The 144,179-nt window shown below is 35.8% G+C and overlaps 1 protein-coding gene across 1 annotated transcript; it reads right to left on the bottom strand.

Moving 5' to 3' along the window:
* Nucleotides 1-78,625: 78,625 nt before the first annotated feature.
* On the bottom strand, nucleotides 78,626-139,964 carry LOC149565641 (squalene monooxygenase SE1-like). Its single transcript, XM_089819153.1, has 8 exons — nucleotides 139,501-139,964; nucleotides 98,619-98,730; nucleotides 97,866-98,040; nucleotides 95,648-95,816; nucleotides 82,615-82,833; nucleotides 82,156-82,431; nucleotides 81,608-81,886; nucleotides 78,626-79,158 (listed from the first exon to the last, which is right to left on the bottom strand). The coding sequence occupies exons 1-8, from the start codon at nucleotides 139,723-139,725 to the stop codon at nucleotides 79,027-79,029; spliced, it is 1,587 nt and encodes a 528-aa protein (XP_089675279.1). The 5' UTR covers nucleotides 139,726-139,964; the 3' UTR covers nucleotides 78,626-79,026.
* Nucleotides 139,965-144,179: the final 4,215 nt, after the last annotated feature.

Raw genomic sequence — 144,179 nt, 5'->3', positions numbered from 1 at the left:
ATAAATCTAGATAGAACAAGTTACCTCTTATTTAATCACCACTTCCAATCAACTTACCATTAGCAGCGTATATCTTGGCCTTTCTATGATAGAATTTAACTCTATATCCTTGTTTGTTTAACTATGAAACACTCAACTGATTATAGTTAAGTCCTTCCTCACACTAAATATTGTCATAGTTGATTTTTTCAGTTAATGGAATAGTTAATTTACCTTTCACAATACATGGACTATCATTACCAAATTTAACACATCCACCTTTGTATGGTTCAATATCCTCAAATTTGTTTGTATCACCAATCATATGATTAAATAAAGTACTATCAGTTATCCATCTATCACTTTTGTTCATGTATGAAATTAAAGAAGTTTTCTCATCTTCATCAGAATCTTCAATCATAGAAACATAGACAACTTCATCATCATTACTTTCAAGTTTAGCGTCAATTTCTTCTTCATCAATATAACAAGATTTCTTACACTTTTCATCCCTGTTCTTCTTGTAGTCTCAGTCATCTCTTCTTTCTTTGTACTTACTTTCCTTTGTCTCATCCTTGTCTTCTCTATCAGGACATCTTGCAACTATATGACCAACTTTTTTGTTAGAATTCTTTTAGAATAACTGAGGGGGGGGTGAATCAATTATTGAAGGTCCAGGTGTACAAAATAAAACTTTCTTCTTTTCAATAAACCCTTAAAACTTTCTCAACCATGCATGAATTCATTTTGTGTTAACCTAAACTAATATGTTATTGTAACATTAACATGCAGAAGTATAAAATATAAACCACAACATATACATCAGTATACTTGACACAATGATTTAACGTGGAAACCCAATTTGGGAAAAACCACCAGTAGCATGCTACTCCTTTTTCACTCTTCTGAAGTGATTGCCTATTAAAGGCCAACCCTGTTAAAGGTTACAACAGACATTATTAAATTTGACTCAATTAAGAGATTCCAATCACCCTATTAAAAGTGAGACTTGTTAGAAGACTTTAGACCATTCACTTAGAATGCCAACCTATTAAAAAATTTTCCAATGACTATTAAGTCAATCTTTCTCCAGAGGATTTACCTTAATCTAATACAATTGTTAGAAAGTAATAGTAGAGATTTGATCTGACACAACTTACAACCTTTCTTGAAAATTACATATCACTATTCAATCCTCAACATTTCTTGGCTTCCAATCTTTGTAGCTCTGATAGCTTGTTCACCCTTCAAGCATTCATTCTCTTTAAGCCTTCTTGCTTAGTTCACCATTGCATACTTCTTCTCTTGGGTCAATTGATGAAGCAAACCCTCTTCCTTCTCCTTGTCATATTTTTGCTTCCAGAACTCTCTAACCTTAATCCAACTTTTCTTCATGACCAAACATCCCTACATATAGGAAATTAGAACTCTTTTCCCACTCATTATCCATCTCAGAAATTAGGGTTTTTGACAATGTATCTACCCCATATCTTGTCTTCTCTAGAAACTTCTCCTAGATTCCACTTGAATTCACCTTCAAAATGGTTTACATAAGATTATGTGTCTCCAGCTCATCAAGCTTATCTTTCTCCTAATTCACAAGTTCCAAGAAAACAAACTTGTTGGATTTTATTTGGCAAATCTTTAATCTTTCTAATAATGCAACAGCTTGACATTATCAATTTACTGATGCTCGACACATACTGTGTTACTCAGCATCTATTGTAAAATCACTCAACATCAACTGGATTTTACTAGTGCTCGGCATCAACTGGAAATCACTCAGCACCTACTAATTTGCTTGGAAAATATTAGTTTTCTCAGCATCCACTAGAAATTGCTTTCACTCGGCTCCAACTAAATTTTTGCTTGGCTTGTACTATCTTTTCTCAGCACCTTCTATCAACTTGGTCAAGCTTAGCAAATGAACTTTGTCCAACCTTTTTCTTTTAAACTTTCTTAGTGTAGCCAATCATTTTGCAACCTCAAAGTAGATCATCAATAAATTATGTTATCAATGTCTTAACTAATTCTTTCACTTCAATACATAATCATAACTCAACCTTTCTCTAGGTACTTTTGTTACATCTTCTTGATCAAATCCTCCTCATTAATCAACTAAGTGATAGTGCTTGAAACATATTAAAAATTATTTTACCAACATGTAGCAGGTTTGACATCAATGACAAAATGATGATTGAAAATGCTTCTTCAACATTTCTCTTACTTAAATGATCCTTTCAATCATATATCAACAATCTCCCTCTTTGGCTTTGATGGCAAACCAAACTGAACAACCAATCAAAAAAATCATGAACATCTTCTTCTATCAAACTCACTGGGTTAAAACAGTAAGGCAATACCAAAAATAAAATCTTGTGAATAACACTTCTCCCTCTATCAACAACTCCTTCTTAGGTTACAAGATATAACTCAAGACTTCTCCCTCTAAGTTTCTTCTTATCTGACTCTCTTCTATCATGGATCAATAGAATATCTAAATATCTCTCTTTGTCTTTCTACTTTCTCTCTCTTTATTGCTTTCAATCTTTTGATCTTCTAATGATGTACTAAGATGTACTCTTCTTTCATTTCTCCTCTTAGGAATTGCACTTTATCTTTTTCTTTCTCCCTTGATTTTCTACTTTAATCATTTGATCATCTCCCACTTGATCAATATGCACTTGACCAATTTACTATACATTCTCCCTCTTTGACAACAATTCCAAAATCATATACTCAACACTTGACATCTTGATATATGCAGATATAAGCTTTTGTAGGCTCTTCAATTTTCTCCCTCTGTCACCTTGCTTGTGACTGATTTGAGAGTCCAACTCTTGTGATTACTTTAGGCAATTTCTTAAATTAAGATCCATTGCATCAATTTGTATGAAATGAATATCACCTTGTTTGATGCAGAATACTTCCTCTATCTTTTACATAGCCTTTGATAAGGGTATCACCCCTAATTTACCTCTCAAATACTCATAAGCATCCTTACTTAATACTTTGGTGAAGATGTCAGCAATTTTCTCCTTTGTGTTAATATATTCCATCTTCACCTCTTTGTCTTGAACCAACTCCTTTACATAATGATACTTTATTGCAATGTGCTTTATCTTTGTTTGCATTACAAAATTTTTTGATATATTTATAGCATTTGTATTATCACGATAAAGTTCCACTGGCTTAGTGATTTCTTCCTTCATTCCCTTAAGTAGTTTTTTAATCCATACAAAGTTTGTGCAATTGATAGCAGTAGCAAAATACTCTGCTTTAGTAGTAGATTGAGAAGTACAACTCTGCTTCCTGCTTGTCATGTAAGAAGTCTTCCGCCTAAGAAAATGCTCCTCCACTGGTGTTCTTCCTATCATCAATATTTCTAGCCCAATTAGAATCAATTTAGGCTTTTAGTTCAAATTTTTCATTCTTCTTATAGTATAAACCATACTTTTCTTTTCCTTTCAAGTATCTCATTATTCTTTTCACTACCATCAAGTGATTCTCTCCAGGATTAGTAGAGAATCTAGGAACTATCCCCATAGCTAATGCAATATTAGGTCTGTTATGTACTACATATTGCAATTTTCCAATCATAGATCTATATAATGTTTGACTGACCTCAGTTCAATCATCATTCTTTGATAGCTTGAGTGTTGTTACCATAGGTGTACTTACTGGTTTTGAATCCTCAAGTCCAAATGTCTTCAATATCTCCTTGACATATTTTTACTGAGTGATATATAGACTTGTAATCTCACAAAGAATTTGACCTCACCAAACATTGACATTTCAAACTCTCACTTCATATGATTTGCAAAATCTTTATACAGAGCATCTTGTCCTCCAAATATGATGTCATCAACAAATATTTTAGATAATAGTATACCTTTTTCTTTATTTGTCTTCATGTGCAAATTGGTGTTATCATCTATCCTTTCAAATCCAATCTTAACAAGATAAGTATGAAGTCTCTCAGTACTTGTTTCAATCCATATAGGGCTTTGTGTAGTTTACATACCATGTTCTTATTGTTTTTATCCACAAACCCTTATGGTTGTTCTATGTATACCTCTTCTTCTAATATGCCATTCAAAAATGCAGGTAGAATTTTTACTCCTTCCATTCTTGCAACAGAGGCAAATATTTCACCATAGTCAAGTCCTTCTCTGTGTGCATACCCTTTGCAGACTAGTCTTGCTTTATTTCTTGTCACTTCACCATTCTCATCTAGCTTTTTCCTAAATACCCATTTTGTGCTAATCACATTCGTGTCTTCTAGTCTAGGAACTAAGCACCAAGTCTTGTTCTTATCTATTTGTTGAATTTCATCTTCCATAGCCTTGTACCAATCATCTTTTTCCAATGCATCTCTCATTGTCTTAGGTTCCTTCATGCTTAACTAACATGCTTCACCTCTGAACCTATTTCTTATCATTGGCCTTACATCTTTGTCTCCAATGATTTGATCTACACGATCGTGTATTTTGACATATTTGGATAATCTTAGCTCAGTTCTTGTGGTTGCACTCTATCTCTTAGCTTCAATATCACTATGTGCATCTCTATCAGGTGTTTTAGTATCTCTTTCTTGTATGTTAATCTTAGAGTCAAATCGTGCATTCTCCTCATTTTGCAACATGGCATTTATATGATGTGACTCAACAGTTGTTAAAACTTGCTATTGGTTTGTTGTATGATTTGCAGCATCTTCTTTAATAGGCATTCCTTCATAATATTATACAAATGTCTTGTAATCTTTTGATTCTCTTGTAGGTTTAGCCTCATGTGCTTCTGTAAACTCATCAAAATTCACATTTGCACTTTCCACAATTTTGTTAGTGTTAGTAATTAAACACTTATAAGCTTTACTTATTGTGGGGTAATCAAGGGATATACCTTCTTCACTCTTTGCATCAAACTTTCCACTCCTAACATCTTTAAGAGTATAGCATTTGCCTCCAAATACCTTAAAATATTTTGCATTAGTTGGATGACCATACCATAGTTCAAAAGGTGTTGAGTGAGTACCTTTCTTTACTTGCACATGGTTCAAGGTGTATACTATAGTACTTACGGCTTCTCTTTAGTATTCTAGAGTAGCATTTTTCTCCATCATGAGTGTTCTGGCACAATCCATTATTGACCTATTTCTTCTTTCAACAATTCCATTTTGTGGAGGGGTCCTAGGTGTTGATGTCTGTCTCTTGATTCCTCTATCATTGCAGAATATCTCAAACTCATGTGAAGTGAATTCACCTCCTCTATCTGATCTCAAGCATTTCAAGCTCTTACCTATTTCTTTCTCAACTCTTGCCAAGTACCACTTAAACATTTGAAAGGCATCTAATTTTTGTTTTAGAAATATGACTGTCATCATTCTAGAGTAACCATCAACAAGTAGCATTATATACCTATCTCATTTGTAGCTTTGCACTTCAATAGGTCCACACAAATCAGTATGAACAATTTCAAGTATTTCATTAGAGGTATAAGCTTTACTTTTAAAGCTTGACTTTGTCATCTTGCGTAGCTAACATTGTTTGCACATTATATTTTCTGGTTTCTTCAATTTAGGCAAACCTCTAACTCTTTTCATGTTGTTGATACTAATCAAATTATCAAAGTTAACATGACATAATCTCTTGTGCCAAAGCCATACATCATCAAATTTTGCAATCAGTTAAATAGCATCTTCTATATCCAAATAGAATAGATTACTCCTAGTTTGAGCACCTTTTCCAATCAAGTATCCATTTGTATCATATATATTGGCTGATTTGTTTTCAAACTCAACTTTACATCCCAAATTATTCAATTGTGACACACTTAATAGGTTATAATTCAATCCTTCAACATAATAAGCATTATCACATGAAATCTTGTCTATGAGTTTGATGAACCCTTTTCCTTTTTCTAAACATGGTGCATCATTACCAAATTTTACACTATTTCCATCATAACAAGTTAAGGTAATGAACTTACTTTTGTCTCCAGTCATGTGATGTGAGCATCCACTATCAATGATCCATTTTCCAATTCTTGTTCACACAAGTCATAAGTGCAATAGCTTCATCCTCATCTAATTCATCCTTCATTGCAATATATACCACTTCATTATCATTTTCATTAGAGTTTTGTTCATCAGCAATGTAGCATGACTTCTTGCCTTTTTCTCTATAGTCTCTTCCATTATCTTCTCTTCTATTTTTTTAATTTTTCCCTTCTCTGAAGTTCTTCTTCTATGTACATCTTGCTGCAATATGGCCAACTTCATTGCAACTAAAACAAATGATAGGAAGCTTGCCTTTGAATTTACCTTTTCCTCTGTGAAATCTTCTAACCAATAATGCTTCCAACTGTTCAATATCTTCCTCATCTGTACTGTTGTCACTGGATGCATACTTTATCTTTCTTTTCTTCTTCTTTGGCTTCACTTCCTCATAATCATTTAATAGTAATTTTTCTTTAAAATCTAATTCAATATTATTTGGCCTGTAGTTGTCAAAATTAAATAACTCAAAAGTAGTGAGTATCCCTACCAAACCTTCAAGGGTTAGATCATTTTCTTGTATACATCTTAACTCTTGGATTGTAGACACTCTAATGGCATACATAGGCAACAATGTTCTCAAGACTTTACTTAGCACAGTATCATCATTTATTTTACTAATAGCATCTTTTATTGCACTAACAACTTCTTTTATTCTAGAAACATATTGAGCAATGTTTTCACTTTCTTCCATTCTCATGTCATCAAACTTACCTCTTAGGCTCTTTGACTTAGCTCTTTGAACATTTTTGTCTCCTCCATAGATGGTGTCTAGGGCATCCCACATCTTCTTTACACTCTTGAGGTCTTTGATATCATCAAACTCAATATAGCTTAGGGAAAAGGCAATCCCCAACATTGGTTGATTGTGGTCTTTCTTTTTCTTCAAATCTTCAGCAGTTAGGGCTCTTGATGGATCAACATGTTCTATTGAAATGCCAGATTGTGCATAATCTCCAAGTCCTCTAAGCTGTAGCTTTATCAAACTTTTCCATGCAGAAAAGTTAGCTATGTTCAGCTTGGGTACCTCTCTTTTTGACATCTTGATCTTTATGCTTTTAGTACCTTAAAACTAATCCTCTTAAGCAATTGTGCTCTAATACCAATTGTTGAATTCTTTTGGAATAACTGAGAGGGGCATGAATTAGTTATCCAAGGCCAAGATGTACAAAATAAGACTTTCCTCTTTTCAATGAACACTTGTACTCTTATAAAAAAAGAATATAACTTCTTCACTCTTTGCATCAAACTTTCCACTCCTAACATCTTTAAGAATATAGCATTTGCTTCCAAATACCTTAAAATATTTTACATTACGTGGATGACCATACCATAGTTCAAAAGGTGTTGAATGAGTACCTTTCTTTATTTGTACATGGTTCAAGGTGTATACTGCAATACTTACATCTTCTCTCTAGTATTTTAGAGCAACATTTTTCTCCATCATGAGCATTCTGGCACAATCCATTATTGACCTATTTCTTCTTTCAACAATTCTATTTTGTGAAGGGATCCTAGGTGTTGATGTCTATCTCTTGATTCCTCTATCATTGCAAAATATCTCAAACTCATGTGAAGTGAATTCACCTCCTCTGTTTGATCTCAAGCATTTCAATCTCTTACCTATTTCTTTCTCAACTCTTGCCAAGTACTACTTAAATATTTGAAAAGCGTCTAATTTTTTGTTTTAGAAACATGACTATCATCATTCTAGAGTAATCACCAACAAGTAGCATCATATACCTATCTCTTTTGTAGCTTTGCACTTCAATGGGTCCACACAAGTCAGTATGAACAATTTCAAGTATTTCCTTAGAGGTATAAGCTTTACTTTTAAAGCTTGACTTTGGCATCTTGCCTCACTAACATTGTTTGCACATTATATTTTCTAGTTTCTTCAATTTAGGAAAACCTCTAACTCTTTTCATGTTGCTAATACTAATTAGATTATCAAAGTTAACATGACATAATCTCTTGTGTCAAATCCATACATCATCAAATTTTGCAATAAGACAACTAGCATCTTCTATATCCAAATAAAATAGATTACTCCTAGTTTGATCACCTTTTCCAATCAAGTTTTCATTTGTATCATATATCTTAGTTGATTTATTTTCAATCTCAACTTTACATCCCAAATTATTCAATTGTGACACACTTAACAGGTTCTAATTCAGTCCTTCAACATAATAAGCATTATCACATGAAATCTTATCTATGAGTTCGATGGACTCTTATCCTTTTATTGAACATGGTGCATCATTACCAAATTTTACACTATTTCCATCATAATAGGTTAAGGTAATGAACTTACTTTTGTCTCCAGTCATGTGATGTGACCATCCACTATCAATGATCCATTTGTCATTCTTGTTCACACAAGTCATTAGTAGCTTCATCCTCATATGATTCATCCTTCATTGCGACATATACCCCTTCATTATCATTTTCATCAAAGTTCTGTTCATCAGCAATGTAGCATGACTTCTTGCCTTTTTCTCTGTAGTCTCTTCCATCATCTTCTCTTCTATTTTTGTGTGTGTTCCCTTCTCTAAAGTTCTTCTTCTATGTACATATTGCTACAGTATGGTCAACTTCATTGCAATTAAAACAAATGATAGGTAGCTTACCTTTGAATTTACCTTTTCCTCTATGAAATTTTTTGGCCAATAATGCTTCCAACTATTCAATGTCTTCCTCATTTGTACTACTATCATTGGCTGCATACTTTATCTTTCTTTTCTTCTTCTTTAGCTTCACTTTCTCAAAATTCTTTAATAGAAATTTTTCTTTAAAATTTGATTCAAGAATCTCTGGTTTGTAGTTGTCAAAATTAGATAACTCAAAAGCAGTGAGTCTCCCTACCAAACCTTCAAGGGTTAGATCATTTCCTTGCATACATCTTAACTTTTGGATTGCAAACATTGTAATGGCATACATAGGCAACAATGTTCTCAAGACTTTACTTAGCATAGTATCATCATCTATTTTACTAGTAGCACCTTTTATTGCACTAACAACTTCTTTTATTCTAGCAACATATTAAGCAATGTCTTCACCTTCTTCCATTCTCATATCATCAAACTTACCTCTTAGGCTCTCTAACTTGGCTCTTTGAACATTTTTGTCTCATCCATAGATGGTGTCTAGGGCATCCCACATTATCTTTGCACTCTTAAGGTCTTTGATATCATCAAACGTAGCATAGCTTAGGGCAAACGCAATCTCCAACATTGCCTGATTGTGTTCTTTCATTTTCTTCAAATCTTCAGCAATTGGGGCCCCTAATGGATCAACATGTTCTACAAAAATGCAAGATTTTGCATAATCTCCAAGTCCTCCAAGGTGTAGCTTCATCAAACTTTTCCATGCAAAAAAGTTATCTCTATTCAAATTGGGTACCTCTCTTTCTGACATCTTGATCTTTATGTTTTTAGTACCTTCAAACTAATCCTCTTAAGGAACTGCACTTTGATACCAATTGTTGGAATTCTTTTAGAATAACTGGAGGGGTGGGGGTGTGTGAATTAGTTATTCAAGGTCCAGATGTACAAAATAAAACTTTCCTCTTTTTAGTGAACCCTTAAAAATTTCTCAACCATGTGTGCATTCATTATGTGTTAACCTAAATTGATATCTTACTATAACATTAACATGTAGAAGTATAAAACATAAACCACAACATATACATCAGTATACTTGATACAATGATTTAACGTGGAAACCCAATTTGGGAAAAACCACAAGTAACATGCTACTCCTTGTTCATTCTTCTGAAGTGATGCCTTGTCAAAGGCCAACCCTACTAAAGGTTACAACACACACTATTAAATGTGACCCAGTTAAGGGATTTCAATCACCCTATTAAAAGTGAGCCTTGTTAGAGGACTTTAGGACATTCACTTGGAATGCCACCCTATTAAAGGATTTTCCAATGACAGTTAAGTCAACCTTTCTCCAAAGGATTTACCATAATCTGATACAATTATTGAAAAGTAACAGTAGAGCTTTGATCTGATACAACTTACAACCTTTCTTGTAGATTATAGATCATTATTCATTCCTCAACTCTACTTGGGTTCCAATCTTTGTAGCTTTGATAGCTTGTTCACCCTTCAAGTATTCATCCTCTTTAATCCTTCTTGCTTAGCTCACCATTGCAGACTTCTTCTCTTGGGTCACTTGATGAAGCAAACCCTCTTCCTTCTCCTTGTCATATTTTCACTTCCAAAACTCTATAATCTCAATCAAACTTTTCTTCATGACTAGACATCCCTACATATAGGAAATTAGAACTCTTTTCCTGCTCATTATCCATCTCAAAAATTAGGGTTTTCGATGGATTAGGTAAGATACAATGTATCTACCCCATATCTTATCTTCTCTAGAAACTTCTCCTAGAATCCACTTAAATTCACCTTTAAAATAGTTTACATAAGATCCATGCCTCTAGATCATCAATCTTATCTTCCTCCTGATTCAAAAGTTCCAAGAAAACAAACTTATCAGTTTTTATTTGGCGAATCTTCGTTCTTTTTCATAATACAGCATCTCGACATTATCAATTTATTGATGCTCAGCACATATTGTGTTACTCAACATTTATTATAAAATCACTTAGCATCAACTGGATTGTACTAGTGCTCGGCATCAACTAAAAATACTCGACATCTACTAATTTTCTTGACACCTATTAATTTTCTCAGCATCCACTAGAAATTGCTTTCACTGGGCTCCAACTAACTTTTTGCTCGGCTTGCACTATCTTTGCTCGGTACCTTCTATCAACTTGGTTAAGCTTAGCAAATGAACTTTGTCCAACCTTTTTCTTCTAAACTTTCTTAGTGTAGCCAATCATTTTGCAACCTCAAAGTAGATCATCAATACATTATGTTATCATTGTCTTAACTGATTCTTACACTTTAATACATAATCATAACTCAAACTTTCTCTAGGTACTTTTTTTACATCTTGTTGATCAAATCCTCATCATTAATCAACTAAGTGATAGTGCTTGAAACATATAAGCAATTATCTTACCAACATGTAGTAGGTTTGACATCAGTGACAAAACAATGATTGAAAACACTTCTTCAATAGTTCTCTTACTCAAAAGATCCTTTCAATCATATACCAACATCTTTTTGCATGAGAAACAAATAATGTGTAATTTACCTTTGTATTTACCTCTACCTCTTCTAAATATTTTTGCAATAAGTGCTTCAAGTTCATCAAGTTCATCATTAGAAGTGTCATTGACACTCTTCACATGTTTTCCTTTTCTTTTGCTAAGAACCAATTGTGACTTAAATTTAGATTCAATAGTAGCAGATGTGTAGTTATCAAAATTAGACATCTCAAAAGAAATAAGTCTACCAATTACACCTTCCAAAGTCAAAGTGTTACCTGGAGTGCATCTCAACTCTTGTATTGCAAAAACCCTAATGGCATATATATGATGTAGAGTTCTCAAAACCTTTTTATCTTTGTTTAATCTTTGATTTCTTCATTTTCACTTCAAATAGCATTGACAACTTTCTTGACTCTTTTACAATATTGTATTATGTTATCACCTTCCATCATTCTCATTTCATCAAATTTTTCATGTAGACTCTCTAATTTGGCTCTTAGGACATTGTCATATCCTCCATATATGGTCTCTAGTTTGTCCACATCTACCTTGCACTCTCACATTCTTTAATATCATCAAACTCAACATAGCTTAGGGCTAAGGTGATCTCCAACATTGCTTGATTGTCTTCTTTCTTTTCTTTCAGTTGTTGGGCAGTCAAAGGAACAATAGTTATCTTCACATATTCATTTTCCACAAATTTTATAAAAGCATCATTCATACTAGATATATGCAGCCTCATCAATGGTTGTTGTGTAGGAAAGTTCTCCTTATTCAGCTTTGGTACCTCTCTTTTGTGAGTCATGATCTTTAGCTTTAAGTGCATTCAAACTTTTCTTATAAGCATTGGTGCTCTGATACCAATTGTTAGAATTTTTAGAATAATTAAGAGGGGGGTGAATCAATTACTCGAGGTCCATAAGTACCATTTGAACAATCAAATATTAAAAAATAATTATTGTTCTTATCTTATTGTAGCTCAGTTTCTAATGAATAGTGATAAACAAAATTAACTAGTAGTCCACTTTCCTAATATAATTGGTTTGTTGAATGTAAACTCATAAATTTAAAACACCATAAAATGTTTAACACAAGTTTGACACTAGGATTTAATGGAAATCCAATTTATGAAAAATTACTAGAAACATGTCACCACTTTTTAAATCTTTTGAAGTGAGCCTTATTAGGAGCCAACCCTATTAAAGGTGTTAGAGTGAGGTTGTCATTGCACCAAAAGATTGATCTATCAATGCCTGACACAACCACTCAAATCATAGTACACAGGAGGTTGTTAAGCCCTTGCCACAAATCTTGAGGGGAGAGCTAGAAAAATTTCCAACAATCTATGAGTTTGATCATTCCATTAGAATGTCACCTTGCTAAAGGACTTGCATAGACTGTCAAGTCCTTCAATGACTGTTAGGTCAACCTTTGATTAAAAGGATTTCAATAAAAATTGTTTACAACTATTAGAAAGAAAGCATTACGGTTTGATCTGTATGATTAAAGCTCACTTTTGCAACTTCATATATATATTCAATACATGTGTTGATTCTCTAATAAGCCTTCCTTGTCATCTTTATCTCTTTTTTTCTTAGAAGCCCTTCAAGAAATCATCCTTCTCTTCACATCAAACTTAATCCTTCTACTTAGATTTTCTTATCAACCTCAGTAGCTTTTGTTTCCTCTTACTGAAAACACAAACAAACTCTCTATTTTGTGTCTATGTGTCTTCCACTTTATGCATATATCACCTTCTTCATGTGCTCTACCACCCTCTTCTCTCCTCTCTTTAAAGTTCATCTCTACACCTTAAATAGATAATTTTTGTGTTTTTCCATTTTCCATTTTCATGATCACCATTCATCTTTCTTATTTTCTAGAAACTTGTTATCAAATTCAGTCATTAGATATGATACCTAATATTCTCCTTGAATTTAACTATCCAACTCATCAATCTTATCTTCAACATATTTTCCATATCCCAAGAAATCAACTGAGTCAACTGGAAATCATGATTTCTCATACATATTCAAAAATTATTTCATTTAGCCATCACTAAGTTCTTATACTTGGTCATCACTAAATTGCTTGGTCATTGTAGAGCTCAACATCAACTATCACTTAGTTGATACTTATGCTTGGTCAACAATAAAATTACGTGTCTTATATTGGAGCTTGATCGATAATAATGCTCAGTCAACACTAAAATTAATCAACTTCTACTAAAGCTTAGTTGACACTAGCATCAATTGGCATATACTTCAAGATTCCTTGATCTTTAACTCCATTGCTCAGTCAAGTTTTACATAAGTGATAATCTTGACTTGTATTGTAAATTCTTGAACATCAACATGATTTAAACAATCACTTTATCTTATCAAAGTCTAACTAATCAAATCTTCAGTGTAACTTACTTTTTACAACTCAACCTTTCCTCTAGGTTCTTTTTTCATGAGAAATCTCTCAAATCCTCTTCATCATTCAAATAGATATGACATTTAGATCAAATAGAAACATGCCTCATCAATAGATTTTACATCAATGACAATACAACAATTGTTCCAATTATAGCTCCAACATGATCAATTGATGCTTGTGAAGGAAGACCCATGATTCTATATGATTTCTTACACATTGTCTACCTACTAGCTACTAGAGCCAACTATTAAGATCTCTCTAGGAGATTATTTCAAGATGGAATAGCAATGTGATCACACATGATGTATCCTTATCTAGTGAAGAAGAAGCTTTTAGATCAGAGCCTTGAGTTTAGGATTGTCAATGATGCTTTTGTCTTTGCAGTTTATCAAATTCATTAAGGGTAATTTTTTTAAATGATTATCAGTAGAGGTAGTAGCACAAGCAAGTTAGATGGGTACCTATTTTATTCAATACAAAATATTCACATATGTTAGGATGTCTAGAACTATTGAAAACCCAAAGAAATTGTCAAGGTACTCATTAGATTGACTAAGATTGTTAGAGATATGGAGGCAACTAGATATTTCTTATGAATAGGTAAAGATGAAGAAGAAACATTGTTGGGACTTTCCCATTACTATTGGTGCCTACTATATTATAGGAATTAAGGATCTACATATTTTTCATGATGAATGAGAGTAGTACCCATTAGAGAACTAACTCGCCATTTGACTGGTGTTTTATCACATGGGCCACTTTAGGAAGGTAAAAGGAAATAATATGTGCATGATCTGTAGTTGGAAGATCATTTGGATGAATTTATTTGAATATCAAAATACTAGTCAAGGCATGGCAACATGATTCTCAAGACGTAATGGACTCAATTTACAATGAGGATAATATCTTTGAGTATCTAATTGTCAATGTTGAGGTTGACAAGCTAGAGGGAGATGATATTGAATACATGGCTAGACATGTAGTAGACTCAAAATACAGGTGGATCTCTAAGCCCTTCAAGATGGATCCTTTATTGATTAATCTCTAGTTATCTTCCCCACAAAAACTAGATAAAGTTAGAGGGAAAAAGGTGCTCATTTGTACATGAGAACTTGTTGCTCCACATAACCTTGCTACCATGTTCTTTCATAAGCACAAATTCTCTTATGAGGTGATACACAAGAAAGAAAAGGAAAGAATTGAAAGGTACCAGAGCAACAAGATCATGAGAAAGAGACTCAATATGATACACCTACCCAAACACCAAAGAAGAGGAGGACTTTGCAAGTTGTAGTTACTCTTGCATCTCAACTCTCTAGAGCCCAAACTTATACAAGGAAGAAGAAAGGTGCTACACCCTCTCCTACCATAAGAATGATGAAAGAAGGGGAAAATGATCCAAAATATAGTATCCCTCTCATCCAAAGAGTAAGTAAAACTACAACATCCAAAAGAAGAAGAATTTGGACCAAGACTCCTCCTCCTCCACAAATGGAAGAGTCAACAAACCTTTAAGAAGAGGCGATTGAAGAGAAGAATCTAGGATCAAATGTTTTTCATTTAGATGACTTCAATTTATTTTTTGTAACTAGAGTGGGGTTGCATATAGTGTAAATTCTAGTTAAGGCCAAATAATTAGCACAAGAGGTGCAAATATTTATGATTATTCTACCAAATATTATGGATGAAATATACATATAGGATCATTGAGGTAGAGACAAAAATGGTGGTTGAAGAAGGAGAGATTCATCAAGGTGTGCAACCCACACAAGAGGAGCCACAAGGCAACGACTCCTAAGTGAAACCTACAATACAGTTGACATAGGACAATGTCATGTTACAAGTTTTGTTGCCTCCACCATCTCCATAAAAGGAACCAATGCTCACTTTTCCTTCTCCACCTAAAGAAGATACAGCTAAATGAGAGGTACATATAATGAAAAAGGTGCATATGAGATTCATACCTAAAGTCAATTTGAGTACACCAAAAATGCCCTATATCCCTAAGATTATAGAACAATAAGAAAAAGAATCTCATTATGCAAGGGAAGAGGAGAGTAATGTAGAAGAGATTAGGAGAGTGGAAACATCATTGCCTACAACTTCTAATATTATATAGGTGTTTTTTTCCTAAGACTCTGATGCAAATTAGTATGCCCACATGGCTAAAGAGAGATATGGAGACAAGAAAGAGGACTGACATCACAGATGAGGATGTAGATGTGTCATCTTTGGGACAATATTTCATACCAATTATTATGTAAGAGCCACAAAGGATGTCCTAATTAACATTAGATCAAAATGTCCACTAGAGGGAAGTCATTCCTCCTCCATAGGGTACAGGAGTCCCAGTTGTAGTTGTATATTACACAATTGAAGAGGTCAACTTGGGCCTACCAACTAGAGATGGAGAAAAGGAATTAGCATCCATGAGCTTGAAGAGGGTATTTGAATGTATAGACATTGATGAGGTAAAGAATCATGCATTTAGGGAACAATAAAAAGTTTTGAAAGATTTTTTGAATAAGATTGTACTTTCCCTTAACCTTATAAATTCATTAGCTTCCTTGAAATCTACTTTTAAGATGCACACTAATACCACCAAGGTGGTGTACACTACTACATTGATTATTATATATGGGCATGTGTCCAATGGAGAGATAAATTCTTTGAGTTTGACAAGATGTACATGCAATCTTGAGGTCATGGATTTATTGCATTTAATCTTTAATAATGTGGATAGCTTAGAATTCATGATGGATATAAAGGACAATATAGTCAACTAGACACAAGTTTGGGATTAGATGAATTAGTGCATTAAGATTGTAAAGAAATAGAGATTCAAGATGCTATTAGAGTTGTACATTGTGGATGATCTAGACAAATTTGATGGATGGATAGAGTCCATTGGGGCTAGAGAAAAGGATCTCATGGAAATGTTCACATAAATATAGAATATAAGAGGAGTGATTGGGGTTCAAGTTGTAGAAGTGGGAAAGATCTTCAACGCTCTAAGTTTAGAAAATTTTGATTCCCAATGAAATAGTGATACAATAGTTTGAGGCATCATTAAAGTTCATCTCTCAAGATGGAGATCTCTGTCCATTGTTTCATAGTGAAGCTAAGTTCAGAGAGGCTACAAAAGGGATTGATGCACTTAGGGTAGTAGAGAAGAAAGTGAGGGATTTTTGATAGAGACTATCTAATATGCTCAAGGTAAAAGAATTACCAAACCCTAATGAAGTGTGGTAGATTATAGAAATTTTTAGAAATTAACACATAGGGATGCTTCTAGACCCTGTTAGAACAAAGCACGAAAGGGGTTTTATTTTGAAGACTTTGAATTTTGGCTCATTTTGGCATTTTGGTGTCCAACTCCAAAAAAATTGGTGTCTAACAATTCCAAAAAATAAAACAGCTTTAAACTTTGAACATGGTACTAGCCTTCAACTATCTCAAACAATAATGCATTTTTTGCAGTTTCTACTATCATAGTTTAATTTAGAAGGATTTACAAGTAAATTTTGGCTCTTAGATGGAGTCTCTAGTAGTTAACTAAGTGAAGAATATGGAGAGAGAACTAATTATATTCTTAGAAGCCATGTTTTGGGGATGAACAACAATTTTGAAGTCTATATCAGCTATATTTTGAAGCTCTCTTCTTCATCTTTTTTGTAGATGTCATGTCATGTAAAGGTCCATGCAATAAAAATAATGAAAAAAAAGTGTGTAGACCTACTTAACTTCATATTGGGACTTAGTTTTTCATATTTAATTAGATAGAAATCCATAGTTTTACACAATTTTTGCATGGGAAAAACCTACTTCCAAAAATTTTATCCTTGAGGAGGGTTGCCTATATAAACATTGTAACATTATTTTAGGTCATTATTTATGTAATAAAGTGTATCCAATTTAGCACTTTTATTCTCTATGTGATTAAGCATGCTTTAATATGAATTTATTTTGTGAATGATGATAGAGATATTTTTTTACTGTGTGAATGCGTGTGCAATCATTAGAATTATTGGAGTTTTTCATGAAGAGCCACATAATACCTCTGTTGGGACGAAGCAAAGAGGGGAATTTTAACAACACATTTAGGGATATTTTTCTCATGTGCGTGCATGTCAATAGTGGCTGCATGATTTTATGACTTGTGGAAAATCCTACAATCTTACAAAGCCCCATTGACTATTGTATTCTTGAAGTTACAATTGTGCTTCTTTTGATCTCGTCAGTTTTCCTCCATTTTTCCTTGAAGGTTAATTCACAAACATGTTGTTAATGTGGCTTATGTCCATTTAGGATTTATTTTTATGCAATTCTTTTATAATTCTTGTTACCTTACACTCTTTTTTGATTTATTTGACAAATTTGGTTAAGTTAGGAATTCATAATAGTTGCATCTTAAAATCTGCATTCATCAAAAAAATACAAAAATATAATAATATTATTTTTCCACAATAATTTTTCAATTTTTTATAGGATTGAAGATTTTATTTATAATAACCAACAAAGGCCTCCTTATGACCAAAATACTAGTCTTCAACTGAGTTATATAGGCAGCTGAAAAGAAACGTCCTAGAACCTTAGAGTTAGTATTTTATTAGCTTTTCAAGAGAGAGATTCACAAGAATTTATGTCATTGTCACCATGTAACAATGATGCTCAACATATGTGGTGCTAGAAGGAAGGTCATTAAAGAGAATCTGAAATTTTGAGAAAGTTGGAAAATTCTAAGTATTCCTCCTCCCTACACAAATTTAAACGAGCACTGAGGTCATCACCAAACAAGGAGAGTTTCTAGAGCTTCATTACTTCCCCAAATCTCATGGTGAAAAAAGGAGTTCCAAGTTCATTCCACTCTCATTTCCTCCACCTCCATTTCATCATTCACACAGTGCATGTGTGCAAATGTCTTTTTCTCCCATAATTTCATTGACTACTCAAAATTAGTCACCTCCACCCCCACTACACACAATGGCCTTCTTTGAAAACACCCAAAGTTTGTCATTGAACCTAGCTAGTTAACTACATGACCTACTAATGAATCCAAAAAAATATTCCCACACTTTATCTATGGAGAGTCATGAATAGTGCAAGAACACATAAAGGCCTTCGAGAAGGTTTTAATCATGGACAGATTTAGTATATGGATGTGGTGTACCATTTTTTCCCTTACACATTAGGTGAAATTGTGTTTAACTAGTCCCTCAATCTATCAGCTAGATCAATTCAAGATTGGAACACATTTGAATCCACCCATTCTTTTAGCATGCTTTCAAGAGGAGTTCTACCCATAAAATAAACTATCAAGGTGTTGTGTTCAAGCCAATCATAGGTGTTATCAAAATCCTTTGAATTAAGAACAACATCAAGGGAGGGAATACCTCATGAAATAATTTTAGCATAAAATTATGAGAGTGATTGTTTAGGGGAGGCACCATGAGCATTTGTCACAGCAACAACTATTGTACCAAAGTTGGTTAGAGCCATAATAAAAATCCCTATGAATCTTGCAATGACACACAAATACATAAAGATTACTTTAGAAAAGTATCACAAAACCTAGAACCCTAGTAGAGCATGTCTCAAAATTTCATCCAATGAACTCCCAATATGATTTTTTTCCAATTCCATCTTCACATTATTTAATTAGAAAAATAAAAAAGAATGTGAATTTGAAACACATCCTCCTCATAATCATTTCTTAAGATTGAGCAAAATAATGGAAATAATTAATTCTCCTACTCTATGAGAAAAAAAACTTATACATGAAAGTTAAAACTTAAATGCAAATGGCTTGCTAAAAATTTGGAATTTAATTTGTCTTCAAAACATCATTAACTTTTGGGTAAACTAGATTTCATGAAAACTAAAGACTCGCATAGGTAGAGGTTAGATGAAAAATAGATCCAAAGGGAAGGAGTGAAATTATAAACATAAAGAAAGAAAAATTTAGATGTATTGTAATTGTAATTATCAAAACATGTGTGAAGATCCATAGTAATTTATCACTAATATATAATACATGTTACATTGTCCAATCATCTTCCAATAGTAATTATCAAAATGCCACATGTTAGAGACCAACATAGCCTAAAGAAAAATAGAACCAAAAATCCCAAAGCACTCTTTAAACAAAGTTTTCTACCATGCCTTATGCTTATATACAATAATTCCTTCATGCTAATAACTTATACTCAAAATATAGTAACCACCTCTAGTATGATTCCTTATCATTGGTTTGCAAGCAATATTTACCAAAACTTTTGTAACTTGCACAAATCAACATAAAGCTCTTTAAGCATAGATACCATGACTACACTCATTTTGAAACATAAATATAATATGAAATACTTAGGGATGTTGTACACTATTTGTACTATGCTAATCAACAACATGTAACATGTAGAATCATAGTTTATCTATCACATTATTGAAACATATGAATATATCTTGACATCAATTAAAAAACTTTTTTCAACAGCCATCTACCAAAAATTTCAACTGAATAATACCCTCATCACCAGTAATTATTTCATAGAATATTATAGGGTTTAATGTTAGGAATAAGGTGTCTCAACCTTGGATGATTCCTCTTCTTATTATTTGTTTTGTAAATGTATTTTTTGCAAATAATGTAATTAAGTGTGAGTGTACATGTCTAGTTGGCATGTTGATGTGTCACTCCACTCGCATGTGTTGGCATCTTGAATTGTATGTAAGGAGATCATGACTAAATAGTTATGATAGATTCCCATGATGTGTAGGAGCTATTTGGAAGATTTGATGATGGGTGAAGACATGAAGACATGTGGTAATTGATCATTGAGTATTGTACACTTGAGTCTCCATCTAGGTGTGTGAGGTTCAGGGCATCGGCCTAAAAAAAATTGGGTTTCTACTTTTCTAGAGAATGGTAAAACCCTAATACAGTTATTCTTTGGAAGTTTCCCTAAAATGGAAAGTCCATGATATAAGCATTTTTAAAGTTGCAAATAGGAGAGATTGAAAAGTGTTTTCTTGGTTACTACTGGATTAGTCTTCTATGTCCTGAAAGAACTTGCATTGCAAGTGTGTTGTAACCTTTGTGTTGAAGATAATACATTGTGTAGGTTTTGGAGGGGTGGGGTTGTTTTACCGAAAGGTTTTTCCCCACCGGCATATCTTTGTGTTTATGAATTTTCTTTCTCTATCTATTTTCTATAGTCATGGTTGACTACAATATTATTGTTTACATAATATCAAATCTAAAATTGTAAGGATTTAATAGGAATTTTCACAATACTTTCCTTAAGGGATTAGTGTAGGAAGCTATTTTCGCACCTGAGTTTCCTCACATTTAACAACCTCACAAGTATGATCTTCTAGCTAGTACTGCTAGGGACTATAAACTTGGTATTTTATTACTTCAAGAGACTAAAATACAATAAGATAGCTTGATGAAAATCAATTATTTTAATAACAAACCTATCCATTGTAATAATATTGATGGGGCATCACGAGTGATTTTTACTATTTGGAATAAAAAGACTATTTATGATTTTTCTCAATGAGAGGATCTTGATCATATTGCTATTAGAATCTTAGAAAACACATTACAACAAGAATCAAACTGAAAGAGTTAGATCAAAGAATTGGAAATAAAATGAAAAGAATACAATTACATAGAGAATGCATTCAAAACACACTAGAGATATTATTTTCTAGGAATTCCCTCCTCTTGGGTAGTAGGGTAAGGTAAATATTGATGCGGTAGCTAAAGGGAATCCTAGACTAAATGGTTTTGGTGTAGTGTTCAAAAATGAGAATGTTGAGTTTACGCCAGTGATGGAACTCCCTTTGGGAGGTAAATTAACCACCTTGTTCAAGTTGTGTATGTCTATCATACTCTATGTCTGGCTAAAAAATTAAACTAGAGTCATTACTAGATTAAGATGTACTCAAAAAATATAATATAATGCATTAAGGTATCTAAAGATCCCTCATGGGTTATAGAAATATGGATCAATGATTTAAAGAAGTTATTGAATCCCTTTAAGAATTTGAAATATCTTATGTGTACTATGAAGGAAACTATATAGTGGATTAATATTTTAACATTATGGTAAGGAATGATGAATTGATTAGGTGAAAAATAAGGATCATCTCATGGAAGTTATCTTGGAAATTATGGTCAATAAAAGGCTATATGCATGGAGTCAAAATTGGTAGCTTCTATAATTTTCTACAATAAGTACAAGATGATAAAGATGATTGAATTGTAAAATTGTGAAATGTATGCCTCATTTTCCTATCGCATTCCATTGGAGTCTAAAGATAGTGAAAGAAAATAATTTTCTCTTTAATCTAGAATAGATGGGATGTAAAAGGATTCAACTTGAATCCATAAATTATGACATTGAAAGGAAGAAAATGAAAATTTGGAACACCCTTAAGAAAGATGGAGTTACTACTTACCTAAAGAGGCTTCATGGATTTGACCCCAAATTTACCAATATTGTTTGCAAAGAATTGGAAGAATAAAACTATTATATTATTCTATTGGAAACATGAATTCAAAGATGAAGGTTTCTAGTCTCCTTATGGAGGTGAATAAGTACTTCATATTTTGAAAGGATATGTATGTAGCTATGGATAACTTTGTGAAGAAAAATGGAGGGAGACTAATTAAGAAATAAAAGAGTGGGTATGCCATGAACTCCATCAAGAATATTTGGGTTGTACAGTTTTAACAATTTTTTTTCCACTTTTGTATGGTTAATTTTTCAAAATATTAGAATATTGATGTGAAGTCGGAGTGTTATCCCTAGAAAGGGAAGGGGGGGTTCCTAATTTTGACAAGAAGAAAAGTCTAAAAATCCCTAAATAAAGAAGATCCTCCCCTCCTCTAAGTCCTTTTATGGACCCCTTGGAAGTTTTTTCTTCACATGTGAAATTGGTGGACATGGTGGTGTAATTTGAGGAGATGATACCAAATTTAGAGATGAAGTGAAGACCCCCTTTTCCTCATGAGTTACCTACAAAATAATTCCTTATAATTTATAATTAGGTCATCCATCTAGATCTCTTGACTATTTCTTGAAATATAATAGTGGATTCCTTTAGTATGAACAAATGGATCTTCCACGAATTGAATTAATTAACATTAAATTAAGGGTCATTAAATATTTCAAAATTGGACATGAAACAACGTATGAAGGTCCCTTAGGATAATAATGAAGAAAGGAATCTAGTTAAATCTCTCTAGAAAGGTTCTCAAAGATGTGGAAACCATGAGAGCAACCTATGAGGGTTGAATTGTGGATCGTAAAACCAAATTATAAAATGTCAAAGAAAACATTTTCACACTAATCTCATTTAGTCATAAGGTAATCAAGGATATGGAAATGATAATGTGATAAAATGCACCAATATTAGACCCAAATAGTTGATGTAGATACATTAAAAAATGGATTCATGGGTCTCTTGATTAAAGTAAGGGGTCATGTACAAGACTATGTGCAAACTAAGTGAAGAGAAACTTAGTGCATCATTCCTAAAAATTTTGGATCTAAAGAAGATAACATTTGATATGGAATGATAATGTGAGAAAATCCATTAAAATTATACCCAAATAGTTGATTTGGATTCATGTACAAGAATGTGTCAGAACTAAGTGAAGAGGACCTTAGTGCACTGTTCCTAAGTCATTTCATATCTAAAGAAGATGGCACTAGATATGGAAATGATAATGTGAGAAAATTCATCAGAGTTAGACCCAAATAGTTGATGTAGATCCATTAGAAAATGGACCCATGGGTCTCTTGATTACAATAAGGGGTCATGTACAAGAATGTGTCAAAAGTAAGTAAAGAGGACCTTAGTGCATTGTTCCTAAACTGTTTCTGATCTAAAGAATATGGCACTGGATATGGAAATGATAATGTGAGAAAATTCATCAAAATTAGACCCAAATAGTTGATGTGGAAGCATTATTAAATGGATTCATGGGTCTCTTGATGACAATAAGGGGTCATGTACAATAATGTGTCAGAACTAAGTGAAGAGGACCTTAGTGCAATGTTCCTAAACTGGTTTGGATCCAAAGAAGATGGCACTAGATATGGAAATGATAATGTGAGAAAATGTATCAACATTAGACCCAAATAGTTGATGTGGATGCATTAGAAAATGGATTCATAGGTCTCTTGATGACAATAAGGGGTCATGTACAAGAATGTGTAGGAACTAAGTGAAGAGGACCTTAGCGCAGTTTTCCTATAACTTTTTGGATCTAAAAATGGCATTGGATAATTCCCAATTAGAGGCCAAATAAATGACATCTTTTCCATATTCAATTTTTTTTGCATATCTTGCAACCAACTCCTACAAGATCACATTTATTTTGTTGAAGAGTTTACGATCCCTATTTATGCTTCCATATTTTCCATTATGCTTTGATGGATGTCTATACTATGTTGCAATACCCCATTTTGACACAGGTAGGGAGAATGTTGACTTTACAACTATCAAAATCATTTTCTTTAGGAATTTAAATTTTTTTGCCAGCATATCCATTTTGTTGACAGTTTGCTATCATATTCATTTAATGAGACTGAATTTCTACATAGGGCATTTTTCAATTATATCTCTTTAGTTCCCCTGTAATATTAAAAAAATTATAAACTCATAGCCCTGTTCATTTTGGAAAACTAAAGAATTGAGGATTTGAAGAAGAAAACACTGCAATGGCTTAGGCTTATGGGGGATACAAACTTACTTATGCCTGATATGGATCTGACACTTTTGTGTATCTTTTATTTTGCTAGGTATACATTACATACTAATGAAAAAAATTAAGCTTTGGAAAAATAGGTCAACTTTAACTTTTTTACACTTTTAGTCTAGGAGTTAGACTTTAATGTTAATGTTTAAGCTATTATGTATAAATGTGACTTCGCTATTTGTGATGATGCCCTAAAATAATTTTCATCTCTAATCTAAGCTTCCATGTGTTGCATACATGTCTATTGAAGTACATCCAAAAAATAAGTCAATATTCTTTTTGTGCGTAGTAATTTCAACTCATTCACTAGCCAATTCATCGTGTCTATCCCAATCAGCATTGAGAAGAAATATGTGTTTGGGTGGTCAAACATAAAATGCAATGGAATTAAAATATTGATCATTACGAAACAAAAATGTTAGCTTAAATATACTAGCAGTTGCATGCTTTTGTGCTTGCAACCATAAGCTGATATGTGCTCAATAATAAAATTATCTTTTAAAATATAATCTTATGTGAACAAATTAGATTATTAATTTTGATTTAAATAACATAATATTTACTAAAATCTTTTAAATAGATTAATAAATCTTATTTATTTAAATTCAATTTATCCAATTAAAAAATAAAATCATTAAAAAACCCCATCAAAAAATCTAAATTATGAAAAATTAATAAGAGAAATACAAAAAAAAAAAAAAAAAAAAAAATAGCATCTCTAACAAATATTCTATTGACTAAATAAATTATAGAAACTAAAACACAACATTGAAAGAAAAACTAAACTAATATAAAAAAAAAAATTAAAATAATTTAAAAACTAAAACCTAAATCAATTTTTAAAATCAAAAATTAAATAAATAAAGATCCCAACATGAGCTAATGTGGAGATCACAAGTAATTATTTTTCAAATAAATAAGAAACAAAAAACAATAGTTAAAAGTAGAGATTTAGAATATAATCTTATGTGAACAAATTAGATTATTAATAATTTTCAATTTAAATAACATAACATTTACTAAAATATTTTAAATAGATTAATAAATATAATTTATTTAAATTCAATTTATCAAATATGAAAAAAATTATTTAAAAAAATCCCATCAAAAATCTATTATGAAAAATTAAGAGAAATGCAAAAGGATAATATGAAAAAAGAACATTGTCTCTAACGAATATTCTATTGACTAAATAAATTGTAGAAATTAAAAAATAATACTTAAAGAAAAACTAAAGTAATATAAAAAACAATTTAAAAACTAAAATCTAAATCAATTTTAAAAATCAAAAGTTAAATAAATAGAGATCACAACATGAGCTAATGTGGAGATCACGAGTAATTTTTTTTAAAATAAATAGAAAAAGAAAAATAATAGTTAAGAGTGGAGATAACAACTAATAAATATCAAAACAAGAGTTAAAAGTGAAGAGAGATAAACATTGGCCGGTAAATAATTAATGGGAATGATTTACAATTTTCTAGCCAAACAGACAACTTTTCCAGCTATCTGACAACTTTTCTGTCAAAAATTCAATTTTTGGGAGCAAAGCTCCCATAAATAGTCTATCGACTAAATAAATGGCATAAGCCTCATTGGACTTTAACAAAGCAAAAACAATGTTTTTAAGAAAAGTGCATTTCATGTTTGAGTCATGGTTATAATAAAGAAGTGTGATTAATAAAAGTTAAGAAATTTGGTAGTATGGATGACATCAACATTAGTCTAAAAAGACATGTCTCTCTACAAACATATAAACTAAGAAGTAAGTGGTGAAGTATAATATGAGAATAGTGTATGCGAGAGGTAAGGAGGATTCATCACTTGAAGTAAAAACAGTATACTAAGAAGAATATGTAAGATAGAAGAATAAAGTAATGAATAAGTCAGATATAAGTAAAGTATAAAAATAGAAAGAAACTATATATAATTAGATTGAAAATCTAAATTATATTAATAAATGAGTATGTGTGTAAATAAGAAAATTTTATATATTTGATTCAAAGGTTGACTTTGAGGAAGAAAGAGAAGTATATATATTTATTTAGATGAGAAGAGAAAAGAATGTAATGGAAGTGTCCATCATTAGTTGAGTATCCAACATTGACAAGGTGGAAGAATAGTTTGTGTATAATGGGTTGGTGCTCATGAAGACAATAGAGGGAATTGGTGATTTCGGTGCCTACAAAGTGTGGGAGTTGGATCTTATAGTGAGTCAATGCTCATAGACATAGGGGTTGGAGCTTTTAGTAGGTTGGAGCCTACAAAATATTCTAAAAGAAAGATTTTATATAAAAAGAAATTATTTATTCATGGTTTTCTTCTATATTAGGTTTTCAGTTAAACACTATTTTATTGTGTTCATGTATAATTGAGTATTTCAGTTATTAATTCTATTGTGTGGATAAAACTTTTAATTTGGAAAAGATAATATTATATTGATTCACCCCCTCCCCACAATATAATTGTGTGATCTTCAAAGCCCACTAGATTAATGCCCCATTTTCAAAACCTTTAGCAAGTGTTATGCATTATGAATCATTTCATATAGAGCCTATTTAACTTACCAATTAATTAAAGAGATATTTTTCTATAGAAAGTCAAATTGTGATATTGCTATCAAATTCAACTATGTGGCCTTCAAGTCAAACTCATTAGCTAATGTTCATGAGTAGTGGTTCACAAAAACCCATCTCTCATGAAAATGAATGAGAGACTTAGCACTCATTGCATCTAGGGGTGAAGCATTGAGCACTCATTAGTAGTGGCTCACAATAACCCATCTCTCATGAAAATAAATGGACCATTTAGCACTCATTTTCTATCATTGAAGCATCAAACCTTCTCAAGAGGTCACCCATCTCAATATTGTTCGAACTCACGTGTGCTTAACCATGGAGTATCCTCCAAAGTTAAGCCCACTTATCTTGTTACATCCTTTGCAAAACTTCAATAAGTTTTGTACCTTGTGTACTACTTATTGTTAGATTGTGGTGACTGATTAGGAAAGTATTGTACATACTTCATAATTAGTGGGGTTTGGGGCATCGCCTCGAAAAAAAAATTTGGGCCCTATTTTATTAAGATTCATAGATTCGCCATTCGTAGATTCAGGCCGACGTGTTATAACCCTAAAGTGGTTTAATATTTTTATAAAAGGACTTAGGGTTAGGGATTGTAATATAGTGTGATGCAAAATTGGTTCTCACGGCGGTATTGAGCTGCAAGGGATTACGGATTATAATCAAGTTGTAATCACTGGATTGTAATAAGATCAAACTTGCTATTTGGTGGACGTAGCCCAAGGATTGGGTGAACCATGTTAAATCTTAGTTCCTTGTGTTCATTTTTGTGTGATCTATTATTTTATGTTATTGGTTGTATTTGCATGTAGTTTTTATTTTTGTCCGTGGTTTTATCCTAACAAGTGGTATCAAAGCCAAGTTGTCTTTCAATTATCCTTTGCAGGAAAGTCTCACGGTTAAGTGGGAGTCTTACAGTTGAGTGGGAGCAATGGTAGATGAGGGTAAGCTAAGGGTTGATAGGTTTAATGGGCAGAACTTCCAGTTATGGAAGATGCAAATGGAAGACTATCTTTATCAGAAGGATTTATGGAAGTCATTGGAAGGCAAAGCCAAGAATCAAAGATCTATGTCAGATGTTGAATGGGATCTTTTGGACAAAAAGGCACACGAAAGCATTTGATTATGCTTGGCACCATCAGTGGCATTTAATATTACAAAAGCGAAGATGACAGAAGAGTTGATGAAAACCCTAGCGACATTGTATGAAAAACCCTCCGCTTCAAACAAGGTATTTCTCATGAAGCATTTATTTAATATGAAAATGGCAGAAGGTGGATCTATTGCAGATCATTTAAATGAGTTTAATACTATTACTATTCAATTATCTTATGTGGGTATCAATTTTGATGAATAAATTAGGGCTCTCTTGATTTTGTGTTCTTTGCCTGAAAGCTGAAATGGCTTGGTAATGGCGGTGAGTAATTATGTTCCTAGATCTAGTACCCTAAAATATGATGATGTGATCGGTGTTTCTTTGAGTGAGGAAACTCGTAGGAAATCCTCAGATGGATCTACATCAGGAAGTGCTTTGAATGCACAAAGCAGGGGTAGAAAAACTGAGAGAGGAAATAACTCTGGAAATCGTGGAAAATCAAGAGGAAAGTCAAAGGGGAAGAGTTCTCAATCAAGAGGACCAAATGACTATTGGTACTATGGAAAACCAGCTCATAAAAAGAAAAATTGTTGGAATCGAAAGAAAAATGAAGGAAATAAATCAGATGGAGATAAGGAGGAAAATGTGGTAAGTAACAAATCCGAAGAGGATGCTTTGCTTCTATCTTTAGAAAGTGTTGATGATTCATGGGTTTTAGATTCTAGTGCTTCATTTCATGCTACACCTCATAGAGGTTATTTCATTGATTATGTCCAAGGGGATTTTGGGCTTGTTTATTTGGGGGATAATGAACCCTGTCAAATTGTTGGAAAGGGAAAAATTAAGATTAAGTTGCAGAATGAGAATCATTGGCTACTACATGAGGTAAAACATGTTCCAAGGCTAAGTAAGAATTTAATTTCAGTAGGGCAACTTAGTGATGAGGGTTGTGTAGTTACTTTTAATGATAAAAATTGGAAGGTTTCAAAAGGTTCCCTTGTAGTAGCAAAAGGTGTGAAAGTAGGCACCTTATATCTTTGTACAGGTCATATTGTTCCTTCTACTTTGATTATTTTAGAGAAAAATGAATGTTCAGAAACAATTGTTGCAGCTGAGCAAGGAGAACAAATAGCTACCATAGATTCTGATACAATGTTGTGGCACAATAGACTTGGGCACATGAGTGAGAAAGGTAAGAAATTACTTCATTCAAAGAAATTTTTACCAAGTTTGAAATGTGTGAATATGGATTTTTGTGAAAGTTGTGTGTATGGAAAACAAAATAGAGTGAGTTTTGTAAAGACTGGGAAGGAAAACAAAAAGGAGAAATTAGAGCTTGTGCATACAGATGTATGGGGACTAGCTCAGTTATCTTCCCTTGGTGGATCTTATTATTATGTTACATTTATTGATGATGCAACTAAAAAAGTATGGGTTTATTTCCTTAGACAGAAATCTGATATATTTCAAACTTTTAAGAAATGGAAATGCTTGGTTGAAAATGAGACTGGTAAGAAATTAAAATGTCTCAAATCTGATAATGGTGGTGAGTATTGCAGTCATGAATTTGAAGATTATTCCTCCACTAATGGTATTTGTAGACAGAAAACTATTCCAAGGCCTCCATAGGAAAATGGAGTGGCTAAATGCATAAACAGGATTATAATGGAGTGTGCAAGGAGCATGAGATTGCATGATGGGTTCCCCTTACACTTGTGGGAGGAGGCTATCAATACTACAGTATATTTGATTAATAGAGGTCCCTCTACTTCTTTGGGTTGTGGTATTCCAGAGGAAGCATGGACTGGTAAGAAGGTGACTTATTCTTTTCTCAAGACATTTGATTGTGAAGCTTTTTCTCATATAGACTCTGAAAATAGAACCAAGCTAGGAGCTAAATCAAAAAAATGTGTCTTTTTTGGATGTGTCATTAATGAATTTGGTTATAGGCTTCGGAATTTTGAAAATCATAAAATTGTTAGAAGTCGGGATGTCATATTCAATGAGAAAGTGTTGTACAAAGATCTGTTGCAGCAACATGAGAAGAAAGAAGATGATTATGTAGTGTTGGATGATACACCAAAAACTAATGTTCCAGCCATTCCTCATGATGTGCAACAACTGCAACAACAAATACCACACACACCAGTGAATGTTAGATGGTCAACGAGGCAAATTAGACCTCCACAAATATTTTCTCCCTCTTTGTATTATATTTTACTTACTGATGTTGGTGAACCTGAAAGTTATGATGAAGTTGTGTAGGTGGATACTAAGATTCAATGGGAGTCTGCAATGAAAGATGAAATGGACTCTTTGCTAAAGAATAAGACATGGGATTTGTGCAAGTTGCCTACAGGTAAAAAGGTTTTACAGAATAAGTGGGTTTATAGGTTGAAAGAAGATGAAGGAGGTAAAAAAATATTTAAGGCCAGGTTAGTTGTAAAAGGATTTGCACAGAAAAAGGGAATTTATTTTGATGAGATATTTTCTCCTGTTGTTGAAATGACTTCTATCCGTACTGTTTTAAACGTTGTGGCTACTAAAGATTTGCATTTAGAGCAGCTTGATGTCAAAATAGCCTTTCTTCATGGTGATTTGGATGAAGAAATATATATGGCTCAACCACAGGGATTTGAGGTCAAAGGTAAGGAGAACTTAGTGTGCAAATTGAAGAAAATTTTATATGGCTTGAAGCAAGCACCTTGGCAATGGTATCTAAAATTTGACAGGTCTATGCATGAGCATGGCTATAATAGGTGTCATTCAGATTATTGTGTTTATTTTAAGAGGTTGGATGATGATAGCTACATTATTTTATGTTTATATGTTGATGATATGCTTGTAGCTAGGTCTAACATGGATCATATTAAGGGGTTGAAATGCCAGTTAGCACATGCATTTGCTATGAAGGATTTGGGGGCAGCAAAACAAATCCTTGGTATGAAGATTTGCAGAGATAGGAAGAACAAAACAATTGCGGTACCATTTCATTCGGTTAGTTTTGGAGGATGGACAGTTAAAGCTAGAGAAGGTCCATACAAATGAAAATCAAGCAAATATGTTGACAAAGGTTGTAACAAGGGAGAAGTTGAACTCCTCTTCAGCTTCAGTTGGTCTTTTAGACTGAACATAAATAAAAGAACAGCAGAGTCCAGGGTGGTTTGATCCAGTGGGAGCCCCATGTGGTAGTAGTATTGCTACAGGATCAATCTCCAATTGGGAGATTATTGTTTACTATGGAGCCTGATCAGTCCCCAAGTGGGAGATTGTTAGATTGTGGTGATTGATCAAGAAAGTACTATACATACTTCATAATTAGTGGGCTTCGGGGCATCGCCTCAAAAAAAAAAAATTTGGGCCCAATTTTATCGAGATTCATAGATTCACCATTCGTAGATTTCGGCTGACATGTTATAACCCTAAAGTGGTTTAATATTTGTATAAAAGGGCTTAGAATTAGGGATTGTAATATAGTGTGATGTGAAATTGGTTCTTGCGGCAGTATTGAGCTACAAGGGATTATGGATTGTAATCAGGTTGTAATCACTGAATTGTAATAAGATCGAACTTTCTATTTGGTGGACATAGCCCAGGGATTAGGTGAACCATGTTAAATCTTAGTGTCTTGTGTTCATTTCTATGTGATCTATTATTTTCTGTTATTGGTTATATTTTCATGTAATTTTTATTTATGTCTGTGGTTTTATCATAACACTTATTATAGGGCCCCTATAGCTCATCAATTGATAAGTAGGATATATGTGTCCACAACAAGTCAAATTGTGATATTGCTATCAAGACTCAACTATGTGGTTTTTGAGTCAAATTCAAATTGAATCATATTTTATTAGTAGTATTTCATAAGAACTCATCTCTTAGAAGAGTGAATGAAACACTTGGCATTCATTGCATCTAAAGAATGCTCATAGAATTGAAGCATTGAGCCTTCCCAAATGGTCAAAAATCCCAATATAACTCCAACTCAAGCACACTCAACCAAATGGTTTCCTCCAAGGTTAAGTCCTCTTAGATTGTTTCCCTAGTCACAAAACCTTCAACTTATATCCAACTTACTTATTTCAAATTTATTAAATCCAACTTCAATAACCAAAACAATAAAGCATACTAAGAGATAAACCATACTTAGTGACATAATGATTTGTTGACTAAGGAAAAACTTGATCAAAGGTAAAACCCTCTAGTGGGGATGGTACTCATAAGATGGTGTACTAATATAAATATTTCTTGTGAAAGAATGTGACTTTGTTAGGAGCCAAATATAATGTAATCAATACAATAGACTTGGTTAAAGGAAAAATCCCTATTAGGAGACCTTGAACCTTTGTTAGAAGGTTCAAACCCTATTATAGGCTTGTAGGAACACAACTAAATCCATTATTCAAATTGGTTTAGTCAAAAATGAAGAGTAGATCTTCAAGATAACAAATCCAATAGTTGAACTGACCAATACTATAACTTAATTTTCAATACAATTCCTTTGAAATCCAACATCCAACATCCAAATCTATTTCTTCTTTGCTCTAATCAAAATTTCATTCTCTAATCACATTCATGTTGAAACAACACAATGTGATGAATAGATCTAAGGAAAACATTTTTCCTTTCTACCCTATCAAAATAACTAATTAGGTTGGCATATTCAAGATTTCCCAATATACAATGATTACATAGACCTCATTAAGGCATATGTCACCTTCTCAAGAATCATTAAAAATGTTACAATAGTGTTCCCATATATTTGAATACAATTAACACTTTATCCAATAAAGGTCAACATGTTTCACTAGTACAATTAGCTACTAGTAAAACATGTCGCATGTTTTACTTTCGCAACCTCTCTAGAATAACCTCCAAGATATGCTATCCCAAATATAGCATCATGAACATGTTTTCAACCATGATTCAAGCTAACTACCTTAATTTAACTTTGCAATTAAGATATAGTCAAGCTTTCGGTAACTATCTCTAACAAAATTTCATGCATATCGGTATGCTACCAGTCTTCACCAAATGAATTGTAACTCATCCAATACTGAATATAAACATACATTAACATAGATGTAGTAGATACACTCATTTTTTATCATAATCCTAAGCTCACATACCTTAACATATTTTGTGCCAACTTTGGTGACTCAATGAACCTCTGTGATGTATAGAATTGTTATTTGCAAGAACTCAAACATATGTACTGTCATTAATGATGAACATATCATTAATACAACACATCATCAACATAACCAAGTGCCAACTAGACTTTCAATCCTAAAAAGTAATTAACCTATCTTTCATGTGTGGTGTTTCATAAGAAACCATCTCTCAAAAGAATGAATAGAAAACCTATCTAGGTGATACTCATAGGGGTGAAGCATCTAGCATTCTTGAGAGTTTTCCCATCTCAGTATTGCTCCAAATCAAGTGCACTTAACCGTGAATTTTCCTCCAACATTAAGCCCACATAGTTTTTCATCTTACTTGCAAGACCTTCAACAAGTTTTGCATTATGAACTATTCATTATTGAGCCCCCTTAAGTTAATCAATAAATAAGTAGGAGATATTCTCTATAAGTTGACTTGTGATATTACTATCAAGATTCAACTATGTAATTTTTTAATCAAACTAATTGACACATATTTCATGAATAGTGGTTCACAAGGACCCATCTCTCATAATAGTGAATTGGACACTTAGTACTCACTACATCAAGGTGATTCACATAGGGATGAATCATTGAGAAATCTTGAGAGATTACCTATCTCAACTATGCTTAAACATTGAAAATTATAGGTTAAATTAAAAATTATTATGAATATTATTAACAAACATGAGGATTGGCATACATAGTTAACCTATTGCATCATCTCAAGTGTGCTTAACTATGAGTTTCCTCCAATGTTATGCCACTTACCTTACTCTACATTCATGAAACCTTCAACAAGTGTTATACCTTATGAGCCATTCATTATGGAGCTCCTTTACCTCACCAATTCATAAGTAGAAGAAATTTTTCCATAGAAAGTCAAATTGTGATAATGCCATCATGATTTAACAATGTACCTTTATAGTCAAACTTGTTAATCCATCTTTTGTAAAAAGTGGTTCACTAGAAACCATCTCTCGTGAGAATGAATGCAATAATTGTCTAGATAATGCACAACTCAATTTGTAGATCTCAGATCACTTCTCAACTCATAACCTTTTCCCTAGCTTTCAGTCTCTGCAACTTTGACAGCTTGCCCTCCTTTCAAGCTTAGTCTCCTTGAGTCTCCATGCTTAATGTATGAGTGCAATCATCCCTTTTTGACCACTTGTTGAAGCAAAGCCTCTATGCTCTATTCTTCCTTCTCCTAGATGTCTTCTCCTTGACACCCTTCTAACCACTTCACAATTTGGCACACTAGCAACTCTTGCTTCTTGGTCTGTGACTCCTTAAATAGGAACTGGAACTCCTTTTCCTACTTGATTCTTCCCTCTTTTAATTTCAATTCATATGGATTAGGTAGGATTCATTGAATCTAACCCATATTTTGTTTCTTCTAGAAACATCATGAAGAATCCTCTTGAATTTGCTCAAAAATAGTTTACATAAAATAATGTGCCACCAGCTCATCATCCTTATGATCTTACTAGTTTACAAAATTCAAGGTAACAACTTTGTTGGCTCAAATTTGGTGAATTTTAATTATTTTCAATAATACAGTAGCATGACACTATTGAAATTCTAATGCTTGGCACATACTGTGTTAGTCGGCACCAACTACGTTTTACTGATGCTCGGCACCTGAAGTTTACTCAACATCTACTAAGATTTTTTGATGCTTGGCACTTGTTACTTTTCTTGGCACCTAAACTTCACTTGGCACTTGAAGTTCACTCAGCACACACTAGATTTTTCATTTTCTCGACTCTAACTAAAAATTTACTCGGCTTCAACTAGCTTGCTCGGCACCCATTGATGAACTTAGTTTAAGCTTTGTAGTTAACCTTGTTACAACTTATACTTCTAATGTTTCTTAGTGTGGCCAATCTCTGTATCTTTAAGTATGTTATGAATACATCATTTAACCATTGTCTTAGTTGATCCTTGCACATCATTACAAAACCATAACTCAACCTTTCCCTTAGGTGCTCTTGTTACATCTTGTTGATCAAATCCTCTTCATCAATCAACTAAGTGATAGTACTTGGATCTTATAAGAAATTTTCATTGCTACAAATAGCAAGTTTGACATCAATGACAAAACAATGATTGAAAACATTCTTTTAACAACAAACTTCCTTCTTTGCAACAATCTCCCTCTTTGATCTTCAAACTTCTTCATCAATGATCTTTTCAATCAGATTTCCAACACTAATTTCAAAACAGTGAATTCTACTTTCTTTTGGTTCTAGCTTCACCTTTTTGTCTCTGACTTGTATAGTGGCACTAGACCAATCTAATTTTATTTCTCCCCACATATCTTTGCAAAAAAAATTACTTAAGAGAATTCCATAGCTTGTAGGGATACTACTAGAATGGTAAGTTTCAATCTCTTAGAGAGGTAAGCAGCAAGGGAAACTTGAGCATCTTTAATCTATCCTAGCAATGGAACTTTTTAAGCATCCATTGAGTAGCATCTACCAAAAGTTTTAGTTAATGGAAGATCTAAAGATTTGGCTATAGAGGTAGGCATTACATTGTGAAAGGCTCCTAAATCTATGATGCAATTACTCAATCTATTTCCATTAATGAACAAAGAAATATAAAATGGATTTGGTTTTTTCTTTGGGCAGGTAGCTAAAATAGTAGATTCTTCTTCCTGAAATAATCTAGGAATTGAAAAATCTGTTGGGTGATGCGATGCGCTCCCTTGCCCACAAGTCATTAATTATGTGGTGTTCCATGTTCACTAACAGTCATGGCTTTTGGCGCAATGGTAAATGGGCCCTACAATTGGTATCAGAGCCTGGTTTTGGCTTGGTCATGGGTTCAAATCTCCCTGGTGCCTTCCCGACCTGCATAAGCACCTGGTATGTGCGTCGAGGGGGAGATTGTTGGGTGGGCGACGCGCTCCCCTACCCACAGGTGGTTAATTATGTGGTGTTCCATGTTCACTAACAGTCATGGCTTTTGGCGCAATGGCAAATGGGCCCTAAAAAATCTTCATTATCAAAAGAAGCTCCTCTAATGCTAGCCTTATTATGATGTTCAACATTGGCATTAATATTAGCATGATCTATCTCTTTACTATTGCAATGCTCAACTAATCTTTTCAATTGATCAGGATTAGATTTCAAATAATCCAATGGAGATATCTAAATTCTTGTTTCTTCACAATATTTTACTATGACAAAGGAATGAGAAAACTTACCTTTATACTCCTTTTGTGAAGATGAAGTTACTACGCCACTTTTTTTATCAACTTTATTTGATGATGTATTGTTCTTGACAGGGGTTGAATTGTTGTTCAGATTTCTATTCTTCTGACTCTTGGTCATTACTATTAACTGAGGTCCTTCTAGAGTAGCAAAATAATCTCCTCCTACTTTTGAATCTAACTCATACTCCAAGAAATAATTTTCAGATTCACCACAAGGAGCATGATCATCCTCACTTTAAAGATATTTAGTTGTTTATTCTTTGTTATCCACCATCTGTCTATATCTGATCATATCAACACATATATCTCCATCATGATCTTCTCTTACATGAAAAGAACATATATTTTGTCTTTTTGGAGTAGGTTCAATTGCTAGTCTCTATTGAATAGGTGGTATTTGCAATTCTTTACCTCCATTTGTATTTATATAACCTTCTTGATGAGTTTGATAAGCAAGTCTATTGATTTGATTCTTCAATGAGATGATCTCATTAGATGACTTTTCAAGCATGGCTTCTTGAGTATTAGAAATACTAGTTGTATTGCTCATAGTTCCAAATTGAAACTATCTTTTCCACTTACTAGAGGCTATCATGTCATCATCCATCTCCATAGCAAGTGTTTGAGTAGCTTGCAAGTTGGCTATATTTTTTCTTCTAATCTGGTATCCTAGATTAGGTGGCATGGAGCTAATATAGAAAGTTTTCTTATTATCATCAGTAGGTTCACTTGCAGCAAGAATTCTTTTGAGAAGTTTATTGAATTTTGCATTGAAATCTCTCATATAACCTAAGGTTTCTTTCTTTATTTGTGCCAATTGTAATAACAAGATTTGTGCATCTTCCATGCTTTTGTATCTTTCCTCAAACCTTTGTTTCATGGTGTTCCAATTTGTGATGCATCTTGTAGGTAGGTCTTGAAACCAATCAGTAGCATTGTCCACCAATGTGTCAACAAACATTCTAACTCATACATCCTCCTGTTGAGGATTTACTACACCACAAGCTTTATGGAAAGCACTCAAGTATTGTTCTGCAGAAGTAGAGTTGTCTCCAATAAATCTTGGAAAGTTTTTTCTTGATGCTTTTGGTAGATTATTATTATCCCCAAGGGCAAGAGGGCCAATAGCATTTCCCCATGGTTGTGCCATAGTTTTTGGTACAATATTTTGATTTGCCTAAAAAGTAAGAAAAAGTGGAAGTGTTGCACCAATCAAAAACAAAGCATCAAAAGTAGGATGAATGGAATTTCTGACAACCAGAGGAATAGAAGATTGACTTCTTTGTGTTCTATTAGGAGGGATAATTGCAAATAAGAGAGTATCTTGGAGTTGTTTGGTTATAGATTCCCTTACACGTGTCCTTCCTCTTCTACAAAGGTCTTCTAAGATAGGAAAGTTAGCCTTTTTGAGTTCTTCATATATTGGGTCAATCTTTCCTTTCTCCTTGGCACTCTTGGTATATTTAGAATCCAGAGTGTATCAAATAGTGTTTTTCAAATTTATCTTACTAGTCTTCAACTTTAAAATTGCTACACTTCTTCAATAGGTTGAGGTTGTAAACCGGTATCAAGTTCTTATGTCAAACACTTGAATACCACAAGTCCATTTTTTGCAGCTCAAATATATATTTAGAGTATAACTAGTTATGAAGGGAAATTCTTCAAAACATTCATCTAAATCCCAAATAGAGTCACCAAAAATTGCTGGTTAATAGTTTTTCCTCCTATTAGATTTGATAATCTTAACTTTTTGATATCCAATGTTTGGAGAAATGAAAGGATGTTTACCAACAACTAGGTCAGTGTATATACTTTATCTTTGCCCTCTGAATCTATTACATAATATGATTCTTTTAATAATATGCAATGAATATGTCTTTATGTGATCAAAAACTATTCATATTATAAGCTCTTAACCTAAGAGAAGTAAAGGATAACCAAGTTATTTGTAGGCACAAACAGCTTAGGCAGATGTATATGAATAACATATCATACTCAATAGAAAGATTGCAGTAGATTATCTTAATATTTTTTGACTCCTAATTATTTTCATAAATGCAAATTACTCATCTAAATGTAGAAGTGGGAAAGAAAATATTATACATATGAGAGCAAGTGGAATTTCTTTGGCTATTAGCCTTGACTGAAATGGAATTCAACAAGTATCCAATAGATTCACATACATTATTCTTTAATTCCCAATGAAGTGCATAACATGTATGAAACTATCAAGAGAAGAAATAGAATTGTATATGAAGTAGGAAATGGAATTACTATACTACAGATATCAAATCGAAGTGGAATCCATCTGATTATTTACAAGATCATACACAATTATCTTTCAACTCTAAGTGCAAAACTATCTAATGCATGGACTACAAAACATGAAAAGAAAATATTTTAAATGGAATTACAGAACCATTCCCTCTCCAATTTTCCAACCTTTGTTATGTTAAATGAAGTTACATTTATAGTTCTCTATCATTTCTTAATTCTGGTAGACCAACTATCACAGAATAAAAAGAAAATCAAATGTGAAATTATCCAATCATATGAACATGTGACATTTTCTCCACTATTGATTCTAAATCCATTATGTTTCTAAAACACATGATGACCATTTGGCTTCCTGCATCTTCAAAAAATCCTATGAAAAATCATTATTTCTTTTATTTTATGTTGTTTCATGCCAAATCCATATATTTTATATTCTAACAGTCACTACATTTTTGAATTCCCACCGTTGATCTTAAATCAATGGTTGAGATTAAAATGTTATGACTTCCTTTATAACTTCATCCATGGGACCCTCTTGTTGCTATGTCACATAGAATAATGATCGAGCAACTTCCCATAGCAAGATAGTGACATTTGTGGATCTCTTTCTGATCTAACAGTGATAACAAAATGATGTTAGGTATTTTTACTTTGTGGTGCGGGTTCCTTTTTCCAACTAAGCACACCATGGCAAACAATTGGCACCATTCCATTGCTTGGAGAAGCTGACTTTGACTTTCTTTCCTTCGTGGCACTTAGTGACTAGATTTTGACTGCACTTCATAAAATGTGATGGCCCACTGGACACATGCCTTCATGTCACTATATCACATAGAATAACAATCAAGCATCTTTATATAGTGACATAACAACCTTCGTAGATCTTCTTTGATCTGACAGTCAATGAGACACTTTATTAGATAATCCATAATTCCATCTTAAAATATTATCCATCAATTTTGTCTTCATCTAATGGTCATGACTTATTTCCAAGGTGACTTGACTATTCAACTTGATGATGTGGATGATTAGACATATTTTGATTTGTCAATTTGATTTCAAATTTGGTCTTTGCCACCTTTGACCTGGTTCTTTCACCATTTCTGATGATTTATTGCCTTCTCTTGCATTTGAATTCAACTAATTCTCTTTGTTACCCATTCTCATGATCTTCATTTTGTCTTTAAGCCTCAGTATTTGATGTTTCTTTATTATATTCGCTCTATATATTTCTATGAAAATGTATCCTTCTCCAAATATAGATCTTTGGCCATGGAGTTAGAAACTTTCAAAGATGAAGAAATGCTTTCATAAAGAACTACTTCTCAACATGAATCTTGTATCCAAAATGATTAGGAACAAAAAATATGAATCATTAAAAACATTCAAATTTTTCTTCTCATCAAAAAAATGCATAACAAACCCTTCCAAAACTTAATCACGTAGCCAAGAAATAATGTATTGCTCATATAATCTCCTGCATTAAGTTAACTCAAAGGGAGATGAGAAGAAAAACCATTCTAAGGGAAAACTAGACTCAGACTCAAAACTTTAACTTTTGACTTGACTCAAAAACCCTATAGCAAAGATATAGATTGAAACTTGGGCAACATAGAGTTCAATAATTGGCAAGAGAACAATTTAAACATGAAGATGCCATAGAGGATCATTGGATGAATGTAGTAGATGACTATGACATCTGAATAAGGGATTATTATAGGATGACTCTTTATTTGGTAGATAGTGCCTTGAAAATAAAGGTCCCATTGAAGGTTGTTCAACAAGACACTATAGAGATCCTAGATCCCCTATATAATCAAGATAAGATATATGATTGGTTAGTCATGAAAGAAAAAATTGATAGAGAAAAAAAAGTGGATATCAATCATAGGGCGAGACATATCAATTAGATGATGAAGTAATGAATTAAGAAGCCATTCTAGTTGGATCGGGTTCCTACAATACTAGTCTTACAAGCCATAACTCATCTATTAAAGGGAAGAGGGGAAAAAGTTACAATAGCAACATTCATAGCCCAATCTCCAATTAGGCCAAAAATGGTGTATTAACATGATAGGGAAATTGGATACTTCAAAGAATAGAAAGGTATGAATAAAAGGAAAAGAGTTTCTCCTCAGCGAGCTATGCCTGAAGTTGAAGGGACTTGAGCCCAAGAGGCAACTCAAGCCCTAGAAGCCACTCCAACTCAAGATCATCCACAAGTGCCACCATCAAAACTAGAATAGGGACCTAAAGAGGAAGCACAAGAGGTGTTCCTACATGTTCAAGAAGAAGAAGCCTCTCCAGTAGCTCCTAAGAGAAAAATGGCTAAAACTCCAATCAAGAGGACTAAAAGACATAAAGTGCAAAGAAAGGTTATTCCTATTCCTTGAGTCAAAGGACTCATCTGGCTAGGGCTACTAAGGCAGAATGAAGGAGTTCCATCATAACACCATCATCTATTCCTACACAACCTATTTAGGTTACAATCTTGGAGGATGAGCTACAATAGTGGGTTGGTGAACAAAAGGACTAGGGGACTGATGTCTTTAAAATGTTATATTTTAACTTCATGCCTATAGGTATTGAACTCGTAGACAACAAGATAAGGGATACACCAATGAATCAACCTTTTGGAGAAGATTGGATTCAATTGCCACCTTTTCCACAAGGACCTCTAGGTGCCCCACCATTATGAAGTCAAGATTTATCTTTCTTGGATAAAGGTTCAGCCACTCCTCTCCCTCCTAGTAATGAAGAGAAAGTACAAGCTATGCAGGAAGAAGAGAAACTAAAAAGACTCATTGATGAAGTATAAGAAGAGGGGTAAATATATGAAGAACCTCAAAAAATTTCTTGAGATACAGAGGTGAGGAATGTGGACTCAATAGACATGAGGATTCCTAATGTTGATCTCTCACAGAAAGAGAAGACTCTAGAGAGGAGCGATAAGGGAAAGGATCTAGTAGTACAAACCATATCTTCATCTAAGTATATGTCTCCAATGGAAACCACTCCAAGCTAGTTAAAGAAAGAGGTTATGGTTAGGCATAAAAGGAAATTGAATTGTAGTGTGGATGAGGGAAAGAAAGAATTAGTTGAAGCCCTCAAGATACCTGAGATACCTATGGGTGATGCGCGAACATTGGCTTTTATTAAGATGAACCAAAATCAAAACTTGTTCACTCATATTTACATCCCTTCTCTACATGAAAATATTGAAGATTTGACTCCAAAAGATTATCAAATTAAAGAGGTCTTACTAAAAGGTCCTACTATGGACACTGCTAAATTGATGGTTACTACAAGAATTAAAGAAGTATTTAACCACCTAGAAAAAGATGAGTTTGAATTGTTGAGGTTCTAAAAATATAATGAGCTTCTAAGAGGCTATTTACATGAATTCGTTGGTCCTTTGGACCCTAATAATCCTGAGGTGACTCTAGGTGCCACACTTGACAAGAAGGAGAAGACAATTGTACAATTGGATCCATTTTTGAAGGCATGTCAGCTATGGAAGGAAAGTTTTGAGGAGAAAGGTATGCAGATAGTATAGGAAAACCTTAAACTATTGCACCATATGCAAAATAATGTAGACAAGATGGTTGCTATACTGAACCTGGATTTTGGATTGATGGACAAAGTACATACCTGGGGTAAGGACCTTCAAGCATTATAGTCAATAAAGGGCCAAAGGTATCGTATGCTCATGGATGTATATATGGGGGATGAATTGGATAAGATAAATGATTGGATTAAGAAGATTATTACTAGTAATAAAGTAATGGAGATATTATATGTGGGTATTGATAAGCCCAAGGATCAAACCCAAGAGCATATTTTGGAATCTGAGAAGTATTACAGCGATACTTGCTTTGATATTTTTGAAGATGAGTCAAGGGATATAAACTCATATCTATGTAAATAGTTTTTGAATAGTTTTGGAAGACCTTTAAAGAATCTTTGACTAATGAAAATACTAGACAAGCAATCAAGACAAAGAAGACATTGCTAGAAATGGATGTAAAACTAGAAGACTTTGTTGAGACTCGCATAGAAATAGGAAACTATTGGAAAATAGTAAAGGATAAGTATGATGCTTTGGATTTTCTAGATGAAATCCAAGTGATGGAGATCATAGAGAAATTCAAAAGTAAACATCCAGACATAGCTCTGGTATAAAGGGCAAGAAAACCCAAAAGCTAGAATTTCAATTTGACACTTGGAAATTTTGGATTTTTTGGACCTATCACTAAGTTGGGCTTCTACAAAGGTATGCAAGGTATGCAGGGTGTACTTATCCAAAGGTGCACCAAAATTTTTGGAAGAAGTCAAAGGTGTGTCAATAGTTAACAGCCAGTTCCAAATTTAGAGCTTTCCATGCACCGAAAATGCATTATGACTAAACTTTAACTCCTACAAACATCCAGAGAAAGTTGAGCTTCTATTATTGGCATCTCTAGAGACTCCTACATCATCTGATAGCTTCCTTATTCTTATCTACTTCTTCTTTCATTTTTTTTAAGTCATTTAAAGCCTCATGCACCCATTAATTAATATTAACAAGGGTGGAGTCCTACTTAGCACCTCCTAGAGAGTCGGTTTGTATATATTTAGATTTGTTTTATTAGTTTTAAGCATATATTTGCATGAAGGAATCTCTACTCTCAACAGAAATTGAGGAGACAATTTCCTATAAATTAAGGAATTAAATATGTATTCTAGGTCATTATTTTGATGTAATAATATATGCTATTGGTGCTCTCATTCTCAGTGTACTGATTCTTATTAGAGTGTGTTATATTTTGTGGGTGTATGTTCATGGAGTGTAATGGAGCCAATGGTTTTGTTGTGTTATTTTGATTGAGCGATCTTTTAATTCTGGTGGTTATCATGTGTTTACAAATTTTGCTAATGTACTTAGTTGGAGAAGAGATCACATACTATTCATACATAACTTTTTGTCTTGCATGATTGTACTTTTTGTGGCCTTGTGATCTTGATGAAAAGTGAAACATCTTATGGTTACTAAATTCCCATCGACAATTGCATCAATAGAATTAACAAAGCATTGCTCGTATTTTCATTAATAACCTATTGATCTTTTCAAAGGCTTAACTCATAGACATGTTGTTTCCATGGCTTATGTCCCTTAGAGATTTACTTTTTGATTCATTTTCTTAAACTTCTTGCTAACCTTTCTTCATTATTTTCTTTTACAAACACTTGGTTAATTTAGGGATTCATATAGTTGCATAGTTAAGACTCGATTCATTATAAATAGAAAAATACAAAAATATTTTTTTTTTTTTGTGGTTAATTTTTTTTGAGATAGCAAGCAGATTCAACATCTTATCAAAAATTGGTTGAACCAAAAAATGTCTCCTTGTGAAAAATCGTATTTATCTTCTACTGAGTAGATTCTAGTAGGTTGCAAGATTGCCTGGAACCTTAGATTCGATCCTAGGTCATCTTTTCAAGAGAGGGGTTTGAAAGGATTCCTATAATTAAGCATCGTGCAAAATGCAACTCAATATCTAAGTGGTGCCAGGAGGGTCCTAACCATTCGAAATAGAAAAAAACAACTTGTAATTTAAAAATATTGCATTTTTTACAAGTTTAAAAAAATTTCTAAACTTTCACTATTCCAAGATGTGCAAGGAGTGCAAGGTTCCAAGATGTGCTTTTTGGAGAGGTGCTCTTTTGCAAAGGTGCACTTTTTCAAAATTTGACACAAACTGGAGGATCTTGATCCATCATCTTCATTTCAACAAGCTTTAAGATCTTCACCTAGTACACATGAGTTCCTCAAACTTAGTCATTTTTGCAAGCCTTGCAGTGACAAAGGATTATCGAGAATTCTACCACTTCCATTTAGCATTTCATCATCTTCTTCAGCTCTGCCTCCACATTAACCACCCTTTTTTCCACCAAATCTTCCACCAATGGCCTTTTCACAAGCACTATAGACTCACCAATAAACTTAATAGGTGTACTCAATAACCTTCCTAAGAATCTTGAGAATTTTTTTCCAAAGGTTCATCTATGGAGAGACAAGAATAGCTGAAGATCATGTCAAGGTATTCAAGAAAATTTGCAACCAAAACTAGATTGCTAATGAGAATGTGGTTCTTCACTTATTCCCATTCTCATTGGGGGAAGTTACCTTTAATTGGCATGTTAATTTATTGCTTGGATGCATTGGAGGCTGGGACACTTTCAAAAAAATGTTCTTAGAACAATTCAAAACTTTCATCAACCCAACTATGATACATCATCAATTCATATCAATGAAAAGGAACCCATCTGAGATGGTCTCACGCTTCAACCATCACTTTCATATGGCATACCACAAGTTGGAAATGCCATACACTATATCAATTGAAGCTACAATTTAGATTTACCTAAATTCTATGGACCATCTTACTGCTATTTTTCTAAAAAGACTTCTTGCGATAGATATTGACCCATTGAACAAAGTCTTCTAAGAAGAAATTACCTTTATAGAGAAGGCCAATCCTAATGGAGAAGGATTGATGCCTCTAGCTCAAGCTATTACAAAAATGCCAACATATCCTGTTGGAGCACCTATGATGCCCAGCCAATTCATACCAATGAATCTAGTTCTATTATAGTAAGCACCCACTCCGCAAACTCCAACTACAACATATCCAAGATATGAACCTCCAAAAGCTGCTTTCTTTGGGAAAAAGGTAGCAACTTCCGCTGAAGTAGACAATAGTTTTGTCTCTGATTTTGATCAAATGAAGAGGACCATGTCTCAAATGAATAATGAACTGACCTACTTGAGATTGTCGCAAGGACAGAATAACAACTTTTAGGAAAATAATTCTAGTCCGTACAACAACAACAATTACGGTCAGAACTACAATAGGAATTTTAGAAAAAACAACAATGCAAGAAACAACAATATAGCAAACAATAATGGAGGAAACAATTTCAATCCTCCCAATTGCAACAATAGTTTCCAAAGATAGAATCGAAAATGGAACACTTGTCAAAATAATGTGAGCATTCCTATAGATAATAATAACAATAATGCCCAGTATGTGGACATCAATCAGTATGAAAATAATCAAAATGCAACTAACAATGATGGCTCATATTACAATGGAAATCAAGAAGTGAATCAGAATTCACAAGGAAATGATAATGCACCTCCCATGCAATTTAATGTTATGCTACTAGAATTCTACTATAATGCATAGAACACAAAAGTGGGACCACAAATTAGGGAAGAATTTTCTTTCCCATTCAGTCAAAAAATAGATACGCAACTAGAAGAGATGTTTTCTTTTCAAAATAACAATCAAAATACTTACAATCTGCAAAGTTGGAAAGAACCTATGACAGATGGGATTCCTCTAGCATTACAACCAACTCCTCAAGATCCAAGAGAAAATAACAATCTAATACCAATCAGACCCCCATATGAAGGACAAAAAAATTAGAATCAAGCAAATGTACCTAAAATCTTGAAGGACCCTACATGGTCAACCAAAAAGTATAGTGCACTGGAAGATTTGAATCGAATGAAGGCTAACATGTCCATGTTTGACATGCTACAAAAATGTCCTAATCAGTCAAAAGTGCTGATGAAAACCCTGGATCATACAAAGACAACCCCTAATGTGAATATCGTTCCTCAGAAAATAGTCTTGCAATAGATTAATGCTTCTGAGGTCATGCCGACCATGTTTAAAGACAAGGTTGAGGTGCCTCCTTTTTTTCTTAGTATCAGGATCTATGGGAAGAATCTTCACAATTGCCTAATTGATTCAAGAGCTTCTTGTAATGTTATGCCACTTTTGATAGCACAAAGTTTGAGTCACTCCTCAATCCTCTAATTGAATAGTGATACAATTGGACAAAACTAAAGTAAAGGTTATTGGTGTACTAAAACATGTTTGGATATAACTAACCATTGATCCCAAAATTCAAGACATCATTGACATACATGTGGTAGGAATTCCTGAGACATATAGATTGTTGCTAAGTAGAGAATGGACAAAATGCCTAAAAGGATGGTTTTCTACTAATTTCACTCAATTGTGGTTACCATGGAAAGGTTTGAATAATCAAATCAAGGTAGATGCCAAGCCAAAGTTAAAAATAATGATTACACAATATAATGCACCAAACAAGGTGACATTCTTACAATCATATTTGGGTTCTTATAAAGTAATGGCTTTTGATACAACTTCAACTAAAACATTGGCTGATCAAAATGGAAGATCCAAGATACCCACCACAAAAGAAGAAACCATGATGCAATTCATAGATAACATGGTGGAAAACTTACAATTCCTAGGTGAAGAAGCAGATCCAAATGTTTTTTTTCTTCTAGGATTTTGCAAATTGCATAAAGTTAGTCATTCAGAGTTTGAATGTTCACATTTCCAGGAAGCGGTCAATAAGGTATTAACACAGATAATGGAAATAAAGAACAACCAAATCCCAAAAGAAGTATCCACACAAAATCAAAATTCTACAAACATATCTAAATCTGTGGAAAAAGTTGAAGAAGAAATTAAAGATCTAAATGCATCATACAATGATACCTCTTCAGATGGTGGAGGTTTGTCTTCTCCTCCACCAAGAATGATCAAGGTCCAAAGAAGGAGAAATTATGTAAAAGGTCAAGGTTGGACTTTAGTAGTCATTCATCCCAAGCCCAAAATGGACAAAATTATAGAATTGATTGGGGAAATTCAGGACAAACAAGACAAACATGTGCTCCTTGTATCAAGCAGTAATAATGGAAAATAATCAAGTCCACCCTACAAGAGATTAAATGGGTTCCAAAGAAACAATCTTTTAAAATCCAAGTAAAAGAAAAGCTATGGACAAATAAGCATAAGTCTAGGAAGCCCAAAGAAGAACCCATCTGGACACTCAAGTTCGATGGCTCCAAGTGCAAATTAGGAGCCAATGTAGGTATTGAGTTAATCAACCCAAAAGTTAGGTCTTTCTATGCATCATATTAATCACAGTTTAGATGTACGAATAATGTTACAAAGTAAAAAGCATTGATCTGAGGACTTCTCTTCACACTAGAGAAAGGAATCACAACTCTCATAATTGAAGGAGACTCGTAGTTGGTGATAAGACAAGTGAAATCAATATACTCTTACGATGATAGGATGTTGCTCACCTACCAAAAAAGAATATGGGATCTAATGGATGACTTCAAAGCTTTGAACATGTCAAGTCCATTCCAAGGAGGAGAAACATGGTACCAGATGCCCTCACAATTTCAGCTAGTGCATTACAACTCGTTGAGAGAACAAAATTGAAAAGATTTTCAATAGAACTAGTTGTTGCCCCATCTATCCCAGACAATATAACCAACTTCCAAGTCTTTCAAGATGATCAACATATTCTCAAATTTATCATGTGCAATGACCACTTTAAAGGAAAAGAGATTGATGACACTCCAGATAAAAAACCTATGGATGATGAATTTGAAGATGAAGATGGGATCCTAAATTTGAAAACCAACACTATCCCTAAGGGGATGGTGGAGTCAGATCACATCTTTGATCACAATGAATTAGAAATTAACAAAAGAATGATCAAAGAAATGGGGATCGAACAATGTGACTCATATAATTTGGGTACTAATGAAGATCCTAAAATGGTAAGGATTGGAAAGATGTGTAACACCTAAGAAAGGGAAGATATGCTCAAGTTTCTTACTGAATACAAGGATGTCATCACTTGGAGTTATGAAGAGCTCAAAATGTATGATCTTGAAATCATCACACATGACATTCCGTTGAAACCAAATGCCAAACCTTTTCATCAAAGGAAAAGACCTGTTAATCCCATTATTAAACCCTTGATAATGAAGGAAGATAAGAAATTACTTGATGCTAAGATTGTCTTCCCTATTCACCATTCTACGTGGGTGGCTAACTTGGTTTCTATGAAGAAAAAGACTAGAGAGATTTGTCTTTATGTGGATTTTTATAATTTGAACCTAGCATCTCAAAAGGATAACTACCCTTTCCCTCACTGGATGAAGTACTACAAATTGTCAATGGTTCCAAGATGATGTCTTTCTTGGATGGATATTCATGATATAACCAGATAATGGTTGATGAAGAAGATAGGCTAAAGATTGTTTTCACAACTAAATGGAGGACTTTTTCTTACAGAAGAATTCATTTTGGGCTGATTAATGTGGGGGCTACATTTCAACAAGCCATGGATGTAGCTTTTAAGGGATTAATAAAAAAGTGTATAGTCATCTACGTGGATGACTTAACTATCTTTTCAAATGATCGAAGCACTCACATTGCTGATTTAAGACAGGTATTCAACAGAAATCATAAGTATGCCATATCACTTAATCCCAAGAAGTGTTCATTTGGGGTTAATAACGGAAAGCTCCTAGGTCACATCATCTCTGAAGTAGGAATCTCCATTGATCCTAAAAGAATCAAAGTCATTCTAAATTTGTCACCTCCACATAGTTGTAAAGAACTCAACTCTTTCTTCGGGAAGATAAATTTTTTGTGAAAGTTTAGAAGTGGATTTTTAGAGATAGTTTTCCCCCCTAATTACTTACTCAAAAATGGAGAAAAAACAAAGTGGATTCCAAAAATTAAGAAATCATTTGAGGATATCAAAGTGGCTATTTCCATGGCCCCAATGCTTGTGACTCCAGATTATGGACTGCCTTTCAAAATATACTCTTTTGCTTCAGAACATTCATGTGTTGGGATTCTTACACAGAAGAAGGATAAACAAGATGAAAAGCCCATTGCCTTTATGAGTTTCCCTTCAAAAAATGCTAAGTTAAATTATTCTAATTTCAATAAATAGTTTTTTGCTTTGATTAAAGTGGTAAATAAATTCTGCCATTATATACTCAAGAACAAGGTATATGCAATTGTGTCTGACCCTATAGTTAAGTCATTGTTGATGCAAAATGAATTGGGTGAAAGGAAAGGAAATTGGATGGAAATCCTACAAGAGCTTGATTTAGAGATTCAACCCATGAAGTTGGTAAGAGGGCAAGGATTATCAAAAAAGATAGTTGATAACTAGATCAAGAATGAGAAAAAATTATCATTTGATGATGAAACTAATGCAGAAGATTGTAGTATCTCAAGCTGATATTGATCAAGGTATAATAATGGATTTCTAGTACCAAGATATTGTCTACTACCTTTTACAAAATTAGTACCCCAATTGGATGAATAGTTCATAGCATAGGGGACTCAAAATGAAGTGTGAATCCTACATGTTGCACAATCAAAAATTGTACAAAAGGAACTATGAAGGAATTTATCTAAAGTGTTTGGGAAGAGAAGAAGTAAAAGAATTTTTGGAAAAATTTCACAATAGGTATGGTATAGAGCATGGTTCAACAGAGGCTATGACCCATATGATTTTAAGATCAGGTTATTTTTGGCCTATGATCTTCAAGGATACTTTTGAACATGTGCATACTTGCCACATTTGTCAAACTAGTGCTAATAGAGAAAGGCATCCTACAATGTCATTACAACTAGTGTTTGAGGTATGCCCCTTTGCAAAGTGGAGACTAGACTTTATTGGTCACTAATTTCTTGGAAGAACATATTGTTACTAGATTTGGGATGTCATTCTTCCTTGTTTGTAATAACAAATCAGCCTAATCAATATTCCTTACTTAGTGGGCATTTGAAAATCAAGTTATAATTAAGTTCTCTTTGAATTACTATCCCCAAAGGAATGGTGTAGCAAAGTCCTCCACAAACAAAAACTTGATCACATTAGTAAGGCATTTACTCAAGGAAAATCCTAAAGATTGGCATACTTAGCTCAAATATGCCTTGTGGACAAACTGAATTAGGGTCAAAAATGCTTTGGGGATATCCTCATATCTACTCATCTATAGATAGGAGCTAGTATTTCCACTTAACCTCAAGATTTCAATTTTTAAATTTATGAGTGGGTACATCAAAGATGTTAATAGGGTTCAAATCAGACTAATGAATCTCTTAGAAATGGATGAAAATCAAACAATTGATTTAGAACATATGATGAAACATCAAGTTGTCATTAATAGGTGGTTCAACAAGAGGGCCACAATTAAATCTTTCAAAATATTTGGTCTTGTTCTTTTATGGTACAAAGCAAAAGAAAAGTCAAGCAACCATACCAAATTTCGATGCTTATGGATTGGCCCATATCAGATTGCAAAAATTCTGGGAGAAAATACTTTTAGGCTAAGTTCCTTACAAGGAGAATTGGCTCCATTTCCTAAATTTTTTATTTATTTATTTTGAAATTCTTTTTTTTGCATGTGTGTTTATTTTTGCAAGTTGTGTGTTTATTTCTATAGGGTTGTTTTCTTTCAGTCGTGTGTTTATTTCTACAAGTTTGTTTGCTTTCAGTTGTGTGTTTGTTTTCAAAGTTGTGTTAGTGTGGGGGTTAGGTGCAATCAAGATTTTATCTTGACATATTTAATAAACCATCTTCTTGTGCTTTTGACTTCTAGGAAGAGGTATTTCTTTGCCAAAACATATTTGTTTGCTTTCAGTTGTGTGTTTGTTTTCAAAGTTGTGTTAGTGTGGGGGTTAAGTACAATCAAGATTTTATCCTGATGTATTTAATAAACCATCTTCTTGTGCTTTTGACTTCTAGGAAGAGGTATTTCTTTGCCAAAACATTCAAATGATATATATCTTCTACCAACTAGAGGAGGATGTTACTTACAGTCATAAAGGACTTATAGTCTTGAAATTAGAGTTGTAGATCGATATCTCTCAACACTTTGAAAATTTAAAGAATTAACTATCTCGGTGCTTTCAAATCAAGGTTGACAATAGCAAGGGACAACATGAAACTTGTAGGTTCAAATAAAAGGTCTTTTCAAGGAATTGTTAAGATTATTGTTTGTTGTGGGAGTATTCAAAAGGTTCATTAAAGAGGAATGCAAGTGGTTATCAACTTTAAAAACCTTAGAAACAACACTAATTCCTTGGACACATAATCTAAGCATGGTCACAGTACAAAAAGAAAATTAAAAAGAAAGGTGTCAAGAATGAAAGATTTCGAAAAGGTCTCAAAAAGAAAATTGACAATAAAGATAGACACTTCAAACCAACTATCAATTATTTATCTAATCACTTCATTGAAGAATCAAATGGAAACATGTGAACCCTATGAAGAAAAACTCAAAAGATTGCTTAGGACCTAAAATACAAAATTGATAACCTGTTAAGAGCCCTCATGAACGGATTCTCTCATCTAGTCAATCATTGATTGATACACATAATTTGTGAAGATTTTGGATGGATGGATCAGTGGAGTGGAAGGTTGGTTCCTATTTGCTGAAGACTGATAAAAAGTTTGCACCTTGAAATGTCAATGGGAATGACTACACTAGGCATGCATTGAGCTTGAAGATTTAATATTCTAAAGTTTTGACTACCAAGGGACTTGGAAGTTGTTTGAAGTGTTCAAAATCAATTGATAATTGATATATTTTAGAAGGATGTTTGCTAGTGAAGAAATTCCTTTCTCATTCTTCCTTTTTGTTGGGGCTATTTGTTGTAGTTTCACAACACATACCCTATTTCTCCTAGAAATGGTGACCCCCTAGTCATATTCTTTTTGCTTTCTCAGACCCCTAGTCTAAGGTCTAAGTCTTTTTTAGGGGTTTTATGTAGTGTCTAAGTCTATCCTGGTTCTTTACCTAAAAAACCCATGTCCCAAAAACTATGACATTTTAAAAGAATATGTGACTTTAGAAGTGCAAGGGGTGCACTAGTGCACCTAGTGCACCTCTCAAGGTGCGCTAGTGTAGAGCACTTCCTTTTGGAAGTGTGCACCTATGCACATGTGTAGGTGCACACCCCCAAAGGGTGTGTTTCATCATGGGCCTATAAAATTTTGGGACCCCTCCCTCTTCCTTATTCATTTTCTCCTCCAACTACCTACTGAGTGCACCTCTGCACCCTTTGAGGTGCACCATCTTCTTACCTGCACACACACACCAAACACTTAAGTTTAAAGGTGTGCAACTTATTCACAAAATCTAAAGAAACTAAAACTAAAACCTAAGTGTAAGGTGTGCATATGTGCACCTATCCAAGGTGTGCATATGTGCACCTATCCAAGGTGCGCATATCCACACCTTACAAAACTTCAAGCTAAGGCAACATCACAACAATGGTGTGCAATTGTGCACCTTCCCAAGGTGTGCAAATACACACCATTTTGTTTTTAAAAAGCTAACCCTTGAAAATATAGGGTGCGTGCATGCACACCCTGCAAGGTGTGCATGTGCACACCCTACAAGGTGTGCATGTGCGCACCCTTGGTGAAGTTTAATTTGGTAAAAAAAAACACCTAGCACACCCTAAAGGTGTGCAAGGTGCCCTAAAAACTATGCATCATAGGCATAAAATAGGGTTTTTGAGTGTTTTGGTTGGGTTTTGCATTTTGGGTCTCATTTTTTAGTAATTAGGGTTTGTTTAGGGTTTAAATTTCCACTTTCTAGACTATTGTGTTCATGTTTTGAGAAAATAAAATTGCTTCCTCCTTGTCCTAACTCAGAGCAAAGATTGTTCCAAAACTGGTGGTCTTTAGTTTCAAGGTGTCCAACCGAAATCATGATTCCAAGATGCACATTCAAAGATTCATGACACCAAGTTAGGTCATATTGATTAGAATTCATTCATGGTTCTTTGGAACAAGCCAAATGAGAGATCCCCAATGATTTCTACACTTATTAGATTACGATTGGTAAACGCGGCTTCACACCCTATATCAGTGCAATCTTCAAAACTTGTTATGACCTTGGTACAGAATTATGTATCAGAAGATGTAGTGGTGAAAAGCATAACAAGAGAGATCATCTTAGATCTAAAGCCAAAAAACATCGAGAAAGTATTCCATCTTCCAAGGGCAGATCAATACATTAGGTTGACTTATCATCAAGTAGAAAGGTGGTACAAGGATAATGAACAAGAAACTACAAAGATTATTAAATCATCATATTTTATTGATAGGACACCTATAGGACAAAAAGCTAGAAAAGTTGACATAAGTAGAGGGTATATGAATGATGATATTGAATATTTCATTGTATTTTTTAGCAAGATTAATGGTCTACCAACAGCAAGGCACTTGAACATTTGGATGGTACATTTTCTTGAGACCATTAGAACGGTGAGGATGCCAATTGACTAGGCCACAATACTTGGTGAGAATCTAGATGAATAGTTGGTGGCAGTTAAAACTGACCCTAAATTCTATATGACTTCATATTTGGTATTTTTGTTAGCAACAAGGACTACAAACTACCGAGGATTATTCAAGAGTGGAAGTATGCAAGACGTTGATGCATGGCATTATGTCGTATATCCCCAGCTAGTAAAGAAGAAGTTGTCAAATCAAAGTAAAGAATACTAGATAGTGAATGATGCTTTCATTTTTACAATCATCTGATTCATTAAATGTGATTATGCAAAAAGGATGTCAGTAGAGGCAATAGCAAGAATTGCATAAATAGGCACCTATTACATTCAATTCAAGACATTCACCTACCTAAGGGTAGTGGGTACAACTATAAATCCTAAGAAGCTCCCTAAGTTTCCATGTGATAAACTCATTTTTCTATAGATTGCACAACTCTCGTCTACATTTGACAGAGTAAGGAAAGAGCATAAGAAGGCTTGGTAATTGCCCATCACCACAGGGCCAAAGAACAAGTAAGATATCATGACTTTTGAGTCAGAATGGGATCAGTATCCCTTGGAGGATTATAACTCCCCTCGTCCATGTTTTCACAATATTGGTAGATTTCAATACTTGGTAGGAAAACAATTTAAAATGAAGATGTCATAAAGGATCATTGGATGAATGAAGTAGATGACAACGACATCCGAATAAGGAATTATTGTAGGATAACTCTTTATTTGGAAGGTAGTGTCTTAAAAATAAAGGCCCCATTGAAGGTTGTTCAACAAGACATTATAGAGGTCTTAGATCCCTTGTATAATCAAGATAAGATATATGATCGAGTGGTCATGAATGCAAAAATTGATAGAGAAGAAAATGCAAATATCAATCATAAGGTGAGGCATATCATCTAGTTGACCAAGGAATGGATTAAGAAGTCATTCAAGTTGGACCTGGTTCCTAAAATAGTAGCCTTATAGGCCACATCATGTCTAGTAAAGGGAAAGAGGGGCGAAAGTTACAGTACCAACATTCACAGCCCAATCTCCAATTAGGTCAAAAATTGTGTATCGACATGATAGGGAAGTTGGATGCTTCAAAGCATAGAAAGATAAGAATAAAAGGAAATGAGTTTCTCCTTAGTGAGTTGAGCCCAAAGTTGATGGGACTCAAGCCCAAGAAGCCACTCAAACTCAAGATAATCCATAAGTGCCACTGCTAGAATCAAAACAGGGACCTAAAGAGGAAGCACAAGAGGTGTCCCCACATGTTCAAGATGAAGAAGCCTCTCCATCAACTCCTAAGAGAAAAAAGGCTAAAACTCCAATCAAAAGAAATAGAAGACACACAAAGAAAGGTTATTCCTATTCATTTAGTCCCAAAAACCATTCTTGAAGAAGTTGAAGAGGATGAAGAAGATGAAGAGGATAACCTCCCCTTGAGTCAGAGGACTCATCTGGCTAGGGCTACTGAGGCAAAACGAAGGAGGAGTTCCACCGTAATGCCGAAATCTTTTCCTACACAACCTATTCACGTTACAACCTCGGAGGATGAGCTACAACAATGGGTTGATGAACAAGAGGACCAAGGGACTGGTGTCTTTAAAATGCCATATTTTTACTTCATGTTTGTAGGTACTGAACTCATAAGGGATACACCAACAAATCAGCATTTGGGAGAAAATGGAGTCAATTGTCACCTTTCACACAAGGACCTCTAGGTGCCCCACCATCACCAAGTCAAGATTTATCTTTCTTGAATAAAGGTTCAGCCACTCCTCTCCCTCTTGGTAATGAAGAGAAAGTACAAGCTATGCAAGAAGAAGAACCACAATAAATAACCACCAATGAAGTATTAGAAGAGGGAAAAATATATGAAAAACCTCAAAAAACTTCTCAAGATATAGAGGTGAGGACTATGGACTCAACAAACATAGGGATGCCTGATGTTCTTCTCTCACAAAAAGAGAAGACTCTAGAGAAGAGTGATAAGCAAAAGGGTCTAGCAATACAAACCCTTCTTCATCTAAGTATATGTCTCCAATGGAAACTACTCCAAATTGGTTAAAGAAAGAGGTGATGGTTAGGCATAAAAGGAAATTGTATTGTAGTGTGGATTAGGGAACAAAAGAATTAGTTAAAGCCCTCAAGAAACCTAAGCTACCTATGGGTGATGCATGAACATTGGCCTTTATTATGAGGAACCAAAATTAGGACTTGTTTTCTCATATTGTCATGCCTCCTCTATATGCAAATATTGAAGATTTGACTCCAAAAATTTATCAGATTAAAGAGGTCTTACTAAGAAATCCTACTATGGACACTGCTAAATTGATGGCCAATACAGGAATTAAAGAAGTATTTAACCACCTGAAAAAAGATGAGTCTAAATTTTTGAGGCTATGAAAATAGAATGAGATTCTAAGTGGCTATTTACATGAAGTGTTTGGTCCTTTGGACCTTGATTATCCTGAGGTGACTCTAGCTGCGACACTTGATAGGAAGGAGAAGGCAATTGTATAATTGGATCCATTCTTGAAGGCATGTTAGCTACGGTAGGAAAGTTTCGAGGAAAAAGGTGTGCAAATAATACAGGGAAACCTTAAACTATTGTACCATATGAAAAATAATGTAGATAGGCTGGTTGTTATACTAAACCAAGATTTTGGATTGATGGACGAGGTACATACCTGGGGTAAGGACCTTCAAGAATTAAAGTCAATAAAGGGCCAGAGGTATTGTATGCTCATGGATGTATATACGGGGGATGAATTGGATAAGATAGATGATTGAATTGAGAATAATTTTTCTAGTAATAAAGTAATGGAGATATTACATGTAGATATTCATAAGCTCAAGGATCAAACCCAAGAGCAGATTTTGGAAGCTGAGAAGTATTACAATGATGCTTGCCTTGACATTTTTGAAGATGAGTCAAGGGATAAACTCATGTCTTTGCAAATAGTTGTTGAATATTTTTGGAAGACCTTTGAAGAAGCCTTGACATACAGATACATTAGACAAGCATTCAAGATAGAGGAGGCATTGCTAGAATTGGATGTAAAATTGGAAGACTTTGCGGAGACTCGCATAAAACTGGGAAACTACCAGCAAATAGTAAAGGATAAGTATGATGCTTTGGATTTTTGAATGCAACCCAAGTGATGGAGATCATAGGAAAATTTAAGAGCAAACATCTAGACATAGCTCTGGTATAAAGGGGAAGAAAACCTAGAAGCTAGAATTTAAGTTTGACACTTGAAAATTTTTGAATTTTTTGGACCTGTCATTAAGGTGTGCAAGGTGCACAATGTGCACTTCTCCAGAGGTGTGCTGATTTTTTTTGAATTCAGAGGTGCACCAATAGTTAACTACCAGTTCCAATTTTAGAGCTTTCCATGCACTAGAAACGCATTTTGACTGCACTTTAACTCCTACAAACATCCAGAGAAGGTTAAGCTTCTATTTTTGGCATCTCTAGAGACTCCTACATCATTTGACAGCTTCCTTCTTCTTATCTACTTCTTCTTTCATTGTTTTTAAGTCAAGTAAATGCTCATGCACCCGTTAATTAATATAAACAAGGGTGGAGTCCTACTTAGCACCTCCTAGAGAGTCAGTTTGTATATATTTAGATTTATTTTATTAGTTTTAAGCATATATTTTCATGAAGGAATCTCTCACTCTCAACAAAAATTGAGGATACAATTGCCTATAAGTTGAGGAATTAAATATGTATTCCAAGTCATTATTTTGATGCAATAATATATGATATTGGTGCTCTCATTTTGAGTGTAGTGATTCTTGCCAGAATGTGTTATATTTTGTGGATGTATGTTCATGGAGTGTAATGGAGCCAATGGTTTTGTTGTTTTATTTTGATTGAGTTATCTTTTAATTCTAGTGTTTTTCGCATGTTTACAAATTTTGTTGAGGTACTTAGTTGGAGAAGAGATCACCTACTATTCATACATAGTTTTTTTTCTTGTATGAGCACACTTTCTATGGCCTTGCAATCTTGATGAAAAGTGAAACATCTTATGGTTACTGAATTCCCATCGACGATTGCATTAGTGGAATTAAGGAAGCCCTACTCCTATTTTCATTTATTACCTACCGATCTTTTCACAAGTTTAACTCGCAGATGTGTTATTTTTGTGGCTTATGTCTATTAGGGATTTACATTTCAAGTGATTTGCTAACTTCTTGTTACCGTTTCTTTGTTATTTTCTTTTACAAACACTTGGTTAATTTAGTTATTCACATAGTTGCATAGTTAAGATTGCATTCATTATAAACAAAAAAATACAAAAATATATTTCTTTTTTTGTGTGATTACTTTTTTATGATATAGCAAGAAAATTCAACATCTTCTCTAAAATTGGTCAAACCAAAAAACTCACATTTATCTTCTACTGAGTGGATTCCAATAGGTCGCAAGATTTTCCAAAACCTTGGCATTGATCCCAAGTCAACTTTTCAAGAGAGGAGTTTGAAAGGATTCATGTCATTAAGAATCATGCAAAACAACAGCTCAACACCTCTTCAATTGATTCTTTAGCAATCAAACCTAGAGCCACCTCAATAGCCTTCTTTATACTCATTCGTGTATGCTTCTTGGGACCTCCACTTAGTGAAGTTTCCACTAGGAAACAATCTCTTCTGCACTTCTCCTTCTCAGGCTAGCAGTAGCAACACATAAGCTAGAGGTGACCATATTCATGTTCTACTTGTTGTTCTTGATAATTTTTTGCAATTTGGCTTCATAGTCTAGGAGCTTACTAGGAATTTCCCCAACCTTTTCTTCTAGCTCCATTCTTTTGTTTTTCTCTACCTCGAGACTAGCTTGCAAGTCCCTGGCCAACCTATTTAGTGAGCTTATCTCATTATATATCCAAGTATCTTCCATAGGGGAGATTTCATCCCACATCTTCACCTTATGAAGAAATTCTAGGTTTCCATTATGCTCCTCCCCATCCATTTCATATGGTTCATCAACAACATAATTGTCCTCATGGAAGTCTGTGACCACTTTTAAAATCTTCAACAATGAACCCCTCAACTAGGTTCTTCTCCATCTCTACACCTATATTCTCACTTGGCTCTTCAAAATTCTAGTTAGCACTTGGTTCATTCTCCATAGGATTTTGCAATCGAATGATCTAGACTTGTTGATGCTCATCCTTATTTACCTCATGTTTCTCATTTTCATTCCTATACCATGCCCATGATCCTTCACAAGAGTCTCTTTAGTCTTTGAAGGGTTAACATCTTGAAACCCTTTCCTAATCTTTTTCTCCAATTTTGCAATTTCAGCAATATTACAATTATTTTCATACATCTTCAAACTACTCTTTGTTTTCACAGACCTAATAGAAACCTCCCCCTAGCTACCAAAGTAGCCTTCAGTGATTGAACTACATCCCCCGCTATTAGTATCAATCTCTTCATCCTGACCACTCACATTATCCTTTTCATCTTCCTCCTCGGCCTCTACATCATCCTCTAAGTCAATAACCATCTCCTGAATTTTCTTCTTTCCCACTCCTAATACCTTCTTCCTCTTTTTTTCCAGAGTTGTAACCTCCTCCTTAGCTTTAGAAGCACTATATGACTCCATCTCCATGCCCTAAGCCTCCAATTTATTTTTCCCTTTAGGAGCCACCTTACCTTTCTTTGCTTCACTCTTCCCCAAAGAACCCTTGAGCAATTTTCATTTTTTCTTCACAAATGACATAGATGCCCCTAGAGCCCTATCCTTGTAGTATTCTACAATTAGAAAAATTAATCCCTTATGAAGAACATGCCTACTCTCCTTTTCAAGGTGAGGCCTAAGCCCCTACAAGAGGGAGTTCAAATAAAAAGGAAATGATATCATGTCCTTGTTTCTAAAATGGTTCAAGAAAATGAAGTGGTAATTATGAACCCTTTTAGACCGAACATCTAAAATGAAATATTCCCTCACGCAAGATAGAACATCCTACCATATTTCCTTAATCTAGTCTAAATCCAGAAAATGCCCCACCTTTATCAACTTCTTCTCCTCCTCAGGGGTTTTAGGAAACTTTTTCAATACTGCATTATAAATATTTGTTTCCTTTTAAAATTCAATCCCCATATTTGGAACCCTATTAATCTCAACAATGAAATCCTCTATAATAGTGATAGAGACTCCATACGTACTAACATTTTCTCCACGCCAATTTTTTTAAAACTCCTCTGTAACGTGTAGCTTAGAAACATGGAGTTTCTCAAGGTAACAGGTTACCTTACTTTTTTTTAGTTTTTCCCACACCAGCGTGTTCTCCTTCCAATACTTACAATTTGAAGGCTCCTGCTTTCTCGACTCTTCCCCCCATCTTACTGAATAGATTCACAAAGAACTTTCACAGAGAAGTAATGGCACTAAGGAAGGTTATGAAAGATGAAATTTTTTTGAAACCAAAACAAGACTCTGCTAGCACCCAGAATACGTGCCACATTAAAATAATAATAATGAAATGGTACATCTTTGAATTTTGATAAATCCCATCAATATTACCAACACTCCAACAAAACACATAAAAATAATTAATTAATCCTCCCCACTGATGGCCTAATTTTTCACTCACCTGGTTTATGTAAGATTCTTTAAAAAATCAGGAAGAAATGTGATGTGAATAAGCTAGGGTTTATGAATTTTGTGTTAGCCCTTACGTAAAACCCTAGGCGAAGTTTTATTCTATTCTGATCATTTGAAGCTCATGCAATATAACTTTAATCTTTAAAAGGATATATGTATTTTTTTCATGCATGCGCTCTTATCCTAAGTTTTGAAATACTTTTGATATTATATTTCATGAAAGCTTCATGTTTGTTGAGTTGTGCATGTGTAAAACCTTTGTTAGCATTACATTATTTTCTGCCCTATTCCTTTTTAGGGTTGTGAACTGGCGAGACAGTCTATTTTCAAAGATAGGTGTGGTTTCACTACGGTCATTACAAATGTGTGTCTTTAAGTTGTGACGAGGTGAAGAAAAGAGAAGTGCATGATCTCATGCTTATTTCGACTTAAGGCACTAATAGTTGTGATTGTGTGGATAAAGGAAGGTAGTCAATACAAATTATTAGTGCAACATTGCAAAGGATTAGTTAGATGGTCAAGGATAAGCCACGAAGGTGTGAAGAGTTAATGTTGAGTTAAGGTTTCAGACTAGTGCATCATCGCAAGCAGTGTAAATGAACCATGGGCTAGCGAAGTGAAGTCACGAATGCTTATAATCAAGTTGTTGCAGGTTTTAATTGTAGTTAAGACTTTCAAGTTGCAAAATGATGAGGGAAGCTAAGCTGAAGGCTATCACATAGTCGTGTACAATTTAAGTAACATCATAAATTAAGATGCAAAGCTGCAAAAGTAAGATGAAAGTCAAACAAAACATTGATCATACCTTCTCATGTCAAAATTAAAAGTGAAAAACTTGAGTTGTGAGCATGCAAACAAAGTATGTGTTGTAGTTAAAGTTGATATCATGCCCTCACACAATTCCAAATGATGCTAGTGTTTTAAGCTATGAGGTGGTGATTGATAGTGAAATGTACGTTCGCAAGCTTGCATAAGAAATTAGAATAATAAATTGCAAAGTTGCGAAGTTGCGAGGTAAGAATGTTAAGTTAGCCAGTTGAGCGCACTGTTGCACAATTACATCAAATGCCTGGTTTTGAAGTTGCAAAGGAGCAATAAGGTGAAATCTAAAGCATTGCAGCATCACATACATAAAATATTCTGAGGGCTAGACTGTGGTGAGGTTGTGAGATATATAATGAAAGGTTTGTCGCAAGGTTGCAGCGATCACACAGGTATGTTAAAATGTAGCTATGAAGTAATGATCAAATGAGAAACATAAGGTTCACAACATCACAAGCTAGTTTTGGCAAGAAGAAATATTAGGAGGGAGGGTGTGAAGCATTAGAAAGAAAATCCTAACTGCTTGGTAGCGGCCTAAATCAAGGAAAGCATGGAAGTTGTAGTGAATAGGCAATGAGCTATTTTTTTGCATCATCGTGACTACCAAGTTTAAGGCATGAAAACAGTTTTAACAACCATTATCTAAGTTGGATAAAAGGACATGAGTTGGAGGTACAAAAATATGAAAAATTCAAAGATTTTGCCAACTTTTTGAGGATTGACAGGTTTTCAAGTGTGTTGAGTTTTAATTGTCATTAATGCTATGCTTTCGTTGCAAAAACACATAAATTTTGAAAGATAGACAAGTTTTCTTTATCATTTTCATAATTGAAGAAGTTTTCTTTATCATTTTCATAATTTCTCAGAGTTTCCAGTGTAAATTTTGAGTTATAGAGTGATTCCTAGTGTTTTCAGTATCCAGTATACAGAATCAGAGAAATTACTTGCAAAAATGGGCCAAAGTGAAGGTGAATTGATTGTACAGGAAATAATTGAATAACCAGTTGTACTACCAAAGGCTCCCAACACATTTGAAGAAGAATAGATACACATCTTGCCTGGTTCCACAAATTCTCAGAATTCCAATGACCTTGCATTCAAAGACCCATATACAATATGTAGAGATGCAATTGTCCCTGATAGAAATGGGTATGAATTGTTCTGGTTTTTCTACAAGAACAGAGTGAAAGAAGTTCCAATATGCAACCCTTGGGTGAAAATTTTGGGAAAAATGATTGTGCCAGAAGTGTTTGTAGATGTGGACCTAGTCAAGGAATTAATCAAATGTTATAATCCTATAAATAAATCATTCCATAGGAAGGATAAAAGTGTTTTTCTAGCACTAGATAAGAATAAATTCATAGAGGCATTCGATTTGGGTGGACCTATGTCATTGCCCATTGATATTGAAAAGTTGAATGAGAATTTCACAAAACATAAGAGCTTTTATATAGGTAAAAATATGACCAGGCATATTCCCAAGGTGAAGAAGAATGTAGGAGAGATCCCAAAGAAGAGAGATATTGAGAAAATTATACCCTTGGGTCTCTTTAAGTTGTACTTTCAAAATATTGTGTTTGGGATCGACAAAGCCCTAGGTTCAGATGGAAGCATGAATGCTTCAGGGGCACATTATGTCATGGCTCTAAATATTCAAGACCCAAATCATTATGTTGGATATGATTTTGTACAATACATCATTGAGAGTATTCACAAGGAAATCATTGTTGCCTAGTAAGGAGATTTCAAGGATTTCAAGTTCCATCACTACTCCCTGATCATGCACCTTATCTTGTCCAAGAATGCTGACATAGTTGACTAGAGCTTCTTCAAGTCTACACAGGAGTGGGGAGAGAGGTTGCCAATGCAAAGATGGACACGAGTATGGCAAATGTACTACCTATATTCAAATGTTATCTCTTTCTATAATGATTTTGTTCATCCAATTTTGAAAATGATAGGATGTGTAATTGAAAGAGTCCCTAGGAATATCAGGAAAATTGTTAAACCTAAATGGTGTTTTGATGTTGGAAACCAATTAGCTCATGGTTGGGGTAGTGTTTTCTTATTTGAACAATATATTGTTATAAGAATTTTTGGATGTCCCCAGCCACCCCACATTTTACCTAAATATGTTCCTGAGAAGCTAGGGTTGGTAGAAATATTTTGGCAATTTTTTTCTTTGAATGGAGAATACTTAGGCAAGGGTGACATGAAGGGAATATTTCTATGTAGATGTACTAATGCGGGAGACTTTGAAATTGGTGAAAATGCCATTGAGTAGACCAATTCTTTTTTGCAAAATTATAAAATGCCAATTGTCCCAACCAGAACTTATGACCCCTATGATGTAGTTAGGCATGCCTTGAAAAGTATGAGAGGACATAATATGCCCCCTACAAAGCCTATGTGGGAACAAGAAGTTATTGTTGATGTGTTGAGTGAGGGTGTTAAAAGGGAAAGAATGATTACGTGCAAAGATATTGTTGATTATGAACATGAGATGAGAAAGGAAGACCCATCTTTTAAAGGGTTTTATCCTAATGAAGAATATTGGGCCAAATTGGATAAGTCTGTAGAGAACTTCGATGAGTTGGTGTCTCAAGTCCCAAAGGCAATCAAAAAAAAAGATTAACCTAGACTATTCTGATGATGAATACATAGTGGAGATATTTGATGAAGAAGATCAATCTAAAGATGACCAGCCTGGACAAGATGTTCTTGAGAGTTTTGCATGGGCAGAATAAAGACATAAGAAGCAAAAAATGGTAGAAATACCAAATAAGGCTCAGCAAAAGGCTCTCTAGATTTTTTCAAAGGGGAGAAAATACTTTGATGATATTAGAAGAAGATTCTTAATATCCTAGGCATCTGAAGATGAGCAAAGAACAAAGAAATTGCAGCTAGAAGCTCAAATGATTGATGATAGAATCATTGAAGCTAGGGAGTTTATGAGCGATAACAATTTTATCAAGTCAGATGAATTCAAAAACTTCATGTTTAAAATAAAAAGGAATGAATTAAAATTACAAATGAAGTCTGGAGACTCAGATGGAGTAATTATTGGGTTGATGCAAAAGTTGTAGGAGTATGATCCTTCCAGTGAAACCCTTATTGCTGAAGAGGCTAGAGATCTGGTAATAAGGAGTGGAATGATTATCTTCCCAAGGAGGGATCTGAGCTCTTCTTTTCTACTTGATCGAATAAGAAGACAATAAAAATCAATCTCATTTGAGGATGAGAATTAGTATGGAGATATGATGGGAACAGGGTTCAATATAGATGTCCAAACAATGGCAATATGGAGTTTAGCTCCAGAGGATGATAAGCCCACTCTCATGGAAATCAAAGAATACCCTAGGGGAAATGTTATATTTTGGCATGTGCAGTCTACTTCCAATGACTAGATATTTGGGATGCATAGCATTAATGAGTAAGAACAAGATGGAAACTCTTCGGGCCCAACTTGAGAAAACATATGAAAAAATTATTGGAACAAGAAGAAGTTATGAAGAGGAGATGAAGAAGACATTTGTCTTATAGAAAAACATTATTAAGTTGGAGATGGAGGTGGCATCATTAAACAAATCTATTAGAGTTTCTACATAACTCCATAACAAAGGTGTGCTTACAAATGAGAAAATGATTGAGACAGGGAGGCATCAGGCCACGCCATGGAAATTGATGAGGAAAACTTAGAAGCAAGTAAGGATGCAAATATCATAACAATGAAGAACTTGCTATCTCATAAGATAAATGCATTGAAAACAATCTCCTAGAATGTGCATGGTAGTTATTTGGCATTAGAGGGAGCTGAGTATAAATGTTTAGATGCTATTGGTTTGCTAACTCCACTTTTAAATACATAGGGCTGGTACATGCAATTCTTTGTTAGATTAATCCATTTACTACCACATAAGGAAGACTAACCAAAGGTCATCATTGTAAACATCAAAAAAATGATTCATAAAGTGAAAGATTTAAATACATTCTCTAATGGCAAGTTACAACAAATCCAAATAAGATGAAGACAATTGTTGCAAGTATACCAAATTTTGTGCCTACAATTTTAGATGGTGAGGAAAGATTAAAAGACTTGGTAGAGTGGTCATCTTCTTTTGATAACATTCTTGATCAACCCAGGTTTTTGTCTTATTGCAACAATGAAGCTAGTATTACAATAGTTTATGACATGATTGATATGCTTTACAAGATAGAAACATACATGTCCAAAGTGAATGTGGAGGTTAGAGCCATAACAAATGCCAAGTGGACAAAATGTTTAGATGAGTTAGAAGTAGTAAAAAAATTCCACTTGGCCGAATATGGACACATATATCAGCATATGGGAGTTGATTGCAGATATCAAGGTTTTTCCATCCGCTGGCAGTGATTGATACAATTAGAAGATACAATTAGCATATAGATAAAGATTCGAAGAACAAAGGGAAAGGGAATTGATGGTGACATGGGTTGAAGACAAATCAAATTTGTTGAAAGGAAACAACTGCTAACGAATGCCACCTGCCAGTCTTGCAACTGAATCTCAAAGTTTTGTCAACTATAAAGGATATTTGTGATGTAACTATTTAAAACTTTTTGTTTTCCAATGATGTTTTGACAAGTGTCCTCCCATCTGAAGCTTATAGAAATCCTTTTTATAAAAGGATTTCCAAGATGAGGAGAAGAGGTCTAATTTCTTATAATTTTGAGCATTATGCTATTGTTGTAATTGGTCCATTAAGTCTTTTATAAAACCTTGTGATGTATTCTCCTATAAATTTTAGAATATGAGTGAACATTGACTGGTTTTCCATATTATCTTGAATTTTTTATAGTTTTACTAGCATTATGTAATTTTCAAGGAAACTTAATTGAAAGGAGGAAGCTTTGCCATATTTTTGTCTTTGAGTTCTATCTCCATTGTAATGTATTGGTTATGTTGGGAGTGTAAGCAAGTTTTATGCAATTTAGTGCAACGAGGATAGGTTGTATATCAATTTGTTGTAGCTTTTAATTCAAGGAATTACGTAAATACTCCAATAAATTGATAGGGTTTCTAGTTATATAGCAGGGATATTCATAAGAATGAGTCTGGGGACAATTGTTGATAAGATTAATTGTAATTCAATTAATTAGCTCAAAAGTGTTTTGCTGAGTAGACTCTAAATCCCAATGGATAGGGCATTGATCATACAATCAGTTGCACATTCAATTGCATGTTGAAGAAATCATAGGGTTGCATTGGGCATAAAATATGAAATCAAATCAATTTTACTTTGTGTTGGTAAACAGATTTTTTCTTTTTATCTTCCGTGAAATTATGACTCTTAATGACCAAATCATGAACAATATCTATTTACAACAGTTGAAAAGCCGTTTTATGGTTACTGGCTTTTCTCTGAATTGGTAGGTACAACTCCCTGTATGAATAATCTTCAATGAATGATGTTTGCTTCTACTTATCTAATTCGGGGTATGCTCTTGACCAGAGAGCAGGAGAGGCAAACCAAATTAAGCCTATCTAGAACTTAATTTAGGCAAGAAAAACTTCTCAAGATTGAAATAGATTTATGTATCCACACTTCCTATGAATTCATAAGTCCATCCACGCAAGACTAAAAAAAATTGAAATCTAAATCTGGATTACAACTGATGAATCGGAAAAACTAACAAAATCCTTTCGTCAAATGAAATATAAATATACTTATCACATCCATTTGAATTCTAGAAAACAGGGGAAATGAAACTCTATTCTTTCTTAGTTCTCCGTAACACAGAAAGGAAATACTAACTAATTACAGTACCTACTGGAACGAAAAATGATTGAAACGAAGTACCATTCAATTGTCTCTGCAATAGATAGTACTTCACACAAAATTTGCCAACCTTTGATTAATCATTAAATTTCATACATATAGGATTTGAGAGATGACCGTTACAATAGGAATATCAATCAATTCATCTTCTCAGATGCAAAATGGCAAGATGCCAGTTTGTCGAATTTCAAAATTTACAAAAATTTATAACATTTACATCAGAAAACAGAAAAAGGAGTATTGAATAAGTCATTTAGACTTCTTTCCCTTTTCAGTTTTTGCCCTATATGTTCTGGCAACCACTATAATTGGGATCATCTCCTCGTGACTAGGCACATGTACATTGGTGAATCTTAAGAGCCACTTTGAATGCTCCCGAGCCAATTCCTTTACTGCACGCAGCTGACTTGTCAACTCTCCAGCAACCACATGTACGCATCTGTCGAGTGTTTGCAATTCTACCACTCTGTTTTGACTGCTTGAAATCATCCCAGATAGATTATTCAAGTATGTAGAGAAGTTATCCTTCATTACCTCTATCCCAATGAGAGCCTTTCCTTGCCCGCTACTTTGTGGATCTGTGTGTAACCCTTGCATGAGCTCAAATGCTCTATTTTGGATCTTCTTCACCTTCCTCTGCCTCTTGAATCATTTCTTGCTTGAACTGCATGTTCTGAACCATTCAAACAGAGGCTCGGTCCCCTTTTTCAAAATATTTGCTTCGATCGCCTCTTTTGCCTTCATTTGATGATCATATTTAAGAGAGAAACACATTCCTCACACCTTGCCTTTTCTGCAGCTAAAGTGTTATAATTAGAAGTGATATTATCCTTCTCAATTTCTAACCGAAGGATAACATTTCCAATCTGATCAATCAGAACAGCTCCATCTGTACTGAGCTTCTCAATCCATTCTTTTCCGATCTGGCCATAATGTCTATCCTTTTGGAGTTGTGAGATGAAGGCTTGCACTTCCTCTGCAGTAGGGTTCTCAGTAGCAAGCACACCAGTAATGGTTGCCAATGGAACAACTAGTTGCCTGTTGAATCTTTTTAATTCCTCAATCTTTGCTTTCATTCTGATTTTTGACAATTTGAGATTCTCCAATTGTTCCTCTATCACCTCGTTAGTTGATCTCCATAGGCCTACTTTTGTATCATGCATGGCTTCCCCGAGATCGATTGAATGTAGAGTGAAGTCTTCTGGCATCATATCTTCAATTCGCCCTGCCTTGTTTGGTTTCACTACCTCCAGAGTTAAATGTCATGTTTCTTATCTTGTCCTAGAATTGACAAAGTCTTCTGCTTCTTAGCTTTCGCCATGGCAGATCCTGAGCAAACCGCTTGGGATACAACATCTCTTGAAGGAACACCTTCATCTTTCCTTTTTCTCTTCTTTTCCAAAGTATCCTCGAGCCAAGATTCTATACTAATCACTTTGGAGGCTGTTCCAAGTGACTCAATGCTAAACATCTTCTTCTTCACTGGAGACGTTGTTGATGTAGTTGCAGAAAAGGGGGTCTTTGGATCTCGAGAAAGAAGCCGAGATGAACCAGGAGCTCTCTCTTCTTTTTGGGCTTTCTTTGCAACTTCATCAGAATCAGTAGATTCACTACTACTACTTTTATCATCTTCATCCTCTACTATTTGAATAGGAGAACCAGTGGGCTTTAGAAGGGGAGCACTTACAGATCGTGTAGGGGTATGATGAGGGGATAAGATAGGGGCGACATGAGGAGATGGAGTTGGAGAAGCTTGAGGAGATGGGGGTAAAGTGGCATGTGGAGGTGAGACCGGAGCAGGGGATCCATCTTTCTGCTCTTTTGTTCCCTTCTCAGCTTCAACTTGAGCTCCAATGACTGGTAGCGATCCACCTTGACAGGTTGGGGCTATCGGAACATGCTTCTCTGGGGGCTAATCACCTCCTCCCGCAGATTGGGCTGGTCTTTGAGCAGTCGTGGCAGTAGCACTGGGAGTGACACTTTGAGACAAAGTAGGAGTAGTTGCAGCTGGAGAAGCTTGAGTAGCTTTGCTCTTGCTTCGGCCTTTCTTAGCTGTCCATTCAACCCACTTCCTAGTTCTTTTGACAATTCTTTCCATCATGACATCGAAATTTTCTTCTATGTCAACATATGGTTCAGAGCTAATGGGAGTATTCCTCAATTTTGTCAAATATGTATTACTGTACATATTTTGACCGTCATCCTCCAGCCCTTCTACATCTAAATTTATTCCATATGTCTTTATTTGATCAATTGTAAATCTGGCAAAGGCGCGGTCTTGGCTCTCCAACTCATCCTTACAATCTGCCCAATAATCTTCCATGGTTGTTACATGTTTGATCACGCTCCCAATCTGGAGCACATCCCTAGCATATCCATTAGGATCAAACAGGGGCCTTACTGCTTCATACTCTTCTAATTTGTATTTACTCTCAAATGCTTTGAGTATATTCTTTGCATCTGATTTGGTTTTGCAACTGTATGCTCCAACTTTTATAGGGAATTCATACCCTTTCTTCTTCAGACTGGCGCTCAACACATTCACTTGTACTGCTTGCCTCACAATCTCCACGAGCACGATCATATCATTTGGATACCTAGACAGCTTCAATGAGAATCTGTCGAACGCTGCAAGACGCAAATAAGAAAATGATGAGAACTAGATGAAGTAACTGCCAAATTGGCTGATGATCGCCATCGCCTCTGGACTGAATCTCCGCTCTGGGCGTCCCTATAGTTCCCTGCAAATCCTCATGGTGAATGCATCATTTATCCGGATGTATTTCGTATAACTATTCTGTAATTGCAAGCATGGATAAAACTCATAACTTTTTACATTGTCAAGGAAATCCTTAATTCTAGGAAGTCTCAGCCACAATTCAAGAGAAGCCAACATGTATATCAAGAATGAGGACATATAAAAAGAATTATAAAACTTAGCTGCACTGAGAGCCCTAGAAATTTGTTCACTGACCTCATGCGCCCAGTCAATATATTGTGTGTCTGAGCAAATAACTTGCACCAGAAAAAAGTATTGTTCTACAAAATTAAAAGCTTCCACCTCACCTTTGAGTCAATGCAATAGAACCAAAATGCCAACAATTTCTGGTTTGAGGTCTGTGCCAAAAAGAGTTTTATGGACTTTACTCTTAGCTCCCCTTGGTTTCTAGAACCAAGACTGCATGATCTCCTTCCTCCAAACCATCTTCTTCAAAGAGTACTCAGACATGGCTCCACTCACTGTCAAATCAGAGAACTCCTCCCGTTCTGGAATCCGCAAGCAATTCACTACTAATTGTCGATTGATTGAAATTAACACTGTCTGATCAGGCAATAGAATCTTCCTTGTATCCGGGTTGTAACGATTGATACATTCTAGAATCAACTCAGGGGCTTGTACTACTACAGGGAACCCAGCTGCTTCAACTAATCCGCTTCCCCGAAGTTTTCCCGTTATGGGATGAATTGGCTCTGATCTTAACCTCCTTTGAAAGTCTTACATATCATAGAAGTGGAGTGAAGTATCCGTGAAAGTCGACCACTCCAACCTAATTCCACCCAAACTATCGAAACCCGTGAATCTTGTTGCCATTTTCTATGATGTATGATAGCAACAGCTTGAACAATTGCAATTGATACAAGGAGCCAACTCTGTAATTTGACAATTACTTGAAAGCACTATTTAGTACAACAGTATAATAGTAAGACGGGAGTTTGAAAATCTGTTACTTCCCTCTTTATAGAACAACCTAGATTTGCCCATTGAATTTCATAACTCGCGCCACACGAGTGAAATTAAGGGTAAATCTGTTGGATTGGTGGATGCGGAAGTTCCAACGGATTTATCTTTGTCTTTTCACTGTTTCCGTTGGCTCAACGGTAACTCTCATTAATTACCTATTTACTTTTCGTTTCATTCATCTTTCGGAAGAACAAGAACGGAGTACTTCTTTGGGCAAAATCTTCTTAGGTCAATTATGCTTGCAAAAACCTAATCAATCCACTGATTTGTTTTTATTTACTTGCCCAAAATAATCTGCAACCAAATCACATACTTACCCTGCTTGCAGAAATGACTTTCTTTGAAATGCGGAAAATGGCCTTCGAGGGCAGAAAACTCGCAGCGGAGAAACAGATTTCCAATTTTCCTTTTAAGCTTTCACTTTTACCCTGCCTTAAGTACTTTATTTTAACCTTCAAGAAACATTAAGAGAAGTTGCGCGAGGAAAATGGGCTCGCTTAGTTACTTTACTTCTCTATTTAGGCTTTTGCGGAGATTTGCCTTTGGGGTGTGAAGTCTGCCAAAAGAGAAGTTCTTTCTGAATTTTTCGACACTGTTTATTCTTTCCCTCTTTCAGCCTATGGATAGCATTTATAGATTGCTAAGGAGTTTCACCTTCTAGGTGCGAAAACCCATAATGAATAAGAGGAAACTTGTTTTCCTGCCAAAGCCAATTGTTTACTTCCTTTGCTCCATTTGCTTTATTTTAAACTTTCGAAAAACACAAAGCTAACTTCGAAATTTAGGGGTGGAGCCCATTGGCTTCCTTAACTCCTTTACATATATCTCTTCGAAAAATTGAGAACTGACTTCAAAGTCCGCTACGGAGAAGCTCTTTTCTGGTTTTCCGCCAATGTTTATCCCGATCATTTTCCAAGTTTTTAAATGACTCTCGATGTGAAATCATGACGTCACTTGAACGATCTTTTCTTAGCATGATTCACTTTACTTCGATGAAGCTTACCAATAGCATTTACCAGTCTTGCGGAAATTTACCTTTGGGGTGTGAAACCCGCCGAGGAGAAGTCAGAACTTGATTTTCTGCCGGTGCTATTTTCTATGATTCCAGATTAAATGGGCTGTAAGAAAAATGAACGATGTAGCACAAATCGAGAATCTCCATCTAGGATGACTCTAAACTACCCCTAAGACTCATGACAATGAAGAAAATATCCACCCAGACCATATGTGATACGAGAGAAGGGAAAAGATGAAAACCCGATGGAGAAACTCAGCACCTAAAGAAGAAAGACCTATTGACCCGACTTGACAAATCGTGACTTCAGTTTACTTTCCACTTTGCAAAACTTGTATATGCTGAAAAGTGGGGCAACACTTTATTGTATGAAGAGTTAAACTGTTGGTCAACACTTATTTGCAATAATCCCTTGAATGTCATTGTTAGTTGATACTATCAAGGATTAGTTGTAAAGTATAGAAGATATATGACCATTTTCTGCTTTGAGAGGATAGATCTAGAAAAGAGGAATACCAGTTAAATTAATTGTGAGAAAATTGTCAAAATAATCAAATATATAACCATGTATCCCTAAGGTGCAGCCGTCTAAGCTTTGCAAAGCTTGAAGAGTAGAGAATCTTGGTGATTCTATTGAAGTTGGAACCAGATCTTAAGCTTTCTCAATTAAACATAGGAAGTAGCTAACCCTTTGACTAAGATAAGTCCTCTAAATCCTAGTATCAGGCCTTGTTCTGCCTAGTAGTCTAAAAAAACACCAACACCCACAATAGCATTAGTCACATCAAAATTTATTATCTCTTAAAGCTCTATGTGGTTGCTTAAGTCATCCTTCCACACCATATGTCTCCCAGTGCTAGTGGCAATATTCGCAATCCAGTTAGTTGCCTTATTTGTTTCCGAATAGCTATAGGATGTATGATCTTTGTCAAACTTATTCAAGAGCCCCTTTATTTCCACCATAATCTCTTCAATAGAACAAGTTATAGATTTTTATTACTTAAAGTGTTTATTATATTTAGAGAGTCCCCTTCTAGGCAAAAGTTCTGATATTCAGTTTCCACTTGCATTCTAACCACAAACAAAGCAGCAATTGCCTCCGCAATTTGACTAGAAGAAATATCAATGGGGACTGCAATAGCATCCACAACTCTCCCATAGTAATCCCTTAAAACTTCACCACATCCCACCTTACCAAGATTACCTTTCACAAATCCATCAAAATTAGTTTTCAACTAGCCATTTGGAAGGGACAACCAGACCACAACATCTCTTTTTTACTTAGGCTTCACAGAAGTGTTCAAGGCAAGTCCATAATATTAAAATTCTATTTTCCACCATTCTAGGACAGGAAATTCTCCTTGATAGCTCGAATGATTTTCTAACCCACATCCCAAGATGGAGTGTCGTTATCCCTAAAAATTTGACTATTCATTTCTCTCCAAATGCGCCAACACAAGTGGGGTAGAGAGAAGTTCCAAAGCACTTTGGCTTCAAGATTTTTCATTGGACACTTCCAACTTTCAAAACAGTAAATCAACTTCTCTACATGGACCCAAGAAACTTTCCAATAATCCATAAGAATTTTCCATGCCTCTTGACTAAAACTACAATGGATGAAGAGATTATCAGTATTTTCAATGTCTTTCTTGCAAAGGATGCATCTATTAACAAAATAAAAGCCTCTTTTATTAAGATTCTCAATAATAAGGATTTTATTTGAAAAGCAATCCAAAAGAAAATTTTAATCTTAGGTTCAAAACCTTTCATCGAAGCTTTCACCCAAGGTGGGAGTCTATCATTGGCTTTTGCCTTAAAGACCGTAGCCATTTTGAAAAGCAATCCAAAAGAAAATTTTAATCTTAAGTACAAAACCTTTCATCCAAACTTTCACCCAAGGTGGGAGTCTATCATTGTCTTTGGCCTTAAAGACCGTAGCCATTTTGTATTTTCCACTAGGATGGATACCCCAAACAAGTGTATCTTCACAATTTAAATTAATATAGACAAATTTGAGAGAATTATGTATAAGCCAGAGGTCCTGATCTATGTCCACAATATTCACCAAACTTCCATATTTCTAGTAATTAGATACACAGTCTTTGAATCTCTGTTTACATTTCTCAATAATGTCTCTATCATTAAAAGCACTCTCCAGGGGATAGTCCAAGAGCCAGCAATCCTCCCAAACCTCATTCCCCTACCAATACCCAGCTTCCATCTACTCTCTAAAGAAACAATGTCTTGACCCCATGAACAACATCCCAAATGCCAAAAGTGTTAGCAACCACAGGAAAATTAATGAAATCCTAGATAGAAGGGGAATTAAACAAATATTTATGTTTCTAGATGGTACTCCATTAATTAGCATCCTGAAAACCCCTCCATCCATGCTTAGTAAGAAATGCTTTATTCATAATTCTAATAGATTTAATACCAAGACCAAATTGTGATACTATTATTAAGATTCAACTATGTAGTTTTCGAATCAAAAAAATTGACACGTGTTTCATGAGTAGTGGCTTGCAAGAACCCATCTCCCATGAGAGTCGATGGTATACAACACTCATTGCATCTAAGTAATGCTCACACGAGTGATGCATCAATCCTTCCTAGGAGGTCACCCATGCTAGTACTACTCCAACTCAAGCACACTTAACCATGGAGTTTCCTCTAAGGTTAAGCCCTCTTAGATTGTTTCCCTATATGTAAAACCTTTAGCAAGTGTTGGGCCTTATAACCCATTCATTTAGAGCCCCTTTAGCTCATCAATTGATAAGTAGGATTTATTTTCCTACTACAAATCAAATTTTAATATTGCTATCAGTATTCAACTGCATTTTTTAGTCAAACTCATTGACCCATGTTTCATGAGTCATGGTTCACAAGAATCAATCTCTCATGAAAATTAGTGGAATACTCTACACTAATGGCATCTAAGTGATGCTCACAAGGGTGATGAATTGAGCCTTCTAGGCAAGTCCCCCATAGTATTGATCCACTCAAGTGCACATAGATTTTTCTCTTCATTGTTTGATGAAAAAATGATTTCATAGGTCTATGATAAAAAAATGACCCATTAAAATATCATCTAAGTTGTGATCTTTACATTTGGGAGAGATATTCTATCAATATACTCTTTTTATGGTTGATTAAATTTAATTTATTTAAAACCTTTAGAAAAATAGATGGTTTAAAGGGAAATGTAATCTTATTTTCGAAACCTTCCTTGATAACCATGGATGATGGATTTCTAGATTATTCATAATTTCAATCACTTATCTCAACCTTCTTGTGGTTGAATTAGATATCTAAAATCTGTTTTTTTAAGTCAAAAATATAGAACAAGTAAAAAGTTAATTAAAAAATGTTTATCCCTAGCACATATGAGATATGTGCACAAGTGTCGAGGGATAAACAAGCAAAACTATAGAACAAAAAATGTTAGATGTGTCTTTATCAATTATAATTATGATGTTAAATGATCCAAGAATTGGCATCATATCACACAAAAGTGATACAATTTTAATATTTTTCCTCAAACTAATTATTCTTTCACTTCTATTAAAAAACTTGCATGTTGGTCACTTCCTAATTAGTAAACATACATCTATTTATTTATGAGACATTATTTTGTCCTAATATTCTAATATAGATAGATACTATTAATGCGGAAGAACTAAATGAATTATTTGTTTATTATAATTTACTAGAATGTCTACATTTATTTTAAACTAGATTTTCAATTTCACGGGTCCATGATAAATGTTGATTCATTCAAAAATTGTCTACATTGTGATCTTTACATTTGATAAACCAAACTATATATCATTTTTATGACGACATGATTTTAATGTATTTTAATGTATTTAAGGAAAATGTAATCTTCTCTCAAGAACCTTTTTTAATATCTTAATATCCAAGGTTGATGAATTTCTAGATTATTCAAAATGTGAATCACTTAACTTTAATGTGGTTGAACAAGGAGCCTAATATCTATTTTCCAAGGTTAAAAATATAGGACAAGTGAAAAAAAGATTCAAAGGTGTTTAAATGAAAATAGAAATGCAACCTCAATGGAACATGATGGAAGCATAATCCCAAATAAGAAGTCCCAATTTGTCCATTTTACACAAGAAAGGAGTCTACCATTCAAGTTTCTTGGTAATGTGCCCATACGCACCAATTGTGGAACTCCCTCTTCTCCGCTCTCCTGACACTTGTTTCTCTAGTTTGATCCTTGTTTCTCTAGTTTGATCTTGGAAAGTAACACTTCTTGGACTTTCTTCTATTCGCAATATTGTCATCTAGGCTTTAAAAAAAATTACCATCAACTTCATTTGGAAATCTCCTTGCCTAGATGTTTTATCTCATTCCTTTCTTCACCTACAGGTTAATTGGTTAGTTGAATTTATCCCTAAACAATCATAATCTACAAACTATATGACAACTACATTATGATCTTATCAATATATTATACAATATTCATGCTCAACTTAAGAGGCTTCAAGTTCAAGGTAAGAGGTTTGAAGACAAGTAGTATTCCAAAAGAAATTCATCCAAATGGACTTGTTTTGCTTGTGTTGCAAGATTTCGCCTAGGAAAGGAAAGGAAAGGTCATTTTATAGTCCATGTTACTAGCCATATGTTTTTTGGTCTACATATGGTGACACAAATATGGGACTACCCTACACTCCTTGCAGGGGGGACCCAATTCTGCTAAAAACAAGGCATGCATACCTTAACCCCTTGTGGGATTTGAACTTGCACAAGTTCACCACTAGGCCATCTTAGGTTTACATTGACCAATTTGAGGCCCGTAAATTGCTCTTAATGAACATTTTTGGTTAAGAAGTTCAACATAATAATATAGATTGATTACATTGTGTGTATGATAAAGACTCTTTTGAATAACCCTTCTTAATTATGTTGCAAATCGATATATTGTCCAACACGGTGGTTGTTTTTTTTTTAATGAGTTGTGTACTCCTTGGTGAGCAATTTATTGTTGATTATATGAATCAACAATCTAATCATATTTTCATGAGCAATTCTACTTTCTAGTTAGTCACTCTTATGTAATAGTGCTCAAGTCAATTGTGTCTAGAAGTTTTTGTTGGCAAATGAGCAACGCTCCCCTAGGATTTGTGACAAAGGACTAACCACTTCATATGTATTCTATAAGTCTAATAGTTGCATTGGACATTGATAGGTCAACCTTTTGGTGCATCAACAACCACACTTGTAACAAGTGGTATCAAAGCTTGGTCGCAAGTTCAAATCCCCTCGTAACGCTTAGGAGGGAGATTGTTGGCAAATAATCAGTGCTCCCCTCAAGATTCATGACAAGCGACTAACCACCTCTTATAGATTCTATACTCTTATAGATTCTATAAATCTAGTAGTTGTATCATGCATTGATGGAATCTTTTGGTGCTAGAACCACTTGTAACAAGTTTTCAATAGATTTGATTTGACTCCTTGATTCCTTTTAAATGATAATGTAATTTTACTAGACTTTGTATTGTGCCCTTCGAATAGTATGTGTTACCTCTTGTTTTTACACCTTACTTAGTACAATGATAGTTTTTCTTTTCTTTTTTGAAATGTTCAAACATTCTCTTAAACTCTTCAGTCATGGTTTTCATTTATGTTCATTGTTTTCTAATGTTTAAGTAGACTTATAGAAGTAGTCTTTTAACTCTTTAGCTCTGGTTTTCATTTATGTCTATTGTTTCCTAGTGTTCAAGTGGTCTCTTTAACTCTTTACTCACAGTTTTCATTTGTCTATTGTGTTCTAGTATTTAAGCAGTCTCTTAAGCTCTTTAGTCATGTTTTTCATTTGTGTCTAATGATTGTCTGCACTATTAATAATTTGAGGAAAAAAAGGTTTTTCATTTGTGTCTAATGGTTATCTGCACAGACGAAAAAAGGCTCTCAGAAGTAACACATAAGAAAGTTAGTATAATTGTAGATCAGCTTACATTACAAATCCAGCAGTGCAAGTGGCCAAATGTCTATGCCGGCATGCATCAAATAAGCATTTGACTGGTTTTAAAAATTAAATTAAAAATCATTTTAAAATTGTATCTTAAATTTAAATTTATTTAAAGATTGCCGTTATGATGCCGGCATAGACATCGCCTTGCAAGTGGCACCGTGCTGAACAAGTCACTACACGTGATTATGAAATTTTGCAATTCTTGAGACAATATCGCATGTATGTATGCTAGGAAAATCTTAAAAATACGCTAGACATTAAACCTCCTCTATTTGTCTCTCAACACTAAAAACACATACTCACTCCAAGGTACATATTTTTGGTGTACATATTTTTTAACTTTTCATGAACTCAATAGAGTAGAATCAGTGAAGTCTATCATTAGATTGAATTGCATCTCACAAATTGATGGGGTCAAAACTTTTAAGCTCTATTATACAATTTTCTCCATATTCTCTATTTGCTTCTGTAGCACGTGATGAGAGCAGGTAAAGGTAATTTCTAAGGGCATTGACGATTAAGACACTGATTTTATGAATGAAGCCAAGCTTACGCTAGAAATCCACATGGATATCGTTTTATCATTTACCTTGGTATTTTGTTAAGTGTACAAACCTATTCCTCTAAATTAAAAATGTGACCTATGTTTTGCTTTATTGTGTGATTTACAGAAAGTGTCTGTAACTAAAAACTCTACTAAATGATAAAAAAATAAATCTGGTTTCTCATTTCCATGCAGAGAAAGTCCTAACCATGCCAAAATAATACACACCTTGCAGCCCCCACCAAAAGTAGATCAGAAGTATCTTAAAATTGGAAATCCCAAACTTCTCCTGGTGTGAAATATGCAGGGCTTTTCCAGTTTTGTTGATTCTGTGAAATGAAGTATATGTTCTTGTTGCAAATTGAATACATTGAGAAGACTACAACAGGAATTAACTTCAATATTTGTACTTAAATATTTCAAATGTTAAATCCGTGCGCTCTCCACATGGTGATTTGTAATTTTGAATAGCATATAAATATATGGTATGTACTTTTTCCCGATAAGGATACACAAGGAACTGTCGTCTAATGATAATATAGCATACATTCCACATTATCACTGATTGCTTCTCCTCTCCTGGATGATATGCGCAGGTGGTGCCCTGTAATATGCAGGAACCATACTTGGAAAGAACATCTGCCTGACCCCTTCTGCCTTAATGATTGGGAAAATAATATTGGAGGCACCCTGCCAGAACCAACAAGAACCAAAAGTGTGACGATCAAACAATTGGAACCAATACAAAAACAAAATGTCACAATATGTATTCTCCGATTCTAAAAGTAAATGTACTTGACGATAAATTAGCATACTTCAATAAAGATAGGTTGCATCTGCATTTATTAATATGTTTTCCTTTCAAAATGATATGCAAGCCCAAGTTACATGTGAGAATTTTAGCTGCTATCAGAGTGACTACCCAAGCACACAATTATGTGTATAGGCAAACAAGATTAGAATACCAATGAGCAAATAGATAGCCATGTCTGTGATATTCAGAATGTTCATTCAATTGAGAAAAATTGGAAATCTTTATGCCAAGACTTTTCACATGACGAAAGAAAACAGAAGTTTTATGCAAGAGAACTTGCATTTTTTTAGAAATATTCAATGGGAAGGTTACCGTATGTCAAGGCTGCGTTTGATCAAAAGAAGGTCCATTTGTTTCGTGGAAGATGACAGGAATTGACTTTTTCATAATCTGGATTTGAAATTTTTTGCATTTGTTTCAAAATTGGCAAATTGGAATTGGAATTCACGACTTCTAATTTAGCCTCAAAACCAGGTTTTCCAACTTTCTACTAGCAATTTGGAATTGAAAATCAAAACCTGGTTATGTTTTTTGAGTGTAAAAACAATAGAATGGACTACTGTTTAGAGTCTGCCCTCAACTCCAAGCTTAGGCATAAAAATGTGTCTTCACACTCATCTTCCGAGTGAAACAAACAGTTCAAGTAAAATTCCAAAAATAGAAATGAAGATTTGCAAAACCTTGATTTGGCTAAATCAAGATTTGTAGAAATCTCGATTTCTACAATTCCACAAACCAAACAGACGTTGTGAATACTAGGTCGATGAGGTAGGTGACCCTGCATGAGGATACAAGCTCCGATTTCACCTTCTAAATCAAGATGAATAATTAAAATTTACACTAGGGCTTGCATATGACAGCAGCCAATCACAAGTGCTAATAAAAAATCATGAACTCCAATACATTACACAGTATATATCTGCATCTTCTCTGTTTTCTTTGCATATACAGATATCGACTTGCACTTCTAACAATATGTGTATAGATGATAAAAGTGCCTACATTCAAGTTTCCACGTGATATGAGTCTACAGCAAGGAAATTAGAAGGTTCAGAAGTTCTGTTTGGCAGTTGCTCTGTTTCCTCCAGTACTGAACAAGTTCTTCAGGATGTCTGGTCAAAAAATTGTATTCTGCTTGCAGTCTCGGGATCAAACTTAGGATTGGATTGACCAATTCAGTAAGTAAAACAGTAATCAGCTATCAAACAGGTTCAGCAAAAATCAACTACAAGTTTTACATTAGCCAAAGAACACTCTTCAAAGATCAACTTTCTCACTTTAACTCCAATTTCAAGAAGATGATTATCCCCAAGATGCATGGATCACTAATTTGAGTTGATTAAATTATTCTCTGTTGCACTTGATTCATTAAAGAGATCATATGGGCTTGTATTCCTTTATTCAAGAGTTAACTTGACATAGGAGAGTCATTCACGCCAACTCACAGGTCTTATGGCTCTCTCATCACATCATCTTTGTATAAATAATTACTCCTACAAGACAGTCTCAAGCATCATTGTAGTAAACTCAATCACCATCACTACACAGGAACAACATTAGAGCAGCCAACAAATGTCATGACCATTTTTTCCTGAACTTTTGAATATTACAAGTGGATATCATTGTCCTGGCCCACCTGCCACTTTACTTATGCCTCCTCCAAAGCCTTAGTTTCCATTCCAAGAGTTCAACAGACAATTTGCAGCTCCAAATCTTTCTCACTGAAATTGGCCAATGCTGGCATCTTCCTATGAACCTATTGTAGTCAAATTGTGCACAGCAGTCATTTGTGCTTCCCGCCAATGTATTTTATCTATTCTCTGAGTGCTTATTAGTTCAAAATCGCATTTATAAGTATTTATTTAATTTTGAAATGGTATTGAAGGGGCAATTTTAAAAAGTATGAAAGAAAGGCTGCACTGAATTGAGAAATGCTTCTTTGAAAAGTCTGCTAGTCAAGAAGGCAAGATAATAAGAAAAATCAGATATTAGACTTTAAACGTAATAGGCAGATTATGTATTTAGCCAAGCAAATATACAGTAGTGTAGATAATATTCACAAGCAGCTCTTCTGGGAAATGCCATTGGCTTTTTTGGGGGATTACAGACATGTAACGATTCACATCCAATCAAAAAATGGCTTAATAGAAAATCCTAATTAAAATTATTAGCCAGATTTCCAGTTTGTATCTTTCAAGAAGGGAACTCAATTTTAAGAATTTTAAACCGAGAAATTCGGATAACCTTTTTTCGAGCAGAGAATACATGCTTAAAAGCTAAGCATTAATGAGTTCATAAATCATGACACAATAATCATGCACTTACAAAAATCAGGCGGGCTCCAAGCCAGAATTGTTTTGGTGAAGGAAAAGGTAACAGTAGTCGGCCAACACCATATACAGCCACCGCAAAGAAATGTACAACCAAGCTCAGCGGTCGTGGATTGAGGCCAGACAGCAGGGCCACAGGTCCAGTTGAAAACACGCCTCCCAAACTTAAATAGTCAAAACAAGCTTGTTGCATCTCTTTCATTGCCTGATCAGGTGAAGCACAGAAGACCTTATACAGTGCACCTGCCAAAGTATTTATAGTTGACGCAACAGGCTGCATAAATGTAATGAGAATTTTCTAAAATTAGTAACAATGACAGAAAGAAAGGATATTTATATAAAGAACATAGCTAAAATAGGATATTCATATAGAGAATAAATCTAGATGCAGGAGTAGCTTAATGAAAAGCTCATAGCCTTAAATGATACTGTTAGACTAACAGCTTTTCAGTATTTATGAAATTGCAACAGCATTTTATTGCAGGACTAATTATTCTTACTGTTTGAATAGACAAAATTACTCCACCTCTTACAAGTAGATACCTTGCGAAGAGTGTAAAATGATTCCACATACTGACAGAGGGCTGAGGCATTGTGAAGATTACGAAGAGGTTTAAAAAGCCTTTTAAGAACGACAATGTCAGATAATGCAACAGTCATTCCTCCACCAGTTAATGGATGCCTCATATTGAAAGCGTCCCCCAATAGAAGTGCTCCGGGCCTAGGCAATGGTGAGGCTGGCATGATCTTGTTTGGCATGGTTCGTATATTCCCACTTTCAATAGCAGCTAAGAATGGTGTTTGTAGTTGCTCGGGTAGCTGATACATTGCATATCAAATTTAGAGAATTCTCATGCAACACATCTCACCATCTTTAAGAAAGAATACTTAATAAAAACAGGTTCTGTAAATTATTTTGTCCATTTTAGTATCCAGTGTATCCAAATAAATACAAAGCCAAACTTGACAGACAAGGAATTGTGTCCAACTTCTATCCAATACCTGAGGGGCCACCACAGTTTGTAAATACTTTGCCATTTCTCCACTGGCAACAGATGGAACCTTTTGCCCTGGTACATCAACTAAGCAACGAACCTCTGTGCTGCTAATAGGATAGAACAAAATAGGAGAAGGGTCTGCTAATATGACATGTCCATGATTAGGATATGGAAGCTCACAGTTTTCCAGCACAAGACCAACAAAACATGAAGGCACATCTACCTGCATATAAATACAGTGAAAATATTGGTTGTAATAAGTGCATGGTCTAAAACTCAACACAAAAGAAAGGCCTACTTTTTACCAAAAGGAAAAAAAATTCTTAAATTGTCGTATATCTGCCATAAGTTCTCATTATAAAATAAGGCTTTACTTCTTGTAACTATATGGAAACTTTCAATTGAGACCAACATAGTCATATCCATAGAATGCAACTCTAATATTCAACTAGTTTTCTGAAACTCTCCCTCCCTCCCTCTCCCTTTGATGTTAGAAAGAATAATCCCAGAATAATTATTATGCCAAATGGTTCAGCCAAGTTTACAAACATTGTTTGCATTGTAAGTTTCTGGTTTAGGTACAGGTTTGCATCTGCCAATGTGAGAAAAAACAAATCCCTACATTCGCTACTGCTGTACTATATATATGGTAGAAGAGGCACTTTTGAAGGTTTGGGAGAAAGACAGCATCAACTTGGAGGAAAAGGAACATAATGACAGGAATGCAGACTCAAAAACTCATATGATACTTGCTTTTCTAGTTGGTACAGTCAATGGATGAAGTCTCTAAACATTTGTAGAAAATTTTATTAATTTATTATAAATGTGGATGCTACAAGAGTCCTTAAGATTAAAAAATATTATAATACAAACAACTAAAATAACCTTGTCTCTTAAAAGCAAACTCAAATTGTACTCACAAATAAAAAAATTTAAAAACATAGCAGAGCTGACATATAAATTTATTAAAATAGTTCACGAGTAAATGTTATGTAGCTAAAGACAGTCCTAGCTTAGATGCTTTATTTAAATGGTGTTCAATGAAACTGTGCAAATTTCCGAAGGTAAATGGTGTAAATTCAATCCATAGCACTTGAACTGCATTCCACAAAGCCCATAACGCATAACACTGTCCCTTACTATATTTTGCTCTCCACTAAATCTGCACCTTTGATGTTTGGAAACTTGTGCAACTTTAGTGAATACTAAAAATAAATGTCTTGGGTCAAGAATTTGTAAACATAGTGACTTTCCCCCTTTTTTAAAATAAAAATCGGTCCCTCTCCCACATAGGCATCGAAAAAGTACATACGACCAATTTTCTGCTTGGTAAAACATCATATATGTGGTGGAAATGGCGACGCATAGAACTCCACATCTAGATAGATAATTTTAAAATTTTGTTAATCTTAGAATATTTTTAATATTTTTGGTCTCTCGCTATATTTTGCTAGTTCTAGTTAATAGCCATTTAGGCTTTCTAATTTAGATTGATCATAAAGTTCTATTTTTAAAAGTTGTCATAATTAAGACAATTTTGTTTTTTTGTTCAAGCTTCATGCTTTCATTAGCGTCTGTAAACTCTATTTAAGAGTTGATTGATAATAAGATTATTATCCCATTTACTATTATTTCATGGTATCAAAGCCCGTGATTGCTAAGGAGCATTAATTTTATTCGCATGTATTGCAGACCAGAACTATTTTAGAATGAACTTTTTTTATTAGATTGGGGATTGTTAATATGTTTCTTTTTGTAATCACGAACTGAGATAAAGTTCCATTTACGGGGGGGTTAATCATGTCTGGTTATTATTTTCATCCTTTTGTTGTCAAGCTAACATCAGAGCATTATTTATCTTGGAAAGAAGGGATAAAGAATCACTGTCTTGAGAAGGATCTCGGGTCTACTACCCTATTGCCTTGGACATGTTCCTGAGCCAACCAAGAATAGAGAAGTGTGTGGTTTAATATTAATGATATTGTCTATGGACTAGTATATCTTACTGTTTTGAGGATATTTTACATCATATAGAGCACACTGAAAGCCCCTTCATTGCTTGGACCATCATCCAGCAATTGTATGGAAACACTGATTCTTCATTTGAAAGTATTGTTTCCTTGGATAGCCAGGCTGTTTACCGTACTAGGTAAGAAGTTCAACACATGTATAACACAATTCAATTCAGAATAGGTACTTTATTCATGTATGCACTTGCAGATTATAATCCAATTACAATGACTACAATGATCAATGATGATTCCAAAGTCCATCTCGGACGTGTACATATACCTTTCCGAAGGGGTGACTAAAGCGCCACGTGCTCTTTCGGATCCTACTCTACCCATCGGCTACACTATACATTTTACCAACAATATCACCCCCCCCCCCCCCCCCCCAAAAGAAAGTCGTCTCCAGATGACAATTAGAAAATATCTGAGACAAATTAACAACAAAATACATTAACTGACTAACTACAACAAGATAGATCTATTTCTGTCACATCACTTTCACATTCGTTATGTGCCTGCACCATACTAGTCTTCAACCCACATTGCATCTATAGCCACAATACTGTCTCCTTAGCTGACCTTGATAGCCACCCGTGCCGCTTTCTCTGTTTCCAACTCCTGGGTACACTGAGCCAAGTGTCGCCATACTGCCTTCAACTAGATGATCAGCTCCTCCCGAGCTCTCTATGCATCCACCAAGATGGCCTCACGCCCAAACACCTACTCCGAGTGCCACTTCTGACACACAAACACTCATGCCTATAGTCGCAGCTCCAGGTCTCATCAACTGGTCATACTTCCCACGACTGATAATCCGCAACGACTAGGGGTCTTGGGGGCAACACCCCCAACGAGGTTGAGGGGCAGCGCCCCCATGGGCTGATACAAGGCGGGGTCGCCACCAAGACCAAATTAGCACTCCGAAACCCATAAAAAACTGCATGGAACACACTATTTCTGTCATTTTCTTCCAATTCCACACTCTTTCTGGCAACTGCTTATGTCTACCTTTCCCTTTGGCATCATGCATTACTCATTCCGAACTGTTTCAATCTGTCGTCATTTTTTTTTTTTTTTTTTGCTCTTTCACTTCCTCTTTCCTACAGACTTGCTTTGTGAATCGGCTACAGCAATTCCTCTTCCTTTCCTAATACCCTTCGTACGGCTGTCCCAGCTTCTCCCTTGTCGTACGTCGTATGACTTTCTTCCCTTTCCTCTGGTCACCAAATCCGTACAATGGCGTTTTAGTGTCTTGAGACCGTACGGTCTTTTTCTACTTTGGCACCTCTTATTACCATACGGTCTTGCTTCCACTGGTCCCCCAACCCGTACGGACAGGCCGTATGGTCTTTGTTCGGCTTTTTCCTACTTTGGCACCATATGGTCTCCCTTCCACTATTTCTATTTCTAAAAGCACCGTACGGTGATCTTACCCTCATTGCCCACAGGCCGTATAGTTCTTAATTGATTTCCTCTTGAGGTCGTACGGGCCATACGGTCATCTAACTACTGCTTCCACTTTTCTTTCCAAGGCCGTACGGCCTTTTTCTCCAAATTCCTTTAAAATTTGCCTCTTAATACATTTACTTTATGCTTTATTTTATCACTTCATACTTTTACAACTACAGAGTATCACTCAACATTTTAAAACTATATTCAATTTTAATATTATACATATATACATTATTTACAGGCCTCTTTTCTTCGTTCAATTATTTGCCCGCGGAGGATCCTTCTTCTCCCTGTATATTTTCAACTTTGATCCATTTACGGCATTTGGTATTTCTTTTCCATCTAGTGTCCACAATTTAATTGCTCCATTATATCCAACTTCCCGTATCTTGTACGGTGCAACCCATTTAATTTTAAATTTTCCAGGCCTTATTTCATTTCGTCCATTATACTTCAGTACCAATTGACTGGGTTGAAAGTTGTTTAATTTTAAACACTTATGATGCCATACCCTCCACCTGTTTTGTGCAACTTCCATGGCCCATGCTGCATAGTTCTTATTCCTTCAGTACAGCCGCTTCTGTACAGGTACCACACCTTCGATTAATGGTATCCGGTGGACACATAGCTCTGGTGGTACTCCTTTTAAGTCTTTATTCGTCCAAGCAAAAACATCCTTGTACTCCATGAATATTTTGAATGCTGTTGTCTTCAACACTGGGTTCCAATCATCTCCTACAAGGATGTTCTTCGGATTTTCCTCATCACCCAAGTTCATTGTTTTCACCGTCGGCTCTTCATACTTCATCGGTTTATCTTTACTGAACATATGGGCCGATGTTTCATCCACCTGTGCTTTTCCTTCCTTCAATTCATTGTACTCCTTTGGAAACTCATCGCCTGGTTTTTCTTCCTCAACGCTCAAGATGTTGCAACTTGGAAAAACCTCATAATCTTCCATTTGCCAATGTAGCAGTCCATTCACGGAATCTAGGTCATCATCAGTTAACCCTCCTAATCTTAGCACCCCTTCTTCCTCTGGTTCCATCCTCTTTTTCCCTTCGTCGTCACTCTCACCTTCGCCTTCAGAGTTCAGGGACGCTGCTTCTCCTACCATCTGCGTATGCAAATCAATTATAAATCTCCTACCTCCTTTCTCCATGGACAGGGTGTTCCTTTTCCAGTCATGCTTTACCTTAGCTTGCACCAGCCAACCCCGTCCCAGGATGGCGTCGTACCCTCTTCTCTTTAGTGGAATGACTACGAAATCCAGTAAAAATGGTTGTCCCAATTGTTACCAACTGTGCCATCAGAGTGCCCAAGGGTTTTATCCCATGTTGATCTGCTGTAAGTAATTGAAAGGTGGGTGGCCATAGTGTTGGTTGTCCAAGTTTTTTCCAAATATCTTCCGGCAACACGTTCACTCCTGATCCTCAATCTACTATTGTATCTGTTAGCATCGTACCCAAAATGCCCATCTCCATCACTGCTGGGTGTCTACCTGTCATAAGTGCTAGTAACATCGGGTCTGTTGCTGCTGTCGTGGTTGTTTCCTTACTATCCTTTGCTTCCTCTGTCACTCTCAGGGACGGTGTCATATTTATAATAGTCGTACACAACTATGGCATGGTGAGAAGAAGATCATTTAATTTAATTGGCACTTCCGTTTGCATTATCTGTTTCACCATGTTTTGTTCTGCCAAGTTTCTCTTCAGAGTTTCAGCAATGTCTTTTACTTGTGACTTCTCCGCTTTCATCTGCTTCTCTATCTCTGTTCGGGATTTTTGTAACCTTTCCTTCTCTTCTTCCACATTTGGATATTTTGCCTTCCTCACCTGCTCCCGCTTGATCGCCAACACGTTCTCATTACTTGTTTCAATACTTAATAAATTTACGCTTTGCTTTAGACATTTTGAATCTTCATGGTCCCTTGGACCACACCATCTGCACAGTAGTTGCGGCGCCTCCTTCGTAGTACAGTCCCTTGCGAAGTGACCCCAGAGATTACATGCCCGGCACTGTATCATCGATCGTCCACTCGCATCATATTGTATTCTACTCCGGCCTCCATTGTTATTATTATTGTTTCCACCCCTTCTGCGTCTATTATTATTTCGATAGCCACCTGAAGTTGCATCATTGCCCGTGTTATTGCTATTGTTCAACGCTTCCTGGTTAGTAACACCTGCTGGTGTCCTTTGGCTTTCAAGTTAAACGGGCAATCTTTCAAGGAATGCCCCACCACCTGGCAGATATCACAAAATTGCTTCTTCGGGCATGAACCCTTCATATGGCCGCCCTCCTTGCAATCTGTGCACCACAGTTCTCCTTTTACTATATCCAGATTTTTTTCAAATTTTTGAATTCTTTCATCCGAAGCATGTCTTTCTGTAGTGCTTTCACCTTCTTATTCGATTCCTCATCACTACTACTACTTTTTGAGGATGAATCGTCTAAATCAGAGGATTTATGCTTCTTCTTCTTACTCGTCTTCTGTTCACTTTCCAAATCCATGGCACAAATATACGCATCGGTGTACGATGCCGGTGGTACAATCTTCATTTTCTTTTTAAGAGCCAGCTGTAGCCCCTCCACGAACCACCATTTTTTCAGCCCATCTGCTAGTTGACTCTCCATCTTTCCGATCAATTCTTTCAATCCCCTGGCATAGGTTCAGACTATCTCATTCTTTCCTTGTTTGGTGTTGTAGATTTCTACCACTATTTCATTATCATCTCGAAGTAATCTGAATTCTGCTATAAATTCTTTTTTAACATTCTCCCATGTATTAAGTTTCTGAGGACTAGTGTCAAAAAACCAATCTATCGCCACACCCCGTAAGGTTGCTGGAAATTGTCTTACCCAATCATCCTCATCCGTCACACCATTTGTCGTCCATATGGTTTCACACATTTTACAATGTCTAATAGGGTCTGCTGAACCATCACCGTGAAACTTGGGTAACTTTTCTTTAGGGCCTGCCATTGTTACTTTCCTTTGATTCTGAGGTACTTGTATACCCGCACTATTCTAAGCTCCCGCATTGTTCTGGACTCCTGCGCTATTCTGTGCTCCCGCGTTGTTTTGGACTCCTGCGTTGTTCTGGACTTCCATGCTATTCTGGACTTCCGCGTTGTTCTGGATAATAGTCTTGTTTCCAACAACTGCATTGTCTGGTGAAAAGTCTTCAAGTGATGTTCTATTCTCTGCATGTATCCGTTCGTCCAGTGTATCAAGAACGAAGAGATCACTTCACGCTCGTGCTCCCTCGGCACTTCGAGCCGTGCAAGTTGTTTTCCTTCCGTTCGAACACTCTCCCCTCGATGTATACAAGTTAAGGAATTCTTCCCTTGTTTCCTCCACCAAATTCAAGCGTTGTCGAGTTTCTTCGAGCAATTCCTCGGCACTCCTCAAACTACTAGGTGAGTGCACTCCCTCCATCTATGCCTCTTCACCCCTTCGATGCCCCTCGGCAATCTGCTGAAGTCTCTTTCTGCGCTCTGCTTGCTGTGTTAAAATTAAAATTTCTTTTGCTATACTTAGTTCATGTTTATCTTTTACCTTGTTCCAATCCTTGTTTGGCAAATTCGGCATTAATCCTCATTCCTTCGTTCCAAGTACGTCTGGCAACAGCGCCAAATGTTTACCATACTGGATAAGAAGTTCAACACATGTATAACATGATTCAATTCAAAACAGGTACTTTATTCATGTATGCACTTGCAGATTACAATCCGATTACAATGACTACAATGATCAATGATGATTCCCAAGTCCATCTTAGACGTGTACATATACCTTTCCGAAGGGGTGACTAAAGCGTCACGCACCCGTTCGGATACTACTCTACGCGTCGGCTACACTATACATTTTACCAACAACATAGGCTTATATAAATGATTTTAAAAACTTGCCAACCCATCTTCTGTGGACATATCCTTCTTGAATGATCAATTTATTGATAACTATTATGCACCTGTTGTTTCCTCAGAATTCAGAGTTTCTTCATCCAAAGCTCTAGTGATTATTTGCAGCAGGTTATACATCATCTTTCAGATATGGCTTTGTGGGATGAACTATTGAAAGGTGTTTCAGACTAATTTGTGGAATCTCATATTGCAGATCTAGAGGAGAGTATTGATTTCATACATCTTCTCTTTGATGAAGGTGATTCTTCTTCAATCGTTGTGAGGGGACCTTCTAAACCTCTTCTTCATTCTCTGCATGATCACTCTCAAAAGGTTGATATAACTTTGGATACATATGCACAATTCTTTGAAGAATTCTATTTGCCTTCTGGGGAGATACATGAGTCTTTCTCTGGGTCTTTTCTCTTTTCTATTTTCTATTTCCTTAAATAGGTTTATGTCCTTAGCTAGATTTAAAGGGGAGTATTAGCGAGACGTTCAATAAGAGTCGTGCTTTCTATCTGAAGAATTTTCTATTTTCTATCATGATGGATGAGAAGACAACTCTCCAGGCACATCTGCTGAAATCGAGGATCTACATGACCAGATAGAGTCTATCGGTTGCACAATGGAAGAAGGAGATAAGGTAGTGATCACGCTGAAAAGCCTGCCCTGATCCTAAGAGCACTTCGTAGAGGCATTTGACATTTCACTTTCAGGGAGGGATTTGACATTTCTCAATGTATATTTTGTACCTAGCATGAAGCTAAATCTGCTATCAGTCAGTCCAATTATGCTTAATTCTCCTTAGTTGGATGTTGTTTTCAGCGCACACAATTGTACTATTGTTAATAGGGAGTCTCATACTACAGTTGCAGTTGGTCTCGAGGATCGTGATCTATATAGACTCATCAATACAAGTGATTCTCCTAAGCAAGCCATGGCAGCCAAAATTTCTTCCATCAACAATCTTTGGAATCAACAATATGGGCATTTGAATATCCACCCCCGCTCTCTCTCTCTCTCTCTCAGTTGGCATGAGATAGTCTTATTGTCGGATTACTTGTGATTCAAACATAGAGGAGTGTGTGGTGAATGTCAAGCTAGGAAGCAACATCGGACTTCGTTTTCAGATGGTGGTGCTTGGAGGGTATCCAAGCACTTGCTATTAGTCCAGGCAGATGTTTGTAGGCCCATGAATACTCCATCAATCACATGTTGCACATATTTTCTTCTACTTGTTGATGATTTCAGCATTAAATGTGTGTGTATTTTCTTCAGCAAGAATCAGAGGTGTTCAATGTGTTCCAAGAGTTCAAGGCATTAATAGAAAAAGAGTCTGACTATTAGATTACCTCGCTTAGATGTGACCACGGAGGAGAATTTTGTTCATCTGAGTTCTCTGACTTTCGTGCATCACATGGGATTAATTAAGCATCAACTTACTACACCTTACACCCCACAAATAGAGCAGTGTTGTTGAGAACAAAAATCCTACAATCACTGAGATGGCTCAATCGATGTTGGAGCATCGCAATGTTCCAAACAAGTTTTGGGCAGAAGTAGTTTTTAGAGTTGTTTTATCTTCTGAATCAATCTCCCACACAGGTCGTTAAGAAGAGGACTCCAAAGGAAGCTTGGTCTGGACATCTGAATGTTATTGGCTGTACAACATATGTTTGGATTTTATATGCCTAGTGCACAAAAGTGGATTTGAAAACTCACAAATTGATATTCACAAGATACAGTGATACACAAAGCTTATCGGTTGATTGATGTCGATAGGAATCATCTCATATTCAGTCAAGATGTGGTGTTTGATGAAGATTGAGGTCCATTTCATCATTCTCCTAAGTATCAACCTCTATAGGCTTTAGATATTCATCTTCCATTTGGTTCTCCTAATGGGAGGGATCCAATTGATATTGTGCCACCAGCTCCTCCGCGAGATATTCAAGCTATATATTCTGTGATTCTAGGTCCTATTGTTCTTACTGCAACAAATGTTGGTCCTTCTACTCTCTATCCTAAGTGGTGGGCCAAGAGCATTGGTGATCTTCATGACGATGAGTTAGTTGAGGGTAGAGCTTCTATAAATAAGAGCAAGCAACAAGGCACAGTCAATTTCTCTCATATGACCAATATTCACAATATTTTTGTACCCCAGACATATTCAAAGGCTAAGGGTGTACCAGAGTGGGGTACAAGCAATGGCAACTAAACATCAAAGTCTCATAAAGAACAACACTTGAGTGTTGTCCTATCTTCCATCAGGGAAGAAACCTATTGGCTGCAAATGAGTCTATAAGATCAAATATAAGGCTGATGGCACACTTGATAAGTATAAGGCACGGTTGGTTGCTGAAGGGTTCTCACAAAGGGAGAGCATTGAGTATGATAAGACATTCGCTCCCACTACCAAATGAGTATCATTCGTCTTGTCCTTGCCCTTTCAGCACAGTTTGGTTAGCGCATCCATCAAATGGATGTCGAGTGCTTTTCTGGATTGTGATTTGCAAGAAGAGGATTACATGACATAGCTTCCAAGTTTTCAGGTTTCAGGTAAAGAGCATAAGGTCTGCAAATTGGTAAAATCTCTCTATGGCCTAAAAAGGGCACCCTGTGCGAAGTACATCAAGGTTGATAAGTATTTGATTGATCAAGGGTTTCAGTGCAGTCCTTCAGATGCTAATTTGTATGTCAAGCATGCTAGTGGTAAGATTCTTGTTCTTGTCATTTATATTGATGATTTGATCATTACTGGTAGTGCAGTGCATATGGTTGAGCAAGCCAAACAGAACTTGTGCCAGAAATTTGACATGACAGCTTTGGGACTTCTCATTATTGTCTTGGTGTAGAAGTTTGGCCAGACAGATACTTCAATTTTCATGCCAAAAGTTTGTCAGGTGAATTTACAATGTAGGATTGCAATCCCATTTCTACACCTATAGAAAAAGGGTTGAAGCTTTCGAGTAAATCAGAGTCACCAGTGAAGAATGAGTCAGCCTTCAGGCAACTAGTGGGCAGCCTTATCTATCTCACTGCCACTAGAGCTGACACCAGCTATGTTGTTAGTTACATTTCTCGCTTCATGACAGCCTCAAAGGTTGAAAATTGGGTTGACACAAAGTGTGTGTTGCGATATGTGAAGAGCTCTCCTGATTTTGGCATTTTGTATCGCAGAAGTCAAATTCCTCAGCTCATTGGTTACATAAACTCAGATTGGGGAGGTTTTATTGATGATTGGAAGTCTACTTGCGAGTATGTTTTCAGTTTGGACACAAGTGCAGTCCCATGGACCAGCAAGAAGCAGCGGGCAATTTCACTCTCATCTGCTGAAGTTGAATACAGAGGTACAATTAAGACTGCTTGTGAGGTTGTTTGGCTTCACCGATGCTTGTCAACTTGGATATGCCTGAAGCAAGCCCTACTCCCCGCTTTGTGATAATGAGGGAGTTTCAAAGTTAGCCAATAATCCAGACTTCAACAAATGGACAAAGCATGTAGATCTTCATTGTCACTACATCCACCAGCTTGTTGAAGATGGAATTGTGATGTTGTAGTATGTCCACATTGCAAACTTCTTCACCAAGTCTCTCAATGCAGACAAGTTTATCAAGTTTAGGAGGCAAGTTAGTGAAGTTGATAGAATGACCATTAAGGGAGGGTATTAGAATGTTTTTAGTATTTTTAGTCTCTCTCTATATGTAGCTAGTTCTAGTTAATGGTCATTTAGGTTTTATCATTCAGTTCTTTTTTTAGACATCTTAATTAAGACAATATTGCTGGGGTTTTTTTCTTGTTATTATTACTGTTTGTAAACTCTATTTAAGAGTTCATTAATAATACGACTATTATCCCATTTTGTCTTATTTCAAGACAAAAGCCCTACTGCCCCAGGTACCCTATGGGTACGTCTGCAGGGTACTTAGGAAAGGAAGGTAAGGTCATGCCAATACCATCCTACTCTCATTTGGTTTGGCAACAAGATCCAAAAAAAGGAGAATCAGATAGCGTAGTTTGCGTTATGGAAATACAGGAAGTTTAGTCTTCTTGCTCTAAATGTGAAGGTTATTAACATCAAAGATGAGGTGGTAAAATCCAATACTCAAGTCACACATAAGATAATTTGCTGAGGCATTTATGACCCTAAAGTGCAACATACAATGCTTTAGGACATCTGACAGGTTAAGCATCGTAACTTTGCGATTTAGAAATAAGTAATAACTGATTTCAAGGTTATCCCAAGTCTCCAAGACAAGGGCAGCAGGGGAAATGGGGACAGGTTTTTATGGGTCACAGATTTTTCAGCCAATTGTGAGGACAGGCTAGGGGATGGCAAAGGGGGTGGCTATATAATAAAGGGAAAATTTAAAATATATAAGGAAAATTGAAATGTTCATATGAAAACATGGATAAAGCATGCATATATACAGTATAAAACATAAACATATTATATTTGTGTTCAAGAAACATAGTTCTTGTCAATACTCAGTATGCATCCATAAATAAGTTTTCATTGTTAAAACATTAATGATAAGTAATAATTAATAACTGATCCCACTATATTACTTGCAAATCACCATTCAACAACTCTGCAGTCATACATCTTCCTTTGGCAAAAAATGGTTACAATTTTATTCTCTTATTATATAGCTGTATGCTTTCATTCCACATATTTCCACTTTTCTTATAGCTGTATGCACTCATGTTACAGCAGACAGGCTCATTCTACTGTTATATGCAGTCCACAAGAATTCATTGTCAATACTTATTTAGAAAATGTTTTTATCCCTAATATCAGTGAGTTTTTTAATGGCTGCCTAGCTGGGGACGTCCTGCCACCCCAGGGATGGCAGGGGATGTCCCAAACTTTCCTGAACCATCCCACGGACAGCTGGAGATCCCCAGCGCCAAGTAGCACTATCCCCAGGTTTCTGCGACATTTCCGGCAAAAATCTGGAAATCAGAGAGACCTAGGGGATGTCCCCTCGTTGTCCCTGCATCCCCAAAATGTCCCCACTACAAGGACAGGGATTTAAGAACTGGGGATGTTCCCAGGTCATGCTGCTATTTATCAATTTGCATCTCCTTTTCAGGTTATTCCAAGTAGCTTGGAAACTTCTAGGCACCAAGTGATATTGCTACAAATATTAAAATAATCAAGGCAGGAAGTTTTCTTGAGTGAAGTCAACCTAAGTAACATCTATCAGACAAATGTGATTTCTTATAAATGATATATGACTCCCTATAGCCTGCTCCAATTCGACTCATTACAAACAGAAACTGATTTTTGAAGGTTTTGGTTTTCGTTTCTAAACATAGCTTATAAAAACAATTTTACATTTTATGATATGAAACAACATTAAAAATTTTAATTGTAGAAGAAATGCTGCAGAAAGGTCCTTCTAACAGCTCTTACAAAGCCATCAGTTTTGTTGTTACTGAGATTTGGAATTGTGTTCATAGGTTCAACAGCTGAATGAAAAAGAAAAAGAACTATTTGTAGTTTGTGTTTCAACTTTCTACAGCCCTTGTAAATCTCACTGGCTTAATATTAAATAATATGTCCCTGAAGATAAATTATTGTCAATATTCTAAATTTTTCTCTATGGCAAAAAGAATGAAAACAAAAGCTCGTTATAAAGCAGTTGTGAATCAGCACCTTTGAATCACAAAGGGATCGTCTTAAATTCGAAAAGCAGCCATCACAGACAATAGTAAGAGGAGCCAATGCTTCATGTTCATCACCAGCTGAAGACCTGTACCTTACACCCTTCACAATTCCTTGCATCTCAATCAACGAAAGTACAGTTCCTTGCTCCAAATGAACTCTGCAATCATATACATTTTGATTTGATATGAGCTTCAGCTTCCATTTTACTTGCATAAGAAACTTGAAAGCAGTGTATTTTATAATTTTAGACAATAAGAAACTTGAAAGAATGAGAATAAGAAACAAATTCCATTTGATTTTAACAATAGCAGCAATGCTATTGAAAAAAGGTTTATGTTCATGATCCTCGGTTCATTGTCAACTGGCAGAAATATTCCAAATCAATAGAGGATAAAGGCTTGGGACATTATTAGCGTTAACCAAATATGTATTCTGATAAACTGAATCAACTAAAACACAGAGCTTTTGTTGCACAAGACAATACTAAACATGTTTTGTCCAACCTGGGAAAACAACCAGGTCAATATCACCACCAACCACTCTTGACTGACTTGAAGAGTACTTAAATTACTCATCAAGTATTTCCAAACTGAGAGAATGAGTTCCAAACTCAGAGACAACAATTTGCAAATTTACCTGGTATTTGCAAACTCTTTTAACTTTCTTGCAGATGTCTGTCCCCTAAGCATTGGATTACTCTTAATTATATCAGAGAAGGTTGATGATTGTTTTTAGTTTGAAGGGTGAACATCGAAGTTGCATAGACACAGATATGGTATCGGATATGGATATGGAATCGGACAGAGATATGGCCATTTTTCAAGATACCCAATATGGATATGGCTGGATACAACTTAATTTATAAACACATGCATATATATTTAACACAAATTTTTAAGTTATTAGAGGAGATTTTCATTACTTGAAAGGTAATATAGACACATAAATGCTACATTAAGATTTATAGGTTAATTTAACACTTTATAAGTTGTGAAAATGGTAGAGTTGCATTGGATGATAGCCCAAAAAAATGGGACCCTGAAATAGTAAAACATTTGATTTGTCTTTCTCATTCAGTTTTGTTTTGTTTTTACCAAAAAAAAAAATACACAGTTTTTTTAAATAAATTTGGGAAGAACTTCAATTTTCATAAAAATCAAACCATTCAGTATTTGGCACAGTTGGAAAATCAAGGTTTTCTGGGCACACATTGGTATTGTGTTTGATGTGTATCTAGGCCATTCAGGATATGGGGATACATACATCCAAGGAGGAACAGAGGAGTTTCCAGCTACTATGGTGATAATAAGAGTTGAATAAAGAAAACTGGAAATCAATGTAATTCAGACTAGCCTGAGATAAAAACAAGGAGAGCTATAATACTTGTTATTCTGATGATAATTAGCCTTCATTTAGGTCCATATACATGGACAAAACAACAGTAAGATTTTGATTTGGATCAGCCTTATTGATTTCAATTTAAAATGCAAATTGCCAAGTGGGTTGTCTTACTGAGGGTAGGCCTTTCTACAACCTACAGAATTGGCTCTTCTATATAAAAGAAAGCCTGCTTGGGCCTCATATCCAGCACCTCAGGAGTCAGGTGGATACACAAGTAAGCCTTTATCATCAATTACAGCGTTCAGAGTCATAGTATTCACCTTGTGGGATGTAACACAAATAAAAACCTGCCTAGTACCATAACATCTAGTGATACTAACACCTATGAAAAACAAAATTGCATAGATGTTGCAGATCGAGAAAATGTCTAATTCATTTTATTGCCTATTAAAGATCATACTATAACCATTTAGGAGTATCCAGTTCTTGGATGGTATCATGCTATCGCTCTGGTACTATGCAAGCATATTGTACATAAAATTTATCATATTATGACTTTTAATAGATATTAAATCTATACACACACATATATATACATACATGCATGGAGACATACATACTGATACTTGCACGGTCGCATAAATGCATACATACATGGATAGACATACAGGCACACATGCATATATATCTTCTTTTCAATGAAGAATATGTATATACTATATATATCTACAGAAGAATTTAGCCATGCATGTAACTCATGCATCTTCTGCAACTTCTAATAAAGACATCAGTTTTGTATTAAAAAAATGATACCAAGATGCTCCATGATGAGAATACAAAGAGAAACAAAAGATATTGTCTGTACGTTGGCAGGGACGAGGCCTTTTCCCGTAGGCGCTGAATGAAGCGTCCATTGTGGAAACTACGCCCAGCCACATCTGCATGGTGTCCTTCTAATGGATAAGATACTCTGGTGTGCCTGCCTTCCTTAAACAATCCATATCCAAGTACATGCTGGGCATCAATTCCATCAACACAATCTGCACAAACAAACAGATAATATGTGAATCCTAACAAACAGCTCATCCCAAGCCTCTGCAACAACAGAAATATCAGCACCAATGCTTGCCACATACAAAACCACGTTGCATACAGTGCTCTATGGTAGAACAGATGAAAAATTTACGTGATCACATGTTCTCATCAAGCAGGTGCCAGTACATTAGAGATTCAAATGACCAAATAGCTACAAAAGGAATCACTTTTCATACACAACCGATTACCAACCTAAAACATAAAGAGGAACAACAAGTTGCATAAAATAACTATGTTCCCCGGGGATGCGTCCCCCCCAAAAAAACCAGCGTTTCGGGGACGGGGACGTCCCCGTCCCGGAAACTTCATTGGGGACTTGCATCCGTCCCCAATTTTTTAACACACAAAAAATTAAAAAAACTAAAAAAAATGTCACTTTTGCCGTCCCCATTTGCCGTCCCCCGCCGTCCCCAAAATCGGCAAAAAAAATATGCCGTCCCGGAAACCCGTCCCGCTGTCCCCTGCCGTCCCCGTCCCGGAAACTCGGGGGAACATAGTAAAATAATAGATCGGGAAGACTTACCTTGAAGACCGAGCTCAACAAGTTTCAAGTAACCACCTGGCTGTAAAAGCTCCCCCACAATTCTATCAGGTTCAGTCAAATCTCTCTCAAGAAGACGAACACGTCTTCCTTCCTGCATTGCATTGGACAGCAAAAAGTAAGAAAATAACATGCAAACAACCATTCCATCAATTTTTTCATCTCAATGCTCTCAACTTATTCAACCCTCCAAAATATCTAACTAATCTAACTGTTGTGCATTAGTCTCATAAATATGCACAAATTCCACCTTTCTTGAACCTTGCTTCAATGTAATCTTGAAGCTATGGATGTCAAAGATAGAATCAATCTGCAGAAATCTCATTTACATGGATATAGTATTCATTGTTCAACTTAAAATGTGTATATTTTTCAATTGGGTTGTATCATGAAATAGATATAACATGAATATATAGCAAATCTTTGACATTGCACATTACATGGAAATAAAAATCAATTTAAAAGCTCTTTATACAACACAGTTTCTGGCTTGGGCAAAACATGAGCTGCATGCCAAAGAGTGTTCATAAACTTTATAAATTGAACTAACTTTCAATTCCAAAAAGCTTGTTTTAGATAATCCTCTGAAACTCTAAACAAATTTAGCAAAATTGTGTTGCTCACTTTTGCAAAAACTAAAGAGACTTCTAGTTGACAAATCTTACAAATTTGTATGCATCTATGATCTCAGCAGTAATATGCTTTGCTGAATGGATAGATATGATTCACTTTTCATAATCAATTTTCTTTCCTACATGTGTGTGAGCAAAAGAGAGTAAATAATGCCACAAGATAAAGTAAGCACATCACTCGTTAGACTAAACTTTGTTTCCCTAGAGATGAGTGATGAGAGTATATCTAATATAGTTTATTTTTCATTGATTGGCTAATCTTTCACAAATATTTCAAAAATTATATTTGTCAATCAAATCATGTTAAAAAAGGAAAACCCAGATTCTGTGTAAACATTCAATAATTCGCTAGTTTTGAATTTTTAGCTAAGTTACCACATTCACCCTGGCAACTGCAAAAGCGAAAGTCAGATCGTTGGAAATGCAATGTTTGTTTGAATTAGATTCCAAATTCAATTTTCTCTATGTAATTCGCTGTAAAGTAGTCTAAACAGACCCTGGTCAACTTTCTGGCCATTTTGAGCAAATGCCGAAATACACACACAAACCTGGGAGGAATATGGATTAGTTTCAACAAATTTCAATCAAATTTGGGTGAATTTCAAATTTAATTGACTTTCAACAGCAGTATTATTACTTTATTTTATTGATATTCTAATGTAAACCTATAAGGTAAAAACACGGCATTTGTCATTTTGTAAAGATTTCTCCAAGCACATTCAGCGCAATTTTGTCTTCCACAATTGTTTAGTGTTTGTCTCTCAGCGTTATTGCTTGGTGTTTGTCTTCTTGTTATTGCTTGGTGTTTTTAAATCAGCGTGGGTTTTTTCCTTGCCTCATCCCATGGGTTTTTGTCTTCCTCACAGCAGGTTTTTGTCTTGCATCAGCAGCGTCTTCAAGCCCATGGATTCTCAGCAGCAGCAGCATCTTCCTCTCTACAGGTTAGCATATTTTTTTTTTTTTAAACCATTTTTATTTAATAATTTATACACAGTTAATAAAAAATACAGGCTCCCATTTAATTATTACCAATACATGATTAGCTTGTACTGTGATTTAGCCTGCATACATATATACATCAAATATCATATATCAATATTGGTATATATCACGAATCATTTTTGTTTGTTTTTTTGTTCTTTGTAGATTCAAGAAATGGCTGCAAGTGATTCTAGCGCCGGAAACCCCAACTTCAAAATACACAGATGCTTCCCGTTATGGAAATGGCTCAACCAATGTCAGGTGGAGGAGGTTATCTAATGTCCCCTTCTTTGCGCTTGGCCTTACTAGTGCCTTGTTGATCTATCTTTCCATTCAGATAGGCTAACGGCATTAATCTTGAGGATGCCAGCCAATCACAGAAGTTTATTTGGTTTCGTCGGGGAAATATTTAAGTGGAGAAGCATTTCTATTGTTAAGTCACTTTATTTTATAAAGTTACTTTATGACTTAAAGTCATTTTATAACAAAAGTAACTTAAGTGACTAAAAGACAAAAATGACTTTTATCCCACATTGCCTAGTTGTTTGTACTTCCCCTCATATCGAGGTTATAAAAGCAATGAACTTCCTTGGGATTGACACCATGAAAATATGATATTGTCCAAAATACAAAAGGTTGCTTAAATGTGACTGGTTTTCTTAAGGACGAAACCCCTTAAGCTGAATTTGGAGACTGGACGTAGCTTCAGTATCTCTTCGAAGATTTTCCCAAGTTCAAGTACAAATTTACAGCATAATATATTATTCAATTCAGCCTACTTCAAAAGCAAACCGAATGGCAATAGAATCACTTGTAAGTTCTTTATTCTAGCTGGCTGAAGCGTGTGGTCATCGTATTTGTCTGTGCTTGTGAGAGGAGTACGGCATCGGTAACAAGCAGAGGGTAACATCAGTATAACGCACAGGCCTAACCCGAGGGGCTCAGATCACTATTGGTAGGGAAGTAGGAAGAGTATACAGTCAGCCCGTGCGTAATATAGCAGAGGTTACCGGGTGCGAGCAATGTCAATACCAGTTGGGAGGTCGTGACAACTATCTCCTCCGGTCACATTGCAGTCAATAGGTGGCACGACAGAGCTTTGCCAATAGACCAACCACCAAGACATTTGTTTGGCATTGCTACCGAGTACAAGTTCTCCGCAAGCAGCGCAACTCTCGAGTATGAGTATGCCGTAGGGAGCATCAGAGGGGATTAGGAGGGTTGTAGGACTACACACCAATTCCAGGTGCCTCTTCCTTACTATCTTTTGCTTGAATATGAAGATATGTCTATCGTCCCCCTTCTAGTTTGGGTGGTTATAAGTTCTATTTACTAGCTAATACATGCTCACTCTATTTGGATGAAATAAAATGTACATAAATGAAAAAATAAGTAATGAGATGCATTCAGTTTGTTCCATGTATTATCTTCCTGCCTATTTATATTAGCCTCGACTATCACCAACATAACAGTGGAGGTCAAACTCATACCACAGCTTAATAGCATTTCCCCCCCCCCACACTTGTGTTGGTTATTTTGTTGAGTCTTCTTTGTTTTCTAGGTTTGGATCATTTCAGTGGTATCAGAGCCACAAGACTTGCCAACTTGTGGGTAAACTATCAAAATTGCAGGTTGGTTAAAAATAGGAAAAATCTCAAGTAGGTATGAATAGGAAGCCATATAATTTTAGTCACATCCAACCTAAACAGGCAAGATCTTCAAACTAGATTAATATTGAGGACAGCATAGTTGATGAAGAGCTAACCTTTGAGACAAGCATACAAATTGAACAGGTTCAATAGGTTGAATAGGCTGAACATGGACAAGTCACTCAAATGGCTCATGATGCTAATGAACAAGAACGGGAAGTAAGGGAAACCTTGCACGCTATTAGAGATGGACAGAATAATATCGCTACTGCACTTCAGCAGCTTACAAGTACTGTGCAGCAGCTAGCTCTGATATACAAGAGAACACCAAGTCATCACAGTGGAGGTGGTAGCGTGGTAGGATCACCCTGGACTACTAGGGCCCCCACACGGAGCACTGACAAGCCATTGATGCCCATTTTTGCTAAGAATAATGCTGAGGAAGAGGTAGCCCAACCTATGGTAGCAAGCTTACTTTTGGATAATGCAATGGCTATGTATGATGAATGGGATCTGTTCCTTGATCCAATTAAGCAGAATTTGACCTTTATTCAATACATGAATCAAAAAGGGAGTCAAAGAGGACACAGCAAGACAGGAGGCCTAGGGCACAGAATAGAGACTTGAAGCATGCCATGAACAAATTATCTCTCCCCAATTTTGATGGCAGCACTAAGACGTCTGCTAGGGCTTGGATTCACAAGGTAGACACATTCCTGACACTCAAACCCATGTCGAAAACAAAAGCTATTAGGTTTGCCACGATGCATTTAGAGGGAGCAGCATATGATCGGTGGCATCATGGACTAGTCACCCAAGATTAAGGTTTGATTACATCTTACAAGACTTTTATCTTATGAGACTTTCAGCTCTAAGTTGATCACTCCTTTTGACAGGAAGGACATTGAAGTCTACTGTAAGGATTTGGCACAGTTGCGACAAGGTGGATCTTTAGATGACTTCATTGATGAGTTTCAGCGGATCTCGGTAATGGTTCCGGATATGACAAAGCAGTAAGGTAATGTTGTTCACAGAGGGCTCACAAGACAGATTTAGAGGTTTGGTCAAGGTCCTTAAACCAGACACCTTGGATGATGCTATTAAGATCACACATAATTTGGACTCACCTTCTTCGATGCTACAGCCTCCTAAGAAACCTTATAAGGGGTCTACTTCGATCCAGAAGAACAAGAATTAGTATAAGACTCCCCCTTTCAGGTTGGACTTTGAGACACGGAATGAATTGAGGAAGGAGCTATGATTCACCTGTAGGGAGTCGTGGACATCGGATCACAGATGCCTTGGCAAGGATAAAATACATTATGTCGAGGTTCTTTCGGAAGAGGACAATGAGCAGTAGGGAGGCAAAGATGATGGCAATGATGAGGAAGGAAGTGAGGAGCAACCTCCTAAAGAGAGGAAGAAGGAATCCACTCCTGGACTGTCCCCTATCATAGCTTCCCTTTCTAGCGATCCCACTGGTCACCCCTTTCGTTTAAAGGGCATAGTAAGAGGGCGGTATATTGTGTGCCTTTTAGATACAAGTGCATCACAAAATTTTATAAGCACATGTTGGGTATCAAAGTGAAGGTTACAAGTTGATGATATACCCCGAGTTCGAAGTTAGGGTAGCAAGAGGTGATAGATTAAGGTGCACAGGAAAAGTGTCAAGGCTTTCAATTTACTTTGATGACTATCTTCTAGAGGCAGATTTTTATGCTGACTTGGATGGGTTAGACACCATGTTGGGTTAGGCAGTGGTTACAGACTTTGGGCAGGTACATAGTTGATCATGGTAAGATGCAGCTAGAATTCTTACAGGATGGCCGACAGGTGATTCTCAAGGCCATGTCAGAGGGTGAACCGAGAGTGATTTCAACTCACAAGATGCAGGCTATTATGAGGCATGATGACATTGAGTGGGCAGCGCACTATTTCACCTCCTCTAAGGCTACATTAGATTCAGGACAACAGTTTCACTATAACATTCAGCCAATGCCAAGAGGGTTTTTGAAGACATACCCCCGAGTATTCCCCCAAATAGAGGGCTTGAGCATATTGTCACCCCAGGCACTATAAAGAGGAAATAGAAAGGATGATCAAGGAACTCGTAGACATGGGACATATCAAACTCAGGCCAACCCTTTTGCTTCTTTAGTAGTTTTGGTGAAGGATGGTACTCTTCGCATATGTATTGATTACCATGCTCTCAACAAAAGGACCATTAAAAATAGGTACTCTATTCCTCGCATTGATGAGTTATTAGATAAACTACATGGGGCAGTCTATTTCTTGAAGATAGATCTTCAATCTGGATACCATCAAATACGTGTTCGTGAGGACATGCATAAGACAACTTTCAGATGCCACTACGGACACTATGAGATTTTGGTTATGCCATTTGTGCTCACCAATGCACCAGCTACATTTCAGTCTTGTATGAACCATATTTTTAAAAAGCAGTTGCACAAGAGCATGTTGGTGTTTTCTGATGATATCCTGGTTTTTAGCAGGACTTGGGAGGAGCATTTGTAGCAACTAGACGAGATACTTAGCATTGTGGAGAAGCATTAATTCTTTGCAAAGGAATCAAATTGTGAGTTTGAATTAAATAAGATTTGATGAAGGGTGCTCCCCATAATACCATAAACCATAACAAAAAACAAAGAAACAACAGCAAATGCGAGAACAAAATATGGACTTCTTATTTGTGCAACAAATGCGGAATTACAAAATTCACAAGTAGAATATGCTAACCCACATGGGCGCCTTCATTACAGTAATCTGCAAGACAAGCTGTGAACTATCACCTAGAGCTATCCTAGACAATGTTCAGGCTTTTCTTAAATAGGCAATTTTATGCCGCCCAAGAAGGTTCTAGATGCTCAAACTTAATACGTAGGGCCGACAGACCCTAAAAATACATAGAGTTGGCTAAATACATTTTTGACAAATTATTTTAGAAATTTCAGTAGCTCAACTTCTGAAGGCCATAACTCTCGAATCATTGCTCCAATTGGCTATTATAACCACCTTTTGGGAACGCCAACTCTTGATCTACAAGCTCAAAACAGCGCAAGCACCCTTCAAGTTTTTGGACCTTATCCGGGCACTCTAAGGCCTCCAACAGTGAGCCTAAAAAATCTTCTGCAAATTTTTCCACCGAAAATCTGCAATAACTTCTGTGATACTTAAGCTAAAGCAATGAAACTTTTATGGTAGGCTTATAATTCCAAAATGAACTTTCATGTAGAAAATGAAAACATTCCAAGCTTGTATGACAAACTTACTAAAACTAGCAAGTTCCCATAAATAGTAACCACCCTGTCTACTAGTCCTTGTTAAAATAGAAAAGACTAAAAAGAAAATATTTTTGGGTGATGCAAGATGCTCCTACTTCATACACCCGAGGTAATTTGAGAAGTGACTCTATCACGTCTCAAGTGTTCAGAGGAAAACCAAGATGGTTAACCTCCTCCTTTGCTAGCCATGATGAATCCTCAACTGGCCTCCCTTTCCTTTTGACCAGATATTCCTCATAAGTTTTGTTCCTGGTACTTTTGCCAACACGACTGTCCAATATCTCAATCTCCTTTGTAGCTGAACTAACTACTAGAATACTCCACTGTGCTTTTGCAACTTCATCTTCACCACCTCCATAATACTCTGTCAAATCTTAAATGTTAAATACTAGTGAAATATTCAATTCAGCAAGCAAATCCACTTCATACGCAATTCCAGAATCATGTCTTTTTACTATCTTGCATGGTCCAAACTTCTTCATCTTCAGCTTATCATATGTACCCATTGGAAAATGCTCCTTTCTCAAATGAACCATGACTTCATCTCTAATCTGAAATTCCTTATACCTCATTTTCACATTTGCCTTAGCCTTATACTGTGTATTCATCTTTAGGATGTGCTTCCTCACCTCCTCATGGATGTTCTCCAAATGTTTAGCAAAATCTTCTACTTCAGCGCTACTTATCTTGCCTTTATCCAACTGCCTCAATTCAGAAGCATTTCTAGGACTACTCCCATATACAATCTAGAATGGTAATTTACCAGTACTTCTATTGACAGAATTATTATATGCAAATTCCGCCTATGGTAAACTCATATCCCATCCTTTTGGTTTATCTCCAACCAAGCATCTCAACAAGTTTCCCAAACTGCGATTCACAACTTCTGTCTATCCATCAGTCTGTGGATGATGTGATGAACTGAACTTCAAATCTGTCTTCAACTTCTTCCACAATGTACGCCAGAAATACCCAACAAATTTGGTATTTCGATCTGAAACTATACTCTTTGGCAAACCATGTAGTCTCACCACTTCTCTGGAAAACAACTCTACCACATGAACATCACTAGTCTTCTTGCAAGGAATAAAATGTGTCATCTTTGAAAACTTGTCAACCACCGCAAAAATAGAATCATGCCTGCGCTTGTCTTCGGTAATTCAAGAATAAAATCCATGCTGACATCCTCCGACGGCTTCTTCGGTACAGGTAATGGCTGATATAACCCTGTATTATGTTTTACTCCTTTCGCCATCTGACATACTCTGAAACTTTGTACAAACTTCTTCACATCTTGCTGCAACTGTAGCCAATAATAATTCTCAGCAACCAAAGCTATGGTTTTATTTCTGCCAAAATGTCCAGCCAATCCTCTACTATGCTTCTCCTTGATGAGATTCTCTCTCATTGAACTTTTGGGAATGCACAACTAGCTTCTTTTGAACAACATATTATCCTAGATCATGAAATCCAACCACTTTGTTCTGTCAAGTGTAATAGGTTCCATACAAGCCTTCCACGCTTCACCAAAATCAGGATCATTTGGATACAAAGAACTGAGATCCTTGAACCCAACCACCTCTATTTGCATTTCTGTCAGCAAAAGTTGTCTTCTACTAAGAGCATTTGCAACTCTATTAGACTTCCCACTCCTGTGTTTCAAAACAAACATATAACTCTACAAAAACTCAACCCACTTCAAATGCCTTTGGTTCAATTTTCCTTGACTATTTAAATATTGCAAAGTTTGCTGATTAGTATACAAAACAAACTCCTTAGGAAGAAAATAGTGTCTCCACTTCTTCAATGCTTGAACTATAGCATAAGATTCCTGATCAAAAATAGAATATTTTTTTTTTGCATCATTCAATTTATCACTGAAATAAGCAATAGGTCTATCTTCTTGGCTCATAACAGCTCCTATTGTAGTACCACTAGCATCACAGTCTACTTCAAACACCTTGTTAAAATCAGGAACTGCTAAAACAGGCTGCTCAGTAACTTTTTGTTTCAACAAATTAAAACTCTTATCTACTCCTATAGTCCACTTAAACTCTTTCCTATCCTCTCTCATTGTTTTAGTCAAGGGTACCCACTCTTTAGATCTATCTTTGTGAAATACTCAGCTCCACTCAACAGTCTATAATATTATCCATCCTTAGCAATGGAAATCTATACTTGCTTGTGATCTTATTGATAGCGCGAGAATCTGTGCACATCCTCCATTCTCCATTCTTCTTTGGTGTTAATACTACTAGTACAACACATGGACTCGAACTCTCGAATCAACCCCTTTTGCAATAACTCATGAACTTGTCTATTCAACTCTTCACTTTCTGTCGGTGTCATTTTATGCGCTGCCTTGTTTGGCAAACTGGCTCTTCATTTAGTGACTGATCTTCCTCATTAGGGGTAATCCATTAGGCACATTATCTGATACAATATCAGAAAACTCTCCTAACATATCTACAACTTCTGCAGGTACCTCCTCTACTTCCTTACTATCTTTTGGAATTATAGCAAAACACATATGCTCACACTTTATACCTTTAAGAAACTCTTTTCCATCAACAAAACATATTCTGGCAGCACTACATACCTTTACCTCTTTCTCCTTCAATGGCTTCAACTTATGTTTCACTCCACCCTTGGTCAGAGTGTAGGTATTTGCTCGACCATTGTGTATAGCATGCCTATCAAACTGCCACGGTCTACCCAATAACATATGACATATGTCCATAAGTATGATATCACAAAGTACCTCATCCTGGTAGCTTCCAATCTTGAACTTCACTGAGCACTACTCATTGACCATGACCTTGTGGTCATCTTGCACCCAAGCAATACGGTATGGATGCGGATGTTTCTGCCTCTTCAACTTCAATTTGGTTACTATCGTTTTTGACACCAGAATGTTGGTACTTCCACCATAAATGATCACATCACAACACTTATCTTCACATCTACACCTTGTGCGAAACAAGCTCCTTTGATCAAGTTCATTCTCACCACTCAACAAGACTCTTCTGTTAACTAGGACTTCTCCTTTTTCAACATCTTCATAATGTAATGATTTAGCATCTTCATCAACATGTGCAACTCTAGCCTGGCCTTCTGTTCTTCGATCTATCCTTTCTTGGCACTGGGTACATTCAAATGCTCTATGCCCTTCTTCGCAATGAAAACATTTCCCAAGGAAGCCTCCTCTTCCAAATCCTTGTCCTTTGCCTCTTCCTCTCTGATCTCTATTGTTCTAATCATGGAAACGATTGGAATTGTTTCCCCTTTGCTTCTAACTACTACTTCTAGCCTCATTCTTGTTCTTTTGATCATCATTACGGCCACCATAAAATCGTCCGCCAAATCTTCCACCGCAACCTCTTCTACTATTCTTGTTGTCAAACTTCTTGCTCAACTTTTCCTCAACTCTTAGAGCAAACTGGTATGCCTCCTCAATACCATTCATTTGAACTAGACTAAACTCGTCCTGAATACTTGGCCTTAACCCATTAAGATAATGGGCCACTTTCTCCTTATCAGCGTCTGCATGGCCAGTTCTAATAAGAACTCGATAGAACTCTTCGATATACTCTTGAACAGATTTTCCCACTTGCTTCATCCCTTGCATTTTCTTCAACAAATCAAGCTCATAATCTACAGGAATGAATTGTCGCTTCAATTTAACTATCATCCGATCCCATCTAGTGATTTTGACCTTTCCCTTTCTAATCCGCTCCAACTGAACCTCCTACCACCAGATCTTTGCATGTCCCTTTAGTTTCGCCTTCGCAAACTTGACCCTATCAGGATCATCAATATCTTCATACTCAAAATACTCCTCCAGTTCATTGATCCAATCAATTAGCTCCTCTTGGTTAAGATTTCCCAAAAAGTGGGAAACTCAAACATAGGTCTTTTTCTAATTTTGGAGATGGCCCTAAAAAGCCTCTCTTTCTCTGAATTTAGAACTGCCTCTACTTCGGCATTTTCTTTTACTTCGTCCTCATCCTCGCTTTCATCTCTTACGGGAAGATTCATTCTTCTGCGCATTTGTTCTTCCAATGCTTGCATTTGTCTTCGGAGGTCTCGGAAACCCTCAAGTGTAACACTTACAGCTCTTCCACCACGATCCCTTCGTGGAGGCATTTTCACACTTCCGCTGAAACCCTAGTGCAAACTACCTCACAATCGGTGATCTGTCTACATGCTCAACCCAAACCACGGTCCTGGTTCAAACTACCTCACAGTTGGCGATCTATCCACACGCTCAAGAACTCTAGCTCTGATACCACTTGATGAAGGGTGCTCCCCTTAATACAATAAACCATAACAGAAAACAAAGAAACAACAGCAAATGCAAGAACAAAATATGGACTTCTTATTTGCACCGCAAATGCGGAATTACAGAATTCATAAGTACAATATGCTAAACCACATGGGGCCCTTCATTACAGTAATCTACAAGACAAGCTGCGAACTATCACCCAGAAATGTCCTAGACAATGTTCGGGCTTTTCTTAAATAGGCAATTTTATGCTGCCTGGGAAGGTTCTAGATGCTCAAACTTAATACCTAGGGCCTACAAACCCTGACAATACATGTAGAGTTAGCTAAATACATTTTTGACAAATTATTTTAGAAATTTCGGTAGCCCAACTTTCGAAGGCCATAACTCTCGAACCAGTGCTCCGATTGGCTATTATAACCACTTCTCAGAAATGCCAACTCCTAATCTACAGCCTCAAAATAGTGCAAGTGCCTTTTCATCGAGTTTTCGGACCTCATCCAGGCACTCTAAGGCTTCCAATGGTGAGCCTAAAAAAAATTTTGCAAATTTTTCCACCGAAAATCCGCAATAACTTCTCTAATACTTAAGCTGGAGCAATGAAATTTTTATGGTAGGCTTATAATTCCAAAATGAACCTTCACGTAGAAAATGAAAACATTCCGAGCTCGTATGACAAACTAACTAAAAATAGCAAGTTCCCATAAATACTAACCACTTTGTCTACTAGTCCTTACTAAAATAAAAAAGACTGTAAAAGAAAATATTTTTGGGTAATGCAAGATTGCTCTTACACCCAAGATGCTCCTACATCAAGATTCTTTACCTTGGACATGTAATTGGTGCAGATGGGGTTAAAGTGCACCAAGAAAAGATACAAGCAATCCTAGATTGGCCGCCTCTAAGGAATGTATCAGATTTGAGAGGTTTCCTCGGTCTTTGCTCCTATTACAGGAGGTTCGCTCGAGACTTCTCTCAGACAGCAGCTTCCCTCACCGATCTCACACAGAAAGGGGCATTCAAGTGGATGGATGATGCAAAGGTAGTCTTTGATAGGCTCAAGACAATGATGAGCACATGCCTTATTCTAGCACTTCCCAACTTCTCTCGCCCTTTTGCCATAGAGTGTGATGCTTCGGAGAATGGAATTGATGCAGTTGTGATGCAGGACAGGCACTCGATAGCATATGAGAGTTGGAAGCTCAAGGGTAGTGAGAGATCGTATTCCACCTATGACAAGAGATGCTAGCCATTATGTTAGAAATAGGAATACTGAGAGGGGGGCTGAATCAGTATTCTACAAACTTTTCTCGCCAATTGGATATTATTTATTACTTTGAAGCATGTATAAGAAAGTAAACAAGTAATGCTAAGTAGTAATAATAATAATGCATAAAGAGAACTCATAACACCATATTTTGTTAACAAGGGAAACCCTGGCCAAGGGAAAACCCGGTGGGGATGATACCCACTAGTTGATGTACTAATATAAATATTCCTTGTTAGAGGATGGACCCTGTTAGGAGTCTATAAAAAGCATTCAGTACATAGGAGTTCCTATTAGGATACTTTGAATCTTGTTAGGAGATTCCAACCCTATTAGGAGCTGTAGTACAATGGATGCAAGAAGAGCTCACTACCCAACATGCACTTCGAATTACAAGAAGAGCTTACTGCCCAAACAAGTAATAAATCCTCAAATATATAAATGTTGTACCTTATTTCCAGCTGACCTCTGACCTTATCTCGATCTCGGATCACAAAATCGCTTCTGCATATGATACAAAAATTCGCATTCACATATAACATTACTTCGCATTCAATCACATAATTTGCACATCACTTGCAAATGACTTCGCAAGATGTCTTTACATAAATACCATGCCTTTACAAAAATTGGTGTTGGGTCGGCTAGGACCACAAAATACTTTTCCAACTTAGAGTAAACATCTAGGATGTTGTCCCTAATTGGTCAAGTATTACCTTTAATTCCGTTCTGTTCACTAGTAAATCGTGAATATCTCGTTTCCCTACTGTCTATACTGATGTCCAAGGTTATACACATCATCATCAACATGTATACTATCTCCATCTAACCTCTCTCACAGATAACATTGTATAAACAAGTTATACATCAAAGCAATACACTATTGTAAACCAGTTTCATACTTACACAATTTTTTGAGTACCAAAAGCTAAGTATCTTTATTTCCGAGGTTTTCTACAACATGTACATCATGTGTTGTCATTAATGACAACAATTACATCACTACATATAGCCAATTGTCAACAATCTCCCTCTTTGGCATTGATGGCAACAAAGTAAGTACAATTGGCTAAGTAACAAAAACTTTATCAAAACTTACAATACTTATCTTATATTACATATACTTGATATTACAAATGCTCCCCCTTTCAATATGATTATTACATACATAACTTACTACAATTTTCTTCTACAACTTCTTCCCCTTTGACATCAATGACAAAGGTCGGAAAGTCCAAAAACTGTCAAAAACTGTTGTCTCTTTGCTATCAAAAACTTTCAAAAACTATCAAAATTTATGTCTTGCCGTCTCAAGCTACTAGTATCTTCATACAATCATCAGAGTTTGTCTTCAAACTATTCATACCTTTTTCCCATGTGTCCTTTGTTGCTTCGGCAATAGTGAGCATTGCACATAAGGCATATGATGCAATCTCAACTGCATTGAGGTCGGAGTAGGTGAAATTGGAATGAGTGTCCTTTGCTTTGACACATTCCTCCAACTATCTTTCAATGGTTGATATCTTTAGAGCAATAGACTCTCTAAATTCCAATAGTCTTCTCAAAACTTGCTCTTTTTCAAGTTATAGTTTCCTGATGTTTGTGTGAACACTGGCAACTTGTCCTTCAAACTCATCAACTCTACAAGAGGGTTGTTGTATCTGACTAGTTAGAGCTTCCAGCTCACTTAGCTTCCCTTGAATCTTACTATCCAAATCTTTTTCAACTTATGAGACAAAGTACATTTGATGTACAATACCTTGCCAACTTGTTGACATCTTCGGAGTTCCTTGATACAAATATCAAGACTTGGCAAATCATTCCGAATGTTTTGACAAATGGTGCTAAGACGATTAGCATCGTGTGAAATTTGAGCCTTAGACTCACCAACATTCAACAAATTTGTAAAGTCATCATCAAATGATTTTACAACAGCTTTAGCTCTCTATTCGGGGTTTGCTTTCTGTATGTTTGGCTGTGAGGGTGTTGTGCAATCTGTCAATCACCTCCATTAATGCTCTTTATAGACTCTTGACTATTGTATTCTTTTTCTTTCTTTTCATTTCCCTTCTTTTCTGCTTCTAACTTCTCTTCTTTTTCTTGTTCTCTCCTCTTTTCTTCTTCTTTTTGTTTCTCCTCTTCAAGCAATTTCAGCTTGGCTTCTTCAATCTTCTTCTTTTCTTCTTCTAACTGTCTTTTCTCTTCTTCAATCACTCTCAACTATTCCTGAATATCTTTGGAATGGGGCTCAGGCTGATCAAAACTTGCGAAAGGATTATCATCAATGTTAATTGTAACACTTGTTTGATCAATTTGCATAGTATCACCACTTATTGATACTTTCGAAGTTTTCTCTGCAGTGGTAGGAGCTGCGTCTACCTCAATCATCATTTTATTGATAGCTGCAACAGTTTTACTACTTATTACATTCTTATCACCACCCATAAATAGAATTGGCCTCATTTTGTTCTGTAGATAGGGTGCTAGTTTACCCATCAATTTCTTTATTTCTTCTTCATCTTTAGTCTTGCACATAGTTCTTATCATTGATTTCCGAAGTTCTATATCTTCTTCCTGAACTGGTGCCTTCTTTGCTATAAGTCTATCATAGACTTTCTGATTGACAAAATTTTTAATGTCTTCAAGTTTCAAGTTATTAAGAATCATATATCTCATAGTAGAGATATCAATCTATTCTTTCTCAATATCACTACACAAATCATAGAACTTATTCATCTGCACAAAGTTCCCTTCATTAACAATGGTTGTGTTAATCTTCTCTATCTTTGGTTTCCAAGGTTGCCTTAATTTACCTGTTGGCTGCTTGGAAACAATAACCTTCTCTAGCTATTTGTCTTCTTGTTCCTCTTGTTCTTCTTCATCACTAGAATCTTCAATTGTCAACAATGTCTTTTTTCTTTTCTCTAGTCTAGTAGCTTGTTGCTTAACTCTCTTTGATTGCCTTTTAGATCCACTTGGTTTCTCAACTTATACAGCAGCATATGGGATGCTTTGTTCTACAGGAGTTTCTGCAATGGATACACCGGATGCTTGGCCAACTAACAGAGGTCTCACATACATTACACCTTGTTCACCAATTTGTTTCAGGTCGGAGATTGTTTGTCTAACTACCTATGATTCCTCTTCTGACGTACCGGCCTGAAATAGTGCTTTCTTCATTATAGTTGCAACCTTCCTATGAGATGCTTTCTCTAATGATGCCTAGTAAATTGACTGAGTTATTTCCTCATATGTTCCAAATCTGTAAGCTGATTGATCTATTTCAGATTTCAAAATTAAATCAATGTAACCAATAGCTACATCATCACTTAACTCATAGCCTAAGGGATCAAAAAATGTTTCCCGAGGTTCTACTGCTTCAATATAAGTTAGGTATGTATCCACCATAAAACATATATCATTCTTAAATCTGTCAAAATTTGCAGGTGCAATTCTGAGTCTCTATTTCATCTCATTTGAAATGTCCTCATAATTAAATTACCACTATACAAGATTTTCTCTGCAGAATGCCTTCTGCATACATCTATTATCTTATCCATAGTGCATCTTTCACTACTCATAATCTTTGTAACTGATAAAAATGGAAATCTCTTAAATACATGAAAGAAAATATGATTAATCAGAGACTAGAATCTGAATACACCATTCTTAATTCTTTTAATCTTCTCCAAATTCTCAAGGGGTTGTACTCTCAGAATCTCACTCAAATTCACTTGTTCCTTCTCAATACAAATCTTGTAGATTGTATAAATAAAACTTGCTGACAACTCATCACTCTTAGAACTTGCACAAATAGAATATGCAATGATTCTACTCAAGAATCTCACATCATGTTGTCTGATGGTGCTGATCACCATTGCCTCACCATTATAAATTGTCTTAGTGTTAAGTGCCACCTTCTTTTTAACTAGTTTCTCGCCAATGGGTACACTACCTTGTTGGCTAAGACCAATAACCTCATGAATAAGGTCAGCAGAGCTGTCAACTACATCTTCCCCCATCCAAATCTTTACATTATGAATTCTGCTTAATATAATCTGAGTCCACTCTTTGGTATCAAGCTCATGGTAAAAGTAATATCTAACCAAGTCTAAATCCTTCAAATGCTCATATTTGGGCTTAATAGTCATATCATGATTGAAAACAATTTCCATATCTTTGTTCATGAAATCTCCTCTAATATTTTCAAATTTACTAGACAAGTAGCTTCTTATGTCTTCCAAGTAAACTACGTTGTTTGGAGTTGTTGATAAAACTGAATTAGGGTTTTCTTCTAAGGGTTTCACAAGAACAATCTTCAATTGGGTCTCTCAACATTCTCAATATTCTGAACTAATGGCATATCCATGATTTCACCAAATATAAATTTATCGAAGACATAAAATACTTTTTTTCAAAGTAGGGTTTTGCATGAAATTGCTTTGTCAAATCACTTCTGAGTGCTCTAAGCTTCTAAGATAATCACAATGTAGAAATAATCAAGTTAGTATTCTATTTATTTAGCTAGAACTTGCATTAATTGCGTACTTTGCCAAATCGAAAAAGCTGTTAATTTCATTCTGAAATCAAATATTTGATCAAGATCATCTCTCTGATCTTCAAATGCTATATGAGGTTCACCATAGCTTTATTTCATCATAACAATGCTCCACAAAACTTCGCTCTACGAAATTTGTTGTGAAAACATAGATTTCATCTTCTATCATAGAATAAACTTTCTCTGCTATACCAGTAACACTTATTTCCTTCGTAACTTGTTTCAATAAGCTCCAAATTGCAAGCAAGCTTAGCTACAATCTAAAATCATCAAGATATATCTTCTCTCAACCTCACTACTCATAGCTCGATCTCTAAATGAAGTTTCAAATTCTGATGCTGTGAATAAGCTTAATTCAACTTGGTTGAATCAAACTCGATTGCTGACTTCAATTTTCCTGTCTCAACATCATCTAACTTTTCCTCAAAAATATTTAATCCCTTTACAAATGCCTCGTCAAGTTCTTCTCAAAGTTCACTAACTACATTTGTTTGATATTCATTGTCTTTCTTAGTTCCAGAGTTACTTTCATGATTTCTTTTGTCATTTCCTAAGTTTCTTCCAATGTTGCTTCTATTTCCGAAGTTTCTTTCATGATTCCTTCTGTCATTTCCGAAGTTTCTTCCATTGTTCCTTCTGTCCATTCTATAGTACTTTGTTGTATGTCAGAAGTTGTTGCATAACTAATATACTAGGGTTCTGCTTCTAGGATTTTGCTGATCAATAGGTGCTTAACAGTTTCGGGCTATGTGTCCAAAGTTGTTACACTTATTACACAAGATCTGCTTTCTTTCTTCATAAGGTCTACTTTCTCTTGATGTCCTCTCATTAGATCTTCTTCTATCTGCAAGGTTAGTATTTCCGAACATTCTACCATTTCTTCTATCATTATCATATTTAGGTTTCCTACAATCAATTGCTTTATGATCAATTGTACAATCTCTTTTCATATGACCTATTTCATTACAAGAAAAACACTTACCTCTAAATTCATACCTGATTTTCTTAGGCAATTCCACTTGCTTAGGTTCATCCAATTTCTCAGTTTCCTTCTCTTGTCCAACTTCTTTGAATTTATTAGAAGATTGACTGGATTCAATCTTATCATTAGATTTATCTTTCTCTTTTAGATTTGATCTACTTTCAGGTTTCTTTGCAGACATGTTAAATAGGTAACCAAGACCAGTCTTATCATAGGTAGGTCTTTGTATTGACATTGATTCATCAAGCTTTTCTCTGCTAGTATAGAGCTTTTCAAGTTGTAGCTTGCTCTAAGTTAATTCACCTTTCGCAATAGTGTTGCACTTTTGAAGTTCTTTATGATCAGCTTTTAGTGCTTCAAGTTCGAATGTCTTCTTTGCCAGATTGGTTCTAAGATCTGAATTTTCAGTCTTCAAATCAGATTCAACTTTGCTAGGATCATTCTTCAAACTCAACTTTAGATTGGTAATCTTCAATTCATGCCTCAAGATCTTGTACTCTATTTTCAATTTTGAATATTCATCATCACTAGTTTCAAATTCAGTAGATTCAGGCTTGGATTTGAGATGTTCAATCTTGTCCTTCAATTGTCCAATGTATACTTTGGAGTCTTCATATCTATCTTTCAGCTTATCTCTTTCTTCAGTAAGGAGATCAATTTGTTCAAGTGCCTCTTCAAGGTTCTTCATCAACTGTTTCATATCCATAGGGATCTTACTCAAGCTATTAAGCCTCTTCTGAGTAACTGTGCTCTGATACCAATTGTTAGAAATAGGGCTACTAAGAGGGGGAGGGTGAATCATTATTGTACAAACTTTTGTCGCCAACTGAATATTATTTATTACTTTGAACAATGCATAAGAAAGTAAACAAGTAATGTTGAGCAGTAACAATAACCATGCATAAAGAGAACTCATAACACCATATGTTGTTAACTAGGGAAACCCTAGCCAAGGGACAACCCCAGTGGGGATACCCACTAGATGATGCACTAATATAAATGTTCCTTGTTAGAGGATGGACCTTGTTAGGAGTCTATAAAAAGCATTCAGTACATAGGAGTCCCTGTTAGGAGATTTTGAATCCCTATTAGGAGATTCTAACCCTGTTAGAAGTTGTAGTACAATGGATGCAAGAAGAGCTCACTGCCCAAACAAGTAATTAATCCTCAAGTATATAGATGTTGTACCATCTTTCCAGCTGATCTCTAACCTTATCTCAATCTCGGATCACAAAATTGCTTCTGCATATGACACAAAACTTCGCATTCATATATAACATTGCTTCGCATTCAATCACATAATTTGCACATCACTTGCAAATGACTTTGCAAGATGTCTTTGCATAAATACCATGCCTTTACACAAATTGTTGTTGGGTCAGCTAGGATCACAATATACTTTTTCAACTTAGAGTAAACATCTAGGATGTCAACCTTAATTGTTCAAATAATTATTTTGTAAACAAAATAATTCCTTTACCTTTAACTTTGTTGTTTTGTTCACTGGTAAACCATGAATATCTCTTTTCCATATTGTTCGTAGTGATGTCCAAGGTTATACACATCATCATCAACATGTACACTGTCTCCATCTAACCTCTCTCTCACAAATAACATCATATAAACAAGTTATACATCAAAACAATACACTACTGTAAATCAATTTCATGTATCAAAACAATACACTGCTGTAAATTGTCTTGAGCCAAACAATTTTCTGAGTACCAGAAGCTAAGTATCATTGTTTCCGAGGTTTTCTACAACATGTACATCATGTGTTGGCATTAATGACAACACTTACATCACTACATAGCCAATTGTCAACACATTATGCATGCCTTAACTAAGTTTAGACAGTACTTGGTGGGTGGCAAATTCACGGTTAAGATGGACCACAACTTGCGACATTTCTTAGAACAGAAGGATCTCGATGAAAGACAACAAAAGTGGGTCAGCAAGATTTAGGCCTATGATTTTGATATCGAGTATGTCAAGGGTAAGAATAATATAGTTGCTAATGCGCTTTCCAAGAGACTTTCAATAGTAGAGTGTTGTGTCATTTCAGAGATATCGGCAGATTGGGTGTCCCAATTACTCGTTGAGTATTCTAAGAATACTCAACCTTGTCAAATCATGCATGGGAAATTCTAGGACAGCGGGTACAAGGTAATCGATGCTATGTTTTTTTATAAGGATAGGATCTACCTCGTGCCAAAGTCCAAGCTCAAGGTAAAAATTATGGATACTCTTCATGATGCCCATCAGTGGGACACTCGGGTGAAGAAACCTATAGGCAGGTCAGAAAAAGGTTTTTATGGAAGGGCCTCAAGGACGATGTACTGCAGCATGTCAGAGAATGCCAGACTTGTTAGGAGAACAAGTTGGAGCACAAGTTCCCAGTCAAATTATTACAGTCTCTTCCTATTCTAGCATAGAATGGGAGGGTATCTCCATGGACTTTATTACAGAATTGCCGAGAGTGCACGGCAGATATTCCATTTTTGTGGTTGTGGACAGATTGACCAAGTTTGCTCATTTCTATGCTATAGCGGCAAATTGACCAGCCTCTCAAATAGTCAAGTTGGTTTTTTGAGAGGTTTTTCGTCTACATGGCCTACCTTGGACCATTGTGAGCGACAAGGATAGCAGATTTCTCAGCACTTTTTGGCAGGAATTATTCAGATTGGCAAGCACGGAATTGACACCTAGCATGAGTTACCACCCACAAATGGACGAGCAGACTGAGATAGTAAATAAATGGGTGGATGGTTATCTCCAGAACTATGTAGCGAGGCAACAAAGAGCTTGGGTTAAATGGTTATATTTAGGGGAGTATTGCTATAACTCCTACCACATGTTCATCCGAATGACACCATTTCGAGCTCTTTATGGTAGCGAACCACTATCATTCGTAGATCTGGCGTTACAGGACAGCTAAGCACCACTGGCTAGAGATAAGATACAAGATCAGCAGGATATTCTCAAATCTCTTCAGGAGAACATCCTACAAGCTTAGAATCAGCAGATAATGTACATTGGTCACCACCGAACAGAGCGGAGTTTTGAGTTAGGCGACATGGTTTACCTTCAACTCCAACCTTATAGGTAGAGCTCCTTGAAAAAGAGTGGATCCGAGAAGCTTCAGCCAAGATTTTATGGTCGCTATTGCATTACCAGGAGGGTTGGAGAGGTTGCTTATGAGTTGGACTTGCCAGATGACAATAGAATCCATAATGTTTTTCACATGTCTTGCCTCAAGAAGGCAATTGGTCAACATGTAGTGCCTTTCGTTGGATTGCCCCCACTTGATGAGTAAGGGAAACAGGTTTCGAGGTGATTGAGATCAGGGAGAGAAAGCTACTTAACAGATCCATCAGGGAGTATTTAGTTCGCTAGAAAGATTTTCCATATGAAGATGCCACTTGGGAGGGCAAATCAATCCTGCAACATCTGACACTGAGATTGCTTGAGGGCAAGCAATCCCAGGAAGGGAGGACTGAAATGTCCCCTTCTCCGTGCTAGGCTTTACTGGCACCTTGTTGGTCTATCTTTCCATCGGGATAGGCTAACGGCATTAATCATGAGGATGCCAGCCAGTCACAGGAGTTTTTTTGGTTTCATTGGGAAATATTTAAGTGGACAAGCTTTTCTATTGTTAAGTCACTTTGTTTAATAAAGTGGATTTATAAAGTTACTTTATGACTTAAAGTCATTTTATAACAAAAATAACTAACTAGAAGACAAAAATGGCTTTTATCCCACACTGCCTAGTTGTTTGTATTAACACTCATATCAAGGTTATAAAAGCAATGAGCTTCCTTGGGACTAACACCATGAAAATATGATATTGTTCAAAATACAAAAGGTTGCTTAAATGAAACTGGTTTTCTTAAGAACGAAGGAATTGGGACACTAGACGTAGCCCCAGTATCTCTTCGAAGATTGTCCCAAGTTCAATTACAAATTTGCAGCATAATATATTATTCAATTGAGCCTACTTCAAAAGCAAACCGAATGGCAATAGAATTACCCTAGCTGGCTGAAGCGTGTGGTCATTGTATGCGTCTGTAGTTGCGAGAGGAGTGTGGCATCAGTAACAGGCAAAGGCTAACATCAGTATAACACACAGGCCTAACCCGAGGGGCTCGGATCACTATCGGCAGGGAAGTAGGGACAATATACAATCAGCCCATGCGTAATGTAGCAGAGGTTATTGGGTGTGGGCAATGTCAATTCCAGTTGGGAGGTCGTAACAGTTATCTCCTCCAATCACGTCAAAGTCGATAGGTGGCACGACAAAGCTTTGCCAGCAAACCAACCACAAAGAATCAGAGACGTGTGCAGCATTCGTTTGGCATTGCTACCGAGTACGAGTTCTCCGCAAGCAACACAACTCATGATATGAGTATGTCGTAGGGAGCATCGAAGGGGGTTAGGAGGGCCGCGGGACTAGACGCCAACTCCAGGTGCCTCTTCCTTACTGTCTTTCGTTTGAATATGAAGATATGTTTGTCGTCCCCCTTCTAGTTTGGATGGTTGTGAGTTCTATTTACTAGCTGATACGTGCTCACTCTATTTGGATTAAGTAAAATGTATGTAAATGAATAAATAAGTAATGAGATGCATTCAGTTTGTTTCATTTATTATCTTCCCACCTCTTTATATTAGCCCTAACTGTCACCGACATAACAGTGGAGGTCAAACTCGTAGCACGACTTAACAGCATTCCCCCCCCCCTGTGTTGGTTATTTTGTTGAGCCTTCTTTATTTTCTAGGTTTGTATCATTTCAGGTTATGTGTGGATTTACGGCCATTGCAAAGAGGAATCTACTAACTTTTATGGCAGAGTGAAAGCACATTTGTGCTTCATTCCTCAAAAAGGCATAAACTTTTGTACAAGGAAGCCAAGAGTTAATAGAGTGCTACCTAAAACCCTCCTTCCAAACCACATTGTGAACAAATACATTTAAGAATAAAAGCAAGCAAATGAAGTTGTTGGAAGGGAAAACTCTTCTTATCCATTACAAAGTAGTAGGCCTTCAAAGAAAGGAAAAATATCATCTATGTCTTCAACTACCAGTCCCAATGAACCACCCGCAAAGAACCACCATTCTTGCATTCTCTTCAACAACAAGTTGTAAGAAAGAGAGTAGTGGGACCCTTGGAAACATCATTTCAAAATGAAGCTAGAGTCATTGTTGATCAAGCCTTAGCGAAATGCGTCTATGCAAATGAATTGTCATTTAATGTTGTTCACTCATCGTATTGGCAATACATGGTGCGAAAAGTTAATGAGGCTCCAAAGGGGTTCAAGGGCCCTAGTTATAAGAAGATACGCACCACTTTATTGGATGATGAGGTGGCCTGTGTAGAGGCTTCCATGCTGCCCATCAAGGATTCATGAATCGAAGCAGGCGTGACAACAGTATTAAATGGATGGAAAGCTGCGAGAATCGTTCTTTGGTGAATGTTATTGCAATGTCCACAAGAGGTGCAATGTTTTTGAAAGTTGTGGATTGTGAAGGAAAGGTGAAGGACGGTCCTTAAAACATTTGACTTCATACATGCATCCTTAAGATTATGCAATCACTTAAAACTTGTAGGTTACTATTAAATGAACTTGTAGAAATGTAAACATGAAACATAACAAATTCATCAACACAGTTGACATAATGATTTATGTGGAAACCCAATTTGGGAAAAATCACCAGTAACATGCTACTCTTTTTCACTCTTCTAAAGTGATGCCCTATGAAAGGCCAACCCTATTAAAAGTTACAATACACATTGTTAAATATGACTCTGTTAAAGGATTTCAATCACCCTGTTAGGAGTGAGCCTTGTTAGAGGACTTTAAACCATTCACTTGGAATGTCACCCAGTTAAAGGATTTATAAATGATTGTTAGGTCAACCTTAATCCAAAGTGTTGGGTGGATATTTTGCAACCAACAACTTTGGATAAAAATCCAGTCACAAAATAGGATGACCAGCCACAGCGTGTGAGACAGAGTCTCTCCTACCTTAAAGGGAAGGCTCCCCCTTCTCACCGTTCCTCAGATCAACTCAAGGTAAGCAAGAAGTTGAGAGATTTATAAACAGAGTGTTACTAATATCCTTTCTTCTTAACTTTCAAGAAAGGAACCACTTACTCATAGAGGGAATAATGGGCGAGGTGAATCTCTAACTGCACTTCTATCAAGAGCTGGAAACAGTGATACCGATAAACTTTTACTAACTCAAAGGCTAGCTAAAATGTACCAGTTTGGCTCTACGTCCAGTCGTACTTCTATATGGAAAAACTTTACAATTAAGGCACAAGGACTCCTAAAAGTGAAAATAACTTAACTATTTTGTGAATTAAGAGAAAAGTATAAGCTACAGACAAAGCTTCTAGCTATATATTTCCACAACCGCTCCCAATCAAAGCTTCGGCTCTGATTGTTTCTTAAATCACTATGCTCTTTTATTAAATACAAAATAATAACATAAATCAAGACAATAGGCACAAATTACAATCAAAGCTTCTAATTTGCTCTATCACAATTGTTTCCAGTCAAAGCTTCGAATCTATTTGCTTCTTTTACTCACTTTTCTCCCAACTTTGTACTATACAATCAAAGTTATGCTTGCACAAATGTGGCAAAACTTTCTTGCATACAACAAAAGATGATTTTTACAATGAGAGGGCACTCCTTTATATAGGCATAGGAGTTGAAAAAAAGGTGGAGGAAAAAGTGAGAGCAACTCAACCAACTTTCACCTAGCCTAACTACAGAAAATAAAGAGTTACATGCAAATGCACATGCAACTTGCATTACATCCTTTTACATACATGTAACTTGCATTGCATGTAATTACACATCTTCATGTAATGCATCCTCTTCAACTACTTGGCGATGCTACCCCAGATGATAACAAGATTGGCAGTTCCTGTACTGTGTACTGCTGCATTCACCTTGATAACCACGGTCTTGCGTCTTTTGATAACCTCTGACTCTCTTTGATGAATTGTCCGTTGTCATTGAAAACTTGATGTGATCAAGCTTTTTTTGTTCAAGTTGTCGTGAATTCTCCTTTGTAGATCAATACATTCTGGATTCTTTGAAACTTTCAAAACCTTCTTAACAATGTCTAGATGCACACTTGGAATAACTTTCCATCAGCACCTTTACTCTTTTTTTTTTAAAGTGTTTGGCGCATGGGAATGCGTGTGCTGATTTCCAAAATGTGACTTGGGCTTTCAAGATGTCATTGCACGAAAAATGGATTACATGTAAATGCAACATGTAACAAGGGGTAAAGGATGAGATGGAAAGCATGAAAAGATGCAGAAACATGGGAAAGCATGTATTTGCTCATGGAGGCGCGAATGCACATGGAGGGATGGAAATGAAAAATGGGATTACATGCATGTGCAGATGGTCAATGAGATGGAATACATGTAATCGCATTTGTCGGATGAGATGTGAAGTATTATGACATGGAAATGGAAAGTGGAGTGAAGTGAAACGTGCTCAAGTTCTTGGGAAAGAACTTGCAATTTCTCCAAAATGGAGGGAAAACCGAAATGCAAACAAGCAAAACACAAAAACAAGCACAAAACAAACGCATGCCTTTGACAAAAGACTCAAACATGTCAAGAAGAAAGCCACTTCAATATGCAAATTCGAATTTGGAGTTTGGGAAAATTCCAAAAGTGTGAAAATGAGAGTTTTCATCCTTTTTAAAGGCAAAATGCAATTTTTCATGGCATATATATGGACAAATGGCAATCATCAAGCAATAATATGCATAGAAATACCAAGATAAGCACAAATTAAATAACAAGAAAGAAAAAGCCCACTTACATGAAGATTAAGTGCCAAAAATGAAGGAGAAAGAGCCAAAATAGAAAGTTTTATAGACTTAAGACCAATTCTCCCTTAAATCCGGATTTTCAAACAACATTTTGACCTTTTCCGCACTTGCATGTAATGGACATTCAATGGTCAAATTTGACATGAAAAGGCCAAAAACATGGTCTCCAAAGACAAGACCACGCATTTAAAACTCAAACACAATCCCTCTTGATCAAAGGTATGGGCTAGAAATGCATTTTTTTGAGTTTTTTGAACAAAAACGTGACTTTTAAATGCAAAAAATCTGGGCCGTTTTTGCAGAAACATGGCAAAAAAATGCATGTTTTAAAGTCATTTTTGACTTGGGAATGCAAAAACGACTTTCCCAAATGAATATGCATGGATCAAAAAGCAAAAAGTGGCTTCAAAATGCATAAATGGATTAAAACCCCAATTTTCCGAACATTTTAAGCAAAAACGTGATTCATAAAAAGATATGAAACAAAAACGTTTTGGCTTCTAAAGTTGAAGATGTGTATCACAATGCAATGACAAACACTTAAAATGCCAAATCGATTTGGATTGGAGTAAAAACATGTATTAAAAATGGATTTTATTGAAGATTTTTCCAAAAACGTACCCTAGATTTGGACTTCCAAAAATGTTTTTTAAACTCATTAAACTCATTTTTGATGGAAGCAAAATGATCACCAAGCAAAAATGCCTTGAATGCAAAAAATTTCGTTCAAATCCATGAAGAAAATCTTGAGTTATGGCCAAAATCGGATTCTTGGGGAGCAAGAGCACATTTCCTTCTCAAAATCGGACATTTTAATGGTCATTACATATTTTAAAACATGTCTTCATGAAAAATCGGACCTTTTGACGTCGCTTGCATGTTTTAAAATGTCTCTATGCAAAATCGCACTTTTTGGAGTGCATTACATGTTTTAAAACATGCTCATGGGCAAAATCGGACCTTTTGAGGCCATTTACATGTTTTAAAATGTGTCTCACCTTTTTTATGCTTAAGCACAAAAACTCTACTTTTCATGTCAATGCATCAAAAAGGTCCACTTTCATAAGCTTTTGATGTAATGGTGTAAGAATTTGGCTTAGGCCAGAATTCACCCAAGAACTAAAGAACTCAACACAAGCACACAGTAGACCAAAATAGGCAGAGTATGATCAGAATGACAATATTCATTCAATAATTGGATGCAAGAGTACACTAAGAGTGCCTGAATATAAAGGCCTCAGGAGAGCTTCTAGAATGCATAGAAGTCAGCACCATGATATGTCATACAACTAGGCACATGTCCACCAGATATGGATTATCCTCTATTAAGCACGGGATTAAGTGCGATGATGTGAGGATAAGCCTACAATGGTGTAGCACGCAAATCAGTGGTGTAGACAACATGTGCTAAATGAGGAGCGTGAAAAACTGTGTTGTCATTATAACAACTCAGTGAATGATGCATACTCCTGTGTTGTAGACACCATGTGCCTAATTAGAGTTGCGTAATTCAATGAGAGTTCACAAACTCCTAAGTGTCTCATCTAAAATAATAATAAAATAATGCAAAATAATTAAATAATGCATTAACCTAAGTAAAACTTAAGTGTAATAAGTAAATACTTATTTACACCAACACCCCCCCTTAAGTGCAAGTTAGGGGAATGCCCTTAAGCTTACGAACTCTAGGATGAAATGCAATATGGGTCCCGGCTACTAGGCCATGTTAGGTACCCATGTACATAATGATATGCTATCTCCCATAAAGTGGGGAAAGAGGGAAAACCTCGTGGGAAAAACCCTCCCCCAAAAAGAGAGATAAAGAAGGATGCATTGATGGATGGAGTAATCAAGACCCCCCCATTATGACATACATCCAATATATACAGAAGAGAATAATGAGAAGAGGCAAAGAGACAGGATGGGCTCCCCCCCCCCAAAGTAGAATGCTGAACAGTGAAGGCTCCAATGAAGAAGCTGATCCAAGACTACAAAATGGTGTTCCTCCCCTTAGGAAGAAACAATACCAAAGGTACAAGTGAGACGCTTCCGCTGTGCGTGGAAAGAATCCCATGAATAAGTGATGTCTCTGAAACCTGCTCAACTGGCTGAAGAACCTATCCCAAAGAACTGTCTATCTCTGCAACTGATGAAGAACCCTGCTGCAACTGCTGATCATAAGTATCAACAATCACTTCAACCTGTGACGATTGATCCTGTAGAGAATGAGCAAGAGAGTCGGATGGAACCCTCATGACAACTGAAGAAGGTAATTTTGCATCAAGAAGAAGAGGCAAATGATCAATACTGTCCCCCAAATCTGTCATTGATCCTGTATCTGGAAGACTAGATGTACCTTGTTGTTCTGGACCTATCATTGTGGCGATGTATGCATGCGGACTGAACTGAAGAAGTGACCTCTCACTGTATCTGTCGACAGAACTCCACGTGTCTGAATCTGTTGAAGCACTATCACTGGTGTCACTATCAGTATCCACACTGTATGATCTGCGAAGAGGAGTAGAGGACGAGCTCGGAGAACTTTCCTCAAAATGTACATCCTTCTCCACAAATATCTGATGTGTCTCAGGATCTAGAAGTTTGTATGCCTTCACACCGTCTTCATAACTAATGAAGGTACAAGGCTGAGATGACTATGCCTTGCGACCCCTAGAAGATCTCTTTGCCCATACAGGACAACCGAAGACTCTGAAGTGTGTCACAATAGGTTTTCTGCCACACCATGCCTCAAAAGGAGTTTTGCCATCTAAGGCTGGATGAGGAGAACGATTAAGAATGTGAGTGGTACTGGAGATTGCTTCGACTTCTAATGATGGATCTAGAGACTTGGCATGAATCATGCAACTTGCCATAAACTTAAGAGTTCTAATCCTCAAAGCTGCAACATCTGCCTTATGCGGACTGAATGCTGAAGGAGTCTGAAGATCAATGCCCTCATGTCTCCAAAAGTCCTTAAGTCTTTTGTTCACATCCATGTTACCATTGTCCATGCCGAGTATTTTGATGGCCTTTCTGGATTTTCGTTCGACATGAGCCTTGAAGTCTAGAAATGCGTCCAAAACTTCACCCTTACTATGCAGAAAGTAGACCCAAGTGAACCTTGAAAAGTCATCAACTATGGTAAGTATGTAGCGACCCTGGCTAAATGCAAAAGGACTAGCTAATACCATGTGAACCATCTAAAGAACACTTGTTGCTCTAGAAGACTTCCCTCTTTGTAACTTCCCCTCTGGATGCATATCCACTGAATCTGATGAACATTTGCCCTTAGAAAAGTTGATTTGAGGTAGACCTTTCACCATTTGGTATGTGCAAAGTTGCTAAAGATAGCGATAGTCAAGATGACCATACCGCTCATGCCATAATTGCATGTTTGAATTAGATTGAGTTAACAAGGCCTTTGAAGGAGACTTGGGTACAAAATGCAAGAAAGAGTACAACCTCTTGTGATCATTCACTTTTCCTACTGCAACCAAGGAATTATCTTTAAGACTGTGCACTTGAACTGAGTTAGGAAGGAACTCAACTCTATGTCCATCTCCAAAGTGAGTGACTTGGTAGATTGAAAGGAGATTTGAACTTAGGTTTGGAACATAGAGAACCTCTTGAAACTCTCCATTTTCCATTTCCACGTTTCCTTTTCCTTCAACTTCCATTTTGCTATCATTCCCCATGAAGATGTGTGGTACCCTTGAGCGATTCAATGAAGAAAAATCCTCCTTTGAAGAACCCATATGATATGAGGCACCTGAGTCAAATATCCATTCCTTTGAAGAGTTTGCATTTGCCATGAATGCTTGCCCTTTGTCCTTTGAATTTGAAGAAGATCCCTTCTCCTTGTAAGCATTAGGCAATGGAACATTATGTTTCTGCATGATGTTGGTCAATTCATCAATCTTTTTGAGATAACACTCATGCTCTTCATAACCCGATTTCTTGCAATAAGCACACTTCTTCTTCTCCTTATTATTGTTGCCCCCTTTCTTGTTGGAATTCGAGGACTTGCCTTGTTGATTTGATTGAGGTGTTGTCTTTTCTGCATCCTCAGATTTGCTCTTCCATTTCTTTTTACCCTTTCCTTTATTTGAAGATTGGCCAGCTAAATGTTGAGAACCCTCATTGGCCACCAATGCTTTGGACTGAGGTGATTTGAGAATCCCCATTGTTTTCAACTTCTTTTCTTCATCATCCAACAGTTTTGCATATTCATCAAAAGTGACTTTCTTGTAGGCAGACCCTAAGGTAGTCTCTGAGGTGTTAAAAGAAGATACAAATGTGGAATATTCCGATGGCAGCTTGTTATGGATGAGATAGATCAGTCTGTCATCTTTTATAGAGTTCCCACAATCAGTAAGCTTAGTCCTTAATTCATTCACCTTGATGATGAAGTCCTGTATTGAGTCATACGACTTAGGATCTAAGGAAACTAGCTCCTCTTCAATTTTGAACACATCCTCTTCAGACACTGTACCATAAAGGCTTTCGAGGGTATCCCAAGCTTCCTTGGATGTAGTACATTTTTTGATTTGATACATGATTTTATCATCTACCCCCAAACATATATCACTTAGGGCTTTTCTATCCATGGCTACCCAATCTGAAATTTCACTTGTTGATACATTATCACCTACTGGTTTAGGAAGAGTACCATCTACATATTGTGAAACTCCATTATGCATTAAGTGATACAACATTTTGATTGACCACAAAGCATAGTTATGAGGAGTTAATTTAGGAAACTTAAAGTTGCCCATAATGCAGAAAATGAAAGAAAATTGCAGAAAAGAGAGAACACAACACGAAGAACACCCCTCTTTTTCACTAAATCAAGAAACCCCCCAAAAATAGATGCTTTGGGCACTTTATCAGTAGTGCAATTACAATGGGCCACTTGCCAATTTTGGCCTTCGTGGACTTCTGATCTTGCTTATTACAACCTCTTGATAGAGTACAAATTTGAAACTTAACAATGTGCTACAATTCTGAAGCATTACGAAGCAAAGAAAGGCCCTATGCTGAAAGTGACAATTTTGTCCACACAACACTATAATCTAATGCCAGATTTGGAAAGTAGACAAAAAAATACGCACTTTCAAAAAAAACGAAACCTGTTTTCGACTCCAAATGTGCCCATACGGAGCGTTTGAAGTTGCAAAATGCAGGATTATCCAGTACAATCACCAAAAAACGCAAATTCTGAACAATCCGTGCACCAAAACCAAAAAATAGCTGCACCACTGAAAAATTTAAGAAATTTTATGCAATTTCAAAAAAAATTGCACCTAATTTGGAGTCTGGATGTGCGAGTTATGGCCTCTTGAAGTTGGACTGCTAAAACCAAAATCAATTTGGTGAGGGGTTGCACCAGCAAAAGAGGGGGTTAAATTTGACGGTCATACGGCCGTTGCAGCTATTATAAAACGGCCTGATTTGACGTCCAAACGGGCGTCAATTTTAAGGTCATGAAATTGATGATGTCAGCAGAAAATTCGGCCACCTAGATGACCTGGTAGCTGACTTGGCCGGTCGTACTGTAGGGTCGGTACGGATCGTACGGAAAAAAGGCGTGGGATGATGACGTGGGCGTACGAACCGCTGATTAGGCGCTAAGTCGTATATGACTTTGAGCGCTAATTGTGTCTGATGTGACAAGGGGTTCAGCAGCAGACGTGGCGAAGCGGGCGAACCAGAGATCACCGCGTGGTAGGGTTCGACTGCAGACTGGGTGCCAGAATGCCAATTTCCCGTCGTCGGTAATTTAGCAGCGGTCGCCGGACTATATACAATAGTCCCACATGTGTGGGCTGTGGGAAGTCTGCGTAGTTTATAAACAAGCGTCCGCAAACATAGAATGCCGGTCGTCGGTTCAAACTTCGTCGCCGGTGAGATGGGAATGTCGGCCGGTGGGTCGATGACCGCTGAATATGTTGACGGAATTTGTTGCCGCGAAATATGTAGCAGCCGGTGTGAGGCAGGTCGCCGGCCGGATGTTTGAATGGCCGGCCGCGAATATCACCGCAAGTATTATGTGGCGAGACTTAATATGATAAAACCGCAGAAATAATTTAAAAAACCTGCGAAATAAATAACAAATATTCCGCCCAAATATGCAGACTGGGGGTTGATAGCCCGGCTCTACCAAAAAAAAATTTCTTTGCCTATAATCCAAAAAATAATTTCGAAAAGGCCAATAATTTCAGAGAAATAAATAGTTCAGATCCGAAAAATAAATTATTCAGATCAATGAATTAGATCATACCCAATTTTGCAAATCAGTGCCTTCGGGTGTCGGTTTGCAAAAAAAATTTGCCTCACGATCAACTTTCACTCAAGATAGGCAAATTTATAGTCAATCTTCACCGAATTAGCGCTCCGGACGCAAGGGAGAGGTCAAATCTGGCTCTAGACGTTCCCAATTTTTGCGGATCCTCCGGAATCGAGGTGCTGAATCATGAACAATCTCGAACGGCTAAGTGATGAGAATCCTCCTCAGCTCTGATACCATGTAAGAATTTGGCTTAGGCCAGAATTCACCCAAGAACTAAAGAACTCAACACAAGCACACAGTAGACCAAAATAAGCAGAGTATGATCAGAATGATGATATTCATTCAATAACTGGATGCAAGAGTACACTAGGAGTGCCTGAATATAAAGGCCTCAGGAGAGCTTCTAGAATGCATAGAAGTCAGCACTCTGATGTCATAATACTAGGCACATGTCCACCAGATATGGATTATCCTCCATTAAGCACGAGATTAAGTGCGATGATGTGAGGATAAGCCTACAATGGTGTAGCACGCAAATCAGTGGTGTAGACAACATGTGCTAAATGAGGAGTGCGAAAAATTGTGTTGTCATCATAACAACTCAGTGACTGATGCATACTCCTGTGTTGTAGACACCATGTGCCTAATTAAAGTTGCGTAACTTAATGAGAGTTCACAAACTCCTAAGTCTCTCATCTAAAATAATAATTAAATAATGCATTAACCTAAGTAAAACTTAAGTAAGTGTAATAAGTAAATACTTATTTACACCAACAAATGGCATGAAAAGTATCCTCAAAAATGAATTCTATATGTAATAACATGAAAAGTTTCTACTTTTCATAGTTTTTACATGCAATTGCACATAAAAAGTCCACTTTTGAGGCCTTAAAGTCATGTATTTCACTTAAAATTATAAAAATGTCCTCTATATGGGTCAAAAATAATATTCATTTATCATATTATTCAATATAACACATAGACATTATTTTAAAGTGACATTTAAATAAGTATTTGATTTTAAAACCAAAAATTTAAAATGTAAATATATAGTTCTATAGCTATTTTAAGTGAAAAATTAAAAAATAACTCAACTTAAAATTATAACATAAAGTGTACTATAGTCACTTTAAGTTATAAATTTAAAGTAAAACTTAAGAACATAACAAAAAGTGAGTAAAATGCTATATTTTTGAAAAAGTGAATGTCAAATTGAAAATATAACATCATTTTTTTAATTTGTGCTTTTGCATCAAAAAGGTCCACTTTTTGGGCACTAAAATGACTATATCTCTTGACTAACAACTCTAATTGACCTCTACGTTAGACCGACTCGAAAGGGAAATCGAAAGGCATTACATGAGCAAATCCAAAGGACTAAAAACAAACAAATGCAAACTCAAAAACAAAGAACAAACTATGAAGGCTTCAAAAATCAAACAAAGGCTCGACAGAAAGCAAAACGAAAAAGACTTGACGAAGGCCTTCAGTAAAACAATTTGATATTTGAATTGAAATAGATAAATCGATCAACATTAAGCAATTGAATATCAAATTCAAACTTAGAGAAACACGAAACTAGCTTGAAAAAGTTTCGTGTTGTTACCAACCATTTGTGGTGACAAAATGCAGGACAACACAAAAGATTTACCCTAGACTGATACACTTATTAGAGTAACAGCAAGGCTTGATCTGATAACAACTTACAACTCCATTTGCAGATTACAAATCTATGTTTTAGTCCTCTATTCTACTTGGCATTCACTCATTGCAGCTCTAATAGCTTGTTCACCCTTCAAGCATTCGTATCCTTAAGCCTTCTTGCTTAACATGCCATTGCAAACTCTTCTCTTAGGTCACTTGATGAAGTAAAACCCTTGTCTCCTTGACTTCCTTAGGTTCTCGCACATGAGAACCTTGCTTCATGACCAGCCATTCCTATATATAGGAAATTAAGATCTTTTTGCCACTCATTCTCCATCGTCCGATTTAGGGCTATGACAGATTAGGTAGTATACAATGAATCTATCCCACATTCCATATCTTTTCTAGAAACTTCTCCTTGAATCCTCTTTGAATTCACCTAAAAAGGGTTCACCTTGAATTTTATGCCTCCAGCTCATCAATCTTATCTTCCACCTGGTTCACATAATCTAAGAAAACAAACTTGTCGGCTCAAATCCATCAAATTCACAATCTTTTAAATAATGCAGCCACTCGGCATTATCTTGCTTCTAATGCTCAGGACATACTGTGTTGCTCGGCATCCTCTTTACAATCACTCGGCACGAACTAAAGTTTACTGATGCTCGGCATCAACTAAACTCTACTCGACATCCACTGTTCTACTCGGCATACACTAGAATAGACTTTTACTTAGCTCCAACTGATTTTCTATTCGACTTGCACTGACTTTGCTCGGCACCTACTATCCACACGGTCAAGCTTGGTAGACAAACTTTGTGTAACTTGTTCTTCTAAACTTTCTTAGTGTAACTAACCTTTGTAACCTTAAGTAGATTATCAATACATCATGTTATCACTGTCTTGACTGATTCTTGTACTCTTTTACATAATCATAACTCAACCTTTCCTCTAGGTGCTATTGTTACATTTTTTGATCAAATCCTCTTCACCAATCAAATAAATGATAGTACTTAAATTGTATAAGCAGTTGTCTTACCAGCAAATAGCAAGTTTAACATCAGTGACAAAACAATGATTGAAACATATTGATCATACATGTATATTCTCAACAATCTCCCTCAAACAATCTCTCTCTTGAATTGTTTTGAATCTATTCTCAACAGATACACTTGCCGTTTAAGACCTTTTAGATCCCTCCTCTTCAAGATTCCTTCTTTGGACCATGAATATGCATGATCTTGTTCCTCTTTTCCTCTTCTCTCTTACATCTTTCCATCCTATCCTTCTGGCATCTTCCCTGGTTTTCTATGGCACCTAGGACATGTCCTCCTGGAACAAGTTGATTCAAGTTGACCTAGTCTAGATCAAGTCAACCTAAGTTGACCTGGTATGGACTAGGTCAACCCAAGTCAACCTCATCCTCTTAGGTCAACATACTCCTAGACAAGGTTGACCCAAGTTGACCTAGTCCTTAGAAGTTTTGGATCTTGGGGCTCGAATGTCCTAGAGGTATTATTAGTTTGTGATCATTATCCAATCAATCTATATTGTTTTCACGCTTGAAAACTCATTTATAAGGAGACTTTGGGGCTTTATTTCACATCTCACTCATAATTCAAATCTCAAGATCATTAATGCACTCAAGTTCTTTCTCTCAAGTAAAGATTTATGCCTTTTGCATTCAAGGAGTTCAAGCATTCAAGCAAGGAGATTTCTATCTAGCATTGAAGAATCCTTTGTCACTATTTCCTCTTCAAGATCTGGCATATTATTGGTCATAAAGGAAGGAAATCCACATTGAAGCATCCATCTCCTTCTTCATTGATGCATATTCATATCCATGGCACCATGATGGAATTATGGTAGATCTGTTGCAAAGAGTGAAGACACCCTATATTCCTAATTCAAAATCTACACTACAATTACATTACATACACTCGGGCAATCCTAACATTTATTTCATTCTTTACAGTCATTTACATTTACATTTCTCATTTACAGTTAATTCTTTAACTTAGCTCTTGACCAAGGCAACCCCTCATCAATCCCCAACTCCAAAACTTTTTTTTTTCTATGGTGATTTGCAGGTTGGCAGTGAAAAGGATAATAGATATGGAACCTATAGTTCACAATCTTTTTGGAGTTGTCAGTTTTGGAGTTGTGGACTACATCAACTTTGGTTGTAGGACGTCTTTCCAAGTCAATCTACTCCTTTAGTCTTGAATTCTGGGGAGATTTTTGGGTTTTGTTCCTTTTGTCATTTTATTTCAAAATTTACAGTCGGAAGTTCACAAAAGATTGAGATCCTAAAGTTCTTGAGAGAAAATGCATCTTCCTCTATGCATTTTTAGGTGAGTATTTCATATTTCATTTCCTTTCATATCCTTATCCTAGATTTGCATCTTAACTGTTACATTTCCAAGCAATTACCTCAATTTCATATTCACATTATCCTATCAAAGGGTCGAAGAGCACATTTCCTTGTATGGTATTCCTCCTATAATCTGGATTTAGTACAGGCACCCTTCCTCTTTGTTGACATTAAGGTCAATTTGTCTATTAGTAACTTAACACTTAGTCAGTTGGTTATATTGCTACCAAGCTCTACAGTTACTACCGAGCTCATCATTCATCCAACACTGTTAACCAAGTGTTCAATTGCTACCGAGCTAGGAAGTCAGAATGCAGTTCATGCTGAGCTTCACAGTGTCTATCAAGCATGTGAGATAGTTTATAGTATAGCCCAAGCATAGCAATGTCTATCAAGCTATCCAGTAGAAGTGATGAAGAGCAGTACAAACACATTTTTTTGACACCTTGTGATGTGCACTACTCAACCTAATGCTGCAAAAAATTGGCACTAAGGTTGAGTGGATGAAAAAAAGTATGAAGAGGTGCAAGCTATCCAAATGTTTGTACCACCATATGATGCAGGCCATATTTAGACAATTCTCAAAATTGGAGCTCTTGAAGGTAAGTTCAATTGTTTAACATTTAAAAATGTTTTAGGAATCTAGTCACTTTAGTTTAGTAAACTTTCTATGTTTTTAAATTTAAATTTTAGTCTTAATTTTTAATTTTTAATTTATTATTGCTTTGATCTTAAAATAGGTTGTTGAGACCCACTTTGCCTCCAACACTATTGCTTTGAGACACCTTGTCAAGGTTAACAAGGCATTGTCTAGAATGATAACCAGTGCTAATTGGAGCATATGGAGGCAATCTAATAGTGCCAAGGCAGCTGCCATTAAGGCATTGATACTAGATGACTCTTGATGGGATCGTGTTGAGTGCATTCTGAAGTTCACAAAGCCTATATTGAGCATGATTTGATACACTGACAAGGATAGGCCTTGCTTAAGTAGGTATGTGGCATTGACTCCATGCTTGAGTATATTAGAAATATCATAAATGAGAGAGAGCAAGATCCTGATAAAAAGTTCTCAAAGGAGCTCCAAGTAATCGTGCTAGACAGATAGAACAAAATGACTACCCTTTTGCATCTACTTGCCTTTGCATTGAGCCCTGGGATCTATAGCCAATCGGTTCTCAAGGGGAGTACCACTAGAGTTGCCACATACAGAGATCTTGTAGTTGCTCAAGGGTACAAGGCAGCACTTCAAAGACTCTTTCCCATGCACCTACAACCTGCAATGAAGTCTAAATTTATGAGTTTCGCAAGCATCAATGATTGTGTTCTTGAAGCTCTTGAAGACAAGAACAATACTGATGCTCATAAATGGTAGTACTTCCATGGACAAATGTACTAGCACTTACAACCCATTGCCATCAAAATTTTATCACATATAAGTTCTTTAATCTTAAGATTCTAATATCTAATTTCATGTTGATAAATGCTTAAAACTCTTCACTCTATAATTTCAAATTTATAAATCTTGATAGGTTGCTAGTTCCTCATCATTTGAGAGGAATTGGAGCACATACTCCATCCACACAATGAAACGCAATTGACTAAACTCCAAGAAGGCAGAAAACTTGGTCTTTGTGCATTCAAACTTGAGGCTCACAACTCACAGAGAGAATACTTACAAAAAAGGGGAGGCAAAACATTGGGATGTTGAATCAAAGTATACGGAATTGGAAGCCCACTTTGATGGACTTGCAATTGATGATGGTGATCGTGAGATACTTAGTGATGTTGAAGTTGATCCTGAGGATGCGCCTAAGACTACTAATGCTGGTGGCACTAATTGTGCTTCTAATCTGCAACTGCATAATGATGATAATGTGTTTGATGATTTTTTATGATATTTGATCACATGACTGATTAGTAATGTTGACATTACTGTTTTTGATCTGAAACATGATATGGTTGTGCATTTTGACATTTTGTTATGTCATTCGAACTAAACCCTTAATATATGTGGAAGTGCGTTTCGCTAAGTTGCTTTTATATTTAGCATAGTGGTGTATGAACTTATTTGCTGCAGCATATATATATATAATTGAGTGAATGTCAAACCCACATCCAAACCAGAATCCAAACCGGCAACTTAGATTTTTAGTACTAATCCTATGGTTTTCCTCAAATATAAAACATATATATAAGTTTAATGTTTGAAACCAAAAATACCAACCATTCTACACTTGCAATAACTTTTACTTGGAAGATTTTCAGAAAGAGATAGTTGGCTTCAAACATTAAGGGAAAATCGTTAAAACTACTTCACGGTTCATTCAAACTAAAGCATTAATATATGTGGTGGTGTGTTTCACTAAGTAGCTCTTATATTTAGCATAGTGGTGTATGAACTTATTTGCTGCAGTATATATATCAGTATGTATATATATATATAAAATTGAGCGAATGTCAAACCCACATCCAAATTGGAATCCGAACCAGCAAGTTAGATTTTTAGTACTAATCCTATGGTTTTCCTCAAATAGAAAACCTATATATAAGTTTAATGTTTGAAACCAAAAATACCAACCATTCTACACTTGCAATAACTTTTACTTGGAAGATTTTCAAAAAGAGATAGTTGGCTTCAAACGTTAAGGGAAAATCATTAAAACTACTTCACAGTTTATCTAGAAAAGCCTCACAATAAACCTGACAGTCAACAGCTGTAATGCCAATATTTACAAGACACTGCAAACCCCAATCACCCACACTGCCTGCTGCGCAGTTGTTTAAAAGTCATTTTTTGTAGATATGGGATAAAACGTTGCTCAGATCCATGGCAAGCTACATAATTCTCTAGTTTCAACTTGTCAATTATTAGCAGCTATAAATATTACATCATATAGATTCACAAAAACAGTCGAGTTTAGGAACCTTGAAAACAAGGATTTATAGATATTGTACAGTTTGGTGAGAGTGTCATTTAAAGGAAAGCAGGTGTATGTAATGTTCCCTTTGTGAAATAGAATTTAATAATAAATAAGAATAATAAAGTTAAAATATAAATAAATAAAAAGTTAAATAATTATATATTATAATATTATTTATAGGTTAATTTAAGTTAATGAGATACATAATGAAGAGTTGTGACTCCCTCAACACAAGATATAAAAGGGAGGAAGGGAGAAAAAGGAGAGCATAAGAACTAAACATACATTAATGGAAGAAGAAAGGAACATAAAAGTAACTCTTTCAAAGGGCAGCAATGATCAAGGGTTATAACTTTTCAGAAGGGTTGTGACTCTATCAAAGGGCAGAAATGTTGAAGGGTTGTGACTCTTTCAAAGGGTGGTAATTGGGAAAGGTTGTGACCATTGCATAGGGGGCAGACGTGATAAGAGGTGTGACTCTTCCCCCACATATTGGAAGATACAACTCAGAGAGATCAACTCAAAGAATAATATATTATTCTCAAAGCCACAATGAAAAGTTGTAACTCAATCCTTATGAAAGATGGTGAGCATTCCACCAATTATTACAAATGAGGATTCATTCCAGGCATTGAAATGGATATATTGTGTTGTGAATCAAGGGATAAATAATTGGTAGTCAATCAGCAATCAGGACTCCCTAAAGGCAGATCAGAGAATAACAATAAGCAGATCCGAGTCTAGGGTGTTACATTATTTTATTTTCGGTAATACAAAAACCATGATTAATTTATCTCTGTGATTTTAGACTGCATCTGAGTCTGTTAAAAATAATTATTTAGACATGAACTAAATCAAGGGAATGGGAGAGAGTCTGCAATTAAGAAGATCCGCTAAGGGAACACTTCTGTAGTGGCAGTTAAGGAAGAGCAGCTAAGAGGGCACCCTAGTGCCCTGTGAGACAGAGAACCACTAAGGGCACCCTGTTGCAGTGGCACTTCAGGGAGGACAGCTATGAGGGCACCCTACTGCACTGTGAGAGAGAAAACCGCTAAGGGGCACCCTATTTCAAGTACCTTCCCAACTCCTATGTCAAGGGACTATTGGTGAATTATAGTTAACTCCAACCATAGAAGAATGGAGGACTGAATGGAGGGAGAACCATTGTCTTATGGCACCTTACCATGCCTCCTTACTCCACATCTTCTATAACTAGAATTCAAATACAACTTAAGTGCTGCATTATGATGATGATATATTCTCTTTAATCAAACCCTTAATCTAGTTATAAAAAATATTTACATTGTAATCTAATCCTCTCTCTCTGTGTGTGTGTGTGTGTGTGTCTGTGTCTGTGTCTGTGTGTGTCTCTGTCTGTCTCTGTGTGTCTATGTGTGTCTGTGTCTCTGTGTGTGTGTGTGTCTGTGTCTGTGTGTGTCTATGTGTGTCTCTCTGTGTGTCTCTGTGTGTCTGTGTCTCTGTGTGTCTGTGTCTCTATGTGTCTGTGTTTGTGCCTCTGTGTGTCTGTCTCTGTCTGTGTGTGTGTGTACATTTGTATTCATGCAGTGAATGCAGGATTCAAGTGTATGTGTGTGTGTACATTTGTATTCATGCAGTGAATGCAGGATTCAAGTTATGGATCGCACAATTAAAGAAACCATTTGATTGGTAGACCATAATCCTAATCCCTTAAAAATGTGATTTAGGGCAGCTTCTAGGGCAAATTAGGAAGCGGACATCAAAATGTATCTATGATGTTCAACTTCACACAATTCAAGCAAATGCAGCTGAGCTACGACAAACTCAATGTTATATAACTCATTTCGTCCTGTAAATCCTACATGGTCTCCTGAGAACCTAAATATAAATACTTCAGATTCAATAAATTCTTTAATTTCGGTTCAACTGGTGCATCACTCAACGCTTGTATAATGCAGTTCCTGGAAATGGCACCCACCTCCTCGTATCTAAATTGGACTATTCATGATGAGATTTTATCAATTTTGATATAATTATGAAAATATTAAATCGGATCAAACACTAGAGGAATTTTAAAATTGGGCAAATAAAAAGAATAAAAGCTTTCCGAATAACATAATTGAAAAAGAGAAAATTTGCCTTGCCAAGAGTGTAAGCGAGAGCAGAACCCGCAACCCCTGCTCCAACAATAATAATATCCGTTTCTTCTTTCCCTTCATTGTCATTCTCGTTGAGCAGGGTATCCTGAATATGCATTGTCAAAGATGCTCCTCTTGAATTCTTCTTCCTACGCAATATAAGCCCAAAAGAAAGAATTGTCCCCAAAAGCAACGCAAATACCACTGGAAACCCTAAATACTCCATTGGAATTTTAAAAGCAGGAGATCTAGATCAACTTCCAGTTTTCTGTGATCGAATTACTAAAACATGGATGTCTCGGTTTTCGTGATCGCGCAGAGAATTGGCGTGTAGGTTTTATTAAACAAAAGAAGACGTTAGCTCGATTTTAAAATTAAATGAAACATATGAGCTTGCAACTTGTTAGCTTGCTGTGGATGCAGGAAAGAAGTGAGCTGGCAACTTGTTTGCGAGCTACAATATTTGAATAGAAAATAGAATATGGAAGGACACGGCTAGTTTAAAATAAAATAATAGTGAAAAAAGGAAAAGAACATACACATGAAGCAATAAAGAAAAATATTCAATGAATAAATAAATTAGGGAATTAACATGGGACGTGGCTATCCTCCTTATAAATTGTATCATTGATTAATTTTTTTTAAAATGAAAAATATGATGAATATTTTTTAAATTTCAGCATTTGATCTTTATGATCTGTACGAAAACGACAAAATTTTTGAGAAAATTTCGTTGTGTTCGTGAATCCGAAAAAAATCATGTTTGACTTTTTTTTGGTCTTTGGTGCATTTGTCTAGAGAGCAACGTCATTAACACAAGTGTTCAAATTAACCTTAAACAGGAAATCAAAAGTTTGTAATGTATGTGTGTGTATGTGTGCGCGCATATATATATGTATGTATATGTATATGTGTATTTATATGTATGTGTATATACACACACACAAATAGACACACACATATATTAGTTTTGATAATAATGTCTATGGTAATTATAGTTTATAATGTTCAAGTTCTCTACAAGTTCTTATTGTGAGAATTCACAAGTTCTAAGTAAAAAAAATTATCCACGTATTTACTAAAACATGCTTCCTACTCAATACATCCATAATCCATTAATGATCCTTGGGAAACTCAAAATATTTACAAACAATATAATTTTTCATGTCAAGAATGGGTTTGTCTGTCTTTGACACCAAAAACATGCCATTGATATGTAAAACTAGACATTCAATTGAGAGACTAAAAAAATATCTTACCCCATGATCTAATATGAAGCCTTTATGGTACCATGTCTATCATAAGAGGCCCTATGTGATCTTCATCATCATGGTATGTTATGTCCCATCTCCACCACTGGATTCTGGTTGACCTTGAACTCTTGTCATCTAAAAGTTAGCTTGAGCTCTTCATGCACTTCAAGGACAGTCATTTGGTATTTGTTGCTATCCAATCTTCTCCTCCAGCTTACAAAAGGAATAATTTCTTCCTTAATTGCTTCCACGAGATCCTCTATCCCTTCAAAAATGTCAAAACCCAGACCATGAACTACCAACTCAGTAATCCCTACAAGCCAATGAGCATTTGGTCATCAACCAAAGAGTGTATGACCCATTTTATGGTCTGAATGTCCTCTACAATTTCAAGACCCTGCACTAGCATAATGGTAAGGATGCCCAAATCGTCTATTATTGATGTCTTGCTTCAATAAAATAGTTGCCCAATAATTTCAAAGTTGCCTCTAGATTACATCTTGTTGAGAATTATTTTTACACGACAACAACTGCCTAAATTTGAGATGCAAATCTTAAAAGAATAATTAGATTCTTCCCAAGATTCCTTTAGGTTGTGTGTAAACTACCAAGGTAGCTTAATTGAAGACTTGATGTGAATTGTTCACGAGGAGGCCTTTGCTAGCTCATTAACTATAGGCTGCTAGACAAATTAGTAACACCACTTTTTTTTTATTTTTATGTTTTTTCAATGAGAATCAATTCTACCAATGCAAATTATTCTATTTCTAATATGAGTTCCTATCTTAACCAACTTTCTAAAAAGTCATAAAAGGTACCAAGTATTAAAGCAAATTGTTGAAACTGAACCCTAACAGACATAATCCAACACTATATCATCCAAGGAAAATTAAAATGCTAGCAAGATAAAGAAAACCTGCAAAATATAAATCATAATTACTCACAATTCACACCATGTAGTGGACAAATATGAAGATGTATCATAATTTGAATCTCTAATACTAAGTCAAGGTTAACTCTGGAGATTCTTAACTACCAAAAAGGTTGAAAGACCCAAAAAAAAGGATCCCCATTTTGTGCAAGTGCTCAAAATGGAGCATTTTTTGTAGAACAACAACAACTGGCCCCAATAAAAGGGAGAAATGGCTAGGGTATTTTTTTATCAAAAAAATCCTCTAAACTCTATCTTACAATAAACCAACCACAAGTATCACTTTGGAAAATAATCTCAAGCTAACTTTCATTATTGAAGTCATTTATCGTCACTTCTGGTGTGTGCATTTTTGTATTCATTCCTTCGAGACCTTGGTGAAGATCACTTGGATAAGCAATAATCAAGACCAACCTTCACCTAGCAATAAAGGAGTTGTCAATCTCAATCACCTTTCTCCACTACCATTTAGGCATCTATAACTCTGGTAGATGTTACTAGAGTCACCCTCCTCTATCTTTTGACAAGATTTGAATTCTTGGTATTAGAGAGCTCTTTTCATAATCAACTTTTATTTTCATCAATGGTGACTTGCTTGAACCATTATTCTCTAAATGTGCCACTTCTTTAGTTGGATTCATTTCATTACCTTTTGATTCACCAAGGCAACACTTAGGTTATGCTACCTTGGTATTTGAATTTATAATTTTTCTTTTTCTTTTTTCTTTTTTGAACTTTCTTCAATAGACCTAGGTAGTGCTTAGACCCAGGCATTTCAACTTCGAATCATTGTTTTATAAAAAAATCACTTTTACATGTTCCTCATTTTGATTATCTCTTCTAGTCAAGTTTTTAACAAAGAAGGTTTATGAGGCTTAAACTCACCTTGATCAACAAGTTCAAGTCAAATCTATTTGATCACCCAAGAGACCAACACTTACAATTTCATATTTGTTGAGAGTTATTTTGATATGAAGGAAATGATAGGAATTTGACATAAATTCATCTCTTGAAAGGATAATAGAATTCCCCCCAAGGTTCCTTTTGGATATTTTTCAATTGCCTAGATAACTCAATTAAAGACTTTGTGTTTTTTCACAAGGAGGCCTTTACTAGTTCATAATTTATCTACAGGGATGCAAGCAATAATTGTGATAACATTTTTTACATATTTTATCTTTTATAATGAAATGTAGATTTATCAATGCAATTAAGTCTATTTCCTAGAATGAGTTTATAAACTAATAAATTTTAAATAAATTACAAAGAGATTAGGGAACAAAATCGTAAGCAAATTATAGAAAATTAAACTTAGAAGGAAACAAGCTATCATTGAGTCACCTAGCAAATTAAATCACAAAGAATATGAGGAAAACCCATGTAGCAAGGAGCAACACAACCAAAAATTTGCAAATGCAATCACCAAGGAAAATTGTGTAGACATGATTTGTCAGAAGAGGCTACCATAGATGTACACATGTATGAGACAAATTTATCTTAAATGCACCAGTAGAAGTGTACCCTAAGATTTGTTACAAAAATAACAAACTCCAATTAATTTAATGACCACAAATATTAATCATAAAAAAATGACTCTTTTAATCTATAAATCAATAGTTCATAATTCACGAACTCACATAGATAGCATAAATATCACACCATGAGTAAAGCATCTTAATTGCATTATCCAATGTTTCTTTTATATTGATTCAACTCCTAAACTCATAAACTAGTAGCTAGGGTTTATAATTGTACTTTCTTAAATTGGACGCACTTTAATTTAAGGCATTTTAGCTCCTCTTTAGTTTATTTTCATTTCATGTTCACATCTTTAGCACACACCTCACATCTTTTCTTCTTCTTTCTCTTAGGTAAAATGAAGGTTGCACCTAACCAATCCTCCTTGATTTTCCTCAATGAATTAGGACCTAATATGTGAGTGTTCTCTCTTCCTAGGATCCCAAAACCCTAGATTGGATCTCTGAGTGACAATCTGGAACACATGTTTCATCACTAAACCTCCACTAGTCTAGAATCTAGACAAAAAGACCCTAAAGGTCAGCCTTTTGGACTAGGTCAACTCAGGTCAACCTGGTCTCGATGCTTCCAGTAATTTTGAGCTTGTAGTTTTTTAACACTCCTATTAAAATCTCACTTGTGCAATCTACCCTAACGATGTAATTTCATGAAATCTCCTATAAAAAAGCATACAATCCCTCATTTTCACATAACATGACATGGTATGAGAGGAGCATGGAGAAAGAAACCATGAACACCTCAATCTAACTTTTAGGAATTGCAAGGTGGAAACAAAGGTTACTTTCTTATTCTTTATTGCAAGTGAGGCTATCATTCTTTAATCAAACATTCAAAGATGAATATATTAAAAATGGAGTTGCAAAGGGATCTCAAAAATGGTTAGAGTACTTTATCCTTGGGGGCTTGGTATGATTTCTACATCATTCTTCAAATCTAATTCTTTACACCTTCATACAT

This window comes from Cupressus sempervirens, chromosome 3, assembly GCF_028749045.1.
Source record: "Cupressus sempervirens isolate cs-2001-9-10 chromosome 3, ASM2874904v1, whole genome shotgun sequence".
Classification (NCBI taxonomy): domain Eukaryota; kingdom Viridiplantae; phylum Streptophyta; class Pinopsida; order Cupressales; family Cupressaceae; genus Cupressus; species Cupressus sempervirens.
The sequence above is the reverse complement of the archived record's forward strand: the minus strand, read 5'-3'. Positions and strand labels throughout refer to the sequence as shown.

Coding starts and splice junctions, on each gene's coding strand:
- LOC149565641 (XM_089819153.1), bottom strand. CDS start 139,725: ATGGAGTATTTAGGGTTTCCAGTGGTATTTGCGTTGCTTTTGGGGACA. Junction 98,731..139,500: donor TCGCTTACACTCTTGGCAAG/GCAAATTTTCTC, acceptor AATGCAATGCAG/GAAGGAAGACGTGTTCGTCT. Junction 98,041..98,618: donor TGTTGAGCTCGGTCTTCAAG/GTAAGTCTTCCC, acceptor TTGTTTGTGCAG/ATTGTGTTGATGGAATTGAT.